Source organism: Maylandia zebra, linkage group LG7, assembly GCF_041146795.1.
Source record: "Maylandia zebra isolate NMK-2024a linkage group LG7, Mzebra_GT3a, whole genome shotgun sequence".
Classification (NCBI taxonomy): Eukaryota; Metazoa; Chordata; class Actinopteri; order Cichliformes; family Cichlidae; genus Maylandia; species Maylandia zebra.
In genome coordinates, this window is record NC_135173.1 from 14,550,412 (window position 1) to 14,691,364 (window position 140,953).

The window sequence follows — 140,953 nt, forward strand, 5'->3', positions numbered from 1 at the left end:
AGATAGAGCTGACAGGCAACTGCACCAGAAAGGTGTACGCCTTAGGACTGCATTAGAAAGTGAAAAAAGCCCTGAAGTTCTTCAGCTCAAGATTTATCAACGTTGTAAGATGCAGACCAAAGATATGCACACATATGAATCAAACCAATGACACCGCTCACATTTAACCAGTTGCAACGAGTTTGTGTCGTGTGTAGTTTTTGGTAGCATTTGCATGTCATCTTGTCAGCTTTGCATGAATTTTGATAAAACGTGGTAGGGTTGTAGAGTGGGGTCATGTTAACAATCCATTAAAATTTGGCTTACATCCACCAAGGTCTTCAAGGTCGAATGAATGATTTATCAGTCGGAAAATGATAAAAAAAAAAAAAAGCTTTAGAACGTAGAAAAAAAATTATCCTTATAAGTGAGATGTGTCAACATATAGAAACTACTGTAAAAATATTTTAATATGTCATATATGACCTCTGACCTCACAGTTGTTAGATTAAACTGCAGGTCAAAGTGATAATAATTCTATACAGTGTTATTTAAACCCATGCTTCGTACTGCTTTTGCTTGCATTGACAACATGGAATTACATATGGGGATATACAAATATCTCGTTACTCTAGTCAAATAACCTCAAAGTTTCATCAAATACCTCATCATTAAATCTGTACCGCCTTTGTTTATACTGGTAACATTTAGGAAATGATTCTGGTATACGTGGATTTTAAATATGGCATTACAGTTTGCATCCAAATATCATGTCACATTTGACCTCTGACCTCACTTTCACATTTCACATCTGCCTTTCTTACATCTTAAAAGAAAGTATTATCAAGAAAAAGAACGAGCTGGTTATTCCTAAATCAATACCTTGTTTGATTTATTGATCATTACCTACGCCTACATTATCTGTCTAGCTGCCCTTCTCTGATTTTTACTGCACAACAAATTTCTTAAAGTAGTTTGAAAAGAACAAAGAAAAGAAAAATGAATATATACAGAATACAACACTATTCCCCTAAAAGTAAATACTACCCAGAGAATGAGCTGCCATGCCAGAGGTTTGTGCTCTTGGAGTGCTTCTTGTTAACAAAGTGAAAATGTCCAAAAAGTTCTCTGCAAGTTTTAACTGCCCACTGAAAGACTAGCAGTAATAAAGGAGAAGAAATATGTTCAACTGTGAAGATTATTTCAATACTTTGTATAAAATGTAGTTTAAAGGGAAACAAATGACTTCCCGTGAGACAGCTGACACTGTTAAATTAGGATTAATGGAGAACAGATGTGGACAGAAGCGAATGTGCCACTAATATAGTTGCATATTTGATGGCACGCTTTACACTGAGATGTAATATTCATATAGGTGGCAGAACAAGACTCTGGAAATTAGAAACATTTTCTTTTTGTCTGTCACAGTGACTCAGCTGAAAGAGAGCACACGCTCCCCAGCAGCAATAATGATACCTGCATCTGAACGCACAGAACTTTTAAGCATTCAGTATCTGTCCAGCTTTTAGTCAAATGAAGGTTTGTTGCCGTCTGTAACTCTCTACATGGTCTGACCTCTGAGAAATCACATAAAGTATTTCAGTTCGGAAAGGCTATTCAGCAAGCCAAAAAGAAGAAGAAAAAAAATCGACATCTCTCAAGTGCTTACCGTGCTACCGTGTGACCTCTTCCTTTTATGCTTCTTTTCTTCCACTCTAGCTCTCTTTAAAGTCCCCGGCTGTATTTGGTCCATTAGTTCCTTGACTTAGTGACTGCATTTCCTTTCCGTGGGGCATCACTCAGGGTTTGTCGGCTGTCAATTGAGTGGAGCTCAAAAAACCCGCTCCTTAATTCTTTGTAATAGTGACCCGACACCCTGCAATTTCTCCACGTTCCGGTAATTATGACAGTTATGACTCTTTTTTTTTAGTAAAGCAAGCACTATGGCCTTTTACACTTGAGAGACACAGAGTTATTTCTATAACTTCATATAGACAGATACGGTTAGTCATATTAAATGTATTTGGTGATCCAACAGCGTAAATTATTTAAAAACCCCGTGCACTGAGACAAACTTAACAGCTCCAAAAATGTGTATCTTTACTTAACTCCAACAGGTCATCATCTCAGCCTATCGTGTTCATGAAGTAGACTTCTGAGCATCAATTACAACCATCAGCGATCCTGGGCGCAGTCAGAGATGAAAAACAGGCTCCACACTTTCACATAGAGTAGCAGTAAAAAAAACCCTGCTTTTCTGTTTTTCACTCGTCTGCACAGTCGATCAGGAAATTACTCAAAAGAAAATGTTTAATTCCTGTGATTTCATTTATATAGCTGTCAAGTAACTCTAATGAAAGTACAATAAATGCGGTAGAATAAAGGATAAAACATTTTCCTCTGTGGTGTAGCGGATAAATTTACATGCTGTGCAGAGCTGAAGTGTACGTATGGTGTAAATCAGCTTGCTTTGCCTGGAGGTCGCTCCTTTAGAATGACAGGAGGCCAGGGGCCAGTTTAAATGATAAAAAAGTAGAATTTATGAGATTAAATGAATAAAACTGACAAGCTGATAGCGCAATCAGTAGGGGCATCTGAAGTTTTGTTAAGTTTAAAAGCCTTCATGCAACACCCCGCAACGGTGGAGACCACTCAATCAATTTTATACAGTGAATTTTAAAATAGTCGACGGGTCAGCCGGCGCCCTGCGGTGGCGAGTAAGCCTATCGCTGGTCTAAATCATGTAGTTGTCCCCTTTCTGCTTCAGTCTGCGCACAGCATATAACATCGGAGGATTTAACAGAGTTTCTATTCATGAATTTCACCCAAAGACTCATCATTAAGCCACCTGATAAGATTTGTTGTTCACCAGACCAGAACCCTTCATTAAGGGTATTAACCTGACTGAAACGGGTTTCTGATGGCAGAATAGGCATTTAATTTGAAACTTGTACCAAAACAACAACCTGCTTTGATATGACAGCAGCTAGAAAAACCTTCCTCGGAGGTCAAATAGTCACATGGTTTATGATCCACTGGTCACCACACTGGTCAAAGATGGGATAATGTTCAGCACTAATGAAACGCTGTCTGTGCATCGATTGTCAACATGTTATTGCTTCTACATAGGGTGAAATGGAATTCACATAGTGAATGAGCAAATTCATCTCGATAAATAAATAAATAAATAAATAAATAAATATGCTCTTTTAGCCTGATACAAACATAAATTTTAGATTTAGAAATGGATTTGTTTCCCTTTCTTTTTTCTTTTTTTAAACATATAATTCCCTTTTGTAAATACTGCACAGGATATTTGTGGGTCTTAAACTGCTCATGTGAAAGCCTTTTTTTTCTCCCTTTTTTCAATTTACAATTTGACAGAGAGAGTGAGAACATTTTAAGTGACTTCAAAAACAGTTCACAAAATGACACCGATAATTTCACAAGAAGATAAATTGTGTTATCTACATCAGCGGGTATCCATGCTCATTTTTTTTCTTATGCTAGAATAACACAGACTTTTTTTTTTTTTTTAAAAAGGAACACCATCACTAATATAAAACAATCCAAAAAAAACCAATTAGATTTATAAATACAAAAAAAGTCTAAGCAAACTCTTCTTATGACCCACTATTTTAAAAAAAAAGATGTAAACCAAAACATTTGCAAGAAAAAAAGAAAAGAAGAAGAAGCTTTCACGTACAAAACAACACAAGATCAGATCACTTCATTAGTGTGGGGAGAAAAATCCAAACTTTAGACTTACTGTTACTTTCAGCAATGCAATAAATGCATGAACACTGATGACCTGAATACATTTCAAGATACACTGGGCCTCATTAACACTAAAACTAAGAGAAGCTCTTTAGTAAGACACAGAGATCACATGAGTATTAACTGTGATTGTTACTGGATAACAGTGAATAAAAAAAACCCAAATACAATATTTTACTATTTATCCATGCTTCCTCAGACTTGGCTCACTCACAGCAAAGTTTCCTTAAATTAACATTTAGTGGAGGTTGCGCTACCTTTGCCCGCGCTTTTCTTCACTTCGGAGTAGATGATCGTAAGCACTTTGTGGCAGCTGTGCTGTGATATGCAGCTGCTTCACAGAGAAAATTCATAAACACTATACATAGCAGATCTTTGCCTGCTTAGATATGGTGAAGGCTGTTAAACCTTCCTTCCTGTGGAGAAAATCACTTGTGTTTTGCGGGGACTTTATAAACGCTTGGCTGTCCTTGAATGTAAACTTATATGATGGGTTAAAAATCAGAGTGAAGAGAGCTCTCTCCAGGTAAATAAACTGTCCACCCACTCCATGTATACTGTCTTACAGGGTGCTTGGAAAGATATTGTTCCACTTCAGCAGGTCCATAAAGAGGCCAGCCAGCAGTTTGTGTGATCAATTATATAAGAAAATACAATGAGTGAATGATCGCTGGTGTGTGGGACACTCTATCTCCCCCCTTTCCTCTCTCTGGGCAATAGAATGGGCACCAGTGAGGGAGCTAAAGAGAGCAGGGTCCAGAAGAGCTGTGGCTGTCCTTCCATCTCAGCATGTCAGTATCTAATCGAACACACACAGAGACAAAGGGAGGGCCGTTGGTTGAAAGGTGGCTGGATGTTTCCCAGATGCCGGCACGCAGTCAGAGGCCCGGAGGACAGCGTTCCTTCTAGAGCAGAGAGCTGGGGCTTTCTGGAGGCGGTGGGGGTGTGTGCGTGGGGCTGTGACGCATGGGTAGTATGTCATAGTGGCTGGGGATGTGGCTGCTGCGGGGAAGGTCGTAGGGGCTCTGGGAGAATCCGGTGGCCATTCCATTGGGCCCCTGCAGGACGCTCACTGTCGGCTCTGTCACAGTTTGGGGAAGGAGGAAGGGAAAAAAAGTGGGAGAGATACATAAGAAGGTAAAGTGTCAGGCACAGGCTGAGGGAAAAAAAGAGACCAGAGAGGTACATGCAACAGAGACCACATATATTTTCTTTTATCAAGGCGTACAAATTCTGTACAGGATCACAGTATGGGACATGACCAGAGAGGCCATAAGCTGCAGGACCCTGCTGAGCTCCACACACAACACTCCAACAACGCACTCACCAACATCATAGACATTCCTGCTTGCACTGCCCAGGAGGGTGGCAGTGCCTCCAAAGGGCACTTCACGGTGGGAGGGGGATTTCATCTCCACATAGCTGCTCTCTGTGTGCTTGCAAGCCAGCCCTGGTGGGTCTCTAATGGTAGCATAAGGATTCTCACTATTGAGGGAGCAGGAGCTGTTGCTGCACATGGAGCTCTTGATGTAATCTGCAGCTGCCGCAAGACAAGGACATATTTAGTATCAACAGAGATGAAGTGCCTGCCACTGACTTTTAACAATGGCGTACATACTGAACTCTGATATTAAAGGACTAAAATTTAAGCTGGTATCAGAGCGTGACCAGAAGAATGGAAGCGAAACTCGTTGCCATTCTCAAGAAGCTGAACTTCTTTTGTCTCGGACAGGTGACTAATGGTGGTACGTAGTAATCAGAGTACAAAGGGGAGAGAGTGGAGGACTCGTCTCATCCATAACAGTCTCATCATACTGATAAGAGGGCTCATTAGAGACCGCAGCAAAGCTGCTTCAGACCACTCTCCACACCCTTGGGTTTCTCACATTCACCACCGATTGAACAGTGTGGAAGACAAAATGACGTATCAGGCACGGAGCCATAGAGAGCAATTACTGTTGGAATAAAACCTCAGCCCACCATGATCTTGTCCAAAGTGCAGTGAGTTTTCACATAAATTACAGAGACTATATGGATGTGGGATTTTGGGTCAGAGAAATAGCTGTCTCAGAGGGGAACACGACCCAAATGGGAAAATGGATATATGGGCTGTTAAGCATAAAAGGATTTTGTAATTTAGCTGCTAGTGAAGCTGAACAGGATTCCATATGCAGAATAGGTCTTCACAGACACGCATGCAGCACACAGCAAACTGTCCCTGCTATTCATTTCTTACCTTTCCTGGAGCCTCTTTGTGTCTGTGCCTCACCCTGTTGAACATCTGTAAACATGTCAAAACAACAAAGTCAGACATCACATTAAATTCCCAGAACGTGTGAAGGTTGACAGGCGACGTCTCATTATAGTGAAATATTATTATTTTTTTATTTTTTGAAAGGATAGGAAGAAAATGATGGTGATAAGTTACTGCCAACAACAAAATACCACAAAAAAGAAAAAGCCAAGTACTGTGACTACAACAGTTCATAGCTCAGTAAATAAAAACCACTTTTTGACTTCCCAATATAATTGATGTGCTTTGTACGTATAAACTAAATGGGGGCTCCGACTTTTAAAGTCAAGCATGACAAAGAATTAATTATAGATATTAGGTTTTTGAATGGACATCCAGCCTATTGTGATTCCCCGAGCGCTGAACACTGTCCTTTTTGTCAAAGCTGCTGGCATCTCACAGATATGCACAAGGTGTCCTCTGGTGTCTGTGCATGACCCACTTGGTTATAACGAGACTAAGACTGCTTTCTCGCTCCAAACTTGTCACATACAGTATTGAATCTAGTAAAGGACTGTGCACACTTTTCTAAAGTTAAGCAAGCCTAAGCCTAACCAGGGAGTGGATGCAAAATTGAATTCAGTGATAGAAAATAAAGCAAAACAAAGTCCAAAAGACAAACGCTCCCAAAGGGGACATGGACTGCAATCACTTCCTACTGAGGATTTTATCAGTCTTTAAAAAGGGGCCCAGTTATCTCTTGGCATCTTATATTGCAGCACTTCACGGCAACAAAGCAAAAAGGACACCTTGTGCGTATCTCTAGGACACCAGTGGCATCTGACAGAACAGCAGCAGTTGACGCCTCAGGGTCAGAATGCATTGCAACAGTGTTCAGCGCGCCTAAAGTAGGACATAAGCAGTAAAGAAAATAATAATATTAATAATACAGTATTTTTACAACAGCTCACACTGTCATTCATTATCTGTGCACCACACCTTATTCTCCACTTACAAATGGTTACCTGACAATTACCATTAATACAAAAAAAAATGACTTTGATGTGCTTACATCAAACTACCCTTTAGTTTGTTATAAACCATTTATGAAATGCTAATATGCTCCTTTTAAATGCCACACTTAATTTTCTATCGTTCACAGCCTATGTGAGTGTAGTGTTTGACCCAATGTAAGCCTTCATAGAAAAATGTGCCACCAGGGGAAGTGAAAGAGGACTAATGAGCTCATAGTGACCCCTATTCATCTTCGCACCACTGCTTTCGCTGCATATCTTATCAAAATCAGAGCAAAGGTTATGTCTAACAAGAGACCCCTGGTTCATCTTCATTCACAGCAGGTTAGCGCCAATAAAGGGTGTGTGAGAACGACACGTGTGTCTTTTGCCCTTGAATTGCTGGCTCTGTAAAGTCCAAATTCCAGATCTACGAACTGCGATGTAATAAGGGAGAGAAGAAAACTGACCCAGGTCATTGAGGTTGCAGTAGGCCCTCCATTCAGACCCATTTCTGCTCTTCAGCGTGTTTGACTGTGAAAAGAAAAAGACAATGTAGTGTTGATTTTGTACTGCAGCATGTAATTTAGAAATTTTGTGTGAAGACATGGAGGGAGTTCATACTTTGAGGGTCAGAGTGCCGTCCAAGTTGCTGGAAATGGTTGAGACCACATTACACTGAGCCACGGTGTGGTAGCTAGGGTTGGAGAAGCACTGGCCACTGCTACTGCTGCTGTTCTGGCTCTGACTGATCTCAGGAGCACTGGTTCTCATCGCGACAGTACTGCCACACTCTGAGGATTTACACACAGAAAGGTTCAAAAGCAAAATGATACCTTTTTACATTTTTTCCCATTTTAGTGATATTGCATGGGGTGTAATATCCCATCACTTACATATATTGTAAGTGATGGAAAAATGCACATGCAAGACTCTTACCAGACAGAGAGTAGTCAGTGTTGGTAATGTGCATGGCCTGTGAGTACGATACACTTGGCTGGATCTCATGGCCCTTGTCCCTCTGCCTCTGTCTGTACCACACAAACAGACTAAGCATGGCCATGATGATGAGGAGGAGAAAGATGATGCCCATGACAGCCCCTGCCGACTGGCGCTCGGAGCCTCGTGCTGGACTGATCTTTGTGTATGGGTTCAGCTCTTCCATCATCAGAGCTGCTACAGAGAAAGCAGAAAAAGTGGGTCGTTTAAACAATGCATACACATCTGTGTTTGAGCGATAATACCCCGTAAAGCCTCGGCCATCTCAATCACCTCTCACCTTGATCGCAGCGGATGCCTTTATAGCCAGGGCTACAGTAGCATGTTCCAGTCACATAGTCACAGGTAGCATTGTTCAGGCACTCGCATAGCTGCTGGCAACCATATCCAAATGTACCAGCGGGACACTCTGCATGACAGAGAGGCACATTATTACACCCATCAAAATTAAAGCACTTACAGAGTGGGAGCCAAACTGTTTATAGAACACACACTCATCTACTGGGTAATTTTGCTCAGAGCTAAAATGTGTTGTGCCTACTCAACTCTGCTCACAGCTCGTCCCAATGAAGCCGGTTCGGCAAGCACACTGGCCAGATATGTGGTCGCAGTCTGCACCGTTTTGGCAGCGGCAGACTTCGGAGCAGTCCCTGCCGTAGAACCCTGAAGGACAGCCTGGGACAGAGATGTATAAAATGTTGGGGTGGGAGGAGTGGTGAAAACAAAGAGAAGGGAAGACAACATAGAGAGTCAAGGTCAAATCGCAAAGGAACGAGGAAATCAATATCACTCAATGTCTCTGCTGCATACTCAATAAGAGACAATGTGAATGAATTGAAATGAAACATTTCCTGCTTCTGCAGAAAATGCTGTTATGCTGTCAACATAACCTAGAGGTGGAAATAAAGAAGAAGACAACTGCAAATAGTAAGAATCTATATGAGAGAAGAGAGGGGAAAACAAATGTAATTTTCATGCACAATAGCAGGAGCTCCACACTGCAAACAATACTGAATAAACCCCTCGAGGTGATGGATAATGGAAATTCAAATTAGTGGACTGATATTGATGATCTGCTCTATCCCTGGGTAAATGACTGGGATGTATTACAACCATTAATGAAATGACCATTAGTTCTGTTCTGCTATTGCTCTCTCTCGCTTTAAAAAAATAAAAATAAAAAAATAGATAAAAACATCCAGTTTCCTTGTAATCAGAAAAAAAGCATTGTTTCTCACTTGTCATCTGCTGCAGTTCTATTAGACTGCCAGTAGATGACACTGTGTGTCTACTAACTGGATGGGAGAAACTCACGCTGTGTGCAGTAGAGACCGGTCCAGCCGGGGCTGCACCTGCACTCTCCATCATAGGCACTGCACTGGGCTCCATTGTGACAGTTACACGAGTTGAGACAATCAGGGCCCCAGTGCCCAGAGGGACAGGCTGCAGACGCCAGAGACACAGTCAAACTCATGGTCACGCACTCTCCCTTACATACACTACGTCCTAGACATGCATACATGAATCACATAACACATATGTTTGAGGAAAAGTCCAGACATTCTCCACGCTTTCATACAATATGTTAAAATGATACATTTGGAAGAAAATCCAGTTTTGTCATTACCCTCCACAAGCCCACAAGTTGTAGTGTTGGAAATTGCTGTCAGGTGAATATGTATGGATTATCACCCGTGTGATCGTTAGTTGTTGTTTTTTTTTAGTTTAATAGTTAATGCAATTAAAAAAAACACACACACACATCAATTTCCCATGCCATGGCAGCTCAAAGTTCTGCTAATGATCTTTGGCCTACAGTTCTGTAAATCAAAGAGCATAATGTATTACAACAATCATTTAAGCAAGCTGTGTGTTTTACATCAGCTGGTGCTGAGGTTAGTTCTCTCTCTCTCATGAAGATGATTAATGTGTATGAAGGTAAGGGTGAGAGAGAAATTAGGAGTGGAGACAGACAATGAGAGTGGGAAAAGTGGACAAATGAGCAAATTACAGAGTGGATGAAGGAAGGAAGGAAGCCATACCCTGAGAGCAGTCCTCTCCTATCCAGCCAGGAAAACACTGGCAGGAGCCATCAATGGGGTTGCAGGTGCCGTTGTTGGTGCAGAGGCAGATCTCGGCACAAGCTCTCCCGTACCTGCCACTTGGACAGACTGCAGAACAGAAAGAAACAACACACCACTTTACGAATAAACAAAAAAACTGCTCTGCCTCTTTTAAGATTAGAAAAACCCATTAACATTATGACACTAAACTTAGGCACATTACTGTGAACACATTTATGAAAACACACTGATTTTTTGAAAAGGTTGTGTAAACATGTTCCTCTAATGGATGATATCCTTTTATTTGAGTGGACACGAAATGATCTGCTTAAACAAAAGGAGGAGTCAGTCACTGCCTCCTGTGGCACAACTGCCCCATTTCCACTGCTTAGAGTGGAATGAGTGATGTGCCAAAGAATTAAAATAGACCATGTACACAGACCACTGTATACATTTTTAATGAAATTAATATTTCAATGCATCCAGGCACTCTTCAATAAGAAATATTATTTCCAGTGAAACCTCGTTTGTGTTTCCTTGTTGGACCATGGGACAAATTAAACCAAGGTGTATCTCAGTATCAGGATCAGGGAGCTGCAGTGCCAGCAGATGCAATAAACGTCTCACATAAAAGAATAGCCACCGTTAGGAATATCTGATAAGGTGGCAGGCTGTGAAAGAGATGGGTCTGACTCATTATCATGGGGGGTGATTTTAATGATTATATTTCAACTGGTTTTTCCCTCTTCTTGAGAGCTCTTTCAACCTCTTTCAAGCAGGTTGTCATTAAGCCATGAGGTTGGCTCCCCCATACTGTTGCTTCTGGGGATTCAAGCCTCAGCTCACTGGGAGAGCTTCATTAGGCTGGGACTTTGTGTGCTGGACAGAGGACAAGTGAGGACACAATGGGGCTCAACAAGAGGATAATGTGCATGATGATGGCCACCTCTGTCCCTCGTCGCCTAACGCCCGCTCACCAGTAATTATGGTTCAGACAAATTAGGACTCGTTCTCGCTTTTACTTTTCCCTCTTCCTTCAGCTAAGCTATTAAACTTTTATTTGTAAGACATTGCTTAAAGCCATGAAAGAGAATTCAAAAATTCCTCATCGCCTATCTGTAATTTATTAAAAAAAAGAGGTAAATTATTAGAGGAAAAAAATCTACAGCGCATTTGTGTGAAGGTATCTCTTCTCAGAACGGCGGAGAACATTTTTAATGTGGAACCACTGACACGACAAATACAATACCTTGTCACACAAATGAACTGAAATCAGCACGGTGTTCAATGGATGGACAGTGTGGAGACAAAAACTACTGTGACACACACATAGTATACATTCATTCTCTTTCTCAGTTTCCTACTAAATGTTCTCTTTGACCAGACATATAGCTAAACGTCTTGCAAAAAACAAAACCCTCTTTGTAAAACATTTATCAAGATGTCATGACGCTACAAGAAGTAGTTGCTGAGAAATGTCGCTTATAAGGAATAAAAAGTGCCAAACCAAGTTGCTTTCATATAACATCCTCAGTAACGCCACAAAAGAAAAGTTGCCTTGAAAACAAGTTTAACAATAGAAACAGGTGTGTTTGTGCATTTCTTTGTCTGTATATTAATGAAAGCAATTTACATACAGCTCCTTTTGCAGAATTAGGCAAGGGGACAGCAAAATTTACTTAAAATATTCTTTGTCTAAAAATGTGGCTCTTAGCAATTTTCCATCCTCTGTTGAAGGTTGTTTTTTTTGTTTACTTTTGTTTTTAGCTTAGGTTGCATCGATAATAGTCATATTTTAAAGTTTCAAGGCTAAGATGCTAGTGCGAGAGGCAGCAGGTCATCTTATTAGGACCAGTGTGCAAAGAGAGGACTTAAACAAAATGTACAGGAACAACATGATCAGTATTATTCCCTTACAGATTTCTGTATTTTATACAAAGGCATTTTCAAAAATAACCAACGAAAAAAGAAAAAAAAACCACTCAAACTTCACAGTGAATGAATTTCACTGTACGTGAAAGAGCAGGATAAAGGTCAAAAGGACATAGAAGACTACTTGCCTTGGTTGCACAGCGAGCCGGTAAAGCCAGACAGGCACTCACAGTGGCCCGTGACATGATGGCATGGCCCGGTGCTGTGCACACACTGTGGACACGACTGGCTGCAGCGGTGCCCGTAGAACCCCGGAGAGCAGACTGGAGGCAGCAGAGTGTGGCAAGAGACGACAGAGAATCAGTCACCAGCGTTGGATGAAACAAGAGGTATATAGTAATGAAACAAAGCATGACAAGAGTGATCAAGGGAGTGCAGAAAAATCAAGGCTGCGAGAAGTAAAGCAGAAAAGACAAGGAGCGACAGCAAAGGCAGGGGAAAAGTATAAAAGTCAGTCTCCATTGTAATCACTGCCATTTTATCTGCAGCCAGAGACAGAATAGTAAACGAGTTAAGAGCATAGTGAGTCTGTTTTACGTCAAGTCATGAGAGCAGCCTGATGATCTATATATGTGAGGAGACACACAGCTGTGTTAATAATGCAAATTTCATTGAAAGAATGTGAACTGAGAGATATATAAACGGTGGTGCAGAAGTTATTATATAACACTTTATGCAAAGATTGTGCAACCATTATAAAAAGCTGCAATTTATATTAAAAACACATTTTCATTCCAGCGCTACACATTCTAAGAGCGCCTTAGGAATACTTACACTATTTTCACAGCCAGTGATTCGGAGAAAACTGTCAGGGGACAGCTGGGTATTTCTAAAATAGAAACCTTTTAGAAACTGACAAAACAACCTCAGTTGTAGCTTGACAAACTTGCAATGTTAAGTTTACCCAGTGGATTTTATTTTAAGCACCAGGTGTGGTGCATTTTTATCATCCTCTGGAGAAGCATGCAATTAGTTAACAATATTTCAGTAAGGGAAAAAGTGCAAAACTGCAGTTACGAGGTTTCTAGCTGACGAGAAAATTATCTGTGTAAATATTGAGTTTGGAGGAGTAACCATTTCCCCTCTCTGTCTCTCACACACACGGCGTGTTTAAGTCTCTCCACTCAAATTGATGTTTACAGGTTTGAGACAGTGAATTCACTCCCAATCAGTGAGTTCATCACTTGAGAGCACCTTCAGACAGACCCCATTCGGAAACCAGCGCTGGCACTCCCAGTGAGCATACCCTCTGATGAGCCTCAGGCGAGGACTGTGAGTCTCCCACTGTGAGGTGGTTGTTGAGGACTGTGCCAGAAGGGGGTGAGAAGTGTGTCAGTGTGTGTGTATGTTTATGTGTCTGGGGGAATGCCATTGGGGCAAAGACACTGTGATTACATGATAGCTGTGATGAAGGGTTTACACTCAAGCAGTTATGTCCAACAACAATTCTTCAAAGATCAAACAAGGTCAGTGCTGTGATGGAGTTTGCAAGTATGATGGTCTCAGTGAAACAGATTTATTTCCTAAGGGTTTAGATAAAAAGAAGTTGCTTCGAGAAAGAGGCTCACTTCTTTTGCAGGACGTCCCTCTGTATCCAGGTGCACACACACATGTGCCGTCCTCGGGAGAGCACGATCCTCCGTTCTGACAGGAGCAGCTGACTGAACAGTTGGGTCCCCAGAAGCCTTGTGGGCACACATTATCACAGTGGATTCCTGCAGGCATGTTACCAAATCTTCAGTGAATGCATATTAAGAAGGCAAAAGACTGGTAAGCTGATAAATTCTAAACAGAGTGCCATCTGTAAAAACACATCATTAAGGGGCAGCATTCACAATGCTTGATCATTGCACATCTTTTCAGGGTTATTAAACTAACATGAATCATTGACTTATTTTAGTTTTGAATAAAGAAGCTGCAGTTTGGAGGGTGTTTTTTTTTCAGCCCATCTTTCACACTCTGCTTCTCCTCTCCAAATGTATTTTATTTTTGATCTGACTGGAGCTCCTTGCCAGTGCACTGTGTTGATTAACAGGGTTGGGTCTCAAGAGAGGCCAAGCTTGTCTCCCATTCTCTTTCAGCAGAGCAAGGGTAGTGCATGGAGCTGAAGGGAAGTACTCAGACCACAGTCTGCAAGTGTCACAGTGTCTTTTTTTTTCTGTGGCTTCAACCAAATGCAAAACACTGCATCCATACAGGGCTCTCACTGTGAATGCATTAGCATGCCCATCAGAGCGCCATGTTTTCCTTCAGAAAAAAAAATTCACGCGTGCCGTTCTACATGTATACAGCCGGGTATAGAAAGTGTGGCATAGCCCTGCAATTGCACATGCACACGGTCGGTGTCACACAGTCGCACAAATGCATGCAAACTCTGCAACCTTTCAAGCTTCAGCCCTCAGTTCGAAGCCTCATTTGAAATTTCCTTTGAGCGAGAATATCTGAGAATGGTGTGGCAATTAAAGCGGCATTAGTGCAGTACCTTTGAATTAAACCTGGACTAAACTCTGGGGACTAATGTTATACGGTAACCATGGCACCTTAAGGCTATATAGGATAGGAAATGTTAAGTCTGATGAGTGGGGGGCTAGATGGGTGTGGGGGGTACAGTCGCAGTGATTAAGTCAGAAGCTGTGCCATGGACATCAAAAGGAGGGCAAGGCTTGTGCAAGTGTGTTTGAGGTTCTGCTAGGGCAGGCAGGAAAAAAAAGAAAAACAGTGGCTGGCTTTACTGTCAGAAAATGAATGCGGACAGAGCGTCACATTTTTCAGTCTAATGGTGACAAACAGAGGGGCTTTGGGTGCCTAGTGAGGGAGAAGAAGAAAGAGTGAAAGAAGCCAGAACTGAAGTCTCTTCAAAGGAGGCTTTTCGCTGAGAAGTGCCAGAGGTCCTACTATCCAATTTGTACAGTGAGCACAGCGAAGCAAACCTCTCTCTCCCTTTTTAACTCTCTCTCTCCTAGTGCATGTAAACACACATCACATTACCTGCTTCGTGTCATGGACCAGAATCTCTACAGAAATAAAAGGCAAAGGTCTATTTAACATGGTCTAGCACGATGCCCTCTGCATCAAGTGTCTAGTCAGAGAACTTTTTTAAATCTTTGTTGGCTGATGTCAGGCTCACGACAGTTCAGTAACAATTCTGTGGGTCATAGTCGGCCTAGCCACTTAAGCGCGCACACTCCTAAAGTCAAGCTTCTTGACAATTTAGGCAAGCCTCACAATAGAGCCAACACCAAGTTGACAGCAAAGTAGAATGCAATACCAACCCTGGCACACTCAGTGATATGACAGTGTTTACAAAAATAGCTGTAAACAGACATTTCACTCCATCCCTGACTCAGTCCTGTGACGAATCCCACATAGCCCTCTCTCTAGGTGCTCCTTCCTTCAGAGAGACCGCTGTCAAGCCGCTGCAATTTAAGTATGTATGTGTGTGTTTGTCCGACCCACTGGGCTGCACGCTGCCCCCAGCTCTGCACCCTGGTGACTCAATTAAGGCTGACAGATGGTCCCGACCTGTGCGGGATTCAGAGCATGAGAGGCCCGTTTTGCCGGCTCCATTCTTGCAGATAATAAAACCCACATTGTTTCCCAGAATAAATGCCCGAAGCTCGGGAGGCTGAATGGAGTGGGATGCTGAGAGCTCACAGGCTTGACCTTTCCTGCTGAATCTTTTTCCCTCTCCGACTGCACCTCTCTGCCCAAGCTCAGAGACCAGGTCCTTTGCTAGCCCCCTGTATTTGACATTCAGATGCGACGCTTCATTTTTGAGCATAATGACTCTCACCCTTGCTGTGACATTCATACTTTCCAACCTCCAAGCTTTTTCCCTGTAAGCAAATGGTTTAAATGACAAGAAACAGAGAGCGAACATATGGACGTGCAAACCCCCCAAAAAACGAAAAACTATTGCATCTAGAGGGGATCAGATTCCAGTGGAGAGCTTGTGATAGCAAAGAACGATTGATACTCTGGTGAATAAACGCGGCAGCTGGTTTAATCAAATTTCCCAATAAAATGCAAACTCTAATAAACAGAACCAAAAATAACAATATCACAAGACATATCTAAAAATCTTGAGAGCAATGTGGGCCAATTATTTGATTCAGTTTGCAAATATTTAGCTGATGATTCAGTTCAGTCCTTGTGTGTAGCCGGCATCATATAATATAAGCATGATTGCATAGCAGCTTCCAGCGTGCCAGCCAAGAGAATTAATTTAGAGCTCAATTCTCAACATCTTTCATTCGGCTATGCCACCGGCGCAGTGGCAAAACAAATTGAACATTTAATTAACAAAACACTGTGTAGACATTCTGTAAACATACTGTACTGCACAAGCCATGAATGCTGCAGCATATTTTCCTGTTATGGTAAATCAGTGTGTCTGACTGGCATCTAATGTCTTTGATTTTCAGCTAATGAAGATAACTACTAAAGACGGGCCGCTTCTGCTCCTAAAGACAGACTACTGTGATTTTGTTGTGAAAAAAGGAGTACAAACCTGTCCAGCCAGGGTAGCAGCGACAATAACCGCTCACTGGGTCACAGCCATCGGCGTGGCTGCAGTCGCAGCGCTCACGGCACTCCAACCCATACGTACCCTCCTGACAACGACGATAATAATAAGAAAACTTGATCTAACTCTTCTAAAATACAGCACAATGATGCAAAAGATTTAGCTGGGTCTTCACATCAATCTCTCAGTTAAAAAGAAAGAAAGACAGACTTACAGGGCAGGGCTCGTCACAGTGCTCTCCTCTCCAACCAGGAGAACATGTGCAAGTGCCATCTATAGGATCGCATGCAGCTCTGTTGCTACATAAGCATGTCTGATTACAGCCCAGACCCCAGGCACCACTGGAACAGAGGATGGAGCAGTCCACACCCTGCCAACCTCGAGTAACAGAGAGAGAAAAATCAAACTATAAACATTTATACAAGAAAAGCGACATGAAGGCTTTATATTAAAATTACCAGACAACTGAACAGTCTAAATCAGGGATGTCAGCTCATTTTATATCATTGGCCTCATACAGTCCACTTTGATCTTGAGTGGGCTGGACGAGTGAAACACTCCTTTCTATGAGTGCAAAGAAGTTTAACTACCCACTTGATCCATGAGATATCTTAATAATAGAAAAAGAAGTGCAATGTCAACTGTGCATCTCAGTTTTTCTGCACACCAAAGGAATTCTGCTCTGTCATCACGACTCTTTCAGCATAAATTGCAAGAAATGTGTAAAACTTCAGAAAAAGTTCTGCAAGGTCATTCACAGAAAATGTTGTATTTTATAATTACTGTGGACCCATTGTAATAAACTGTCATTTCTATAATAGTGAAAGGAACAAAAAAACTGGAAGCTTACTCAAAATTAATTGTTTATCTATAACTTTGTTGTAACATCAGTGATCATGAGGAAGGTCTTCATCTGAAGAAAAGATGGAAAACTTAAGAAACAGCTGTTTAAATCCTGAAAATTAGGTCCTCCATCACATTTTTAAAATCATTCCAGTAGGCTGGGCCAATTTTTGCCCTCAGGCCTTATGTTTGACACCTTTGGTGTAAATAATGGTGAGCTACAATGGTTTTTGCCCTTGTGCTTGAACCCTAAAGATTAATTTAAATAAATGTGATATGATTCAGCTGCAAAGAGAAAACACACCTCTAAGAATGGCAATGTATGAATGAGCACAATAACTATGGATGGACTTGTATAAATTTATTCAGTCCTACTGACTTTGGAGAGTTCTTAAGTTTCTCTTCAGTGCGTCCAGTACAATGGGTAAAAGATTTAAAAAAAAAGTGGTATATTGATAGCATCTGGACTTTGGTAACCTCTTCAGTTGTTTTATTGTGTTCAAATATAATAAAGTTTTTACTTCCAGAGAAATATATCTATATGTCCTGGATATATTGCCCCCAAAACATTGAATAGACTCAACTGTTGGCAGTCAAAATTTACGATTCCTCTATTAACCCACGAGTTAACATCTGTGTGCATGAGTGAAATCTCTCAGGAATAATTGATCTGGGTGGTACTATTGACTGTGTATACTGTGTATTTGGTGCACACTTATTATTTTTATCTTTTATCTGGTGGAAAACAATACAATCTGAGAAAGGAAAATGTTTTTATAGGCAATGAGAGGTTAGAAGGTAAGAAGGATTTGATATCAGTGAGACATTTATGCAGTGCTGTGTAAAAAATCTTGAGCCACCCCTCATTTCTTTATAGTTTGCTTCCAAGGAGCCAGACTTTCTTGTAATTTTTAAAGTGGCCTGCAGCAATAGTTCTCCAGGCTTTCTGAAGGTCCTTGAAAGTTCTTCTTTTAACTTTGGCTACTTTTTCAGTCATTTTTCAGTGTAGTCTTTGCTGTCTTTCACAGAAATATATCGCTTGGCACCTTGTTATTAGCAGTCTGTCACAAAACCAATAATTTGTGCCTATTTCTTTAGTTGAATCAATGAAAAATGCCAAAGATAACACCGTTTGATGGCCATAACATAATATTTTTGCACCAGCAAGGTGATTCCCAAAGTGCTATTGGCCAAAAACGTGGCATATCTTGGCATTGTGTGCAGTGTGTCCTTAAACACTCTGAGGAAACTGGACAAGTGGAGGACAAAAGAAAAAGTGGCAGATCTGAGTTTAAAAAAGAAAAAGTTGGACTTAAAATCAGTTGCAACAGCTTTTTATTAAGGAATGAATCCAGATTTGAAGGTTTTAGTTTAGATTGTTGAGGAGGAGTTTAGGACAGAGGTACGATAGTGACCATCTACAGCCACGTGTAAAGCATAGTGGAGGCTCCGCCATGATTTGGAGTTTGAGGTCAGTGGTATTGTGACTCTTGTCAAAATGTATCGCATTGTCAACAGAAAATAGCGTCATACATTGATCCATCATGTAAAACCATCTGGAAATTGTCTGATTGACAGTGGCTTCATTTAACAGCATGACAATGATTCTACACACACAATTGCATACTATCAGTCATAGATTGGCCTCCCCACACCATGCTCGTTATTATTAAGTGCTCTTCAAGAAGCCTGGAGAACTATTCCTGAAACCTACATGAAGAAATGACAAAAAAAGCTTGCCTAAGAGAGTTCATGCTCTGCTGAAGAATAAAGGCGGTCATACCAAATTTCATTAGAATTGTACGAACAGTTTTTACCTTGCATGTTGCATTCTCATTCATGTTTGCACATTTCAATGAATCAATGCACCTATTTCACATTTTCCTTGAGAAACACATGGAAATGAGGGGTGGGTCAATGAGGGGTGCATTGTACCATAAAATTTTGTCTTAAGAAATTAAGAATAGCTTATGACATGTATTATTCATTAGACTGGAAAATTGAACAGATTAAAGTTTGTACAGGAAAACAACCCAATGCACAGAATGCAACTGAATTTAGTCCATAAGAATTTATGTGTACAAATGTTCATCCATCTGTTCATCTGCACAGCCAGTACACCTTATCTCATGATATAGAAGACTTGTGCTCAGCCTCATGATTCTTTACCTTCCTTGCAGAAGCAGGAGCCATCAACAGGAGAGCAGGATGCATGATTATGGCAAGAGCAGGTGGACAGGCAACTACGTCCAAACAGACCAGGTGGACACACTGTAGAGCAGTCCTCACTCTGTGGGAGAAATAACGCAAAGTTATGCAGCACACAGCCAACATAGCAATAAATGCTGACACTGGCAGACTGAAAAAGGAATAAAATAGTCTGAAAGGATGTGGACTAAAACACTGGGAAGGTTGACTCTATTTCTCTGTATAGCTTACTAAGCTGTTTACTTAAACAAGTCACATTGTGTCTGTATGGAGACTGAAATTGAATGGATTTAAGAAAGTAACTGAAGTTCAAAGGAAGGACCACACTTGATCAGCTCAAGCTATCTCTTCTTAACTTCCAATTATGCACTCTATATATTCTGACAGCACCTGTTCTGAGCCATGGTTTGCAACCCCATTTCACCCCATCTCTCAACTTCTCTCTTCATCTCCATCTCCCGTTAGATTTCCTTTTCAGCTGAGACGCAGGCAGGACTCCAAAGTTGGAGAATCCAGACTTTTCACCGCTTTCTCCAATCAAGCAATGACTAACTTTGCACTCTTATCTAATCATCTTCACTCTATTAATGCAATCTTTTGAGTTCTTAATAAACTAAAGTCACATTAAGTTACTGCCCTTGCCTTGTGAAATGACTTGCGGAAGATGTATTTTGCAAGCCTTACTCTATAAGGGTGTTCAAAATCTGACACTGTGGAGCCCACTCAAGCAGTCAAGACAATGTTGGCATGCAAATGGAACTGGCACACTGAAATGAAATAAAAATATGGCTCATAAGCATAACAAGTTGCTGTTTGCAAGCTTCCCATGGACTGGATTACACTACACTGCATTACATTACATTGAAAGGTAAAGAAGAACATCCTGGAGTTTGTCTGAGATCTGATTTATGGATGCTTATTGCGATGGACATTGGAGATGATGAAACCATCATGAATTGTGAGCCAAACTAAATCACAAAAATATGTAAAACATCTGTGTGTTCAAACAGACAAAGAAACTGGATTTTTGAGTTCAAACCACTTCTGTGGCTTCAACTTTACCGGTTTGCTGAGTGAGCCAACTTAGCATGCCAAACGGAATCAACAAAAAATGGCAACTTTTAAGATACTCATAATGTGTCCTTTGGCACCGGTGTCCTTGACACACTGTCAGCAGCAGTCTTGGACACAGAGAGATAATGGTCCTCTTTTAATGAGCAAATAAGTCAGCATCAGGAGATTGAGGCTTGGGTTAAAACATGCACCTTCCCCACATTAACCCTGCCCATAAATGTGATGCCAAGGGGTCCTTTACAAGTTTGCCTGTGATCATTTGGGAGCAAAACCCATCTCATTGTTGCCATTACCCTGTGCGTCACAGCACTGATGGCAAAAAACACATTGTGCTCGTCTGTGAGACATTAGCAGCTTTCCATGGATTTGACAGCATGGGAATGCAATAGGGCTGAATCTTGTGGTGAGCACATTGTATCTACATTTTAGCACGTGGGCCCTCATCAGGCTAGATATTCAGCCAAAGCCACACTAGGCAAAAACAGCGATAAAATCCAAGTAAATGAGTTCCACAGTGAAATGGATGGACAGGATCCCACAGGTATCACTTATAGACCAACTCTCTAACCTCTCACTCTAATATACCATAGAAAAGATTGGCAGCCACATTGGCACAGCCTTTTAGTGTTGTTGCATTAAAATTAAGTATCTGGTAAAGGACATGAAGCACTCCGTCTCTGTCCTCTGCATCCTGCTGTCATTAGAATTTCTCTGCTTTAAAGGCTGAGCACAACCCACCTCCACCGCTCTTGTCCCTCCCTCAGCTAGAGATCACAGCCAGTCTATGGATGCCCACACCCTTTGTTTCAAACCCTGACTTGAGTGACAGGTGACACAATGATTTAGAGTTCCAATTAGAGGCCCAGAGGAGTCCTGAGTGGCTCTTGCTTCGCTCACCAGAGATCTGGGGGACTGCTGGCTGCTCACTGCTCTCATTATCATTTTGAACTCAGTTTAAACATGAGGCAGGAGGAGATGTGCCAGTGGACGCCAGGGGCAGAACACACATCTTAAAACATCTCTCCTCCCCGTACACCACATAAAAGCGCCTGTCTGCGAATGAAATTTTTATCAATCGGTTGCAATAACCTTTGTTCTGCCGCAAACGACAGCTTCAAGACTGCTAACAATAGCAGTTCAGTTACAGTTGTTAAGTGCGGCAAGAAGTTCGACCGGCTGGGGGGTGGGGGGTGGGGGAGGGCTGGACAGAGGGGGACTGGCAGGGAGGTGCAGTCTTTCTTCAGAGCTCAGGCAATTTACTGGTGACTGGACTCATGGATAAAACGTCATACAGCCACAAATGACCATGGATTTTGCTGCCTCCATGACTGCGTCGAATTCCACTTGGTTTCCCCCCTCACAGTGCGGACTCCAGTGGTTGGTCTGTTCTCAAGTGGGGAAAGGCAGCTCTCTCATTAGTCGACTGATTCATATTCCTTCTGAGCTGGGAAGGATAGAAGTCTGGATGTGGAGAATCATTATTAATACACGGGCTGTCAGTCCATTGCATAGGAGCAGCAGGACCTTACATAACTACACAGCCGATAGAAGTAGTAACCAGACCAGACCAGGTCGTCCTTGGCCAAAGCACTAAATTCATACCTATTAGTATCTTAATGTAATTGGAGTGCATTTTTTCCAGAAAGCCACTAGCTGACACAACATTGATCAGGCTGGTACCCTTCGAGACTAGATGCAAATGGCACCACTAATTACCAATCATTCTCACTCCTTAACAGTTCATCTAACTGCTGGGTGAGTGAGTGCAGTTTAAAATTCATGCAGCATGGTTGAAAATGAACCTCTGAAACTTCTGATGAGGAGAGAAATCCCTGAGAGATAGGAAAATTGTTTTCACCACCTACAAAGGCAGACTGGAATCCATTCCTAATGCATTCATATTTCACATAAAGCAGTACCAACAGAATCTGTAGAAAAAAAAAAAAAAAAGAAAGACACCTCACAGAGTCCACATGCTGCAGATTGCAAGGGACAATGCCTGAATAGGTAACATGTAATCACTTTGTCCCAGTCAAAAAGAGCATGTCCAATTACTAGAGCTAAATCAAGCGTGGAGGTGCTCAGTCTGCTCAGACACTTTGCTTGGTTTGCCCCCCGATGGGACTCCAGAACAAAGATGCAGTGGGGAGGCTTAGTCTTATCAGCTGTCCCCCGGGGAAGTGACTTCGCTTGCAATCATAGCCGCAACACCATCATCAACCACATTTTAAAAGCTCCATGTGATAATAACCATGTGTGATGCATGTCACACAATTACAGGTAGCAGCTACACAGCTCTACCTCTGTAACAAAGTGTTTGCACAGCAGCAGCTTTGTTCAGAGTACAAAAAAAAAAACAAAAAAAACTCTCCACACACACTCAAACACACCAATCCTCCATATGAGGTGTGTCTGGTCCCATCTGACTGCCTTCTTTTCTTTCCAGCTCCTGCCCTCTAGGTCTATTTAATGGATCTGGCAGTCCTTCCCAGCAACCGCCAAAGAGAACAGGTGGAGCAAATTAAGACACAGTCTGCGGCCCTGCTCGGTAGCTCAATTCACCACAGTGGCCTGGTGTAAGACACAGGCAATTTCCACCTAAATGTAATGTTGGCAGGAATGTACCCTTGCAGTCGCTGTTGCTCTCTAACTTCAGATTGCAAGACAAGAAATACAATAGGGAAACTGATTGAAGTTACCCAACTAATTTGACAGTTGTAAGAGGGAACAATGTGGCTGCAACAAAAACCGACTAAAACGAAAACATATATAGGTCAAGGATTCAATTTTCTCCCAATTGGTCCAGGAGTACAGATCACTGATGCTACAAGTCAAGACATATCGACTGTATTTGTAAAATACACACGACCCATTATTAATGTCTGCACTGGGAGGTACCAGAGGATTTATTGTGATGCGGTAGAGCACATTTATAATAAGGCGATAATAAAATGTCTCCCCTTGCTCTTGACTGTCTGTGTACAAAAAGCTTCTAAAGTGAAACTGGGACAACTTCCAAAAAAATTATGACCACACTGACACAAACCTTTTACAACAGCCACAAAAAAACATGAAACATAAGTCAAAGCTGCAACCTTCACAACTTAGGCTCATGGCGGAGAGTTTCGCAGCATATGGTATGAGACATGCGAGTACAATTATTGGTTAGTGGAGATAGAGATATTCTTCAGTATATTAAAGATCACGAGGAGCGAGGTTACAAATACAATTAACCCTTGAGCATTTCATGAGAAATTAATGTAACCAATAGCATAATTACAAGTTGACATGGTAATTATAGCTGCGAATAAATTAAAATGGACATGCGAGTGTCAACGTGGTTTAGAACACAAAGTCATGGATGTTCAAGGACTGCTCTTTCTAAGTGTTTTAAATGCTGTTTAAGCTTATGCTTGTTTTTAATGCATTTTGAGTGCTCTTTTCTCTGTTTTTCCACCAACTTCTTTTTTCCTCCTTTTCCTTGAGTACACATTGGCTGTGTTTCGGTTTGCATAGCGTAACTGTGGCCCCACCTTGGCATTTTGGCTCTGGGAAAAGAGATCTAGATCTCATGAGATCAGGTAAAGGTCAAATTTGAAAGAAAATCTTTAATAAAACATTATCCTGAAAGTGGCCACAGATATGAGTACAATAAAATAGCAGTGAATGTACATGATACTCACCATGAACCCAGGGGCACATGTACAGGTACCCGTGACAGGATGACAGTCAGCTCCGTTGGCACAGCTACAAGTCAGCATGCAACCCTCTCCATAGAATCCAGGCGGACAGGACTCATTACAGTAAAGCCCTGTCCATCCCGCAGAGCAGGTGCATTCACCAGAAAGCGGGTGGCAGCTACAATATAATGAGAAAGAAATATGGGACAATGACAGGAAGAAAAAGGGTGAGGTGAAGTTTGAGCTCTAAAAGTATCAACACTTCATTCTTGAGCAGGATCAAAGTGTGAAGTCCGCGCCAAAAGCCATTCATCCATCTACGCGTCTACGTGCTCGTTTCTGATAGATGAGGTGTCCCTTTTCTCCTTCGTTCTGTAATGACTTCTATGGCCGATGCCCAACTCTTGCCGGAATCAGAGCATTAACATTGCATTAACTATGAATGCTGCTGAGAAATTATGAATGAAGCAAAGGTCGCGATTAAAAGCTAACTGGATGACATGGCTAAGAGGTGTCCAGACTTCAGAATGAGTGCTGGCATAGAGCTAAGATGAGACAAAATTGAGTTGCAGAAATCTTTATTCATATGGAGAGTCTTTGCTTCAGGGCTTGGTCAGAGCAAAGCTGTGTGTGGCCTTGCACTGATGTCTCACTTACCTGACGGTGTTGGTGGTGTTACAGGGGCAGTACTTGTCACAAATGAGGCCGTATAGACCTGGGGGACAGAATCTCTCCTGGCAATTAGGCCCTTTAAACCCTGTTTCACATAGACAGGCTCCATTGATATGGTGACACTTGGCTCCATTCTGACACTCGCACTTCTGGTTACATTGCGGTCCATAGGTGCCCACAGGGCAGTCATCCTGACATCTGGAGGAAAATTACAGAGCAATGACGGAGTCTTTTAAATTGCTGCTCTAAAAAATGTCAGGTACATGGGGGAAAAAATGAGTCAAGACTTGTAACATGAAAATCTGATGTTGGAAATGTTAAAGATTCTTTTTGTGCATGTATGATATATATATACAGATATATACAATGTTAATTTCAACAATTGAATAAAATGAATTGAATAAAGAATAATCTGCAAAATCTCAAACTCTGCTTGGTTCCATCTTTTAAAATGTGCTCATTTTTCTGTCCTTTCTCTAGTTCATGTTTTAGGGTTTCAAACACAGACAAATCCCACCTTTCAGCTCTGTGAGTGCAGTTCAGTTAATAAATGATGGTATTTTTCAACAATGTCAATGCTTAATCACTACAGCATTAAAAAGCCTTTACAAATTGCACATGGTCACAAGTACATGAAGGAAATTGAGTCAATTTTATATTTATTATGAGCCATTTTAGTAAAACTGAAACATTTCATTTTGGATACATATTTCATAGACCCTGAACCTTCTAAACTCAAAGGAAAATAAATGCGGGCAAATATTTTACTCTAACCACTCTGTTCACATTTTAAAAGCATAAGATAAATATATAATAGGTTGCTTGTAAAGTTTTATTTGTATTATTATTTTATTGTTTTACGTTGGTACCAGTCACCATCTGATTTTATAGCAGACTACATTTTTGTGTGTCTTCAGAAGGTTAGCTGTTAAATAACCCCCACTCACATCTTGCATCAGGCATTCTTAATAGTTCACATGACAGTGTGAGGCAAGGTCTCACGATGGTTTCACCTGAAACCTCTGCTGATAATGACACTCACCTTTTTCACGCCTTGGCTCGTGTGATGAGGCACATGATCAAGAGCGGGTCAACGACCCTCTTAAGGGAGAACTCCCACTAGGGTTTAAATACCTGGTACTGACCTGGTTGTGTAATGGTGTGGGGGATATTTTCTTGGCACACTTTGGACCGATTAGTACCAACTGAGCATTGTTTAAACAGCCTACCTGAGTTTTGTTGCTGACCATGTCCGTACCTTTATTACAGCAGTCTACCCATCATCTAATGACTGTTTCCAGCAAGACAGCACGCAATGTCACAAAGCTCAAATCATCTCAAACTGGTTTGAAGATGACAGTGAGCTCACTGTACTCCAACGGCCTCAACAGTCACACGTTCTCAATCCACAACAGAGTACCCCTGGGATGCGGTGGAACGGGAGATTCACATCAATACACGCAGCTGAAAAATCTGCAGCAACTGTGTGATGCTATCATGTCAATATGAACCAAAATCTCAGAGGAATGTTTCCAGCACCTTGTTGAATCTCTGCCACGAGGAAATGCGGCAGATCTGAATGCAACAGGGTGTTTTTGGAAAGTGCATGTAAATATAATACTAAAAAACAATAATGCTTTATCATATTTTACGCAATGCAAAGATTGTTTAAGAATTGGAACATGAAATAAAACTCCAGCCCCAGCTAAAAATACATTAAATAATATGGATATATTATTAACAGTGTTGCCACAGTTACTTTGAAAAAGTAATATATTACGGACTACTGATTACTCCTTCCAAAAGTAATTTAGTTACTTTACTTTAGAGCAGGGCGATATGGCCAAAAATATTTATCACGATATATATTTGAAAATTTGCGATAACGATATAACTGACGATATAATTGATGCGAGACAAAATACAACTCCACAACATTACTAGTGCAAAAAGACAACCTTCCATTTATTTTCACTTAAACAAGAAGCTGGTTTTTATGTACATTAAAGCTTTATAAAAATGTAACAGTGCAAATGCAAATTCCTTGCTTAAAGTTTAACCAAAAGGCATTTCCAGTAGAAATGGGCTGACATATCCTGAGCATAACCATGTATAATATCCACTGAAGTTAAAAAGAGGTGCTTTGCAACATGAAACTGCAGTGTGCAGTACGTATTTTTCAGACCATAAGGTGCACGGGATTATAAGGCACATTAAGCGAAACAAAGAAGTCAGATAAATCAAACTTTATTAAACTCATTCTTCTTGCTTCCTCCACTTCTGTACCATTGAGTCATTAATGTTGAATTCTCCGGCAGATACTCTATTCCCATGTTGTTGCAGTATATTAATGACTAACCTTGTATTGTGGATGGATCATCTCAGTTGTTCTCCTGACTGAAGTTTGGTCCGTTTACAGCATCCTGCCATGCGATTGCATTTGTCTCTAACTATCAGGAACCTTAATGTTAACTTTTATAAGTGGAAAAGTGTTAGTGTTCGTCCTCCAGCTTCACTGTTTATGTTATGCTAGCATAGCTGTGTCACTAGCGATCAGGTAGCACATCATTATATACCAGCTAGCCCAACTTCAGTAACCCTACAAACGTCACTGCTGTTTAGTTTCCTGTCTTCATTTATGTTGGACATGATAGCAGAGCTGTACATTTGAATTTTTTCAGAAATCTCAGCGGTAACTAGCGAGCTAACTTCCGCTAGCGTCCTGCTAACTTCTAACTCCGTTAAATGTAATACATTTTGTTTTCATGGATGCCTGGAAGTTAAACTTCATAGTTACACCTGGTAAAGCAGCAATGCTGATCGTTTTATTAAAGATGAAAGAATTGAGACAGTTTTTAACTCTCAGTGATGCTGCAGTGTTCGTTTGACCTAGGGTTGCCAACCGTCCCTTAAAATACGGAATCGTCCCGTATTTAGAAACAAAAGTACACGTCCCTTATTGAGCTGATAAGGGACGCACTTTGTCCCGTAATACAGTGAGAATCAAAAGTAGTCTATAAATGTTTATGGAATTAACACTTTGTTTGAAAGCATAATTCCCAGCCCCTCTCCTGCTTTGTGACCAATGAGCTGACAGCACACTTATGACAATTCGAGTATGACAAGTCAGATTACCGTTCATCTCATTGGTCGAGGAAAGGTTGCTTACAGAGAAAATACCGGAAGACAACAGATGACCACAACAAGAAGCATGGCCAACAGGGAAACAAACGCCGACACTGCGGTGCAATTCTCGGACGACAGTACACCTAAAGCTGGACAGACACTGTGCGATTTTCAAACTGCACGATTGACTCACAGGGGTTATAAGTTTATAGGTCACGAGGCAGGGTCTCACACTATACCGCCCGATGCTCTGATGCGACCTGAGTGCTCACACTGTGACTCCATAAAATGAAGGTTATAATAGAAAATCTGTCGCTCGCTCTCCCTCTCTGTCTTTCACTCAGACAGATACGCACGCCACCACCATCAACTTTGCTAAATTGCTAATGAAAGACATTGATCAGGCAGCTGTGATTGAGCAGCAATGTAAATCCAACTATTTTCACGGTTGTTGTGGTCGTGATAATTTTGTGATGCCACATCGAAAAGGCTCGGATGAGCTTTCCAAAGTTCTACAAGTTGTGCCTCCATCGCTTGTGTCCAGATCACACACCGTGCTGCAACGTCTTTTTCACCGACGTTTACGTGTGAGCAGCTGCGGTGACACCCTCACTTTTTCCATAGGCATGCTTCTAATGGTGGGCGCATGAAGAACATGAGGGGCGTGAAAGCTCGGGGAACCCTTAACCAACTTCTTGTCCACCAGGCCACGGCAGAAGCAGATATGGTATGTAAACATTGGTTTGTTTTTTTTAAACCCTCTGGTTAAGGTTAATATGGGCATGTGCAGTGAATATCAGCGCTATGTGGCCAGAAGTGTGATAATAAAATTTATTTTGTGTAATAAACAACTGCAAGGATAGATGATTACAACAAATAGATGACTAATACATAAAAGTAATACATAGATTAATAATGATGATGAGTTATGATGTGTAATCATGGGAACAAGCGGGTTTACAAACAGGAGCAGCTGATTAGCATTAGAAAAGCTGAAATAATACCTCAACTGAAGCCAATTGTACTAAATGCACTATATGTGCACTGTTACAAGAATATTTTTGTTCTATTGCTTTCTATTAATTTATATAATTTTAAGTTAAGCAGGACAGAGTTCTTTTAAAGAAAGATTTACTTATATTCTCAAAAGTTAAGCATGACAGGCTTCTGTTTAAAAAAGAGACCTGTTTTACTGTGTTAATGTTGTCATTTTGAGCTAAAAATAAATGGCTAAATGATCATTTGTTTCCCATATGGTCATATCACAAAGAATATGCATCTGCTTAAATCAAATTCAAGTCAAATGGTTAAAAAATAATTTCACACACAAAAAAACAAAGGCACTGCGCACGCGCGTTTTACTCATATTCTATCGCGATATTTCATTTTCCTATCGTTGCCTAACATTATACCGGTATTACCGTGAACGGTATAATATGGCCCAGCCCTACTTTACTTTATTTTTAAAGTAACTAGGTTAGATTACTAGTTACTTTATTAGTTACTTTCAGAAGCTGCCAATAACACTCCCCACTGCCTCAACATAAAAACATCAACCGGTTTTGCCAATACTCACTTTATTGGAAGTGTATTTTAACAGTAATGTCAACAATATATCTCCTGACATTTGAAGCTGAACTTTTTCCTGACAGAAATACTTGTTTGTATGAAAATAAAGAAAGTCTTGTTACTTCACTTAACATAAATACTTTTTATAAAAAAAAAACAAAGAAAGTTTTTGACTTTAACAAAAACTTTATAAAAAACAATAAGTCGACTTCATTTAACAAATACTTTTTTATAAAAAACAAACAAACAAACAAAGAGTCTTTCTTGACTTCCCTTAAGATACTTTTTTTTTTATCATCCACATGTAAGCACTATTGTCCGCTTTTGTAACTTTGGACTAATCTTATGAAAAAAAAGAGACTGCAGGTCCAACTTAAATTGCCTTACTTTCTTGCAAGTAATTGATTTAAGTTAATCAACTTGAAAACTTTAATAAGTTTATTAAGTGACTTTGATAAACTTAATTCAGTTACTTGTAAATAGTTATTTAAATTGGATTCCCCATTCTCTTTTTTTCAGTATATGTTGTCATTGCATGTTATGGGGGAAACAGTAGACTGGAGCGAGTAAACCAGTGGTTGTACCTCATTAACAGAAGCTTCTCAAACCCTTTGTCAGAAAGTCGATTTCTTTTAGGCGTGAGCACCAAACCTCCCAGACTAAAAAGTCGCTCCACAGGAGTACTTGATGGGGTTGGAGTGTTATACTTTTAAAAAAAATGTCTTTATGCTTGAAAACGTATGCAGAATCTGAAGGTCGTAGCCTGACATCAGGTAGTCCATGACTTCTTTTTCTGCAGAATAGGTCTCCTCCTCTGGCTCTGCCATCTCACCTTGGCTGCTAGATGTAGTAGCACTGGGCACACTGGCAGGTTTTTTTGCCAGAGGAGCAGTGGTGCAACACTCTGCTGTCAGAAGTTGTTGTACTCGCTCCCTCCTTCCTGTATCTCTCAGCCATCGGAGTTTGAATTTTGGACAACTGGCAGCTGCGAGAAGGGCATCTTTGTCGTCTAGCACACCGGTGAAACGAGTCTGAATAGCCTAAAAAACATAATCGATATTTTTATACCTACAATTTAATATGTTATTGAATTATTTGCAAACCATGCCTAATATGAGATCAGTATTATGGATTTATTTTGTTTTAGGTTACTTGTAAACATTTTAATTGTTGTAATCTTATTTTTCAATGATAATTAATATTCTGTTCCATGTTTGTGAATTGTATGAAGCAAAAAATTTGACAAATTTAAAGACAGAGCGTACCTGTACAATGGCATCTGGAAGGCCTGCAGTCATCCTGGAGAGGTCATCTTTCACAGCCTGGGTCTTCTGCATCAGAACTTCAAGTGTTAGTAGTAAAGTTCCATATGGACAGTCGCCTTGTAAAATGTCCAGTGCTGCAGTCAGAGGTTTCATGGCCATGCAGTACTCATGCAGGACCTGGTATTCTTGATCTTTGAAGCACTTCAGTCCTAGCTTTGTGCACAGAGTATTCAGCTCACCCATGGGGATGTCTGCAATTCTCTTTACAGCATCAAAAAAGGAATTCTACCTTGTGGGTGTTGGTATTAGGAGCTTTCTTTTACTGATTTCTTCCACTGTTTCTGATGCAAGTGTAGATCTACTCAATTTGGTCCGAAGAGCTGTGCATTTTGCTGTGCTGCTCCTATACACAGCCCTGCTCTCTGTGTGCAAATTATGTTGATGGTGTGCAAAGCACACCTGCGGTGCGGGGGAAGAGACAGCTGACCATCACTTTCATTCTGACAGATCAGAAAAAGTGACATCATCGTCTTTGGGGGTGGACTCTTCCTTCTCCGTCTCATCATCGGACTCCATGACAGGATGATAAATTTGAAACGCCTTAACAAAGTTGGATCCATTATCAGTAACTGTTGCAACTACTTTGTTGAGTAATCGTTTTCGATTTCTGTACCAATGACATCATACATGTCTACCACGAATCCGCCTACATGCTAATGCAACCTTGTAGCGCTCTAATGTGGTTCTACTGATCCAGTGGAGCGTTACTCCCATATAGCCTCTGTTGTTAGCAGTCCAAATATCCGCGGTAGTTGAAACAAAGTCAATTTCATTCAGTGCGGCCTTCAAACTCTCCAAGTAAGAAGTAAAAGTCGTTCGGTGAGGCAGCTCGGCATTAGAAGTAGGGATCTTTTTTATTATGGCACGAAACGAGGGCGAGTCAACAGTGTTTATAGTTAGCATTTCTTCTACAATATACTGCGCGACCAACTTCTTCAATTCTTCATCACTTACTGGTTTTGCACCAAAGTCCAACTTTTGTTGTTTGAGGGTGTAGGACCTCCTGCGGAAGTCACGGCTCTCTGCTTCGGACCACTTGGTGGGACTCTCTCTGTGAGTGTGACTGTGCCGTGCTGCGACTCCAAATGTTTCCTTAAGTTTGACGTAGTGTTTTTGAAGGTAGATAACACTTTTACGCCGACACAGAGTGTACAACGAACCTTAATATTGAAATCTTTAGTTGACAGAAACTCAAAATAGTGACCATATTTCCAGCTAAAGAACGAACATCTCTCTCCCTCCATTGTTGTTTACACTTTTTTTTACGTCGCTGGCTGCTTGTGAGCGGGAAACGTGAGCTGTTGCTTATGTGACGTTTTACGACACGTATGCGTTTGTCATCCGCTGAGACGAAAAGAAGAAACCAAATCTTTTTGCTTTAAAAATAGTAACGCACAGTGGTTTGGACAAGTAACTTTAATCTGACTACTGTTATGGAAATAGTAACGCGTTAGATTATTTGTAAATGAAAAAGTGGTCATATTCAGAGTCACTGATTATTAACACTCTTCTTACATTTCAAAGTTTTAATAATGAATGTTTACTTTAAAAATACTTTCATAAATCCATGGTCAAATTTTAACAAGGACAGCGGGCCTCTGCTGTCAGTACTTCAGCGTCTCTGCAGGGGTTGGACAAGACTCAGTAATCGTCATCAGCTAAACAGAAACTGCTTCAGTTTTCTGCACATAAACTAGTGTAGATCCAAAAATGGATTTCTTCATTCACTTCAATATACTGACTTAAGTATACAGTCCTGGTGGAGTTTCAGTCTCAAGAGTGTAACAAAGCTTTTAGAAATAGCTCAATTACAACATAAAATGGCCAAGTTATGTTTCATGTTTAAATTACCCTAGCTTTAGTTTTATCAGAGGACAATGGTATTATTATACTAGACACACGTGGGTGGGGGGTAACACAATCTTAGATTATTCCTGGCAGTTTAATTCACCTGCCACTGACAAAATGAATGAGGGCAATTTTGCAAAATAATAAAGTAAAGGAAAAGGTCTTGTAAAGGAAGTGTTTCCATCCAAGAGACAATTGCTTTAGCTGAACTAATAAACCCAGGCTGCTCTGGGCTGCTCTGGCAGGCACGAGGAACTAAAAAGATCTGTGGATTTCAATGAGACCTTAATATAAGCCCATTACTTATAATTAATGAGCAGACTCCAAACAGCATGTAGCTCATGGTGAGATCAATGGATAGGCTGGGAGTGGATGAGGATGAAGGCTGAAGACATGAAACCTTGCTGGCCAGCATGAAGTACAAGATTAATTAAACATACAACGCCCCTATTAAAAGCTTCCAATCTACCTTCAAATGGACTAATGGGCATTTATAAATGCTTATTTCTCTCGAGTATAAGAATATGCTAGGATTTCCTTTATCTTTTTAAAGAACAGCCAGGTTTGTGCCTCATTTAGAAGTCAACAAAGAGAATGGGTCAATGAGTGACTGTTAAATGCGGAACTGCATGAAACCATTCTTTTGCATTAAATACTAATATCAATAAATCATCCCTTTGTATGACCTATTTTAAGTAGGAGCACAAAAGTTTGCTGATAGAACTTCAGAAAAAGCCGTTTTGAATAATAACTGAGCGGTCTGTTTGTCAGCCGGACGTGTCACCTGCATACCTGCGTCCACTGAAGCCGGCTGCACATTGGCACTGCCCCGTGATGTGGTCGCACATTCCACCGTTACGACAGGAACAGTCTTTGCTGCAGTTGATGCCGTACTTGCCAAGAGGGCAGGGCTGGGCACACACTGAACCCTGTGAAAACAAGCCAACAGACTTGATTGAAGTTTGGACAGTTCAGACCTATCGTTAATGTCCTTCTATGTGTCTGCAGATGTGTTTACTTTTTCTTCTTTCTTTTTTTTTAGAAGGCAACTGAAAGCATTACATTCAAGAAGTAAGTTCAAAACTGTACACTTTACTGTGGAAGATATTTTCACATATTATCTTCAGAAAGGTCAATGCAGAGTTAATTTTCACATGGAAAGTTCACAGTAGTCAGACTCCACACTACAAATTCTATTTTTTTTTCTCCTTCCAGGGAGCAGAGACACAGCATTCTCATTTATTGTACTTTTTCCCCCCTAAACTTACAACAGCGTTCAAGTATTTTCTCCCCTCGGGCCTTTGCTTTTGCTTTTGTGACCTACCGTCCACCCAGCAGGGCAGGAACAATCTCCTGTGATGTGGTGGCACGTTCCTCCGTTCTGACAGGGGCAGCGCTGTTCACACTGAGGCCCATGACTACCGGAGGGGCAGCGCTCCCCACAGCTGTCAGCACACAAGTCAAAAGTATCAGATAAGTAACCTGTCTTTGCCTGCAGTTCTTTGCATCAGCAAGAAATTGGATATACACACTCACATTGCTACATAAAATGTGCCAAAAGAGTAAATATGATAGTGGTACTCACAAAGCCCCTGTGTAGCCTGGTGCACAGATGCACTCTCCTGTCTCGTGGTTGCAGGTGGCACCATTGAGACATTGGCATGGTAACTGGCACGCCTTGCCGTAATAACCATGCTCACAGGGCTCCTCACAACGCCATCCCTGGTACCCATCAGTGCAGACACAGGCACCTGTGATGGGGTTACACTTAGCCCCATTTTGGCACTGGCACCGATTGCTGCAGTGAGGTCCCCAGAAGTCACTCTCGCAGCCTGCAGGCACAGAAACAAGTGGCATCAAGCACACCAGAAAAAAAGAGGAGACTATGCATCAGAATACACTCGCGAACACTGAAAATCATAACGGTCACATAAAAACACAATAAATAATAAAGTGACTCATTAATGATTGTTTGGAATAACCATAAAAGTTCATCATTAATAATAAATGATCAGGGGAAATCTTCCTCCCAATGAATTACTCTTTATTATAATGGTATGATTTGGAAGCGCTGTCTCAGACTGCTTGCAAATCTATCTCTATGCCTCCAATATTAATTTTCATCAGTTCAACAAATTCAAAATCTAAAGCTTTAATCTGTGTATTTTTTTTATCTTTTGAACATGTAACAGCAAACAAATTGCTGGATGTAATCTATTCACTCAATTAATTGAACATATTATTAAAATACTATCTGTGTACCAAAAGGCTGATATTCTTCCTGTGGGCCACAGACCTCGATTAAAAACACATCAATAAAGCACACTGGTACCCGTGGTCAATGTTGCCTCTAATTTTTCATGTGTCTGAGCGAACACACAAACTCCCTGAGCGGTCCCTTCGACCACTGTGAGCAACAGCAGACGTGTGCACTGTGGTCACGGCAGCATCGAATCCATCCAAGTTACACGGTTTATTAAAATAATCAAATTACAGCATTTATGTTAGACTACTTTTAATTAACTGCTTTAGCCCACTTACAATGAAAATTTAAAAAAAAATCTTGTTCATGACCTGTGCAGTACGTTAACACTATTGGAAGTAAAAATAACTTGAACTCCAATTTTGAAAACACAACTTTCTTTTTTAAATTTTTTTTTTTTTTAAATAAAGCTCTGACTTGTATTATAAGTATGAGTCTGTGGTCTGGGAGAGAGTCCTGTCTGCAAAATACAGCATATAATGACCAATGTTGGGCAATTAATTATATAGTTACTTCTTCAAAAAAGTAACCGAGTTTTGCAAACAACAAAGTTTCTTGCAGCTGTTTACCCAAAATGCAGCCAGGGCGGTTTTTTAAATAAACATTTCAAACTATTTACAGAACAATCAGCTGTTCTGCATCAAATCTGATGCCACACAAATTATTTGTGCCGCTCCAACAAATCATTTCTGTCCACTATGAGATAAAGGAGAACAACAGCCTGATACCTGCAGGCCTGACAACAGGAGATGTATCACTGCCGTAACACCTGTAACATTCAGTTGTCGCCTCATTGTTCTGACACACACACAACAACACTATTGACTACACTACACACTAACTACACAAGATTTGCGCTAAACAACGCAAATCTCTCACGTCTCAAAACACCGCCATCACTCCTAAAACTCCCCCCTTCCCAAACAACTAAATGCCATGTTGCCATATCATTTTTTGATTGGTCGACATGGTACATTTTTCCACCAATAGGAAAGGTGGCGGGGGTCGGGAGGGGGGCTGTTTTTGCTCACAGGCAGAGAGCGCTTTCGAGCGTTTCCGCAGTAAATATAAACAACAATAGGAAAAAAAACAAACCTTGCACATATATATATATATATATATATATATATATATATATATATATATATATTTTAATCATAACACTGGTTTTACGTGGCCTATCAACACAATTTAAAAACTGGTATAAAGTCCACACTTTTTCCGTCAATTGTTCCGTCTGTCCTGCTCACATCTCCAATGGTTCTACACGTTGTCATTAACGTGACTTCACTCCACATCAGCCATGCCGCTTTGCTAGCTAAAACACCGGTGTCGGCGCATAAGGATGCTGTCATAGCCTGTGGACGACGTTGATTAGCTGCGTATATATACGAATGTGAATCTCATCATTGGCTGGACTATGGGATAAGGTGACATCGTTCTAATCCCATACTGGAGCAGCCAGTCACTTACTGACTAACACTGCAAAACAGAATTGTTAACGTATTTATTTTAATTTCAATTCAGGTTGTCGGGGTGGTCTGCCTCTCCCCACCGCAGGGAAAAGGGTAACACCACCTGGGTCTGGGTGCAATTCCCCCCTCCAGGGGCAAGGGTACCTAGACCCGGTTTGTAGAGTACGCTTGGGGAGTGTGATTGTGTGTACAGCGTCTCTTTATGTCTGTCTCCACGTTGGTTGAGTGTGGAGTGAGTGCATATGAGAGCATGAGGGTGGGAATGGATGTTTGTGTCTGTGTGTGCCTGTATGTCTGTGTCTATATGTCAGGTTGGGTATCAGACGCCACCTCTCTGGGGACACCTCAGGCCCTCCAAGGTTTGGAGGCCTATCTCCACCCACCACCACTTCCCCTGCCGGTGGCGGACTCCCTCAGGTGTCGGTGTGTTGGTGGTTCTTTGTGTCTGGGGGTGGGCGTCCGGGTGCACACCGGCTCACTCCTTGGCGGCCGCTTGTCGGGGCCTGGGGCCTGGGGCTCGCTCGGGCCCCTTTGGAGGTGGGGTGCCCCCGGCCTCTCGGCCTAGGGCTCGGTCACTCAGGCGCAGCTGGGGGCCGGCGGAGCTCACGGGCGCGTCACTGCAACTCCCCCTGACTTCTGCTCCGCGGCTGCTGGGCGAGCCCTCATCTGGGACTCTCCTCAGCTCTTACTGGAACAGTGGCGCGGCTGCCCCTCTGTTGGTCTTCCATGGTCTCTTGTGTTCTGGGGGCCTCTGGATGTCTGGAGTTTTGATCTCCTCCATACCCGCTTCACACCCTGGAGGACGGGGCTGTGGCCCCCCCACACTCCCTAGCAGATCATTACATGGAGAAACCTTTGGAATGCAAGCATGCTGATCCACACAGGTATGCACACATGGGTATTCACAGACGCGGACTAAAGCTTTCTTGGCTGCTGCCTCAAAGCACACTGTGCGCTGTCTATCTTGCGTGCTGCACAATATCGTTTATTACTTAGTAAATACTGATATCTATGACTAGCTAGTTTATTGTGATGGTGCTTTGTTTTCTCTATTATTATGTTGCTCTTTGTTGTTTGCTGTCTCCTCTGTTTGTTTTTGTTTGTTTGTTTGTTTGTTTTTTTTCTCCATACAGGTGACCCAGGAGGTTTTTTTTTTTCTCTCTCTTCCCCCCCCTTCTCACCATCTCTTCTCCCCTTTGGTTTTCTTTCTTTCTCTCCCCCTCTCTCTCTCATTCATTCCCCCTGTCCTATTTATTAAAAAAAAAAAAAAAAAAAAAAAAAAAAAAAAAATGACAAAGGATGAACTGAAGCTCTGCCATCACGTAATGTCGCATACTGCTGTTTCTGATGTCATTTAGAAAAAAAAAAGAAAAAAAAAAAATTTCAATTCAGGTTAGATTTTCTTTTTTTTTTTGTGCACAACACAGATTTTCTGTGCGCAGAGAGCGTGCAGCAGTGCGCAATTGCGCACACGCGCAGCTTAGAGGGAACATTGCCCGTGGTGTTCCTTCGTTACCAAAACCAGTACACTGGCACTGCGGTTTATGGACTGATCCAATATGTTTACCATCTTCCTGTTGTAGCCAGCAACAACAACATAGAATTTTCCTGCTTGGTAAGATGTTTGCTTTAAAAAAAAACCTAAATTATAAAATCACGGCACAGTTTAGATCTTCAGTGGGAATAAATTACCTTGTGGCTCAATACCACAGAGTTGAGAGGTATAACAAGAAATTGCTGGTTTTGGTCTTTCCAATTATTATTTTTTTTTTCACTCTTGCTCAGGATTACATGAGAGCAGGTACTTTTATGAGGATGCCTTGAGCAAAAAACAGACAAAAGGCCCTCCACAGAGCTAACGCTGTCAAGCAATTGCTAAGAAAAACGGACACAGAGAGACAGGAAGAACGTGTGGACTCCCCAATGAAAAGATCTGATTAGAAATCAAAATGAGACAGTTCACTTATCTCCTGTTTCATACTCTCAAAAACTACCCATATATGCTTGTGCTTGTCCTATTATAAGGTAGCAACAATGTACAACAACATTTATATCTCGTGTCTGTATGAGTCAATACAAAAGAAAACAAGTGAAAGAAAGCTTCATTATTGTTAATTACTTCCCCAAAAGACATCCTGACCAACCATCTCTCTAAAAGTAAGTAAGTATATTAAGGTCTTTACCCAGGATACCTCACATTTTAATATGATTTTTTTCTATTTGATATTTCCTATGTTGCTACACTAGCATTCAGAAAACCTTTCAACCTTTATCAATTGTGAACATTTCATAACTTTATGTTTAATACTGAACACGGCTGAAACTTCAGCTTTTTAACATTTTCTATCATTCTAGAAAATACCAAAATCCAACTTTACAGCTCTGCGGATGAAAATTTTAAATGTTTTCTAACATCATCTTCATCTTACAGTAATGGTGCCAAGGATGTGGGCATAATTTATATGTTGCAGTTGCTACTTTTAAAGCTGCATGCAAGGGGAAGAGCGACATCATAAAACAAACAGTCAGCACAATATCTTCTTCTTTGTGTGTGTCAGGGCACCTTAACCTACCGGTTCGAAAAACGGACCCTTCACACAAGTGCATTAAACCTGTATTCTTTAAAATGGCCAGCAGGGGGTGATCCCGGTGGTTGAGAAAATTGCCTATGACCTCACTACTGGCTCCACTTATTATCCCTCAAAGCATTTTCAGAGGTGGTTAGCAGTGTTGCCTCACAACAAGGAGGTCCTGGGTTTGAATCCAACAAATGTAGCTGGGGCCTTTGAGTGGGTTCTCTCTGATTACTCTGGTTTTCTCCCACAGTCTGAAAGCATGCATGTCAGTTTAATTGGTAGGTGTGAGTATGAATGTGTGAATGTGTTAGCCCTGCAAGGGACTGATGAACTGTGCAAGGTGTATCCTGCATCTCCCGCTATAACAGCTGGGACCGGCTTCAACACCAACATTTTCCTATTGAGTTTATGGTCTCAGCAGTTTAATCTGTCCTGTAATACAATACTTAAGATCTCGTTTAGCATGGGAACCTGGCAACCTCATGTAGTCAGGACCTGTCTCATCTGATCTCATGACAACCTGTGACTGAAGATGAAGTTGCTGCAAATTTCTGCATGCAGCTACAAAGGCATGAATTTGGTGGTGCTGATCCTTCCAGCAACACCACATGTAAAAGCAGATCATTTCACCACATCTAAAAGCAGTCATTAGACTCAGTGTTGATATAAAAATGTAAATTTCCAGGTTTTAAATGTTTTGGTTCAAATTCCTTGTAGTGGACAGATGACAGCTCTGCGTTACCAACAAGCAAATAAAACGATTAAAAAGGTGCGAATACAGTTCTGTTACGATGAAATGGCGGTAAAATGTATAGCGTGAGACTGAATATATGTGATGTTGACATATCACAACCATCACAGAGAAAAATCTTAATAACACCCTGAAATTAATCTGCAAAAAAAAAGAAAAAAAAAAAGAGAAGCACGTGTGCAAGCTGTTCACACCTTTCAGTGACTATACGAACGAGCGAAGGAGGACTCAGAGACTAACACGAGGAACAAATCATTTTTCATATATAACAGTTTGATACTTTAATGGTTTTAACGCCTCTTTTCAGGTGGAACTTCAGCAGCCAGCTGTCAGAATGAAAAAAAAAATAAAGTACTTGAGACAGTCGAATTATCAAACTGTTGTAAACGTTTGCGAGCACTCATTTTTCACATTTTGCTAAATGCACAAGCTGACTAATTGTGCTGAACTTGGAGTAATATAACAGAAAAGTTTAATTTGGATCCACACCTGTATGAGACAATGGCGGCTCAGTGTTAAATTCAGTGGCATTACTAAGAAGTACCTGAGGGTATGATGTAAAACAAGTAATTCACACATTCCTGGGAATTGTTCTGTTTAAAAAAAACCCCCACAAAACTCAATTGGACCTGTAATCAAGGAAACAACTAGTGATCAACAATCACAATGTGAATGAAGAACGATCAGCACTGAGGTGGGATAGTAAGCTGCCTTCAGTCCCAGCCAGGTAATTGTTCATTTGAGGTCCTAGTAATGATTTAAGTGACTGATATGGCACTATATCTCTCCATCAGCAGCTGTATTGCCTCACAGAAAAGCCCAGCTTGAGATCCAGGACAGCACAGCAGCCAGGATGATGAATATTCCCCTATTGATTCGCACACCAACACAGCCTGAGCTGAAAATGTAAAGATGCCGAGCCCCCCCCCCCCCCCCACCCCCCCTTCTATGCTCACTTTGCCAGAGCTGTGATCAACCGAAATTGGAGCTTAATGAACTCTGTTTCATGGTCGGCACTGAAGCCTGCTTTTCCAGGTACACAGCAGGAAGATGATCAGCCCTTCACTGATACGGACAGGTCTGCCCTGAAGGGGGTCCCGAAACACTGGGCTAGTGCAGTATTGCTTTTGCGTTTGGACAGACTAGAGACTACATTACAGGGCTCTCACTGATTTGATCTAATCTGCTCCTGGCCTCCAGTCTGCCATGAATGAGCTCCCTGAAGGTTGAGCTGCTGCCACGCAAACGACCCTGGCACATTAAACTTGAGGGGTGTGCGGGCGGTGGTGGTAATGGATGAGCAGTTTAACTGCAACTTGGTTTAGCAGTCTATAAGCACTCATCAGAGCTTCCTCTGCTCAACAGTGCTCCCTCGACACAGCAGAAAAATGGGCAGTGTCTCTACAACTTAGAGGCATCATAACCTCTGGTTTCAGTTCAAACCTTGGCCACATTAGTAGAGATGGCATTTTACATTCTTACATGCACAACTAAAAATATAATATCAATTTAAAAAAAAAATCAATGCATAAATACCAGAGAGGCAGAGAGAAACAGAATAAACCAAAATCTATCCCGTGCTTAATTTGCAGACTTTTCTGGTGCTTAGGAGCTCAACAAATGTTACTATTTGAAGTTTTAAACCTCCTTTAGCTTCCAGTTAGAGGCACATTGAGAGCAAAGCCCATTATCTTGCTGTCTCTCTCCTACATGGAGGTTCGGAAACTTTACCCAGTAGTCTTTCACTCCCCAGCTCTGCCAGCATTTAACTGTGATTAAGGAGTCAGAGTTCATGATGAGCTGCGGGCAAAAACAGAGAGAAATAGCAGAAGAAAGTAGCATGTAGCATGAAGGCTTCAGCTTCCAGAGAGAACAGCTAAATTGTGTGTGGTGGTGAGGACTCCTGTGGGTTTTGGTCTGTAGGCAACAAATCCCACAGACTGAAACCAGAGAAGATGCAGTCCAAACCATTAGCTGGTCTGGCCTGGGTCACTGTGTCTAACCAGAGGACACATACACCATCCAGCCTGAGCTCTCAGAGCTCATAATGTATAACAGTTAGAATGTGGATAACCTCACACACAGGGAAAGGTCCAATCCCAGGATGCTGAGTAAAATCCCCTCTGCTGGAACAAAACAGATCATGAAGGGCTACCGGCAGGTAGTAAACTTCTGAAGGTGATGTCCAAAGAATAGGCTGAGAGAGCCATCATGGTGGTGCTGAGCTTTGAAGTATGCTCAAGAGCCTGCATAATCAGAGGCTGGCTGAAACAGGATTAAAACCAAACAGCTTTCAGCAGCCGACTTCATTCAGGAGCTCTCCTGAACTTGGCAACTTACAGCAAAATGTTTGTCACTGTTCTCGACGAGGAGAAGTCTGCGCCGCTGAAAGCTGCCATAAGCTTCTCCAAGCTAAATTCGAAATGAAGGCCTCAGTCAAACTCTTTAAACACAGAATATCTTTCACCATTCAAATGGCGCCCAAGTTTTAGACATCATTTATTCAGCTCGACGGAGGGGAAAAGCAAACTTCAATTACAATTATAGTATAAATGCTGGCTAGTGGTGGTGGATGGTGCAGACGGTTGCTTTCTCCTTTGCCCACTCAAACTGTAAAAGCCACATTATTGCTACTGGAATATTTGGCAGGCAGCCTGACTTCACTCCCCACTGCCTGAGTCACTCACTGTCACATAACTATTATTAACACACACTGTTGACACTTGAGGAATAACTTAACTAAAGACATTAGAAGGGAAAACGCTCTGGCGCCTGAGAGCCTTTTACTCCACGCTTACTTTTGAGCAGAGCTTGTAGCAAAGCAAAGCAGTGTGACTCATTGTCTTGATGAGTCGCCTGCATTGCCTCATGAGCAGAATGCACCTCTGAGTTTCATATTGTCTGGATCGCACTTTGTTCCACTAGCTTTGTTCTTTTTTTCCCCTTCTTTCCTTGACAGATCTGAATTTTCAAATTATACTCATGGTCAGAATTAATGCAGACAAGCCACCACTTACAAATGGCATAAAGAGACAGACTTTCTTTAGACATTTTAAATGTTAAAATTATATATTTAAAAAAAAAAAAAAGAACAATGAAACAATTGTTCCTACAATTTAGCTGACACGAGAATATGTAATACTCTGCTCTTCAATCAATATGAGCTATTTGCAAAAGGAGTTATTCAAAAAAAAAAAGCCACGCTCAACTATTCATCACAGCTCCCTGACTCATTGATGCAGACTAACTGAGTGAGAAGCAGACAGGGCTGGGACAGGGTCTACAGGGAAAGTGATGATTGTTGTGTAAAGTGGTAAATTTGCACTGAGTGATAAATGTCTCTGAGCTTTGTTAAACCTGGGGCTGTAAAAACAGCCAATACGCTACAAGACAGGTCCTACTGGCACCTCCGTGCTCTGCTGACACCCATTATGCTGTTATTTATTAGTCCCCAGAAAACCCAGGCACGACAAGTAAAAAGTTTAGATACATCCATGAGAGCTTGACAAATGAACTTCTAAATATACAGAGGGAACTGCCAATAGTTATGGGCGCCGTTTTGCTGAACTGGAATAACAGCATGCTGCGGCTTCTGCTGTTGGGCGTGTCTTTTGTCCTGCCCTAATTCATCTTAGCTGAGACCCTGTGTGCTCGCATCTCCCTTGGGGGAAAAGCAGCACACAATCAAGCTAACAACACAAGGTCTATGAGCAGAGTTTGCTGCTCAAACATTTCACTATAATGCACCATACACTTCCTCCTGATACCACCTTGCAGCTGGAGAAGAACTAACAAGACCTGACTGTTGCCTACTTGGAGCCACAAAACTAATGAGTGAATAGCTTAATTCTTTTAGGACTATGCATTACTGATTAAAAAGTCTGGCCTTGTTCTTTATCTTGAGGAGGATCTGATCATTTGTCTGAGTTCTACTCTATAGGATGCTAACATGGATCAATAGAAGTACTGCAGCCAGCTCCCCTGCAGCACAGCTGTAACTAGGTTAACAGGGCCAGTGGCTGACTGAAACCGACAAGGCCAGGTCATCTCACGTGTTATTCCAAACGAGCACTTAAAAGTAACGTTACTAAAAAGAGTGCCCCTCAGTTTCTAATAAAGCTGCCCATGTTGAGCAGTAATGCAAGCGCCCTGTGAGAGATGCTCTGCCTCATTGCAGTAAACCAGTCACTTGTTCAACACAACCTGACATGGCTCATGAAAGCCTCTGGATCAGCAAATTGTTACACAGCCCACTGCTCCTTCCAATTAATAATTTACCCTTCACCCTGTCCTGCAGAAAACAAACCCTTTGCTCTCTTGCCACAGGACAACAACAAAAAAAAAAGCAATCAGAGCAAAGGCAGGCATTTATCTACAGTGCACAACAATACACAGTGACCCAGGTATAAATAAAGCCACGACTGTAGCACTTCAAAGACATAACACACAGCAGTAAATCAGTCACCTGGAATGGCATGGTCCCTCCAAAAAACAATGTCAACCTGACAATACCAACTGTTACCAGACTTAATTTGCACATATTGATTTCCTATTTTCAATTATTAATTCTAATTAGGATGAAGTAGAATCTGCCATAGGGCAACGGCAGTCGATGTGAAGGGGTGCGCAATCAAGAGAGTGGAGACTGATGTATATTCATATAATGCCAATACAGCCACCCCTACCATTGTACCTATATATTTCCCACGTGAAGTTACTACTTTCTAAACCAGATTTACAGTTATTTTCCAGATTAAGCCTGTACACATAAAACTACAGGAAGATGAAAGCATTTACTTAATGCGCCTATAATTAGGATCCAGTAGTTTCATACAGTGGCAGGATTCTGCATTTACCCTAAAATTTGTGTAATTTAAGTTCAATAAAAATATAGCTCAGTCTTTGCTTGTAATAGAATATCGGAGTTACTAACTCACCCCCACTGCAAATTGGTAACTTTGTTTGCACAAAAGAAACATTAGTAATCCACTAAAGAGAACACCTTAAAAGGATCTTCCAAACCGCTAACCTTCAAAAGTCAAAAAACCTGCTTGGTGGAAAAACTTGGTTTACCACGTTGTTGCTGTGTGGCTCTGTCAACCAGTCATGCTGCAGTTTACATCCACGTCTGTCGAGACTCATGTGTAGAGGAGACCTTGAAGACATTTAACACGTGGGCACCAAATAGTAGTGTTAACAATTCAATATCTGACCAAATGTGAAATATCACAACCTTCCATTCAGTTCTCTGCTATAGCAGGCTCAAGCAACAAAACATATTACCTCCGGCTACTTCAGCAGTCAGCATGAAATCATTTTAAAGAAAAAATCTCAAGATAAGACAACGTTTGACTACATGGCACTCCTTCTTGTTGTTGCCTCTGGTGTAATTGGCTATATTGGTAAAATCATATTATGTTTTGTTATCTTTTCAACCATATGGTGCACTTTCACTGCAGCTCTGCACTCATTTTAAAACACATGGCTTCAGTGTAAGGGGTTGTTGTGTGCCTGGTATCACAATTAGAGATTTGTGACTGGCTTTATTTGCATAAGTAGTCTTAATAAATTGAGTCCTAAAGAGGAAAAGCTGCAGCTGTTGAATTTATGTGCATGGCACTAATTAGTTGAAGTCCTGTGTTTACGGTATGAGTTCTGTGGGTTTTATGTGGATTAACAGATTATCACCTTCTGTAGATATCAGTGTATAGAGTCTGCTTTGTTATTACTGTGCATATAGAAGCTCAGAGGAGGCACGGCCAATCACAGGTGGATTTAGCAATCGGAGGTGCACGCTTGAAAGAGATTCTTTTTTTTTTTTGCAAGGTTGTTTTAAAATCTACATGACATGAATTATCTATGTCTACACCAGACTGCTCTACTGAAAATAGCAGGTTATAAAAGCAGGTTCTGTTTTTTGCATTGTCAAACAAAAAATTAGCACAAGCACAGCATATCATAATATATAAACAACACAGCATCCTGCAGGCTGCTGCTCTAATGGCAATCCCCTTGGAGCCCCACTACACTGTATATTCAATATCACACACCAGAAAAGCTTTAATTGCACAGTGTATCTGCATTTTTATGTATCATTATATGCCAGTGGGACTGGTATATAACAATATTTTTTAAGTAAATACGTACTTTTATTTCATTATCATTTTAGATTTTAAAGATTTTCTTTAAAGTTACCCTTAAGTAGATACAATGAAATTGCCGGTATTACTTTTGTAAACTAGCACACAGACATTAACAAAAAAAGCAATTTAAGAAAAAATAAAGCTTAAGAAAAAAAACACATTTTGGTTTTACCTTTCAAGGTTATAATAATGATTGTTTTAATTATTGATTAATCTGCTCATTTCTCTGCATTACTAATCTGCCACTGCTCAGGCCAGAAAAAACATGAACCACACATATCCATCACAGCTTCTCAAGAACGTAACCATCAAACTGCTTGTTTTGCATGACCTCTTCCTTATAACTCACTACAATCATGACAGGGTTACTTTAGGCAACAATTATGTAGTTATTCTAATATCAAGATTGTTGACAGTTATTTATCAGCAGCAATCAATGACTATGTCCAGTATCAATCTGAGATGGTATCAAGTGGTTCATTCATAAACTAATGTACTACTTAAGCATACTTGGTGGATAAAAAATACATAAAAGATGAAAGAAAAAATATCTTACTTTTGCTATTTTTTGAAAAATGACAGCAGCGGTTGTGTTTTTATCTCTTAAAAACACCAAAGAATAAGAGAGTAACATTAGTAACATTGGTTACTTAAAGCCACTGAAAAATTCGCTTTAAGACTTAACAAAACCTGCAATCTTAAACATAAATAACCAAAAACTGCAATAGAAATTGAGTTTAATCTTCCTCATCTGGACAGTGAGCACAACTTTAGATCTGATTTGATTGACGGCAAGTTGACAGCATAAGGGAAACCTCAGACTTCCGTCTCACTACACACGGGTTAAAAAATGCTCAGTAGATCCCGACTCATAGAGGGTGCTTACAGGATAGACCTTATGGAGCTGAATCTCCCAATACTGGGTATTTAGTTCATCTTGCATGTTTTTAATAAAAGGGGTTAAGATAATATTTATGGGTAATATGAGTCACTTTTTATAGATCAACTGAGCTGCAGCTGAGCGCTTCCTAGCAGCAGACACCTCAGGGCAACCAATAATAAAGCACCTGCAGATGGCATAGGCAGCTTTTAATATGCACATTTAAGTTTGCTTTTTTTAAAGCGTATACACAGGAGCGTACTTGATTTGCTGAAGTGTTTTGAAAACAGGTCTCATTATTGGAGAGTATCCTGACAAAGTGATTGGGGAAATCTCAGCTGACCAATCAGCACTAGCAGAATATTATATTCCGTGTATGCAAAATAAAAAATATTAGTAAAGTTTAATTTTAATCCTGATATAAAATTAAAACTACATTAGTAAAAGCTGAAATCAAAATGTAACAGTTTGGTCTAGACATGGGAGTATATTTATTTTATAGTCCAGCCCCATTCATTCAAATTCACTACGGACCGTCTTAAGAGTGCCCTCTAGCCAAATAGTATCCGGTGTCACTTAAGTAAAGAAAGGAACAGACTCTGTTTTTTTCAACTAACTCCACTGAACCTTAAATTAAAATGTAGAGGGGGGGAAAAGCATTGTGTTAAATTGGAAAGATTTGAAGACAGCCAGCCTACTGACAAAATAATTTTTCTGCAGTTTTATTGTCTCGTTCACATTGTTGTGAAGTAAAAACAAGAAACATTAAATACTTGGAAGTCCTGCTAATACTTTTTATTTAGACACGTATATGACTTTGTGGTGCTGTGTGGAAAGGAACCCAGAAATGAATATTGTGCAGAAAACTTGAGAAACTGGAACCATGCAGTTTGAGCAGATTAAAGCTAAACTGGAAATAAAATAAAAATGCAACGAGTTTCATCCTGAGCTGAGAAAACAGGTGTTAAGCTTTGACAGCATTAGCATCTAGGTTTACATGTATCCAAGCTAATACTGTCAAGAAAACACCAGGCATAAAAAATGTTTAAAAAAAAAAGTCAAAGTGTGAATGTCCATCTGTCAATCTGATTATTGAATTCCCTAAAGCTTGAGACACGTGGCAATAACAGCACCGGAACTCATCGACTAACACAGAGAGGTGCGTAAATGCAAATTTTCTGTTGTCTCTGCATTTTTAACCACTCCTCGCCACAGTGTGAGCAAACAAAACTTGCTAGTTGTTCTCTCAAAGCCGTGATTTTATGTGTTTCGGGTGTCACGCCATATGAATATCCCCCCACCGCCCCACTCCACTGTAAACACTTAATATGATTCATCTTAAAGGCGGTCAATCAGTGCGCCTATCCACCTACCAAATGAATCCCAACAATACAGAAACACGTTCGCACATTGAAACACAAGGATAATTGCTTTTTAATGATCTCACATTATGCAAATACTCATCATGTAGCCATCAATCTTGGAGGGAGTTTCTACCTGCCTGACCACCAGTTAATCCGACACACTGACGTATATTATATGAGGAAAGTTATGAGGCAAAGACTTTTATGTACAACTTTGTCAATTTTTTTTAATTGAATGAAATAAATAGCCAAGAGAGAAACCCAGAAAAGTGTTTGTTTTTTTTTCATTGCTATTCATCTAAAATGGGCAAAATGTGGCACAGTCATGCATTTAAAACTATATTAGCACTGCATCTTGGGAAATATTTGAATATGCGGAAAACAGGAGGTTGAAAAACCAGAGCAGTGCATTATGCTCAATGAGGTAAAAAGAGTAGCGGCACAGGATAGATGGATACCTGAAATATGAAAGGACAGAAACAGGAAAACATCTTGAGCCTTTGATTAACACAGAAAAACTGTAGATTAAGAGTTTTTCCTTTCTATTTCCCTCCCCTATTTCTCTCCAGGATAATATGGGCCCTTTGGAGATTTGTCAGGGAAAAAAAAGGAAAATCCAGAATTTCAACTCAAATGAACTGCTGGCTCTGAAAGCAGCGTTGTTATCCCAGTCTCTGAAACTTGCTGGCCCATGAATTATTCTCCCCGATTCTCAAAGTCAAAGTGAAGAGAAAAGTATACAACAGCAACTTAGGGAGTACTGTGTGCGAGTGGCAGAGAGAGAGAGCAGGAGAGAAATACTGTAGTACATTAAAGAAGCAGCAAAGAAATGAATTAAGCCATCTGGGAAGAGCAGGGTCAGCATGGGGCATAAAACCACCCGCATGACATTTATTATAAGAGAAGAAACATAGTTTAAAAATATCTAAAACTAGACAGATTTGCTCATCGGTCAGGTTTTGATTAAAAGTTTTAAGGAATAAACAAATGACACAAGAGAAGGGAAAAAATCTGCCCAAAAGCTTTAAGAGTCAGCAGAAGGAACAGTGATATTGATCCATGGACCTTAACCCTCTTTTTGTTCTGTGGCAGAGGGCGAATTTGTCATTCATACTACAGTATGCCTGTGCCTGAAATGGAAGTGAGTCCCAGAATTATAATACAAGGGAATGTTTAAAGTGTGAAATCACATGGTGTCAAGTTTCTTTGCTAATCTAATTTCTCAGGAGGGACTCATCACTTTGAGGATGCGGGTGCCTGAACCAGTAAGTCAGCATTTTCTGTCTTTTATCCATCTAAACTCAATTGAAAGGTCTTAATGAAGTGCGCAGTACAGGACATGATGGACTCCTATAGGTAGGTGTGCTTTTTTTTTCTAAACATTGTACTGGTTGGTGATGTGTGCTCACCCAATCAGGGCAAAAAGACAATTTTAGTGGCACTGACGACTAATTTTAGATGAGCGTCTGCAGAACACAGATTGGATCATCATGAATACATCCTTGTGTGGGGTAACGATTACATTTCCTCTAAAATTTCCTTTGATCCTTATCATCCAGATGCCCTTTTGTCAGTGGTTAAATCCCAAGCTACATCTCTTTGTTCCAGTTAGTATGCCCTAGCTATGTGATAGCATATCTTTGCGTTTTGTCTGTTTCCTTTTTTCTTTGTGGCAACAGCCATCAATTTAATTGAATTTCTTGGCTTTTAATGTCTGCATTACTCTAATCAGAGAAGAGTAGAGTTGTTTATCTCGACCTTGGTAGAATTAGCAGAGGGTATTTGTGGAGATGTAGAATTAGCAGAGGGTATTTGTGGAGATGTTAATGCACAAACAATTCTGCAAGATCGTAACCTCAGCTTTTATTGATCAACTAGTCCAAGGTGCTTATAGACTTTCCTGACACTGCCATGCACTCAGGAACTGTCTCACACACACACACGCACAAAAAAAAAAATTCTTGCGACAAGCTGCAGTAAACTCACACCAAATATAAACAATAGTTTTATTCTTTTGTCAGCCTTGTTTGCGGGTGGATAATTTTAAGATGCTACCACTGGCTAATTCATCAATCACAGACAGTAGAAAGATAGGGCTTGTACCAAAGTAGGGTCCAGGGAAATTTGCTATCTCACACAAACAACATGCAATATAACCTTCTGAGAGGGTAGCACGGCTGCAGGCGAGGCAGAACACAGCGGAATGCAAAATACAACCCCAAATACCCTAGGGCCCGGAGGCAAATTTGATTAAAAGTTTGTTTTTCTTCACTCTCAACAAACGGAGGAGCTCGTCGATGCGGCACTGACAGTTAATTGGACTTGGCAGGGCCACGAGTTCATTCGTCAGCATTGTGTGGGGCTGGCCTAGGAGGAGCAGGACAATCGATGTCCCTCAGGACGGCCTGTAATCACTGCAACACTCCAATGAAGTCCAGGGTTAAACATCAGGAGATTGCAGGTGCACCAAAGCATCTGAGAAAGACTACTAATATGTTCCCTCTCCCAAAGCAAGGCAAGGACACAGCAACGCAGCACCCAAAGGACTGTGGCGATCCTCAAGCTATTATTCTTATCATAATGATCATGAGTCCAAGGTCCTGAGAGGTGATTGGGGCATCTATTACTAATACTTTGCTAATAAAATGTGATATCTGTATATGCGGTACAAGGCAGAAGATATATGTGAATGTGTGTGGATATGATAATTTACCCTTTATTTGTGCTTTCAACTTAATAACACTGAAGTATATATGTTTATAAACCCCATTAAATCTTGTGAAATTTAGCATATGTACTAAGAATAACTATCTGGGTACTGGGACTGACACAAGAGCTCAGTCTGAGGCGTCACAAAATGAAGCATGGGATATTAAAGCAGAAAGCACATTTCTACTACACAGATGGGAAAGATGAACACAAATAAATCATGGCAAAAAAAAAAAAATTCATTCCATGATTCTAGCTGCTTTATTGGGTAAATACGGAGAATTCTCAGCTTACTAACACAAAAACATAAGCAATCATACTAACAATAATCATACTTGAGCTACATTCACAACAGCTGACAGGCATATTCAAACAATAATACGACATCATGACTTTTAGAAGTCAAATCATCATGGCTGATGATACTACTACATACTTACTGGGGGGCAAATGACTACAAACATTTTTTTAAGACCATGAGGAGTCTGGCCTTCTCAGGTTTTTGAAGCCACTGGTCAGAATAGAAAAATAATGACACCGATGGATGGGAGGAGTTTTGTCAATTCTGTAGAGACCTAACAACACAGATCCACAGTGCATTTTGACACCATGTGCAACTGTATCCAATACTCAAATGACTGAAACAAACAACGCATTAGGCCAGAAAAATAAGGGTGACTTATAGGCTGTAACATGATCCTAAAGCTGCTTTGTTCTGCATTAGTATTCAGGAGATATCTTATCTCTCTAAACTGTTATCATAGCATTTCAGCTATTTTAGACACACTGACCTTCTCTTAAGGACAGGAGATAAGATTTTTAATGTCCTTATTAAATCAAGCCATCTATACAGGCTCTCAGAGCTGGGTGGTGTGTTCCAGGAGTCCTTAACTCTCTCTCTCTCTTTCTCTCTTACTGACTAATGACAAGCATGAGGGTGATAATGACCCTCGGAACTTCATGTTATACCATCCTAACCATCACCATGCACCATGAGTATGACATCCACCTGCTTTTTATATGTGAAATACTAAGAATTCATACATGCGTCTCTCTCTCTCCTCTCATATATATATATATATATATATATATATATATATATATATATATATATATATATATATATATATATATATATATATATATATATATATATATATATATATATATATATATATATATATATATATATATATATATATATATATATATATATATATATATATATATATAAAAGCAGCTGGATAGCGTAGTGGTTAAACTACACGCCTTTGGAACAGAGGATCGCAAGTTCGATTCCTGCCTGGGGCGTCTGTATCCAGTAAGGGTCCTAAGGCTAGACCCCCTATGCTAAGCAAGCCTACCGCAGACATGAGCGAGACAGATAAATATGAAGGCATGCCGGCTCGGACGTCGCCCGGATCAACAAGGTCCGCGTCAGGTGTTGAGGAACCAGGGCACCCTGACGAAAAGTGGGCTACTGGAACAAGAAGGCATCGGTGGGCAAGGGACGAAAACAGGGCGTTGTTGGAATGCTACTACGCAAGTAACCCCGGCGGAAGGGGCTACATGAATAGGATGAGGGACCTATGGATTCTTCGATACCCAACATCCATAATGACGGCGAAACAACTAGTAGCTCAGTGTTCCAACATTCGAAAGAAGGGACTGCTCTCACAGCTAGAGATTGACGAGGTACAACACAAATGCTACGGCAAGGAGGAGTCAGGACGCCAGGTCAGGGGGGAGATATCATCACCCCCACCCGAGATTGGGTACATAACCCCAAGTGCGATAGGAGAAGGATCGTTGAGTGCGAGAGGAACTGACCTGAAAAATAGGATTATGGCCAAGCTTGAAACCTGGATCCCCCGTAGCCGGTTACCAAGATTACGTGAAGTACCCTCAGAAGGTCTGCTAGTTGATGTTAATGCAGCACTACGGGCAATACCTACAACCACGATTACCGACACTAACAAGCTGATCTACAATACGGCAGCAGTGATCAGTGAGATGCTTGGCTACAAGTTGAACAGCCACAAGGGGCAGTACCCTCCATGGAGAAGGAGGCTAGAGGGCAAGATCAAAGTAGCACGGAGGGAGGTTAGCCAACTAACAGAGTTGCAGAAAGGTGCGACAAATAAGGTGCCTAAGAAATACAGCAAGCTGTCCATACCTGAGGCCTTGGAAACTGCCAAGCAAAGACTCACAGCCTTGGCCAGCCGCTTGAGGAGGTACACCAGAGAGATAGAAGGCAGGAGAATAAACCAGCTGTTCTCCACAGAACTAGCAAAGGTGTACTCTCAGTGGCAAGGGAACAATAAGAGAACAGCACCACCAAGGCTGGAGACGGAGCAATACTGGAAGAGCATATGGGAGAAGGATGCAACCCATAACGGCAATGCTCAGTGGCTAGTGGATCTGAGGGCAGACCACAGCGACCTCCCTGAACAGGGTCCAGTAACCATCACAGTGGCAGATATCCAAGAAAGGGTCTCCAGTATGAAGAGTTGGACAGCACCAGGGCCCGACATGGTTCACGCCTACTGGCTGAAGAAGCTGACTGCACTCCACGAGCGTCTGGCAGCACAAATGAACCAGCTGCTAGTTAACGAGAGACACCCGGAATGGCTAACTGAAGGCCGGACGGTCCTGATCCCCAAGGACCCCAAGAAGGGACCGGTCCCCTCCAACTACCGACCAATAACCTGCCTCAGTACTACATGGAAGCTCCTGTCAGGCATCATATCGGCTAAGATGAACAGGCACATGGGTCAATACATGAGCGGGACACAGAAAGGAATTGGCAAGAATACCAGAGGTGCAAAACACCAGCTACTGGTAGACAGAACAATCAGCCGAGACTGCAAGACCAGACTGACCAACCTGTGCACTGCCTGGATTGATTACAAGAAGGCCTATGACTCAATGCCCCACAGCTGGATACTGGAATGCCTAGAATTGTACAAGATCAATGGGACCCTAAGAGCCTTCATCAGGAACTCAATGGGGATGTGGCGTACAACACTAGAGGCCAACTCCAAGCCCATAGCACAAGTTACCATCAAGTGCGGGATCTACCAAGGAGATGCTCTGTCCCCACTGCTGTTCTGCATAGGCCTGAACCCTCTCAGTGAGATCATTAACAAGACTGGCTACGGATACCGACTACGGAACGGAGCAGTTGTCAGCCACCTCCTGTACATGGATGACATCAAGCTGTATGCCAAGAGTGAACGAGACATCGATTCACTGATCCACACTACCAGGCTATACAGCAATGACATTGGAATGTCGTTCGGACTGGAGAAGTGTAGTCGGATGGTAACAAAGAGAGGGAAGGTAGTCAGAACTGAGGGGATTGAACTACCAGAAGGCAACATTGCAGACATAGAGGACAGTTACAAGTACCTGGGGATCCCGCAGGCAAATGGGAACCATGAAGAGGCCGCTAGAAAGGCTGCAACCACCAAGTACCTGCAGAGGGTCAGGCAAGTCCTGAGGAGTCAGCTGAATGGTAAGAACAAGATCCGGGCCATCAACACATACGCCCTGCCCGTGATCAGGTACCCTGCTGGGGTAATAGGCTGGCCAAAGGAGGAGATAGAAGCCACTGACATAAAGACAAGAAAGCTCCTGACCATGCATGGAGGGTTTCACCCCAAGTCCAGCACCCTGAGGCTGTACGCTAAGCGGAAGGAAGGGGGCCGGGGACTGGTGAGTGTCAGCACCACAGTCCAGGATGAGACAAGGAACATCCAAGAATACATTGGGAAGATGGCCCCAACTGACCGAGTGCTCAGTGAATACCTCAGGCAGCAGAAACCCAAGAAAGAGGAGGGAGACGAGGAACCATCATGGAAGGACAGGCCCCTGCACGGTATGTACCACCGGCAGATAGAGGAGGTGGCTGATATCCAGAAATCCTACCAGTGGCTGGACAAAGCTGGACTGAAAGACAGCACAGAGGCACTAATCATGGCAGCACAAGAACAAGCTCTGAGTACAAGATCCATAGAGGCTGGGGTCTATCACACCAGGCAAGACCCCAGGTGCAGGCTGTGTAAAGATGCCCCAGAGACAATCCAGCACATAACAGCAGGGTGCAAGATGCTAGCAGGCAAGGCATACATGGAACGCCATAACCAAGTGGCCGGCATAGTGTACAGGAACATCTGTGCCGAGTATAACCTAGAAGTCCCGAGGTCAAAATGGGAGATGCCCCCAAGGGTGGTGGAGAATGACCGAGCTAAGATCCTGTGGGACTTCCAGATACAGACGGACAAAATGGTGGTGGCTAACCAACCAACATAGTGGTGGTAGACAAACAGAAGAAGACGGCCGTAGTGATCGATGTAGCGGTTCCGAATGACAGCAATATCAGGAAGAAGGAACACGAGAAGCTGGAGAAATACCAAGGGCTCAGAGAAGAGCTCGAGAGGATGTGGAGGGTGAAGGTAACGGTGGTCCCCGTGGTAATCGGAGCACTAGGTGCGGTGACTCCCAAGCTAGGCGAGTGGCTCCAGCAGATCCCGGGAATAACATCGGAGATCTCTGTCCAGAAGAGCGCAGTCCTGGGAACAGCTAAGATACTGCGCAGGACCCTCAAGCTCCCAGGCCTCTGGTAGAGGACCCGAGCTTGAAGGATAAACCGCCCGCAGGGGCGTGCTGGGTGTTTTTTTTTTATAAAATCACAGTATGCAGCAGACATATGGATGTACAACACATCAAACCTTGAAGCAGATGGGTTACAGCAACTGGGTGCCACTCCTGTCAGCTAGAAAAAAACAATTAAGTTGCCTAATCTGGTAAATGTCCTTTATCAATGTCTCATTCAGATGTTAGGGAGAGAATTTGGTGTAAACAACATGACATTATGGATCCATCCTGCCTTGTTTTAAAACTTCAGGCTGGTTATAATGGTGTGGGGAATATGTTCCTGGCACGCTTTGGGTCTCTTAGTACCAACTGAGTATTATTTAAACATCACAGCCAGCCTGAGTATTGTTGCTGTATTTTTTCCGACCATATCCATTCCGTTATGACCACAGTGTACCCATCTTTAGATGGCTGCTTCCAGCCTGCTGATGCGCAATGTCACAAATTTCAGATTATCTGAACAATGTTGAGTTCACTGTTCTCAATTGGCCTCCACACTCATCAGATCTAGACAGATAAGATAAATAGATTCTATCTATCACACGCATACATACAAAGATACATACCTAACCCCCACCACACACACACACACACACACCTACACACACACACATACACACACACGTCAGGCATTCTCCCAAACGTAATGGAGCAGTGAGCTCTTGGGGAATAATAAATCCTGCTTAATGGGATGGTACAAAAAAATCTTCAGAGGCTGGCAAAGTCAATCTGCATGCTTGGCCAATGAGGCTTGTATGTACAGAAAGTATAAGAGACATGTAAGTGTGTGTGTGTGTGTGTGTGTGTGTGTGTGTGTGTGTGTGTGTGTGTGTGTGTGTGTGTGTGTAAAAGATTATGATTATTGTACTCAGTGAGAACATTTTTCAGTAATGAATATTTAATTCATTTTGGATGTGTGCACGTGTGTGTGTGTGTGTGTGTGCTTGTCAGGTTGTAGCCAAGAATGCTGTCAGCTGTGGTGTGTGCGCCACATTTCATTTGATGGACTCAATATCAGTCAGTTGAAGTCTCTGCACAGTGATTTACACTACACATAAGTCACACGAGTCAGTGTGAGGCATGCAGGGAAAGATCTGAGAGGCGTGCTGTCTGAAGCACGTCCTGAAACATCTCTTTCAGAGCCCGAGCAGCGGCATCCACATGGTTTAATCTTTTCTGTTTAACAGTCACCACTGGGTTTTAAAATTGCACACAACCAACTCGAATTACTAAAGTTAGCATGCAAAGTCCTTCTTAAGTTCTAAATAGCAAGTAATGGACTATTAGTGAAATAAAAAGTTTAACAATTTGTGCTCACTATTTCAACTGTCCAAGACTATAGTTATATATTAAGTTGTTAGAGTTTTGCTTTTGAATGCAAGGCACTACAAATTTTTCCTAACTGCACCCAAATAGTAAACAGAATGACAAGATATATATATCAAAGTTAAGATCATGTGGACCTTTATTGTTAACTGCACAAATTAAATAGGAAGTCGCCCACATTACCTGTTCCACAAAAAATTTCACAATGCCCCCAAGTGGCAGTGTGAAGCTACAACATGTATATGCAGGCCTACAAAGCTGTGTGTGGAACATATATACATAGAGACTACCAGCACGCTACCATGTCGGGACCTTAAGCACAGCTTTTGCATACTTGGCAGTACACAAAATGGCTCCACCATCCACAGGGAACCCGGAGTCATTCACAAAAACAAACCTCTGCGAGCACAGTAGGCCTCAACTGCACTGATGCAAGCACACACTTGCACAGCGGCACGAGGCTCTATAGATCGGTCCGTCTTCTGTCCCCTTGAGAAAAACTGTTGCCTGGGCGCTTTGATCTATCAAAATGAATGAGGCAGTTGGCATCGACTGAAATAAGCAGCAAGGAACCCACTTCAGAATGATAGAGTTAGAATATTTATAGTTCTCCAAAAATGCCTCTTTACATGCTTGTATAATGAGGAATTCAATCGATGTGGACGTCTTTTTAAAAACACGATTCACTTTTTTTGCTTGCTGTTGTTGACGTGCAGCCGTCATCTCAAAGAAAAGTGACTTGTTGAAACACACATGCTCACAAACAAACGTTCAACACTCTGTCTCTAAGATTAATGAAGGGAGAAGTTTCGGGAGCAAAGTAAGGTGACATTTGGAGTGATGTGTCAAGTGAGAGTGAATCTCTGTGTGCTATGCCGATGTTCAATGTAATTCAGTCCCTTGGTCTTTGACAGCAATGCATATCAATGTCCTGCTGCTGTGGGATTGGAGAGAAACCATCTGGCTTAGATGCTCTTCTGAGAATAATGTGTAAATACTGTCGACGTGTGCCAGAGGGAGTCCTCGTGAGAGTGTTTTTCAAGTCAAAATGAAGTTTAACAGCTTCTGGTCTGTTGGTCTTGGTCGGGCTACTCTTTCGTTTTACATCTACAGTTGTTGGGGCAAAACAAGCTGACAAAGCTAAAAGCACAAATCATTTAATTCTGTTTGAGCCACATTACTGTGATTGCAATCCCAAATTCCTAAATCCAATAAAAACAAATCATTGATTTAAATCCATAAAAATGGACAGTTTTAGTGGTCAATTAGCATTTGTAACATCTGATCTGGTGCAGCATAGCATAAAAAAGCCATTCATCAGCCACATTTATCAATTAACCATGTGTATAGCACACACAGCAATAGCTGCTTTGCCATCTGAATACATGAGGGAGGAATATGTTACCTCATGGGCCACGGCTGACCAAACACATTAGATTTGGCTGTTAAGTGTGATAGATTTCTTTTTAGAATGCAAGGGAAGCTTTGCGGTTAACAAACCTGAACTACTTCTTGGACTTTCCAGATACTTATATCGGTGGCATTGATTCTTAGAATCTCTGCACAAGTGGGCGTACATTTTCCACCACGATAGGGGAAAGAAATCTCCAAGAAGGCTGAGGAAAGAAACATTAAAAGCTTCATATGCACATTTCTTCTCCCCGAGCACCAGGAACATATCATTATCTGACTGAATCACATGACATCAATGATAGTGCTTCATTGCACCTAATATTTTACAAGCGATGGCAGTCACGGGTAAATATACCTTACGACATCTATCTTGATCATTCTTTTTATTTGAAAGCTGTTATTACTGTAGCAAACAGTGACCCGGTGTGACAGACTCATCAAGAGGGATTAAATCACAAGAGCTGAAAAATACACGGAAATAAAGGAGGGGAGAAAAAAAAAGGACCAGGTCATTTCTCTGCAACTTCACGAAGAGTCTACTGCTAAACCCAAGAAACTCATAAGAGTCTCTAAAAAACTTTATATAGATTTTATTCAATAAACTGATAATACTCTACAAAGATTTGATTTCCCGTTTTATCTCATACTGTGTGCTTCTTTTTTTACGCTAACATCTAGTATATTTGCTGCAAACTACAACCAATAACAGCAGTAGCATACATCAGAAATCTAAAATGACTAAAGACATACTGTTCGGTCCCATGAGCAGAGCTCCATCTATCTGAATTGCCATTGCAAAAATAAATAAATAAATAAATCTGCTGCTGTCCCTGCTTTATTGAACCTAATATTTTTTGTCCATTTTTTTTATTTACATGGTGGAATTCCTATTGTGAACATTGTTATTTCTCCAAGACAAACCCTACTGACAAAACAAAGTATACACAGTGGTACAGAGAGGACAAATAGATGCATTTCAATATGAAAAGAAGAGAAAGCAAAAGAACAGACAAAACAAGCACAACATTGGGGGGAAAAACAGACAAAAGCAAACATTAACAGGTACAGGGCACTCTTTCAATGCCCTAAACTGTTAAATTAAAAAATAAACAACTGATTCATGACAAGTGATTAGGAGAACATTTTCAAGACCACGTTCCACAAGCACAATGTGCAGGCATTAGAGCAATCACACTAACCAACAGCGGCAATTAATCATTCATCACTCTGGGAAAACAAAGCCTCCCCTCAAAATACTCAAAATCCACACATGACAGAAAGCAAGCATCACTCATTTGCTTTTTCTGTTTTATGTGTGGTCCACATCTACCAGTGTGTCCTTGAGATGAGTCTGAGACACCCCGGGACTCGAGGCAGGTCACAGGGCAGGTCTGGTCTCAGTGGGAATATAGCTTCAGGCCGAGAAAAAGGATGAAATGTTTTCTGGCTACAGCAGGTGGACAACAGCAGGCGAAAACAAAAAAACAAACCAAAAAAACCCAAAAGAAACCAGGCTAGATCTCTCTTCAGCCTTCACCACCACTCCCAGCACAATTTACTGACTTTCTCCCACCTTATCGCCTTCCCTTTTCTGGCAACAAACAGTGCAACTCTTTATTTCCACCACCTGACCCATATACAAAACTGTTTCCTGGTGGGTGCTGCTCCAGAAACAAAGTCCAAGCCTTTGATCCAGCTCCAGATCATTGGCTGAAAGGCTGTCACTTCAGCTTTAGACCACACAGCATCCCACGGCAGCTCTTCATCTCCAAGCCTGGACGGCACACTTTTTCTTTTTTTTATTTTAATCACATTCACAAATCCTTTGTCATATGATGAGCTCATTTTGCCTTCTCACCAGCTATGGAATTGGCTTTTATGTGAACACAAACACCTCAAGTCAAACATAATAGTGGTAAAATAAACAGCAAATAAAGCATGACATTGATTGTGTTGGAGCTGATTTGGTGTTAATGTGTGTATTTCAGCCCACTTGTGCCATAATATGAAGCCTGCATCCATTTGCATAAAGACTTTTACCTAACCGCCTCATCTGTCTGTGCTGAGCGAATGCAGAATTTACAGTGAAAGACAAAAAAAAAACCATGCTGCACCATTTACACGAAGGAAAAAGAGGGCAGATTTAATTTAAAAATTGGCACACATTCCTTATTTCGACAGATGAAAGCTCGTAAATGAAAAAACCTGGAATCATGCCTGGTATGGAAATCTAAAGTTATGAATAATGCCTCTGTCTCAATCATCAAGTCTGTTTTAACAAGGTGGATTAGCCAAGCGCCTGCAGGCTCAAACGCACACACGGCTGCACTCCTAACCAACTAAGAGTGGGACAAGAGTCCCCGAGGGCCCTGAACCTCACACATCCTCCCTGTTGGACCCTCACCAGTCTGTAGGAGTGAGCAGCAGCAGCAGCAAACAGCTCAGGCTTGTCATTTATGCCCATGAATCCACCTCCGATAGGCCACTGCTGCTGCGCAGGCAGCTGATTTACACACAGTTGCTAATCAGCGAATGGCTCTCCTGCTAATGAAAACTCATAGATCTATACAATAGCACTACTGATTTGATTTTATCTGCCATAACTCATTCCTAAATATGCAACGGTTAAATGCAACTGGGAGTGGAGAGTTGAAGTTAAGAATTAGAGGTCAGAAATGTTGATGCAGGAAATGGTGATATGTTGCCATGGCTATTGCTATATTTGCCCTAAGTATAAAAGGCCTTCTGTATCTACATTTCTCTGCTGGCATACATTTCACAAAGGAGAAAATAGACTCTTCCCTCCTGCCTGGCCTCAGTGACACTCCAGCATTTAGTTGATTGCAGGATGAATATGTCTAACTCCACCCTCCCATCCAGCTCTGGGTGCTGAGGAAACCCCAGTAAATAGAAGACCAATACAATGGCTTGTTTCAGCTTGGCACTGATTCATCATCGCACTGAACAAGCCACGGGCATCAGTCTAATCATGATTAAGACCATAACAGAGAGTTTGGTAGACACGGGGGGAGGGGGGGGGGAATGCAACCATCCATCCATCCGCTATATTCATCAGGCAAATCACTTCCACTTCCAGCAAATGAAAATGAATTCATTGTAACTTACCTGTTCCATTGGCTGTGCTTGCTAAGAAGAGAGGATACAAAGCTGAGCAGCTTTGAGGTAGATGGGCATTGTGGCAAAACACACTGAGAGCAAAGTCTTATGGACTAACTGGCTGTGAAGCCATTTAGAAATAAATGGGTCTAAATGGTTAACTGGAAAATTAAAAGAAAAGTGCCCTCACCACTGGAGCAGTCCAGTCCTCCCCATCCGGGCTCGCACTGGCATGTATCGGGAGACACGCAGCGACCGTGGACACACTCCTCTGTGCACAGAGCTAAAATAGACAAAGACATTTCCTCATCAGCACAGTTTATAATTGCATTGGAACACACACACACACACACACACACACGCACACACACACACACACACACACACACACACACACACACACACACACACACACACACACACAGAGTGTAAACCGTCATTAAAGCACTAATAAACAGCATAATGAAAAGCACCAAGATAACAGCTGAAAGAAAATGGCCCATAAAACTGAACACTCAATATCTCCTGAATACCATCAAAGGACTGAATCTTAGCTCTGGCGCTCATATTTAACATCCATCTCAGCTACTTGACAATAGGCTAAACAATTCGTTAGCAGCCAAAGTCCTTGGTCAACACTTGGTTTATCATGTAGCTTTACTTTCCACAATGACTCGCTATCGGCAGGTCGAGGCATGACGGAACAAGCTGTAAATCCTCCCTAATTTGATCAGCCAGTGCTTTGTCATATAGTGATGCTTTAATGTAGCAGGTCCAGGCACTGCAGTGTTTACTAAGTATGCAGTTTTCTTGATCATTCATATTGAACAACACAGCGCCCAATTGATTGGGCTGGCATTAGTATTCTTGCAAGTGTGTTCACAAGAGTTGGATTTTTTTTTTCTTTGAGCTGGAAAATAAAGTGACCCATGTGGATTTATTTTTTCCACAGTGTTTCAAAGTAAGAAGGAAAAGGATGACAAAAATACTTAGCATTAATAACTATATGGCAGCCAAGGTCATCTGGCCAACAGGGTTAAGACAGACAGGCTCTTATCTGAGGAAGGAAACACGACGAGAGAGAAACTCCGCCTGATGGGAATCAGCAGTCCTCTAACATGGCCTGTGGAGGGATAATACGCAATCCAAGGGCGGCAGAGCACACAGTCCATGCCCTTAACTGATCAGAGCTCATCCAACACTCCAAGTTCTGCTTCCTTTGTTCCTTATTTTTTTGTGATGTGGTCAAAAGTGAAAAAGGGACAGGGGATAGCATCTAGCAGTTTTTTTTCTTAACAATATAAGTCCTGTGTTCAACACTATGGCACCCATGCTGCAGGCACAGAGGTCAGGAGGAGCTGGCTGCAGGCCTGAACAGTGCCGCTATAGATTATCACTCAGTCAGGCTTCGATTAAGCTCCACCACCAACTCAAAAGATGCAGCAGGAAAGGAGAAATAGGAGTGAACGCCAGACAGCAACAAGCTGGCGCTAATCGCAGAAATGCTCCCACGGCAAAAATGGTAAACCAGAGATTGAAAGATAATTCAGGGCAGATTTTCTGAACATCACTCTGGCAGAGAACTGTCTAATTACAGTAAGCCAGCAAAAAGAAAAGGGGGAAGAGCTTCAACATTTGTGCTGACGAAGGTAGTGAGATCGACTACCTGTAATCAATGGGCCCACAGTATGCAGAGTATTCAAAGAGAAGAGGAGACGAATTCAATGTCACCACGATGAGTTGATTTCGTTTAGTTTCAATCAGCAAATTCTGATCAGCGAGAACAGGGAAATGCAAATGTGTCACATCCTTTAGAAAAAAAAAGAAATATGGAAATGAAGTTTTGAATATGGGAGAAAGGATAAAGCGCACCCTTCTCCTGAGATCTGAACCGGTGTACTGAAGGGATGGCATAATAAAGTAGGAGGTAGGTCTTTCATTTTAATTGAAATTCATGAATCACTCTGCCTAACTCATGTCTAAGGAATCTGTTGGAAAATTGAGTCTTTCATCTAGATAAAAGGCTAATCTAACTCATTATGCAGAGGTGTTATCAGGACGGGGAACAATGGAGCTAATTGGTGATTGTCATGCAGTGTTAATAAATTTAATATTTTTACCCAGGAAAACCGCAATCTTTTAAAATGTTGGATATTATAAATCTTTACTGTCCCTTCCTGTTGTGGAAAGCTTTCCTGCAGTAACCAAAAGGAAAAAAAGGGTCTACCAGTGCCATTTTTTTGCCAGTGTTTATGATTCTTGTAGTCGTAGTGCTTTGTAGTGGAAAACGCTTGAAACGAGGTGATGCAGCTGATGGTTGAATCATTCTAAGACAGATGCCAGCAGAACCTATCAAACAACTTCCTGCATAACTTCTTTTCCGGGCCTCTGTCTAGCACAGAGACGATTTATTTTAAAACTGTCTTTGAAACATTAAAAAAATGCAACAAAGCCAAAAATGAAAAAGAAATCACAGGCACACGATCCCTTTCTGGAGCCAAATCTCATCATCTTACTGATGGTGAAAGCTCAAATGTGAAACTTATCAAAACCCGACTAATTCTGCAGCGAAGGTCTTTTTTAAAATGGACAGGCAAGAGTCACGCAGGAGTCATCTGGCCTAAATGTTTTGCGAAAAGAGAGACTCAGAGCCCCGCAGAGCCTGTCAGCCTCAGAAGATATTACGAGCTGTTGTCATTAGTGAGCTCATCTTGCTTCCTTTGCACAACTGTAATAATCATGCTTATTAGGTGGGAAATGAGTTCCTCACATCCTCTACATAGACTAGTTACATATTAAGCTAATGACTTACGACAGATCAAAGGTCACAGAAATAATAAACACCTCTCATTGGAAACTTCAAGCACTAATTAGAAAAAAGCAGATCAAAGTTCAGCGTATCACAGAGCGCCTTGACAAAATGTTAAAAAAATAAAAATCACTTCTTACAGACAAAACGAAACACAACAACAAACAAAGAAAAGGCATCTTTCAAGAGTGTCGGAAGCATTAGCATTTTGTGTGTTTCTGTAATGCTTGCTCCACATCCCCAAATTCATTAACTGCCTCTCACTGGAGCTAATGTGAGTGCTGATGTGGTGCCATATGACAAAAAAAAAGAAAGGAGGCAGGATTAAAAGGCAAACCCTCTTGAAGCTTTTCTGACTCTTAATGAAACAGACTTCATGGGGAAAAGCTACACTAAACTAACAATACACAAGGGAGGGATATTTTACATTCAGTAAACAATAAAATGTCTTGAAATAGATGACTTGAGTTAATTTTGGTTCGATTTCCTCTATAATGCTCCCTTTTGTCACTGCATGCAAAACAGCTTGGGGAGTACAAATCTCTTAATCCTAGTAGTGAGAGTGCTAGGATTAAAAGAGAGCAGTCTGCAAAGCCAGCAAAAAGCAAAAACTGCCCTCTTGGCCCCTATCAACTCAATCTCCTCTATTCACCTGACACAGGCCGCAATGGCCTGATACTGTATTATACAAAAAAATAAAGCACGCTTATTGATAAAGACGAGCCAAATTCAAGAGGCGGCATCGCAGTTAGCAGATTCACCTTGTTAACACCCTGAAAAGACTATTAATGAACAAATGTCTCTGTTGTCAGTTAAATGGTTAATGAATACATTATTGATCAGTCTGCTCCTCACTTCTCCAGACTCCCATATAATCACACGGGGTCTCACTCTTTGTTGGCTGACTTCCTGGGGAGCTGTTACCCCGAGGCTAGGAAAGCTTAGACAAGGACAAGCTCAGCTGTGGTCAAAGAGCACACGGTGGGGTTACTATATCAGAAGCTAGCTTATGTTGCAAAAGATGATGAAAACTATTATTGAAGACCAATTTTAATTAAATTCTTTTTTAAGGCAAATGAAATATTCAGTGAGGTCAGCGTAACAAATACTGTGAACAGCTTGCAAAAGTGTTCAGTTGAATGCGTGCGAGTGAAATTATACATTGAAGCTATTGAATTGACAGTGAATGACTGTTTTAAGCGCACTGTTACAACCTAATTTTCAAGGCCCTTGCTCTTTTAAGTTATTGAAGTCTGTTGTGGTTTTATGGTGGGTGCTATACATCCTTGGTCTGTAACCAGTATGCTCTCGGCTCGTTAATTTTTCTCATTGTTATACAACTTCAATTAAGCTACTCTAACAGAAAGAGCAAAGCAGGGAGCAGACCATGTTGTAAAACAGTGAGTGACCTTATTAAATCATGCTCAGTCATTTTAAATTGACTTAATCCGCATATTATACATGGTGGCACGCTAGCAAAGAAGGCAAGAGTGGACTGCTATTGAGGGATCAGACAGGAGACTTGGGCAGCAGCGGCCTGTATAGAAGTTGCGTCTTTACTTGCAAGCCACTCAGACTAAAAATCAATCCTAATATTTTATTTTCTTAAAATCTCCTGCAGATACAACCTGAAATGTCGTGAGCAAAGACTTAGGAATTAAAAAAAGGTGCACTCACGAACACACAAGTCTCCGCTTTCAAAGTAACCAGGGCAACACTGCGAGCGGCGCCTATACATGGTCCTCACTCCCCGCCGGTAAGCTGTCTTATAGCTGATCCTGAAAAAGCAGACACACAGGGACAGCTACGTGAGGTAAAGAGTGATCCTTTCTGAAGGACAGGAAACAAACAAACTCGAAACAGTAACTTAATGTTTTGTTGTTATTTGTCATTTTATCAAAGTACGCACAGAAAAATCATTCTTAAGTGGAATTTTACCCCCAAATAAAAATCCGCTTGTAGGAGGTCTCTGTTTACTCATTTAGTTGATGGAGCTATCAACCTTGATGAAGCAATTAAAACATAACGTCTTCAAAACAACACAATTACAGTCACTGGCATCCTCTGGGGGTACAGTAAAGGTCGTGCTACTTATAACAAAAACAAAAAAACAAGTAAAATATAATAAGGAAACAAATTCTGAGACCTACAAACTCACCTGTGCTTTGTGCATTTAAACCAGTTGAGGATGTCTGTGCATCTAGTGTAATAGATCTGGTCGAATGGGTGAGCATAGGATTCCTGGACAGTCACCGCATAGCTGAAAGACAAATGTTTAAGGACACCAGTTGCAGAAAAAAGGACTGTACCATACTTTCTTGTACTCTGGCTTATTATTTCTACCCCTTTAAATTGTGGTAGAGATTTAAAATGTATTCTCCTCTAAATTTTAGATTCGGATGCTGTGCTCTTTACTTTTTACATTTATTTGACTCCTAGAATTTTCAGCATGGTTTCTGTTTAAGATCTTAAATGTAAACAAGCGCCTGTTAAAATCTTGAAATGCCGGTCCTATAGTCTCCAATAATTTTGGCTTTCAGTCCCTGCCACAGGCACAAAGAAAAGCAGCCATTAGTCTCGGCTTCTTGTCATCTATTAAATGTCTGAGTGTTGTAATAAGCTCTACCTAGGAGAAATTTACCCTTTGAATTTTTTACATGGTTTGACTTAAATAACAATTTTAGAAAAAAATGGTGAAAGGTGGCATTATTTAAAAAATATTAGAGGGAAGTCAAACATTTTAAATATTTGAGCAGCCAAACTTTGTTTATTTTTCTTTTTTGTGAATCATCACAAAAAAATCATTTTTTAAATCACTTAGACCTAACCCTACCCTAACCCTATTAAACTGGGTCAGGTTTTACCAGCTATAGCAATAAAATGCTAGTTATTAAGAATCAGAAAGTCACTGATCCCATTTTCAACACAGTGTCGTTTTCCTGCATAGTGAAGCTTTGACTTTAAAATAAAGGGTATGAAAACGCTAAAAAATAGTTGATATTTATGATATATGGTCTGCGGATATTGGAGGACCTAAAAGCCATAACCATACTGCCCACTTAGGGAATCCATTTCGATGCCAACAAGGTGGAACCACAAAGTACCCTCACCTTGGTCAGGCAATAATCCAGATAATATATCTTCACAGCTTTCTTTCCTCCCCTTTGCGCCACAGACAGAAATTATTCCTGCTTATTTCTCATAAGTGACACTGCCCAGCAAAGCTAATAATTATTCAGGCTCTGTGGCATTCGCGATTGATTGGGATGAGAGTACACTGATCAATCTGCCTGTGTATTTCATTTGAAGCAGCAGCACCTCCCATGTCTCCGAGCTTGGCAACTTGAGCCGCTGTGAGATCAATACTGCTGTATGGACTTTGACAATAGATCAGAACTTTGGTTAAGAGAAGATATACTGAAAAAGTTTCAGAAGTGACAACGTCACTCATACGAATCAGCGTTTTCAGACGATTAAATACAAGGGAATGTGCTTACCTCTCCCAGTGGCTGCAGACATTGGGGTCATCTGGGTTGAGACTCAACGCACTGGTGGTGAGCGCAAGGAGCGAGGCCAGCAGAGGAACTGATGACCCCATCCTTCACTCTAAGAAGGAAACAGGGAGGAAATGTAGACAGTTGGGTGGTAGATGATAATTTCATTACATTTAAAGGAATAGTTTGACCTTTTAAAAACTGGCTTATTTTATTCCTGAGAGGTTTATCACATTAAGCTTCATTTGCTTGTTTGTATGTTAATGTGTTTTGTGTATAACAAGCTGCTTGAAGCTAATTGCCCCTAGTGGGATTAATAAACTTGTTTGTATTATATTGTGCCAGTTTGTTCGGTAAGGCTGATGTAATTGCAATTTCCAGGTTCAAATGCTTTTGATGACAAACACAAGCGTAAACTCTCCAATTGATTCATCAATACTCTGAATACTCCAGTATTGTGATTGTCTAGCAGTTATCTCAGGTGGAATAATCAAGGGTACAATATAAGCATCAAAAAATAACAGTATTTAGAGGTTGGGAATCAAAAGGTTAGCAATAGGCTGTGCAGTTGGTCTGTAGGTTTTTGGACAATGACACCAGGTTTAATGTTGAGCTCGATCACAGCTGTTCAGACCTTTCTATTTGTAAGTGTCCTCACTTTTTGGGACTCTTGTTTTATAATGGTAGACATTAGAGATGCATGAGTGGCGACACAAAGTTCCCCAAAGTAAACCATGGGGGATAACTGTGAAAAAGTTTTTATATCAAACAACCTAATCAGACACTTAAATCACCCTCACCCAGATTAACATGGACATAGCTAACAAAGGGAAAGAGCACCGAGGCAGCTGCAAGTCAGCAGCCTCGGTATTAGCAAAATGATCAAAGAAGTTATGAGGAAAATGATGGATGAAAAAAAAGAAAAAAGGGTTGGTGTCTGGTGAATTTAAACAAATTGGAAAAATATGTAAGTGCAATTTGTTTTGTTATACAAACTTGTTGCACCTGCTTTTGTTTGAGGTAAAAATATATCAGGTGAATATTCGTGTACAACAACTCACGTTGACTTAATTATTTATACCTTTTTTCAGTAGCAGAGAATTGTTTTGGAAATTGTTTAAAGGAGAGAAGATTCTGTTTCTTTCTGTAGTTTTGGGGAAAATGTAAAGTTTAATAATTTATTTTATTATGTGAATAATATTTTACACTGAAGAAAAGTCGTTTTTTTTTGTTTGTATATGCTCTCATTTGTCATTCTTAGAAAAAAAATTGCAATTGGCAAAAAGTCAGTGTAAGCATGTAAAAAAATAAATAAATCAGAAATTTCAATCAAAAACGTACAACTGGTGAATCTCTACTGCATATGGATGGTTACCATGGATATGGCTATTGACTAAATATACAATATATCTGGGATACTATTGTTTTGTGGGACTTGAAGTTTGACTTAACTGGACTATTTAACTCTCAAATACACCATAGCACTTTGTCCTCTGAGGTACTTAAAAGGACACGAAACCTAAATTTTTAAATATCATTATTTTTTCAAACCCTTTAGTGGTAACTCTGCCATAGAGTAAGACTCAACTGTGCTAAGCTAAGCTGACCAGCCGTTAGCTATAGTCCCCATATAGTGGTGCATTTTCTTAGTTTATTTCCCATAAAAAACACACCAAACTATTTTATTTAAGTAGTTTTCACCTTGAAAACACTGTGTGTTCAATGGACACCTACTGTAGCAGCAACCTTTGGACCTTCTGTATAGACGTAAAGTGTCTCACTTGTGTTTTCTAGGAGGCAGCTTGCATGCCATTCAGAAACAAAAACAGAAAAAAAAACTTTTTATTCCACACATAAGAAAATGGAATTCTGGTTATATATATTTTTTATTTATTTATTTTTTAGAAAGAGGGGCAATACATATTAATGAACATTTTAACAAATGTAAATATGCCAGATTATAGCCTTGGGCTAATTTCCATGTGCAGACCCTCTGCTTTGCATAGCTTTGTTGGTAAACTGTGACAGTCAGAAAACTATTGCTCCATGTCCTTGATGACCTTCTAAGATGCATGTGCTGGCCCACCAATCTACTACATCTGCCTAAACAGAACAGATTCACAACAGCCAGACGAATTAATGGAGTATAATATCCTAAATCACAAAATAAATTTACATAATCAAGATCAACCATTACAATTGGTGCAAATAGAAGATCATAATAAAATATTTAAATGTGGCTCAAGCAGAATATTGGGCTAAGTTATCTATGGCTCTAATATCTACAGAAATGAAACCACCCAGTGACAGAGACAGACAGGCTGTTTACCCAATCAGGATTTTTCATTAGGCAGAAGAAGAGCACATATCATCAACAAAAGTGACAATGACAGATTAGGTATAGAAGTCCAGGTATAACACGTGCATGACTAACACAGCAAATTTCAGTTTTGCACAGTAGTAATAAAATACACAAGTACGAAGTACATGGAAAATGTTACAGCGTGGCATTTTGAGCAAAAATAATGAATTGTAATAAATTCAACATGATGCGTCTTTGTACAACTCAACATGTAGTAATACATCCATGTGTGGGCTGCGTGTGCTCTGCATGTGGTTTGCCGTGTTATGGGGATGTGTTCAATACTTCAGAGTGACTGTATCCAATAACGCACAAATTCACATGTTCAGCTAATCTTCTGCATTGATAGATGCATGTAGTTCACTCACATGTGAAAGAAAATCAATCAGAGCTCCACTTCCTCTGAGCAGCAGTTCATCTGAACAGGCAGAGGTTAAAGCCATGTTCATTTCCTTAACAGGATGATTAATCAAGATACACATGTGTTATGGGCTACAGCTGCTCTCATATTCAAGCGCTGCTCTGAAACAGTCGGGTTATACGCTACTACAGGGACACTGCTTGATGAACCAGAAAGCTTTTACTGTTTCTTTGATTAGACCATCTTCCTCTGCCATTTAATCTGAATGACTGTGGACAAGCTCAATATTTTTTTTATTTATTTTTTATTGTTCTCAATCACTAGTCTGAAAGGGGGTTAAGAGGTAATAAAATTGGGATTATCCTAAATATGTGGCAAGATTAAACAAATCAATGACTATTAGTAAGCTTTAGAGTGTGGTCTGCAAGCAAATTAAGTGCCACAGTGCCCTCAAATGAGGAGACAGTGACAGATCTAATAGCCAGAGGCGTGTGGCCTAAAGCTCACCTAATGTTGCAGCCTGTGGTCTCTGGGTGTTTTCGGTGGCTGCTGAGGGGGCTCTGGAAGCAGAAAAAACACAGAAGTGCCAGTGCGCACACATACACTTGCTGGGTGAGGTGATGACAGGTCGCAGATCTGTGGGAGAGAAGAAAAATAATGAGCTTATGATGACACACAGAAGACACATGCTTCCTTGCTCGCTCTCACATGGACGCACGCACACAAACTCATAAATTTCTTATGGGATCAAGAGTCTCAACAGGCATATAGTTCAACAAAAGCTGCTCTTGAAAGGCCAGTTTACCCTGCGCAGCCTCCACATTCGAGCACACGGTTCTCATTTCCACCTACCTGGTATCCACATCCACACTAACTTACCCACAGGAATAAAAGCCTGCATTAACTCAAGAGGGGCTAATACAATGAACTCTCTTCACGTTTCAAACTCTGTGAGTGGTTTGTCCACAATGTGACAAGATCACATTAACTGTGATCATTAACAAAGCCTACACAAGGTTTATTGCAATAATTTGGAGAACATTCATGTGTTTATCATTTTTCTCATTACATGGCTTTCGCTGGGAGGTCAGAGTGTAGGTTTGAGATTTTTTTCGTCCTTCATTTGCTATGAATTCTAAATTAAGATGCAAACACAGCCACAACAAAATAAAGGCTTAATAAATACTTTCACATCATTTCTTATTCATGTAAATAGTTTCCAAGGCCCGGCGATGAGAGGGAAGACTAAAGAATTACTGTAGGTCCCCTTATTACGTCTGCTGAACATTAAGTCAGACTATGCTAGTCTGAAGCAATTTTAAATCTGCAGCACAATTATACAGCCGGTCAACAAATACAAAACAATGCACTCCCACTGTTATTACAACAAGCATCAAGAGAATGCTTGATTTGATTGGGTTAAAATTATCACCGTAATTATTAGGTTTGTGGGGAAAAATAATCAATACAGCATAGTATTGCAATATTTTGTCTATGGATATTATGTTGATACAGAGACACCAAATATTGATATTTTATTAAATAAATTAAAATACTGTGGGAATGTTAAGAACAAGCCGGCTTGAGTAAGCTTTCATTAAATTAGCTGGGTGCACTTAGCTTGACAAAGCTATGCCTATATTCAGAGCAAGCTAATGGGTCAGTCACACAAGTAAAAAATAGGATGGAAATCTTGCATCTACAATAAAAGGAACAAAAAAGAAAACCCCGTGGCTACTTTGTGATTGTTTTGAATTTTTTCACCAAACTGTTGATGGTGTTGCACACTATTGATCACAAGGTCGGCTAAGAGGAGGCAAACTTTCTCCAAACAGTCACAGTCTCACTTGGGATGACTGCAGTCACACTCAGAGACGTTGTTGAAGGTTTGCAAATAATCACTAATCTCTAATTTAAAAAAGGTGACAGATAGCCAACATGTTGCCATCAGTTTGAATGAGTCTTTGTCAATGAGCCAACTTGAGGGGACTCGGCTGTAGGGACTGGTTGTAGTCCGGTTATATTTCTATAGGACAGGAAGGCTGCTGTGCACAAATGTAACAGTTAAATGTACATTTCTGTTATTTGTGAGTTTCCATCTATGTAAACAACAGATGTGTGATTTTCGATGATTTATCACAATTACATGCTGTATTATCAAAAACAGATTGGATGTAATAGCCAACTTGATCCCATTTGGTTGCTGTCAGACTGATATCAGGCTGACTGTCTCTTATGGCAACATTTAAAATAACAGTCTCATTTTGCAGCAAAAAAAAAAAAAAATGACTGAAGTGAGATCGTTTTTTGTTTTTTTTTAAACCATCAAAGGCAGAACAAAATGCAGTGGCCAATTTTGATTGGAAATCAAACCCTACGTGGAGATTTAATTCCAAATCCTAGCAAATCCTGTTAGATTTGGACAAAATCTACCTCCAGTGAGATATATGTGTGCAGCGCAGCATGCGTCAGGAACAGCTTAGTGACATTAAAAATGTGAATGTCAAGGACAAAGACCTAGTTAACATTTTGCAATGCCTAATCACATGTTTGCTATTTCCCTTAACATGGATTTTAACATTAGAATGCATTGTTGGGGGCAAGCAACACGCCCTTTAATTAATGTTGAATAACTTCTCTTCATTGCTGATTCTCCGTACAGAGAGCACTGAATAAAAGACAAGCTGGATGAATATGACGGTTATCACTCGGGGCTCTCCTGTATGACTTCGCACTGTATCTGCTCAAATCCCTGAAAATAGATTCCCTCTTTTTTGACGAGAAAAGTGTTTACACCAACAAAATGCTCTCCAGAGACCTCACTCAACCTAAATGTATTTCACTTCTGCTCGTCACCACTTTGATTACTGTGACAATGAAACCTTCCCACCGCTGTGCTGCTCCCAGTGAAAAAACAGCTGAAATAGCAACATCATTTAGGTACCGAGGTTAGACGAGTGCAAAGAACAAGCGGCAGAGTATAGTGAAGGTGTGTGTACGTGATTATATGGACTTCTGAATCTTGACAGGAACACCCGCAGTTTACATCGGACACCTGCCTGCAGAAACATTAAGTCCGATGAGACGGAGCCACCTTTGTCCCTTGCACTGCCTATCAGCGGGGACGTCTGCGTGATTAAAGCCATGTGTCTTCAGTGTGTGACTTATTAAAGTGCAGTGCAATTAACCACCCTGTCCCCTGGCTGACCAACTCCTGCACTCTTCCATGAATGATGCTCAGCAGGCATGACTGACTAGCACAAGTTAGCTCACCTCCACTCTGTGGACCCCCTGCCGCTTTCAGGACCTTCTTAGTGCTAAATTTATCACAATGCTCTGTTTCCGCTAGCTTGTGTGAATTTACATAATCAAAAGCAGTCAACAAAAACAATGGCATCGCAGCCTTATCTGAGGCAGCGTTAGAGAACGCCGATCAGTCACGAGCTTCAGCCTGTAACATGTCTTTGCACAATCAGCCTATTATCACAACTTCAAGCGGAGGGCTCGTATACAACTTTTATGAGAATTCTTCCAGCCGCTCAATCTGTTTTGTAATAACTACTGAAGGATTCCCGCAGCAGCCTAATCTGAAGTGATCTAAAGGTTACAGCAGTAACCACGCAGCACAGAGTGCCAATGAGATAAGCCCCACTGCTGGCCACCTCTATCTCTTGCTGGGGGCTGTGAGTCATTAGGAGTCAGGCCTCATTACAGAGGCCACAGTGTGGCACACTGTACGCTCTGGTTCCCCTGGTTTCAGCCAAATACCTGAGTGTTAAGAGGCCAGAAAGAGATGGTTTCTCTGCAGGTACAACAAAACTACAAAAACTAGGTTCTAAAATCTGCTTATGAGTTGTATATTTGTATGTATATTTCAAAGCTTTATGAGTGTTCTAATGAGAACCAATAGTAACTATAATCTGAGGGTACTGGTGCTTTATTTTTGAGTATTTGCTACTTTATAATCAATTATATTCAAAGTTAAATTATTATAAATACTTTTGGTAGCACGTTATAATAATGTCACACTATTAAGCATTATTAAGGTATTAGTAAGTGCTTAATTCATCATTTATATAGCATTACTCCTCCTTAGTGTGCTATTTATAAATACAGATATATTATTAAGACTATGATTGGCATCAGAGTGTGACATTATTAATATATAAAGTGCTACAGGTAGTAGTTACTTTGCTGACTAAATTTGTGACATCTTTATGTTTTCTACATATTTTTTGTCTGTGACCTAAATTGCTATAGATTTAACAGTTTTTTATTTCAAACTTGCCTCCGCCTCAAATCATGAGACTAAAATACTGTTTCCCGTATCATATACCTATTAATAATATCAAATAATATTAGTATAATAACAGTTTTGCTTCCAACAGGACCAACATAATGAGTGCTTATGTTTAAGAATAGTTTCCTAATAACAGGAGTGACTTGATTGCACGTTTGAATGCTGGTGATTTTTACATTTTTGTATTTTTACTTACGTATTTTTTTTTGTTTGTTTTTTTTGTTGCTTCACATTACTTGTTCTGTTCCTCTCTATACACAAATCACTTTAAAGAGACTAAGTGCATGCACTAGCATGGCAAGAGTACTGAAGTCATAAAGCCCGAGAGAGTGTTTGTCGCTGCATTTATGGGAATCTCAGTAATGCTGACAGGATGAAGTGGAGCCAAGGCAGCAATGCCTTATACCTGATCTCTCTCTCTAGGGTACTTCTCTATTTATTACACTTCAGTGATTAGGAATGCCAGCTTGACATGATCCAGCCAAGGATTAATTTCACAATCTCTCAATCTCAGGCTGGATACTCGCCATAATACTGCTTAGTTATGGTTATGGACATTAGCAGTTCAACTCATTTCTGAGGACAGAGGGCATACTGTGTTCAGATTATTTTATACAGGCCAGAAAAGAATAGTTCCCCCTGCTTTAGCTATAGGCATTTGAATAAGATTTTTCAATCAGTGAGTGAAGATGGACAGGAAGACAGACGCGCAATATTCCTATTATTAATATGCATTAATATGTATGTAGTTTCCCACGAAAAACTGCTGCTTCTTGCTGCCGCAGCACCTCACTGTACATTGTGCCTCTGGCGAAGTAGTGTATTTAAAAAACAAAAGATAGACAAAAGCAGCCATTTTATTTTCAGCGGACTTTATCTTAAAAATTGGCACAATCAGTCTTATTGAGATTAGCCTGATTCGCATCCTCAAATGAGTTTTTTGTTTCTCACTTTATTTCAGACTTTTTTTATTATTTCAAATCCACACGTAGATAAGGAAAATAAAAAATTATCTGTCCAAACATTATTTCAGCGTAAGTTTAAAGAGGTACTGTAGTATATTTGTGCTTCCACAAAGCACAACAGGTTGGGAGAAAGAGCCATAAGTGAGGATAACTATACATATACTCCTTAGTATGGATCAAAAGCCCTTCCCTTTACTGCTGGCATTTACTACTACCCCTCCCACATCTTGCAGACTTGACATCCTGGGTTTGCAGTGCAGTTCTTCTCTTAAATATGTGACTTTCAACCCCAACGTGATGTTGCTTGTGTTATTGTTTTAGTTTAAAAAAAATGATTAAAAATTGTTATGTGCAAAGTAGCTTCTCCAGTTTAACGATTTTCAGTAATTACATTAATTGCTATTAATTATTTAATTGGACTGTTAAACTTTCATTTTCAACTTGTTAGTGTTTGTTATGGTTGAAACTTGTTTTTGTTCCAGATTTTTGATCAGAAAAGTCCAATCAAGTGATTTGAATTCCGAATTTTAATGCAGTTATTCAAGCTGAGAAATTCAATTGTATGGCAGCAAATATTTTAGCCTATAGAAAACACACAATCTGAAGAGCTCATCTTGGGGTAAGTATCTGACACGCTAAATGACTGTAATGAAAGAACCATTAGCCGCAGGAGGACAGTTTAAATATATCAATATATGCATTTATTCTGGTATTGAATAGATAATGAGAGCTTAGTTACGTTGCCTTACGTCAAGCCTTCATGCCAAGGGGCTCTACAAACTATTAATAAGCTCAAAACAATTACCTGGAAGTGTTGCCGAAGCCATGGGAATTACTGGGAAAGAGAGAGGAAAAATTAAAACATCCTCTGCTTTTAAAGTCTCATGTAGCAACAACAACATCCACGAATGTGATTTCACTTTGGCTGGTGAAGCACCTGGGAAAATGCTGTGCGTCGTTTAACAGAAGCTTAATTCTGCCCACATGGTTTATTCATGTGGCGACTGCTGATATCATGGTTCTCATAAATCACGCAGTGCGGAATGCTGGACGTCCATGCGCTCAGGCAGGGCTCACTAATCTCAACACCATCTTTCATCTGAATAACCTTGCCTTACCGCAGGGCATGCCAACACCAGACTCAGCCCGTTGGAGGGAGCCTGTCCTCATACTTTTATTTCTTTCACTCTGGGCACAAAGATTTTTCGCAGCCTGTCGGAGCAGACAAACACTGCCCTGTGTACTCCCATCCCACTTTCAACCACGGGCAATAATGAGAAATTGCTTTATAGACATCAGAGAAACTAATCTAGTCTAACGTTGGCTTTATGAATCTAAAATCAGACTCACAAGGGAGGAGAGCAGCACAGTCACTCCAGCCATCTGTTCAGAAGTGGTTCAAAGAAAGAGCAGAAAATGTGAAACTAATGTGAGTAAACATAATCATCACATCTCACTAATAAATCAAGAAACCCCTGTCTGTCTGTCCTTCACATATTTCACCAAATGATCTACATCATATTTAGCGGGTGTACTGCTGGGAGCAGGAGTAGGAGCACTGCAAGAGCTTGAGGTCATGTAGATGAGCTGTGGTCTGACCTTAGGGTTTAGCCACCTCTGACCTGACGCATGATGTCACAGGTGACACAAGTTTAAACCATTCACAAACATGCTCCTGAAAGTGGACCCCACTTCCATAGAGGATGAATGCAGGAAGGGTCTCGCTGGCTCCAGCAGGTTTAAATTTGCCCATAATTTTATGTGACAAATGATGCGTTCAGTGGGAATAGGCCATTATGGTTGATATGTGACCGCACAGATTATGCCACACTCCTCTGTGGCCTCATAACAATGTCACAGTTCAGATAACATGGTTAGTTGGAATAAACTTCCAATGAGTGTGATATCTAACTTTGCTGATGCAAAGATACCTGAAGGCTGTAGAAGGCTGACACTGCACAACCCAGTGCGCAGGTTTTTGCCCAAAACCTTCTTAGCTATGAGACAGTGCTAACCACTGCACCACTGAGCAAAGCACTGGTGACTATCAGATCGAGGACTCTCTATTCATCGATTTGCTGGCTGTATTGCTAGAAACCAAAGCAAGTACATTGCTGAGTTTAGGGACCGTTTTTTGATAAGTGCTTTGATTTTGGCTATGTGCTCCTGTTCTCCGGATTTTTAGGCAGACGTAGCACTTAAAGGCCCGTGAATAAGAAATCTATGGGAGACAGCGGCTTTCCACTGCTCCCTACAAAGAGCCAATCACCTGCTTTATAATGAAAACACACACAGATGAGGTTGAGGATCGTTTTAGCTGTGTGGTGGCAGGTGTGTCTATTTATTATAGTAAAGATATGGGTAAATGAACTATTTTTTTATTGGCTTAATGCTTTGCTCTGCTTGGATGATCATGTTGGCACTCTATGTTGGGCTGTAAATGAGGCAGTAATGCCGTGAAACTCTGCATGCATAGTAATAATAGAACCTGCTGAAAAAAATTTGACTGGTGATTGTATATGAGGTTTTTTTTATATCTCATTGACCCATCTATTGCAGTTATGGCTCTAGCCTCACTAAATTGGGAGACTTGGGTGGCTTAATCTTGTAAAAGATTGCTTGAAGGCATTACAGGGATAGCTGCTGAGTGGCAGGGACAGCTTCTAGAAGGTTAGAGTCATCACGTCGCCTCTGATACTAAGCATAATTGTCACATGCAAATGTATGGCATGATGCGACAATGTGATTGCATCGTAGGGTCTTTTGCTTGATTTGTGACCGCACAGATGATGTGACATTCTTCATAATGATGTCCTCAATTCGGATAACACAGTTTCTAAATAAATCTCCACTGATTATGACATCTGCCTCTGCTGACGCTAAAATGTCTCTGACAGCAGGCACTGCACTAATATAGATAATGGAGTACAGCGTATAGCAATTACAACGTCGTTTTTCTTGTGCTTATTCTAATGTCAAACTTTTTTTTTTTTTGGTAATTAATCATGTTTGGGTTCCTCACATAACAGGCATGGCACATACAGTCATAAACATGTCACCAATTACAAGCTTTAGGCAAGAAAACTAATTAGTGAAACAACATCACTTAATGAAGCAAAATAACAATGTGCCTGATGTCACATAGCTTTGCCTGCTGCTCAGAATAGTTTCTGTGTTTCGCCCTATGCTTTTAATAACAAACCCTAGGCATCATACTGACAGCCAAATGTTTTGCAGTGCCCTCTGCACCACGTCTGTTCTCTCTTCACAGCCTGGGCATGGCCTCCTGCCGCCACCAGGAGGAAGCACCAGTCATTCCTATATGCACCAGTAAAGCTTTCCTACACCACACAGACAATTAGCCAGCCTGTGACTGATTGCACGTAATGAGATCTATTGGAGAACAGTTGGACATCTTTGGGCAAATTAATGTGTGAATATTAGCCTGTTGAACCGTCTGCTCTCTCACCAGGATCATTCTCCAGTGGAGAACAAAACTGAACCACTGTAATATTCAGCTGCTCTCTGCCTGGCGGCCCAGCCAAGCCATGTGTTCATTTCTGTATTTTAGTTGTACAGCTACAGTGCTGTGGACAAATTAAGCAAAGGTATAGTGTGGACAGAAACACAAATAAAAGGAGGTGGATCGAAGGAGGCAGAAAAGTCAAGTAAAGTCTAGCTGAGCAGCTCACCATGAAATGCTGAAACAACAGTGCGGCTGCCAGGGCAATTTTACACCCCAATAGTTTCACACCTCAGCCACCAACCCCTTCCAACTCTGAACCTTGTGTCTTCTTTGTGTCTTCATTTATTTTGTGTCAGTGTCCAAGATGTGAGAAGCCAAGCAGTGAGAAACTCGTCCCAAATGTCGCAGGGTAAGTGGTGTGTGAAGCAGACGCGGGGAGCAAGGAAGAGAAAAGCCACTGCGCGTGGATGCACTTTGCTTTCTGTGCAGACAATCCTCTGAGATATCAGAGGACTTTACATTACACTTGGGAAAACATATCATTTTATACTGATGCATGCAATGCAGTAGAGAGACTACTCAAACCCTTTACTTACAAGCAAGCAAAAGTTCAGAATACAAATGGCTACTTCAATGAAGTAATGTACTGTCAAACAATTGACTCAGAGTTCAAGTGAATTAAAAAGAAGCAGCTCTGAAGTGACTTTATCTTATGGTACGAACAAATTATTAATGCTGAATTATCAAACATCACTTTACCACTGTAACACCTCATAGTCCAGGTAATTACTTCTCAACTTAGTGGCTGTAACAGCTACAAAGGATAAAAAAAAAACTGAGATGAGTGGCAGGATATGTTCAAAATTGTTATCGAACAATCATTCATCAAAGCACTCTTGATGACTTTAGAAGGATGGCATTTGGACAAAAATGACCTTCCTCTTTTTTGCAACAATATTTTTTTTAAAAATTGTGTAGTTGTGCTCTTTTCTCTGTACGTTTTATTGGACTATTTTTTGTTTGAGTGGGTAAATCGGTTGCTTTTTTCTGTTTCGTAACTGAAATAATCCTGTAATTTACTTACGCTTTACCAATACCTGACATTTTGAGTAAAAGCATCTTAAAAAATAAGTAATAATGCATAAATGTGTTTTATTTCTTTTTTTGCAATTCTATTATCTTTGATTTGCTGTGAAATGACAAACAGCTATGAACAGCCACTGAAATGAAGTGATGAATTTCGAGGGGGAATCTCCCCTAAGTGGATGTGCTAATAATTTAGGTATTTGAAATTTTGATAATCGAGCACTAGTTTCTAAATGGTAGCTCATCAAAAAAAATGGCAGAATTATTAAAGTTGCTGTCAGAATAATGTACCTGAAAACTGACTTACATGTGTGTACTTGAGTGACTTGAGTGAATCACCAGCTTACTTAGAAGCATTAGTTAGCCTACTCTAACTAATGCTTCTTTTCCAAAAAATAAAAAATCAGAATAAAACATCAACTCTTTCTGTTAAAAGCTACACCTCCTACTTCCCTCTCAGTGGTGTGCTCTCTCCGATAGTGCAGCACGTTGACCTTCTGGATCACTAGTCAATGACTGAATGAAGAATGACTTACCATCATGATTATTAAATCTGAAAATGCGCTACCGGTGCACAAAGGATCCAAACCAGGTGATCTCCATTTGGTGAAATGAGAGCTCCATCAACTCGATTTGCACGATGTACGCCCAATTTTTGCCGTCATGACCTTTTAAATGTCCTTGAAACTACTTGAGCAAAATGTGCCTACTTAGACTGAATACATTAAAAAAAAAATGAACAAAAGAGAGGCGTTTGTGTGGCTGTGTTCAGCCTGCATAATGAACACATGAGGACGCCTGTTTTAATCATATGTTAAATAAAGCCAAAATGCAACAAATCCATAAAATCCAATGCATACACAAAGCCAATGAAAGTCATTAGAAATTTGTTTGAATAATAACTGGGAAACAGAATATAACCACTAGGCTGAGAAAACAATGCACTAAAATGTATTCAGTATAAATCATCTGATTCATGAGATGCTCGCACTGTTAAAGCTCATCCTGCGGTGTAGAACTCGACAATATAATTGTGTCGTATATTACAGCTGTGGTCAACCAACATGAGCTTTTCTGCCTGCAATGCAGATGTGTCCGCATTCATAGGCCAACCAATTAATCGGTCTGTCACTAAAGTCTGTAAATATCATAGTGCAGTGAAATATAGAAATAGTGCACAGGTTGCAAAACAATATAGCAACATATACTTACTGTTTTATGAACTGCAAACCTGTTCATTTTTAATTTATGACATCTGTCAAGGAAAATAGCATGTCTCCATGACCTGAGTGAAATAAAAACAACATAAGGTTGTTAAATTGCAGTTTTCCGTGCCATCTCAACCCAGACCGCTTTGTGTTGTATATAAAAATGCTCCTAAAATCTATAAAAACCTAATAAAAAATGATTATTGTTGTAAATGGAAGCTACATCTCCCTTACGTGCTTCTTTCAGCCTCTATTCCATTATGCTTTCCATTATAACATGGTTGCGGTGGGCAGGGATGCCTGATGCTGGTGCTAGGGGTGCCAAGTGTTTGTGCACTGACCTTCTGCTCCCTGGACAGGTCTGAGTGCAAAAGCATCACCAGTAAGGGGCCAAAGGAGATGGGACACTCAGCTGGCTGGTGCATTATTCATGAGTCACCCCTGTTGAGTGGGCTGTTATTCAGCATCCAAATCCCAGATGTGGTTCAATCTGTGCTCCATTCAGTGTCCTGACTGCTGGCCATTGATCACAGGCAAGGTACGCGGTGCTGAATAAGCGCTGGGGCTTTATGTTACAGGGCTCAAAGCGTCTCACTGATAACACAAAGATCCATCACTAGACATTGGAAAGGCTCCAAAGTAGTCTCACTGGAACTGATCAGACAAGCCGAGAGGAGATGCAGCTAAAACATTTGCTACGACGGTGCACAGCATGTGGCAGTGATGTGACAGCAATATGTTGTATGTAAGGTGTCATACATTTACATATTTTTTGGTTTTTAAATAAAAAAAATAAGCTTATATTTACTTATTCAGAAACATACACTCTGACGCACATCCCTGTCAACAGACAGAGAAAAAAAAATAGTGTGACGAGGTCCCTGTGTGAAAGGTGCCAGAGGCAAAATATCACCCTCTAATAGGCATCATACTACTAATGGACAGTTGAGCACAGTGAATCATTTGTCTGCTTTAATCATCAATCACATAAGGGCAGCTAAATGTGGCATGACCACAACTCTGTCTGCATTTGTCAGGATGATGATCATAAGCCATTGATCATGTTGCTGAATTACTGCACAATATAAAACGTGAATAATAATTTCCATTTCACTTTGCCTACTGAGACACAACACTACAATTCTTTGATGTGAGTGATAAATTGTGGTTGTTTGTCAAATTTGTGACTCAGACCCGATTTGTTTGGTTGAGGAAACAATGCAAAAATAACAACATTAAATATGCTGGGGAACATTTAAGTTTTTAAAGCCCTTTTTAAGATGAATGGCTGTTGTTAGGATTTTCTGTTTAGCAGGCGCTACAAACTGCCTTAGTCTTTGACCACAGTTATGAATCATCTTCTCCTTAAGATTTCTGGGGACTTCTGTGAAATCTATCACATCTATTCTAACTCATTTTAAAACATTCTTAGTGCCTATCGGTACCTTTTTGATGCTGTCAAATTAAATATTAAATTTCATCATGTTTCTGACAAGCCAATAATTCACTTTTCTACTTCTGCTCAACAGCCTGAGCTCTCAAAAGGAAAGATTAGCTTAGTGAATATCTGTGGCTTCTTTACAGTCCACATAAGTGATTAAATCATTTTTAACTCCAAAGTAATTAGTAAGCAGTAAGTAAACTATGTGTGAAAAGCATATGCCTGAGATGGAGAGTGGATTTCTGCTGTCTAAGGCATAATAATGAATAATAGCCTTATCAGCAAAGCACAACACATCCCAACATGCTGAGATATTATCACTGTTCATTTCCTCAGCTCATGTATCCTGTATCTCTTGGTAGAAAATATGTCATGTGGTCTCTTGCACTGTAACTGACAGCCTAGTCATGTCAAAAAACTTGGGCGTTCTACCAGGGCTCTCTACACAATACGGGGAAGGGAAAAGCGGCAGATCCAAGCAGATGCATCAGCAGTATTTGTAAAAAGTCACCAAATTCCCGCAAGGGACATACTTGTCATTAAAACCAACAAGAAAAGAACTGATGAGTGCATTAATCAGAGCTTGGCCAACTATCTGTGGTGAGCTGTAGTCCACGGCGTTCCTCCCCAAGACTGCACCTGAGGGAGGGAGGATTAACGCAGCTCCGCACGAGCTCGTGTATCTGAAATCTGCCTGAGCTCATCGTTTCCTTGTTCCTCGCTAAGAGGCTGTGGCTGGATATCAAGCAGAGCCAATCTATTCCCCTGCAGAATGCTGGCTGACCGGCATCAATGCCATGCATTGTCGAATTATTAATTAAATGTATGCAAGGATAATCAGATGCAGACATGACCAGACCCTTGGGAAACCTAATGTGGAATTGTAGCTCAATCTAAATTGCAGATGTCTTTTTGTTTTTTAATGCCAGCTAGCGACGACGTTTTATTGGCCTTTAAAATTTTGCATCACTTTGCACTTATGTAACTTTTTTCTGATGCACAACATGCACAACTGTGACTTTTCCTTATAATCCCCACTTACAAGAAAAGCCAAATGCTCTTGAACAAAAAATAAATAAATAAATAAAATCACCTGTAACAAACGTGTCTATTTTTACTGGTAACGCTACAATATTGGCTACTGCAAATTTATGTCTACAGACGAGGTAGGTTGTGGGTGTACGCTGAGGGATAAACCGTTTTCACTCCCTCTACTCAACGCAAAATGTAAATGCCACAGCTTTCAAAAGTAAAGCAAAGTCTAGGTCCTGCCTCCATATTTCATTAACTTTTGTTAATGCAGTTGCTATGGCTCCAGGGTATTTGCTCAATGCTCAATGCACTTTTGCTGAAATAATAAGATCTATCAGTCATTGCAAAGCAAAAACGGCTTAATTTGCAGAATAAAGGTCATACTAGCTGTTACTTCTGAGGGACTGACAGAAAACAGTGTTCATTACAGCAAATTCGAAAAGAAACTAAGCCCTGAAACACAGCACTATGCTGAGGTGTCCACATGCAGTTTTCAAAATCAGTGTCAGATTTATAAGACTGAGACGACTTTTTAGGATTTGCCCTTTTGAACCAGACCCAACCCCCAAACAGTACACAGCAGTTGTAGTTCTGCAAATCCCAATACACTAATGGAGAGATTTCACACTGCCAACAGTCTATGTCTACGCCTGCGGGGAAAACTAGTGTTTTCAAATCCCTTAATTCACATGTGTTTAAGAGATTATATTGAGCCTGTGTGAGTTTCAACCCCCAGCTGGTCAAATCTTAAATGTAGTTACTGAAAAAAATTGTTAGGTCATCTATAGAAACGGAAATGTAAACTATACATGTATACTTAATCCCTACAATTTCGGTTTAATGAATACTGTGAGTTGCTACATAAAAATCACATTACCACCATGGAATGAATTTTTTCTTTTTTCTTGAGATGAGAGAAATTGGTCAGCCTTCCACAGCTATCTGCTTCCATTAATCAGCCCTAATTAAACATATTGATTGAGCCAAACATCGGGATTTCCAGTTGAAAGGGTTTACTAGACTGTAAAATGCCTGCAAAAAAATGACCTCCACCGAATGCATGAGGCACTTAGGTGCCCCGGACACAGTGATCCTTTAAGTGAGCCCCCAAAATAAGACAAATATGCATCTGTTCAGTAAACAACATCAGAATTTACGGTGTCTGAGCGGCAAATGTCGTCCTTGGCTCCACTGAGAGCTGAAACCACTGAAGCTGAACAGAGTATTACTTTGGTTTCTGGCTCCATGACCCCTCATTAGAGGAAAGTGTTGCTTAAAATCACAGCTTTAACCAGCCCTAACTCTGGATATCAATGTTTATATATATATATATATATATATATATATATATATATATATATATATATATATATATATATACCCCTTTTCTCCCATTTTCCAAGCACTTGCTATGCCCTGACAGATTGAGTGAACTACTAAAAGACAATGACTGTTTTTCTTTTACTAATTATCTACAAAAGACTAAAAAAAATTATTACAGTTAGGTATTGTTATTCACAGTAATATTAGCAAGAAAAATGTAAATGTGATTGTTAGATGAAATGATTCCCTAACCTGTCAGACAAAGTGAAGGATTCTTTAACTAAATAAACACTTAAAAAGCTATTATCCATTCAGTGTTTACATGATTTATTGACACAAAGCCGAACACAAGGTCATTTTTTATATTTGTGAAAGGCCTGACATTTGAAGATACTCCATTTTCACGGGACAATAGGCAGGTATGAAAAAGGAATATGGTGATTTTGTCAACTTGTTTGACAGCCTAAAGCTGAACTGTGGGCATAAAGAAAGGAAAATGGGAGCAATATTTGCCCACGCTTTCTAATATTTTGACAGGTCATGGTGGTCCAGAATAACAGCTGATTTGACAAAGGAACAGATGATCTAAATATAAAGGCAGTATTTGTTAAACATTATTATTATTATTATTATTATTATGAGTTAGGACACTGTGAATTATTGATGTGCTCCAGTTAACTGGAGAACAAAAAAACTAAATGAACACAGAACATTAAAATTGCGGTGTGATTTAACTAATTGTGTAGCCCTTGAATACTCAGAAATGAAGCTGTGAATATCAAGTGGAGTCTTGAAAGGGGTTACAATGAACAAGCCAGAGTTTCTGGAAACACAACAGCACACACCAAGTGTCCAAGTCTCACTCAAAAACTAAACCTTCACTGCTGTAGTGTCACGGTGCATCCCTGATAAATGACTTTATGACAAATTGCTATAATGCAGAGAACCCATGCTGAGTATGTGGAACAATGTATGCAGCGCCAGCAGGGCAAAGCAACAGTAGCTACAGTGTGCGTATTTCTTTGTGTGTGTGTCTGTGCGTTGTGTAACTGATAGTGATATCATCAAAACTGTATGTTTTAGAGACGGGTTTCTTGGTTTTGTTTATTCTCCCACAAAGGAAATCAGCAGCAGTAATGATTTCATGATTAAACCATGGTGCAGATCTGCTCATTGACTAACAGGCTAATGCAAGTTTAATCAGATGCTTTACGTTGCACTTTGTTGTCATCTAGTGGTTAAAAAATGACATAACATGCCGCATGTCATTTCTATTCTGTGCATCCAAAATGTTCATCAGTCTTAATCCTTGAGTTTGAAGGACAGACCATTATCTCAAATCCTGGTTCTATGAATGTCTCTTAAGCTTAAAAAACGACGTCGTGACATCGCAGTTACACAGGGGCCACTTACACTAGTGTTCATATCAAATGCGTAACATTTAAAAGGAACCAGGGAATGAACGATCACATTCAGCACACAACCAACCAAACTAACTCCAGGCAAGGCAAAAAAGCATCACAACAATGCATAAACTGCAGCAGTTCAAATAAAAGGAAAGAAAATCTAAATCATTAGTATTCAAAGCTTTACAGCTTTAAAAAATGACAATCTTCAAAAGTAATAGACTAGTTTGAAAAGGCAGAGCACATTGGCATACAAAAATATATATGGGATAAAAGAAAAACACTCGGCTTCGCGACTGCAGCAGATTAGAAAACTCTCCGGGATGATACAGCCCTTTTCTTTGGCACAGCGCGCACATTTCCGTGGGATATACTCGCCAATAGCCTAATTAAATGGAAAGCACAATTTGTCACAGCAACCAACAGCAGCGCGCTCAGACTGCAAGTTACTGCGGAGCCACTCCAGCAGTTAAAACAAAAATACACAATAATGTATTTTTCTCTCTCTCTCTCTCTCTTAAAATAAAAAAAATCTGCTTTAACAAACATCTGGAAACATATTTATCGCCACACATGCTGCGCGTGCCGATGACACGGCTGCTGCAGCATCATTTACAAATCGAGCCCGATTTGTCGGGGGGAGGAAGCATTTGACTCACCGTTCGCGGAAAGCTGAATTGGAAAGTTATCGACCTCAAGGCGAAAGAATTGACAGGGTCCACCGTGCAACGAGCTCTTCCATATTTAGTTAAAGCAGAAAGTGAACATTCGGGCAGGATCGGTGAGAGCAGGTACTTTGTGGAGTTGTGTCAGCGCAGGGCTTTTTCACACTCGGCGACGCGCACGAGACAGGTGCAAGGAACCGCCGCCGCTTCCTCCCTCTCCTCTCTCCCCTCCACGGGGTGAAGCGCGGCCCACTTTAAACTCTGGTGACGTCATGGGCGCTGATGCTGATGCTGCCCTCCTCCCTACCCACCTAGTCCCCATCACCCTGCCGTACACCTCTCCGCACATAAACACACACTTGCTTGTTCTTACAGAGAGGATGATTCCACAATATTATTAGAGCAACCTGGGAAACATCTCCCCTCTAACCTCAGCAGTTACAGCCTACAACCTGTAGGATCTCTTTCAGATTTCTTAAAAGTCTTTTTTTCTCATTCTGCAAAGCATCTTTCATCTAAGCTACTTCTATACATGGATGCAACATTTAAAATTGTATGTGGTGAAAGAAGCAAATTGCCTGGAACAGCATAATTATTATAATTAGATCCTATTTCTGAAAGGATGCACACTTTAGTTCTCCTGTGAACCAGAGAGGGAAAAAAGAGGGGGGAAAAAACAAGTTACTTAAGACTGAATTTTTTTCCCCTTCTCTTTAAATATTCAAATGATTGTTCATAATCCACCTTTACTAACAAATCCTCATCTGCGTGTGACAGATTTAAGGAATATTGCTAAGTTTTTACAGCGACTTCTCGCTTTGCAGTCCTGATGTTTCCAAGGATTTTTTTCACATGGAAGATTTGCAAACCAAACCCTGGATCTGGTTCTTAGTTTGATGTTTAAAGAGATGTGCCGCTTAGTGGGAAATTAGAAGGTGTTAAGAGGAGGGAGACTGTTTAAAGAAGCTGTGCATTTTTTTAAACTGAAAAATAATGGCTGTCATTTTAAATATGAGTCTCTTGATACTTTTATTAGCAACAAAGTTTAAAAAAGACTTCTAAAAACACATAAATGTGCCAAAGTTTGTCATAATGTGACTTATAGCACTTTATTGAGTCCATCTAACTTAAACACTCACATGCCTGACATGAATACTCATGAGATGAACAAATGTACATTAGTCACAGTGCAATCATTGTGTTGTTTTTGTTGGTTTTCTTAAAGAAAAATGCTCAAATATATTTTTTCAGCAGGAACAAGTGGGTTGGCAGAGACATTACATTGTGAGGATGTGGGAAAGAATTGATAGATGAAGAAACATTTTGTCAGTTTTGGTCTTTTCTTGGGACTTATTGATGAAAAATGTATGACAGACATATTGTGGAGCAACAGCTTTATCCTTCAGGTGAAACTCAATGCAGAATGTGTTGAAGAAATGTGACAAGACTGAAAAGCAAAACATGACATGTCCTGTCACTCACTTTTGTTGCCGATTCTTGTTTTGTTTCCATTGCCTATAGCACACGTGTGTTTGCCTGCATGCCAACCAGCCAGTAAGAGTACACTCTGGATTGTAAGATAGAACGTTGGAGGCGTTTTTTACCTTGGCTTTGTCTGTCCATCAGAGCCCTACTGCATGCTCCCCAGCACAACTGCAACAGATGTGTAAAAAAAAGTGTCCAAATGTACCAATGCCACAGCATAAATTACTTTAAGTATGCATTATGCAGCTGTTGTATAATCTGATTTCTTTTTTGTAATGCATTCATGAGAAAACATCATCATCTCACTGTCCTATTTAATTGAGGCAAGGCTAACTGCTGCTGTTGTCTTAACTGCTGATTATATGAATGTGATTATTTTCAAATTGCTCAAAATTAAAGTTGAAATAATTGCTGTTGCCAAGTAGAGGTACAACCTCACAAATCCTTATACTTTTTATTATATTATAGTTATAATTTAGGACAAAATCCACAAATTATCACATTTGAGAAGCTGTGTAAATAATGAACTCTACAACTTGTCTGTACTTCTATGGTTTCTTATTGTTTTTAGCAATATTGGTATTTTAAATCTTTTTCTGGTTTTGGTTGTTAGTTGATACAAAAAGATTTCTTTTGTGTCTTCATATTTGTAGTGAAGTAGAAATGGTGCATATAGCCCAGCATGTATTCCATGCAGCTGCACTAAACTCAAGCCCCAGCAGAGCACCGTGTGGTCTGTGTGTGTGTGTGTGTGTGTGTGTGTGTGTGTGTGTGTGTGTGTGTGTGTGTGTGTGTGTGTGTGTGTGTGTGTGTAGCCTTTTACTTATTCTTGCTGAGTTAAGCTGAGTGCTGGACTTTTGTTTTCATATTTTTATGTTCTCAGTCACATATGCAGTCCTCTGTGTTTTGCTGTTGGCTTTGCTCCAGATGAACCACATCTGCCCAATGTTAGAACTGCTTTTGCCTCTGTATTATTGCTTGCTGACTTATCATAATCAAACAGAAGGGCACTGCTCCACCTTCCCACTGCCACTGGCTAAGGGGTAAAACTTTCTTTATATAACATGATAATCTATCACTCTACTTAAGGCTCTTAAAGTTAATTATTCTTTGGAAGAAGTTGATTGTGAATTGAATCGCTTTATTCTTCTTTTATTTCTTGTTTGCTTCTTCTTGCCACATTCATAGAAAACTTCTTATAAAACATTTTGAGATTAAGAAAATTGGCCTCCTCGCATTGATACTCGAGTCAAGAAATCATACACTACGTTTATAAAATTTAAATTAAGGAACACTGCTTCCTGTCCAGAGGGAGACACTCAAGGTGAAGGAAACAAAGAAAAAAGACAAAAAACTAGAAGGCTCGGCACTTGAAAGTCTGTGCAATGTAGGCAATTACATTAAGTGTACTGAAGTGGGAATTTCAAACCTTTTGCATGCAATTCAACCATCAAATAAATTATCCTTATTTATGTTAATCCAGAAATAGAAAACAGTGCATGAGTACCCACTTGTCCTGCCACAGCTGTCCCATCCTGTCATTGTTTTTCTGTATTAGTCAATGGACAGATTTGCATGTTTGGGACTCAAACTTTTGGCCTTTTTTCTCAGCAGGAGCAACTGGCGGCTGTTATCGGCTGCTTCAGAAGCTGCCTTTGTGGCCTGCTGCAATCCCAGACCACAAATCCCCAACTCCCTGACCAAAGTAGTGGTGGATGAGGCAACAAATCCACAGCATCAAACAAGACATAGTGTATTCTGGTTTTCCAACACTACTGCTCATCCTCAATCAGCCCATCTGAGCTTGTTTCTTTTATGTCTCATCTGTTGTCTCCTGATGGCACAGCAGTGTCTGGAAAGTGGAGAAAAGAGCGGACTTGTTTTGACCATATCAGGGCGGTAGGCCGGCTTTGTGATAGACTATATATACAGATCCATCTATCTATCTATTTTCTTAACTGCTTATCCAATTCAGGGTCGCGGGGGGCTGGAGCCAGTCCCAGCTGTCATAGTGGCTAGAAGACTGTATATATATCTTTTTATCTTTTTTTTATTACCCACACTGTTTGCTCAGAAGTGATTCCTGACTTCCTTTAGGTACAACATGCCCAATGACATTTTTTGTTTTTCAGCCTCTCAGTAAAACAAACCTGCTCATTAAAAATACTAAAACTAACAACAACAGACGAATAAATTTCAGGTAAATTTGACCACCATCTTTCTTGTTTCATGGTGTTTCTCAATGTATCAAGCAACACAGTTCATTTAATATTTACGAGGTTGGATAACCCCCCAGTTCCTCCAGAATTAACGTCCCCGTTATTCAGGATTATCCACAGATCACATTTTCAACACTTTTCATTTTAAGTACTTCCTGCCCTCTGGACATTTGAAGATATATATACATATTCTCTGCTTTGAATGATAATTTGTCTCCTATGTGTTTTTTGACAAAAAGTTCAATTATTTAGTTGATTTTCTCTATCTTCAGTATGTGTCTTCGAAAATATAGAATCTATGAATATTCAGATGTTCAAATTCTGCTTTTCCTGTCACACATAAGATGCGTCCCGCCTTAGAAAATCCTATTTTAATGCAGGTGCACTGGAGATTTCATGTTTGCACATCACACGTACATGTCTTAACCTCTGAATGGAGGTGAGAAACTTTCCTCTTTCAGTAGATGAAGATGAAAAGAACTTCTGTGTCAAACTGCACACATACTCCATTCAGAACAGTGAAAGTCAAACATCCATGACATGTAAAAAAAAAAGAACAAAACCAAAAAACAGGTGAAACGACTTTTTGAGAGGAGGCGTTAAATGCAATCAAAGACAAATAAAAAAATAAGTTACCAGCACTGCAAAAGATTGGAGTGTTAGATAACTCGGCACCTACTACAGTCATGTATTCGAATGTCTTTGGGCACCTGCAGATAAAGGTAATACAGACAAACAAAAAACACTTTCAAATGAAAAAGAAAAGACAAGGAAAACAAAAAATTGAAATGTTATCTTTTGGGATTGCTTGATGTTTGCTATCTTGAGTCAGAAGTGGACCTTTCAATTGATTATTGATTCGGAGCACATTCGAAATTCCACGAAGGAATGCCTTATAAACAAATAAAGAGCGAGTTATTGAATGGTCTTGTCAAAGCTCACATTTGAATCCTATTGAAATGTTGTGGGGAACATTTGAAACAGTCCATACAAGCAAGAAAACACTCACCCTGGCATCTGAAGGATTTTTACATGGAGAATAGTCAAAAACCTTGGCAGCCCAATATCTGAGACTTTGGAGAAATTATGCAAAGTGCCCACAAGAAATTAAATATACGAAAAGTGTTTGATGCAAGTCTACTTACTTTTTCCATTACATGTACTGATATTTTTATTGAATAGCAATGTTTCACTTTAAGTGTTCTTCCATCTTTATTTGTAAGCAGCGTATTGAAGAAGCTTAGGGTTAGTGTCTCCTTTCAAAGAGAGGCAACAATTTAGTAGTGATGTAGTTACTTTTTCCACATGATTTTATGTACGATTAGTATTAGAAATAATTATATTTTTTTTCTTTCATTTTATGAAATATGATCCCCTTCAATCTCACTGGCACAGTGTGCAAAAACAACGGTCGTTCTTTAGATCGGAGGTTCCCCAAACAGCCCCAAAATAAGCATAATGTTGTTCTTGTCATCCTAATTATGGTTCTGTGACTATATGTGAGGCGTTCCAACCCCTCAGAATGGAAAAACACTGCTGTAGATGTTTTATGGTCCACATTAGATACCAACACTCTAGAAAGGTCTGTTATGCTCAAGTGCCCACAGCGCAGTTTGTCAAATGAAACTTACAATTCTCAGATTTCCTGTCTATGGGCCAATCTTTCCTCTCTGTCAGTCCTGGTTTATGAAGAAAAAGCTGATTATGGCAGCAAGATGCTTTTGGTAAAACAGGCACGGCTCACTGGCCTTGTGTCCGTCAGGACGATGTGTAGAGACTTCAGGGTAAATTGTAAAAATGGGAGTCGATTTAAAGTTCTGCTTGATGTCTAATCTACACGCTACATTTAGGCTGACAGCTAATACATCATTAGGGTAGAGAATGTCAGGTGAATCTACTCTTTGGTAGACCTAGTATATTTTTTTACACAGAGATCAAACAGTTTGAGCTGAGCAGTTTTCCCCAACAAAACAAAAAAATTTAGTTGAATGACTCCTTTTTAGGGATGAAAATTATTCAAAGCGTCCCATCTCCAGCTGGGAAGAGTAGTTTAGTCAGCGATTTTAATTCAGGAAGCAAGCCTTTTTTGACTTAATGGCGGTCATCATTGTCTTCTCCATCCTCCTCCTTCCATCGCTGCTGTGGACTCTCTGGTGGTTAGGAGCACTACCCTCAAAGTATTTAAGAAAGAATTTTAAATATGTAATGGGTGTATGTTTCATGTCCTTCTCAACAACTTTTGTGATGATGTTTTTCCCCTTTTTCTTACTGTTTCTATCTCCATTGCTTTATGTTAAAAAAAAAAAATAGTGAACAAAACTTGGGAGTGCGTAAAAAGTAGACAGAGGATTAAATCTCTGCTTTTTTATAGTCTGCTCTTGTTTAACAGTTGTTTGACAAAATGCTTGTAGGCTACTGGGTCCTTTACTAGAGGACACAGTTTGCTGCAAATATGATAACAAAAAAAAAAACATCCCACACATACACACACACAAAACCCCATCATTAATGCAACATGAGTCTGTCCTCTGAAATGTTAATGTGTTTATACAATCATTGTGAAGATCAGCCTTCTTTATGACGAGAAAATGCAAATGCCATTTTTTGCAGCTTATATCACTTTAAGGTAAATACTTAAAGGATAGAGGGAGGTAAGTACAGATTACATTTTGGGAAAGAGCAGTTCTCTGCCCTGCAGAGGGGGAGAGAGGAGAAAGCGGCGCAGAAAGAATAACCAAAACTGGGTGTTCAGTACTGTTATTAGTCAGAAGCATGCTCCAAATGAGTTTAACGTTATAACCGTCTCCACAACCCTCAGGCCCCCTTCCAGGTTAAAAACCACATTTATACAAATAGACTAAATTTCAAAATGTTGATAATTGATGAATAAATAAGTATGTTTTTTGAAATTATAATTTTACCATTCTTTTATCCCCTCTCAAATACTACAACATGTTATGGTTAATAAATGAGCTTCGTCTTATTTAAAATCCACCGGACACAGATTTATTTTACAACATAGGGGCAAAAGAACATTCAGATGGTGGCAGCGTTAGTGGAGAAAGAAAAGACATAAGTCTGAGCCTCTGTAAAAATCCACCCTCTTGTACAGTATGAAAAGAATCAGCAGCTTCTAAACAGCCACAGCGGGTGTCAACAATAATAAAAGATAGCAAATGTACAAAGGGAAGTATTAAAGAGGGGAGGGTATTGCTGTGGATGAAATCAGAAACAGAATCCTTGGCGATTTTGGTCTGAAATAAATAAAACAGGAGCAGAGCACGAACAGAAAATTTCACTGCCTTTCTGAGAGGCTATGACCTAAAATAGTAAAATGATTTTAAAACACCATCTTCAAATGAGATGACTGGGTTATTTACAAGTCAACTCATCTGAAGATGTCGCAGTTTTAAAGTAATGTGGGAGGAAGAGAAAAAAGAGGAAAAACACTATAAATAAGCCTTGTCATTGCTTTGTTTGCCAGGTTTAACTTAACTGGTATATGTTTAATTACCACTGTAATACTACATTATATCAAAACTATAGTTTGACAGCGAATTAATCACAAATGGCTTTTGAGATTGTTCCTATGAGTTTCCTATATTAAAATATTAATAACAAGCAACTGCCAGAATGGTAATTTTAATATATATATATATATATATATATATAGATCCTGTGGGACTTCCAGATACAGACGGACAAAATGGTGGTGGCTAACCAACCGGACATAGTGGTGGTAGACAAACAGAAGAAGACGGCCGTAGTGATCGATGTAGCGGTTCCGAATGACAGCAATATCAGGAAGAAGGAACACGAGAAGCTGGAGAAATACCAAGGGCTCAGAGAAGAGCTCGAGAGGATGTGGAGGGTGAAGGTAACGGTGGTCCCCGTGGTAATCGGAGCACTAGGTGCGGTGACTCCCAAGCTAGGCGAGTGGCTCCAGCAGATCCCGGGAACAACATCGGAGATCTCTGTCCAGAAGAGCGCAGTCCTGGGAACAGCTAAGATACTGCGCAGGACCCTCAAGCTCCCAGGCCTCTGGTAGAGGACCCGAGCTTGAAGGATAAACCGCCCGCAGGGGCGTGCTGGGTGTTTTTTTTTTGTTTTTATATATATATATATATATATATATATATATATATATATATACACACATATATATATACATACATACATATATATACATACACATATATATACATATATACATATATACTGAGCTGGCATTTAATGTAAATACCTAACAGAATAAAAGAATAGAAACCATTTAAGCATGATGAAGGTCATGTGTATCATTGGTATTTTGAAATATTTTTAAATTAATAGTATTTTAAAATAACTCAAAATAATGATAACAACATAAGGGATAAAATATCTTGAAGTAAAGAGGGCTGGGTACTTTTCATTTCTTTTGCACCGCTTTATTTCGTCGTTTGCACTACAACATGCAGTTTCTGGCTTTTTCCTTATTGATCCTAAAAAAAATCCTTTGCTATTATTTTATAATGAGGAAACGTATTTAACACAACTTTTTGTAGATCAATCACGATTCATGTTAATTAGATATAGACTTGGTGGCGACTGTTTCTTTCATCACTGACTCTGTGACAGAGATGTTAATTGCATCGAATGATTTCGAGTTATGGCGCCGTTAAAATGGGCTGCATTATACTCAGAGGAGCTTCTAATATACACTGTTCAAAAAAATTAAGGGAACTGCTGGAGGTCATTTTGTAGGGGTCTGATCGTGATCCTTCAGTTTCTCCTTGCACAAAGGAGTGGATACTTGCCCTGCTATTGGCCGTGTTCGATGGCCGTGTCCAGCTGGCCTTGCCTTTCCTCCACATTCTTCAAACTGTAAAAGTGAAACTTCATAACTGGACAGACTGATGTCTGTTAACCAACTTTGCCTTATACTGATGATTGAGTGTCATTATTGTTGGTATTATTTTTAGTAGTGTCTATATTAATGCCTACATTTCTGTTTAAATAAAAAATATCTCTTTATAAATATGTTAATGGCACAAATGATATCTTGCAAAGTAAGATCACAGCGATGTATTTATCACAGAAATTTCTGATGATGCCATCAAAACCTGTAAGCAGAGCTGCTGTGTTATATTGTAATAGATGTACCTGTCATTAAATCCAGGTGCACCCAGCTGAGTGCAAATTAAATACGTCTTCCCTAATTATATTGTCTGTTAAAAATGCAAACTCTGAACAAATAAGTCACCATGTTATTAGATTTCCCCATTAAATGGAAACTCGCTATTACTTAGAAAAGCAACTGCTTGCTCTAACACAATTCATGAGGTGTCCCTTACACATGGGCCCACAAAATTCTGACAAACATCAAGTCTCCTCAAACAATTATACAAGATGTTTCAAAGATGTCCTTGAATTGCCGGAATAACCTTGTGGTGGAAAATTACTGAATCCTTTTATTTTCTTATAGCTACTTTTGTGGCCTCAACCTAATCCTGTTTGAGTTTAAAAAACAGCTGATATAAAACCTGTAATTTGCAGTGGTAGAAAGTGGCTACATACATTTATCCACTTGAGTCTTTCCAATTTCAGATGATCCTTTTAACTCATCTATGTTTATTTAACAACATACTTTTTACTTATAATAATAATAAACCAGTTTGTTTGTTTGTTTTTTACCATTTTTGCTTGGGATCTATGTTGGGGAAATTACTTCCTGATTTCACATGTCAGATTTTTCTCGGTTAACCTCTCAAATGATTAGTTCAAGAATGTTAGACTCACTGATATTTAATATGAAAATTAAAAACTGGTCAAGCAGCGAAATGAAAAACACACATTTGTCTGGCAGAACTTTATTTTTTCCAAATTCCTGCTCATTCATTCAGTTTGTGACTTCTTTACCTTATGAACTTGCCTGCGATCAAGGACTAAACTGCATAAAGTAACATATACTTTTCCACCCAAAATGGAGTAAGGTCCTAACTCAGTTAGAGCCTCACTTGTTTCACATTTTGTCATGTCATCACTTGATTAATTCATTTTTCACTCAAAATAGCCTTTTCTCAGTATTTTCTTGAATTGTCTTCGGCAGCAATTAGAGCCTCGAGTATTTTTGTGTAGGATGCTACAAGCTTGGCACACCTATATTTGGGTGGTTTCTCTCAATCTTCTTTGCAAAGCTTCACAAGCTGCAGCAGGTTGGATGGGGAGCAATGGTGCACTGCCATTTTCAGATCTCTCCAGAGATTATCATTCTTAAAGTCCTGCTCTGTTCACGCATGAGGCCAAGCTTATTCCTTGAACCGAACTACCAATGCCATCTTAATGGATAAAGTCCTCATTATGTGAGCACTGCCTAGGGGCCAACCTCCAATAGAACCAGTCTCAGGGTGGGGCATTTATCTGTTGTGAGGGGAGGATGATGAGGAGACAACTAACTAACTAATTTACTAAGTCATGTTGGTCTTGATTTGTTTATCAGGTTTTTTGACAGATCTAAGATAGAAAGATATAAAAGTCTATTTATTCTGTTTGAGTTCATTCAGAGCAGCCAGACACTAGATGTTCTGTTGTCTCTTCTTATTGGCCACATATTTAGTGTTTGTTAATTTCCACTTTTTAAAAGTTGTCACATTTGTCAAGGCCATTGAATTGATGTCATGTTTCAAGAGCTTGTTTCAGTTTAATTCAGCTCAGCCTCATCTTTTCAGTAGCAGTTGGTCTTAGTGCATTGATCTTGAGCAGCAATAATGAGCCCTTCAGTTTCTGACTGTAGGCCTGCTGTTTTAAGCCAGCAGCTTGTTTGGTCCACATCTCTGCCATTTATTCATTTCAAATACTGTCCGGAGCATTTTCTTCCCATTTTCTCTTTCATTGTTATAGGGTTTGATGTTTGCCTGCCATTTCCGCTTAGCTGGTGGTTGGCTCATTTTCCATTAGCTGTATCTTTGGCATATTGAGCTCTCTTTTGAATATAACGGCTTCATTAGTGCAGTGAGAATGATTTTTCTTGGGGTTTTTTTTAGTTCTTTCACTATCTTTAGCTTTGGTAAGGAGATTGTCTTCTTTATGTTTGAGGTATGTGTCCAATGTTCTTGTTTTGTTATTTTGTATGTGCTCACAATCTGAGTAAGGCCTCTTCCATCTAATGTCTTTCGAGAGTACAGAACATCTTTTCTATCCTTCGATCCATCTCATCATATTCAGGGTCACAGGGAGACTGGAGCCGAATACAGCTGTCAGTGGGAGTAAGTTGTGGTACACCCTAAACAGGTTGCCAGTCTATTGCAATGGTAACACATAGACACAGATTCACTGTGACTCGAACAGCCAATTAAGGAAGAATCACCAACTAAACTTCCCATTGTATTTTATTTTTCCCTGAAATGTTCTTTTTTTTTTAACAGAGTTGAATACTTCCTTTTGGTCAACCAAAAGGAGTAAGATTATTTCTTTTCCCAGTCTTAATCGCCTTCATTATGGCTTTATTCATAAGTAGTTGATCTACATAACTCCTACATAACTACAGTATTTTTGTTTTAGTGCTAGCAAGTTGTTGTCCTCCAGATTCTTGTAGGATCTGGCTATTGGTATTAAATTTAAAGTCTTACACAGTGTAGGATTAAGTAGTACCACTTGTTAGTCGACTGCATTAGTTGGGCACTAACAATAAGGAGGCCATTCTTCATGGTTTTCTATGATCGTGTCAGGTTTTCATGTAGTGCTGTTGTATTAGCCAGAAGCTTGTTACGCCATCATTCCCCAGGGTCTCCCAGTTTCTGGATTTTTTGGATAGTTGTTGTTGTTGCCTAAGATGTCACTGACTGCAGAGGCAGTGGCATAAAATAATTTGTTCACTTCAGCAAGGGATAGCTTATCATTAAGCCTATTCTTAATAGCCATGATTGCTCTATTAGTTATTTTTAACCCTCTCAAGCAGGCATTGCAGATTTGCAACAGTTAAAAACTAACAACCTGATTACCCCACATACATATTTTATGAGTTTTTTTTACTCAGAAGTACCACTGCAGGTATTCTTTTGTGCATTAGCAACAAAAACTTAATTTGAGCCTGAGAGGATTAATGCTGATTTTACATGCTTGTCACATTTAATTTTTAGCATTAGTGGTCTTTCATCAATGTTTCTTTTACAGCCTTCCATTTTCTCAGGATGTTGTTTACCATTTCCTCTACTTTTTCATCAGCACTGTGTTGCATTTGGGTGGTCTGATTCATTTGGTTGGTTTACTTCATCGCTGTGCTCATTTTCCTCAGCACTTAATGCTGCAACATTGTTTTCGTGGTGATTCACATCTCTTCCCCGCTCTTGAGATGTTTTTATCTTTTATCCTTTGAATTTCAGTCTCTGTCAGCCTCGTTTTTAATAACGTCCCTTCTGTTGTTCGCAAGGTCATTAGTGGTCATATGAGGTCTTGAAATACACTTCAATCACATATTTTTACTTTTTCTGTCACCATTCTAGTTCTAGCTGGTTTTCGATGGTTTTCAGAGAGTCCATTTTATGGGCCCTCATAAGCATCATACTTATTGCTTCGTGGGGTGATTGTCATTTGCTTGCTTGTTAGAGTTTGTTCTAGTAGCAGACTGTGTGGTTCCCTGTGGAGGAAAGCAGTCCTTGTTTATGTTATGGTAATCTATTAGGTTTTTATGCCATTTTGGACAATGATAGTCAGAGCCTCTATATCCAGAGGCTACATTTCCCAGTAAAAATCACTGGGTATTACCATTATTATTATTATTATTATTATTATTATTATTATTAAAAGGATGTGAGCTAATGGTCCTAAAAGTGGACCTATTATCTTTTTACTTATTTTCTTTCATTATTATGTCATATTTTTCCATATTTAACATTGGCCATGTTAAATGTGGTTGAAGTTTCGAATAAAGAGGTCAGTTTCTGTATGAGTAATCCCTGTGAGCCAAAAGCTCAGATTTCAGACTTCTTTAAGTGCTCAGTTTCAGATAATTTATGTCAGTGAGAGTGGAAAGCCCTTAAAGCACTCAGCTCTGGGCCCACCCAATTGTTGTTCAAACTTTCAGTTTAGGAGGGGCAGCCAATCCGAAGAAAGAGGCTAAAGTGATTTGTTTTAGGATGAAGTCAGTGACGGCATTTCTTATAAATGAAGATCTTTTTTTTTTTTTTTTTTTTTTTTAATGCAAAGCTACTCTAGTTTTGGCTAATAGGCTTCTTTTAGTGACCGCCTTCCCGTTCGTTTAAAGTTTAAACGAAACTTTAGGTAACAGCATGGTAATACCGCCGATCACCAGCAGAGGGAGAGCTGCAACAAGCCCAGCCGCGCTTTCCGGAAGACCAATGAAAATATTTTGTGACGTTTCATTCACCTCCACCCATTAAGAAGAAATCAGCTGCTCAGCCTTGCAGTGCATTACAACCCTTGCCTAATTCCCTGTCAGTCAGTGCCGATAAACAGTGTCTTCTTAATATCAGATACCCCTTCTGTATCGGGCTTCCGTCTACACTGCTGCAGCTCGTGTGTTGATTTGTTGTTGTTGTTATTTTTTTTTGTACACCAGCTTGTTTCTTGCACGTAACATGCAGAAGAGAAGGAAACCTGAGCCGATCCAACTCAACCCCATCCCTGATGGAAACACTATCAACGGCAGCGGAGCCACAGAGTGAGTGTCAATATTAATCTGCTTCTAATATTCTGATAGGGGAATGTAGTACACAGATACCTGCTTTCTGATATATAACCTAATATATGTTGGATTCAGTATGACAGCAGCCAATACCGTGTGTGTGCTCGAGTACTCTGCACCAAGTATTTGTGTGGGTTCCTGAAACCTTGTCCTCTACTGCAACCATTGATCATTTGCATTGTTATGAGTTGCTGTACTGAGAAAATGAAATATTTTTTTTAAATCTGAAAAGTTACTGACACGTTAACCATTGACCATTCCTCAAAATAGCTTATGTGGTTTGGGTTGCATGTAGCATTTTTATAGGCTACAGCATTGATTGAATAATTCTTTAGATTTACTCTTGAGCACAATCCAAGACAGAGATACTCCGTTCACACTGAAATAAAACAGGGAATAAACAGAGGTTGCTCACATTGATAATGTTTGGCTCTAAAAAAAAATGCTTGAACAGTTATTAAAACAGCCACTAAATCATAATTCAGTAGACTACATGATAACTGGACTATTTGTTGCACACTAATCAGCTATCAAACAGTTAAAGAAGTTTAATTTTTAATGATGTAAATGGAAAAAACTGGAAACTCATTTCACTTTATCATTTCAAGCGCTAAATAGCTGTCAAAGTCCTCGTGATTTCATTCATTTTCCCGTTTTACTCATGCCACAGGTCATTTTCACAAATTATCATTGTTACCGTGTTTCTCATTATAATATTTATGTAACTTTTGGCTGTCAAGTCCTCTTTGTGGTGTCATAGATGGACAGGTCTCAGTGTTACTCTCACAGCCCACTTGGTGTGATTAGTCAGAGATAGAGCTTTCCAGTGAGGCAGCACACAGAATTATACTTCTGTCTGCTGAAGGAGTTCTGCAAAGGCCTGCTCCCACCACTGTTTGACAAAACACAGTAATGGAGACATAAAATTGTTTTGACATCCTCCTCTAGCCCTCAGTTTGCAGAGAAAAGCCCAGTGAGTCCTGCAACAAGCTGGATCGGTTGAGATGAGAATTACGTAACGTGTCATCAGTTATGATGGCTGCTTTTCTGATGCGTTGTAGAGTCCGAATATATTATTGTTTCGTTGTTAGAGCGCCCATCTGAAGGCCATCTGTGTCTTTGGCAATGAATTAAAGACAAAAAAAATGACACTGAGTCATATTTGAATAAAATTTTGCGTTAAGTAATGGTAATTTTAAAGAAACAAGAAAGATTTTTTTTTTATGTGTCCACTAGTACCAAAAATTAAAAACAAAAACAGGAAGAAATATACTTTAGGAAGCTTTTAGTAAGATACAAATTAGAGTAGTAGAAATGTAAAAGTGAGGCCAAAAGTCAGTGACATGATATTTGGATACAAACTGTAATGTGGTATTTAAGATCCCCATAAACCAGTATCATTTCTTAACTGTTCCCACTACAAATGAATTTGTAGCATAGCTTGAAAGGTGAAATATATTTTATAAAAGTTTGACCAGTAAGAAACATAGTTTTAAAAATAGCTCTACAGATCACTAGTATCACTTTGACCTTCGGATTAATCTATTGACCTTGGAGAGGTCAAAGGTTATACCGGTAAGTGACCTATTCAAAATCTTTACACAGTATATACAATACACTCTATATGTTGACAATACGTGTCACACATGCCACAAGTGTAAAACTTGTAAGACTTTTTGTCAGTTTTTGCCCAACAAATGATTTGGTCAACCTTGAAGACCTTGGTGGATGTAAGCCAAACTTGAATGGATTGTTAACATGACGCCATTCTACACCCCTACAAAGTTTGATCAGAATTCATTCAAAACCTTTTGAGTTCTCGTGTTTATTGATACAAGAAATGATACATGTAAATGCTACCAAAAATAGAACCGCCTCTTCAGTTTAGCTTTAGCCAAGGGCAGATGTTTGACTTTAGCTTGCATTAGATGGAAAGTCTACTTCTCAGCTTCTCACCATTAAAATATATATCAGCTGATAATCATGTACATGTAATTCCTGTGAACCTAAAGCTAAGGCTGCTGCAGACATTTGTTTTACATTCCTTTTGCCTGGTTGATGTCAGTAAGGCAGGAATGTCCTTATATGGGCACAGAAAGGGTCCAAGAATCATCAGATTCTGAACCATTGGACTTGGAAATTTTTCTTCAGTGCTCTACTTAAGAGTTATCTGCAAGTTCTAGAGCTTGATCAAATACTTTCTCAGTTGCGAAGGAGTGCTAAAAGAGAAAGAAAGAAGGAAAACTGTTTATTCATTTATACTCTCTTGTGACATCAAAATGAGCCCTATGCTTATTGAGTAACTCTGTTGAAATCTGTTTTGCTGTGGATGTTGTCGCTGTCTGCTCTGTTCTGGATCAGATTTTGAGCTCCAACGTGTATGCAAGAATGTGAAAAGTGGACATTTTGTAGGTTTTGAATGTTGGTTTCAGAATCTCTACATGACTGATCAAGCAGGAGAAGAACAGCCAATCAAAACAAAGTGGGCTTTTAGAAAGAGGGGCTTTAAAGGGACCGGAGCTAAAATGGCTTTTTCTAGACTGTGAATGAAGTGAGGAGATGCATGAAGGGCTGGTATATGATGAAAGGGGATTATATTGAATAGTGAATTGTGCAAAGCTGTAGTAGAGTTAAAGTATGACGTTGGGTACAGGGGTTAGCACTGTAGCCTCGCAGCACATGAATCTTGCAATTGGCTTGCGCCTTCCTTTTTAGAGTTTGAATGTTTTCCCTGTGCTTGCTTTGATTTCTTTTGGGTCCTCTTCCCAAAGATCAATTGGTGATTCTAAACTGGCCATGGATGTGCATGAAGTGCTGTATGAATATGTGGCTAATGTGTGACTTGGATGGTCTGTAAGACAGGAAAAGCACAAAAAATACTGAATGCATAAAAACATGGAGCTTGAAGTGAGCACAACAGATCAACTTTCAGAACTTAAAGTAATCCGTGTTGGATTGGGCTGCTGACAATGTTAAACAGATGAGCTGTGCCTCTACTTTGTTCATTAGGAGCTATTGATGATGACATAATGTTTGGCGAGAGCCGAGCACATTCCTGCTGCTGCTGGCCGGGATCTAATGGACTAAAGAGCAACATGTTGGGATGAGGCAACAATCAGGAATTCTGAATCACTGTGGTTTTTTTGTTTGTTTGTTTTTGAATGAGGGTTTCTGTGTCCTCTGTCACGTAAGAAGGTGTTATACTGTGGCACTGCTGACATATAGTGACTGCTGTTACTCAAGTCCTCTTTTCCATAAAAACACAGTTCTGTTTGAGTTCAGCTGGCTGAGGGTTTAAGGAAAAGCTAAACCAGTTTCAATCCAGTGATGGTAGATGGTGGGTTTGTGGTAACAAATGTTGTTCATGTTACCGATATCACAAGTTTGTCACACTTAAATGTTTCAGATCATCAAATAAATATAAATACTAGACAAATGTAACACAAGTAAAGTTTCTAAAACGAGGGTGTTTATCTATTCAGATATGCTAGGAAATAATTGCAGTGTGCATTAGATACACCATTTCAGCTGCTTGTTAACACAAACATCTAATAAGCCAATCCTCATTGCATTTAGGCATGCAGACATGAGCAAGAGTACAAGCTGAAGTTCAAACTGAGCATCAGAAAGTGGACAGTGATTTAAGTGACTTTGAACGTTGCATGGTTGTTGATGCCAGATGGGTTGGCAACAACCATATCCATAGAGTTTACAGAGAATGGTTTTGAAAAGAGAAAAATATTCAGTGAGCAGCAGTTATCTACACTCCCTTGTTAATATTAGATATCAGAAGAAAATAACTCAACCAGTCTTTACAACCCAGGTATGCAGAAGAGCATCTCTGAGCACACAACACATCAAACCCTGCGACAGCAGAAGCCCACACTGGGTGGTAACACCTCTCAGCTAAGAACAGGAAATTAAAGCTACACTCGGCATGGACAAAAGAAGATTGGAGAAATGTTTCCTGATCCTGATGAGTCACGATTTGTGCTGCAACATTCGGATGGCAGAATTTTGTGTAAACAACATGAAAGGATGGATCCGCTCTGCGTTGTAGCAACAGTTCAGACTTCTGTTGCTATAATGTTGTGAGAGATATTTGCTTGGCACACCTTTGGCCGCTCTGTACCAAAATGAGCATAACAATATCATGGCCCTGAAATCAAACAGCCAAATGAATTTCAACTGTCATTGATTTCAATATTTACATTTATGATTTAGTTACTGTGTATCATGTGGTCTAAAAATGTCAGAAAGAGACATTTCCAGAAATCTATTCTCGTAATGTATCAGCGTTATAGCCGTAAGTAAGAAAACCCACCAGCTGTTTTGAACAGAAGGGGAAGAAAAGGCTCATGTTTCAAAGCGCTCATTTAAATTAGCACATTATTCTGGGTAATTTGCAACACGACACAAGATGATTGGATGCTGACACTGGAGAGCAAATATGTTGCATAATGGTTGTGGATGAGCTTAATCCAATCGATGAGCCTCTTACTGAAACCAGACCGTTGCACTCTTGTGAAAAAGGACAGCCATTCCAGCACGCCAAATGCTTTTTCAGCATGAAATGGCTGCAAGCCATTGGAGAACTGCAATCAGTGGCCCATAAGGATGGAATATTATCAGGGGAGAGCTGAGAACAAATACAAACAGCTTGTTTTGGATAGACCCTTATACTTCATCTTGGATAAGCTACTGCCATCACATAGGTGAAAACCTCTCTAAGGTTCTGGGAAACTAAATTATTGATAAATATTGACAGCAGCCATAGTTTGTGGCTCTTTTTTATTATTTATTTATTTAACATATTGCTTACTATATGCTTTTTATTAGAGAGCAACAGGTACTCAGTTTTTAATTACAGTAAAAAAAAAAAAAAGGTTTTCTGAGGAACTCATCCTGGTTTTAATTCCTCCAACAGTAAGTGATTGACACTCACTAAAAATACTGTAATTCTCCCATTTGTTACATTTAATGCGCACCAGGTTCAGCTATCCGTGCTACAGGTTTCTTGAATTGTAATCTTTACAGGGCACCTATGTTTACACATCCGGTAATTTTGCAGTCTCTTAACGTACCTGCACACGATGCAATGCTTAGAAAAGAGAAACACTCAGGGGAGATACAGAATAGAAACAGCTGTAGCTTCAACAGCAACCATTTTTCAAATAATAGTTTAAAAGAGACTGTTCAATCGCATATCAATTTTTAATAAAATTTTGGTTCTCCAGAGCTGTGTTGAACTATTCTTTGAAAAAAAAAAAAAAATATCTAAGCAACACATGTTGAAATAATAAGTAGCTGAATACCTCTTTGGCTGAAGCCATGAACCAAAACCTGATAGATAAATGTGTGTCTCAGACTCTCATTTATTAAAAATGCATTTTCTTTAACTTGCTTGATGTCAAGGTGTAGAGTTATTGTGCTTCTCACATTCGAGTTCTGCTGGATGTCCTTGTTCTTTAGTGCGGATGGAGCTCAAAAGCCCAGCGTCGTGCTCACTTCTTCCTGCACCTGGAAGGGAGGGGGCCTGCAGTGTGGCGCTACTGTAGTCCCTCCCTCGTACATTGTGTAGAGTGTTTCAGGCTTCTCCTCCTCTCATCCTCCTCCACCTCCAGCTCTTGTCGACAAAACGCCCACGCCACCCACAGCCAGCTCAAACTCGGCACCTCGTCTCCATGGATATGCAGGCCTACTGTCAAAAATAAAACCACTTAACCCTCTCTTTGCTGTGCGGAGCTGTACAGGGAGAAGAGCTGCTCTCCAGTGAGTCGTTATTTAGTTTAAAAAAAAAAGATGAGGAATAAAAAGCGTAATTACCACTAAGACTGATGAAGATCTTCTCATCACCACATAGTTGTATTGTCACGAAAATCTGGTAGGCTGGCAATTAAATAATTCATTTAAATGATTTTCTCTTAGCTGAATGAAGACAGCAGCACATATGAATCATACATGCTTTTGTTTGATACTTTAATCATTTACAGCGTAAACAATTAAATTGCAAATTTTTAACATTCACAGGCCAAATGTTTGACACTAATAACAGGACATCTCTGTGGTCTTCACAGCAGCTTCCAGCTAATACTTTTTAAAGTCTTAGACTGGCTGTGCGTGGCGGTGTGGACAGTGTTTTGAGGCAGTTGAGTGGGAGGTCAAAGGGCAGCAGAGTTCACTAGACAATTAGTTTCTCAAGGAAAGCTTTCTCACACTGGGATCTGAAAAGGGATAATAAAACACAACCAGCTCTCTCTGCTGGCTCCCTCTTTGTTTAACATTATTCCTGAGGAATGTGCAGGAGTACTACACATAGCTCAGTCTTATCTCGGAGGATGACATAATAGATGCAGTAGGTCTGGATGTGGAGTATGTGGATTATCTGTGGTGAGCAGATCCCAGCAAGCTGAATGTGGGGGAGTGAGTGTGACAAGGAGAAAAACCTTACTAATCTTGAACGGTAGTTTGAAATCTAGATATATCTAACTTGAAGAAACACAATCTATGGAGCAACCATACTGTATTTATAATATTTATGGATATTAAAGTTTATTTTTATGGCCTTGTGTTTTTGTACACTGCTCTGCTGCCTCTTTTCTGTTGCACTAACTATTAAAAGTTTGGACTGGTAATCAAATTTGACTTGCCATAAGTCGTTATCCATGGATCGGAAACACCTTTTTTTTAGTCACACATTTCTTGGGAGACTCACAAATTCAGACTTTTGGAACTCAAACCAATCATGTGAGATGAAAGCATGAGGAATGAAAATAGTGGGACCACCGGGTCATTGATATCTAATGAGAGGAGATCTGACAGTTTAGTCTCTGAACTGAATACAATAATAATTCACGTTTCTCATCGTCTTCTGTCTTTCTTTACTCTTAACAAGAACAAACTTGGAGGCACTGCAGAAAAAACTAGAGGAGCTCGAGTTGGATGAGCAGCAGCGGAAACGCTTGGAGGCCTTTCTGACACAGAAGCAGAAAGTGGGAGAGCTGAAGGACGATGACTTTGAGAAGATCTGTGAGCTCGGTGCCGGCAACGGAGGAGTTGTCTTTAAGGTTTCCCACCGACCCTCGGGTCTGATTATGGCAAGGAAGGTAAGCTGCAGCACAGCTGTCTGAAAGCTATTTTTTTTACTCCAGTATGTCCAAGAGGCATCATTACTCCAGTGTTTGTGCACAGCCTTAAATGTGGGTTAATGGGACAGCAGACCGTCCGAAAACCCAAGTGCTGCTGTTAAAAATCGCCCCAGCTGAAACAAGATGTGCTTCAATATTAAATCTTTTTCCTTAATGATCATTTTTGGTCATAAAGCATGTTCTTGTCTGTGCTTGTATTGTCTAGCATTTGTCTTCTCTGTGTTACGGAAGCATAATTAAAAACATGAGCCCTGCTGTGTTCCAGCTGATCCACCTTGAGATTAAACCAGCCATCAGGAACCAGATCATTAGGGAGCTGCAGGTGCTACATGAGTGCAACTCCCCATATATTGTGGGCTTCTACGGGGCTTTCTACAGCGATGGGGAAATCAGCATCTGCATGGAGCATATGGTATAGTTTATTAATGTTATGCTTGCCAGTGTTTTCCCAGTAGTGTTTTTGCTTTCTTTTACAGACTATACTGAAAGTTGTTAGGTATTTCTTGCCCTCCATTTACAGCCTGGTCGGCATGGGAACAAGCTATTTTTGATGAAATGTGTTGTTTTTCACAAATTTTTTATTTTGAATCCTCTCCATTTGTCCCCGTCTGTTGTTCATAGGATGGTGGCTCCCTGGACCAATCACTGAAGAAAGCAGGCAAGATCCCAGAGCAGATCCTTGGCAAAGTCAGCATTGCTGTGGGTAGCTTTAACACCTCTCCCACTTATTTCATGCTCTGGCCGTCACACTAGAGCTAAGTTTCTTATACTTCTTTGGCAGTACCAAATTATCTGTGCCTTTGCTGTGCTGTTATGCAATGTTTTTCTTTGCAGGTAATTAAAGGTCTTTCCTACCTGAGGGAGAAGCACAAGATCATGCACAGAGGTCGCTATTTCAATTAAATATAATTTAATTTTCTTGACCTGGCCTTTAAACGCATAAATACCTTTCCTTAGTTTTGCTATACATAAAGCCTAGATCAAATCATTTGTCTGGCACTAGCAGAGAGGTGAAGATATGATTACATGGAAGTCTGATTTGGTTTTTGTTATGTCTGAGGGGGAAGTTTAAAGCTCTTGTTTTTTCTGATAGTTACATTTGAACAGATTTTTTTTTTTTCACTTTAACATTTCTTTCTGTCATATTGTGGTCATACTGGGTGTAAAAAGCTTGTTTTCTAACATAGAAGTGGAGGCATGACCTGACAGCAACACAGTGATCACCTACCTCTTGTTTTAATACAAACTTAGAATACAGTCAATCCCAATTTAAAGACTCAGTTAAATCTTTGTTGTAGGGATGAAACTGTAAAACGAGTCAGCACAAGCAGCACAAACTGCCTGCAGCAGTTTGTTCTGTGCTGATGCTGCCTGTTGAAACACTTGCCCACTGTGTTCTCCTAAACACTGCGTGTCCCTCTTTCAGATGTCAAGCCTTCTAACATCCTAGTGAATTCCCGTGGTGAGATCAAGCTGTGTGACTTTGGAGTGAGCGGACAGCTTATAGACTCCATGGCCAACTCCTTTGTGGGCACTCGGTCGTACATGTCGGTCAGTTAAATTGGAAAAACTCGTCAGTAATCTGGCTGCAAGTTTACGTGTGCCACTTAACATAGCTGTCATTTACCTGCCGGTTTATTATTGTAATAAAATAAGTAAAAGCTATACTACTGATAACTGACACTACCTCTGTTATGTGTTGTTTAGCCCGAGCGCTTACAAGGCACCCACTATTCTGTTCAGTCGGACATCTGGAGCATGGGTCTGTCACTGGTTGAAATGGCCATTGGACGCTTTCCTATTCCACCACCTGATGCTAAGGAGCTCGAACAGATTTTCGGCTTCCCAGTGGAAGGGGAGGCAGCCTCCAGTGATTCCTCCCCAAAGCCGCAGCCCCCTGGGCGACCCGGCAGCTGTAAGTCTGAGAAGGCTCTGGTTCTTGCTGTAACTCTGAAGTGTAGCTTCTGAAGTTACAGCAGCTTTATATCATTTCGAAAAGCTCTGATGAAACAGCTTAAATAAGTTACAGCATAGTCATTGAAGTAATTACACAATGTCTAACCTACAAGGGGCTGATTATTTTGGTTGCACCCCCTTAACAGCATACGGCCCAGACAGCAGACCTCCGATGGCCATTTTTGAGCTTCTTGATTACATCGTTAACGAGGTGAGTTTACTGGATTTATCTACACATGCTGGTATGATGCAGATAGATGCTAGGCTACAGTGTATTAATGCCTTTAGGAGCAATTTAACGCAATATTTGACTTACAAAAACCTCTAAATTTCAGCCTCCACCAAAACTGCCTGCTGTATTTAGTTCTGAATTCCAGGACTTTGTTAATAAATGGTAGGTAAAGACAGTTTTCTCTCACCTACACTGCACATAATCTTCTGCCACCTAGTGGTGTTTCACGGAACTACACTAAGATGTTGTTTCCACTCCAGCTTGATTAAAAACCCAGCAGAGAGAGCAGACTTGAAACAGTTGATGGTAAGATTTGCACTCTTAATATTCACTTATTACACTCCCTATCTCTATGCATCTAAAAGCTCTCCTTTTCTTCAGGTGCATCCTTTCATTAAAACCTCCGAAGCAGAGGAAGTTGACTTTGCTGGCTGGCTGTGCACCACCATTGGACTCAGTCAGCCTTTGACACCAACACATGGTACCATAATGTGAGGCCTGTTCTGCCAACAACACCCACATCAAAGTCTTCTAATGACTAATTTCTGTTATTGGTATATAAAACTGTTTATACTGATCAAAGTGTACACACCTAAATGCCAAGTGGAACTATGTATTGAACAAGTCTTTGGGCTACCTTGCAGGCCTTCCTGAAAAGCCATCTTTTTTTCTAAAGATTTAATTTAATCTTGACAAATGCTGCTCTACCTGTGCTTGATATTCCTTTGTAACCCCAAGTCTTCACAGTGCAAAACCTTTGCTAGCTTATGTGGAATAAATAAGTCCTGTGAATAAAAAGTTTGAATGACAGGTCTGACTCGTGCATTTGAAACAACTGATTTATTCATCACTGAACTCCAGTCTGTATGTATTGGTTTATGCCTTGGGCTTGGCAGGTGCACCCTTCTTTCCAGGCCTCTTCTTGGGTTTCAGCATCTTGGCCTTGATCTATGGTGAGAACAAAGAGGGGCTCTAAGTTATCAACAAATAGACATACAGTTTTTACTTCCATCTTTAACTGATCAGGCTCTTACCGCAGGGTCATGCTTGAGGATGGCATGACGTCTTGCTGTCTTGGCGTAAGGATTCAGTTTGAGCATTATGTTCAAATTCTTCAGAGGATTCTTCTTCAGAATTCTGCGGTTGAGCTTCTTGCTGTAATGACAATACAATCCACCCTTGAATATGTGAGCTTCTGCTTAACTACAACTTCAATGAAACTTTCTGCATCACTCAGGACTTCCATATAATCAGGGTTCAGAAACACGGACCTGAAGTGGAAAATCATCATAGCTGGCAAATAAGACCTCGGGGAAAAACTACACTGAAAAATGCTTACTTGGGTGCACGAAGTGCTTTCTGGATCTCCTCACTCTTCAGAATCCTGGTCAGATCTGTATTGGTCATCTTGTGCATTGGCAGGCTGAAGGAAGAAGAGTCAAGAATTAAAGTCCCTCGTACATGAAGGCAAAAAAGCCGTATGATAAGTTTTGTTGCTATAACTCAGAACTTCGTTAAATATCACATAGTTCAAAAACACGGACCATGAAGTGGAAGCTCATCACTGTTGTACACCAGCATGATACACTGCACTTGTACTTTTAGAGTGCATGCTCTCAAAATACTCAAATACTCACTTGTAGTCAACCTTCAGGGAGGCAGCCTTGCGCCATGTGCCGTACAGGTCATCCAGCTTGCGGAAAGCACTCTCGGTCCAGATGCAGAACCGTCCAACGTGACCACCGGGAGCGAGCCTCAAAAGGTTCAGTTTGTTCACGTTCAGCAGAGTGATGCCTGCAAAATGCAGCACAATAATCAAACATCTGCATGTTGATGAACCAATTATCTTGAAGCTATAGTGAGTTTTTAAAGGGCAAATGACTTATTTAAGACTCAACTATACTATAAACACTACAATTACAACTCATCAGTATTCAGTCAAACTTGAAGTTACGCATGCATAAATGAAGAAAACAATTAGAGTTTAATTGAAAGCAAAGTAAGCTAGTTTTAGTATCTTGATCATTTATTCCATTTCATCCAATAGAAACATCCATTTTAACTATACCATAATTAAATGTAAGAATCATAATATCCATTTTCTAACACCGTAATAAATTCTAAATTTTAACCGGGACATTTACCGGGGATATTTCTGAAGGCTTTGGTTAAGCCAGCATCTTGGTTGTAGATAATGCACGGCCCTCTGCGCTGGATACGTCTGCGATTCCTCATCTTACCCTTACCGGCACGCATACGCTGAGAGGCATAGACCTGAGAAGAGCAAATAAAACTCCATTATTAATAATTAAATGCTCCCAGTGCCAACTCAAGAAAAAGAAGAATGATTTGACTTCGGGAAAACTACTGATGAAACTCAGTGTTCCTCAGTGTTTTGAGGTTACTGTACCTTCTTAATGTCATTCCAGGCTTTGAGCTTCTTCAGCAGCAGCACTGCCTCCTTGGTCTTCTTGTAGCCCTCAACTTTGTCTTCAACCACCAGTGGGACTTCAGGGATTTCCTCTATGCGGTGTCCTAAAAGGAAAGATTGTTAAGAATCAGTTAAAGACTATGACAGAGAAAACTGCTAGGACTATCAAAGTTACAGCATTAACTACACTTGCTCAGATTTAAAGGACATCAATACTCTGTGACAGCTTAGAGACGGCAGGCAACCGTCACTGTTCACAGGCTCAGACGCAAATTACACCATCACAGCAAGTCAAATGTTAGGCTGAATCAAAAAGGGTTCATTTTTGGTCAAAATATATTTCCATGCTGGTTTCTACCAATTCATGTCCCATTCGAACATCTTTTGACTCTTACCTTTGGACATCACAAGTGCAGGAATGGCAGAGGCGGCCAGGGCAGAGCAGATAGCATAGCGCTTCTGGGGTACGTTGATCCTGCGGTGCCAGCGGCGCCAGGTTTTAGTGGGGGCAAACATACGACCACCACGACACATCTAGACCAAAGTCAAGGACCACTGACTTAAAAAACTTAAGTAAATAACTATTTTATACCTGCTCAGACTCAATGTTCATCAGCCATCTGTGCCAGCATATGACAGCAGGCATTCTGTCACTGGTCACAGAGTCAGACGCAAATTACACCATCACAGCAAGCCCACAGAATTAAGTTTGCCTCAGTATACATATTACAAAGTGGGAAAAACTCTTGTAATCATCAAGAGGATACGTTTCCAAAAGCACCCTGGCCAGAACGGTGAGTACCACCACCTCTCACACGAGGGATACGGGCCACAGCTCTTCCTGTACCCCAGGACTCAGCACTGGTCTGGTGGCCTAAAACACACATAACACATAATCTATATTGTGTACATAACACCTTAATAAAACGTTTACTATGTGCAAAGTACATTTATGCACTCACCTGCCAGTTCACTGACTGCATAAGGCTGGCGGTTGTTCTTGCGCATGTTGGTGTGCACAAAATTCACCACATCAGGGCGAATAGGGGCCTTGAACACTGCAGGCATGACAACATTTTTGCCTGAGGATTCTCCTTTCTCGGAATACACCGAGATGAGGGGTCGGGCACAAGCCTGAGAAAGAAATAAACAATCGTCAGATGTATTCTGTAAGAGAAAGTTATGTAGGCAATTCAAGAGTCTAAACCTGTGTAGCATGTGTCTTTAAGACATCCAGGCACGTGACAGGAGAAAAACTACTAACTTATAATTCAGATTTAAAAGGCAGATTAATCTTGACGTAATTGCAGTTTCAATAAAATATCCCTGCTTTAACCGACACAAAGTAAGGTTTCATTTAGCCAACATGAAATCTGCCTCGGTTAGCCTCAGTTTAGCTCGTTTCTGCTAAGACGACTTAGCCAGGTTGTTCAAACGTAACTTTAATTGTAAATGATAACGGGCGAATATAGCGCATAGATAAATTCAATTGGCAGAAACAACCATCTAACTTTAGATGCCATCAAAATACACAAGATCAGCCTTCAGTGATCTACCCCTGAAAGGAAAGCCACACGTGTAACTTGTAGCCGCTCACTCAAAATGGCTCCTCGTGTTAGCTTTGCTAGCTGGGAGCGTTTCAATTTGCTGCTATATTACATCGGAACCTATGATTTCCAAATTCACAAAACACGCGCTTGCTTGTTCAACACGAACCACAATATGAAGACTCGTGTATTATATCACGTTAGCCTTGAAAAACATGGAAATTCTCACCATATTCGGTAGTTATTTTCGGCTCGCCGGGAACCACGCTCCTCACGGTATGGCGGCCACAGTAAAAAAGGAAGTTGACGATTCACCCTACATGGTTTATGCCTCCGCTTTAAATCACCACTTCCGGTATTAACATAATCGTGACAAGTCCTTTGTATAACTTCATAAAACGAGCACAGGAAAATGAAAAAGAATACACAGCATAAATTATATAGCATGTTTAATTTGTCAGTGCTTAGCATGTTTAGCCAAGCAATTTTAAAACCGTTCTTAAACATGGGACTATTTCTTTACTCCATGTTGGCGCAGGAAAGATTGAACCATTTCTTTCCTCGTTATTTTTAATCAAATATTTTTTTTATTTTATTAAAAAATTTCTTGTATATTCGTATTTCTGATACATTTTCAATCTATTTTATATCTCATTATTTTATTTATTTTATGAGGGAAGTGTGTGTTCACCTATGACCCCATGTCGTCACCCTCTGCTTTTCGAGCGCGCGACTGTCAAAATATCAACAACGGATTTGTTCATTTTAAACTCGTTTAGCCACTTTCGTATGTTTTATGTACATCCTTCCTTCTGTAACAGGATACACAGACCATAATTTGGCGATGTGCTCGAAGATTATATCTAGGGCTAAAGAGTTTTTCACGATTCTTCGGTGAGTTTTGGATGCATAGCGATTCTAACAAAAAGTTAACCCTCAGAATGATGGGTGAAACAAAGTTCATTTCTGTCGTGTTGATTGCAGCTCTCTTCAGGATGCGGAAAGCAGTGATCCGTATATATATGAGGTAAATTCGTGCATTCTTAAGTAAGCTGTCGTGAGTCAATGCATCCGTCGCTGTTACAGTAATGTTGATATCTTTTGGGCTTCAGGAGGAGGTCCAAATAGTGAAGATGAACGGAGACGGAATCCCTGCGGTGAATATGTATTGTGGGAACCAGACCGTCTTCGTCTGTGAAAAAGCTGTGAGTAATGTCAGTCCTTGGACTCATTTACCATATCGTAAATATGTAGACCCAATAATAAAATTTTACTTTGTAAGATTCTACTTTTTTACTTTACTCTTTTAGGAATATTTTTACCTAGTTGTGTTTATAGCGACACAACATACAGGAATAACTGTTGACTGGCTCTGACTTTTGTTGTAAAACATTTTACTTTGTTTATCTCTAGCATCCAAACTACTAATACATCTCAAGGCCTTTTAGGCCTTTTGTAAAAGCTGTGGACCTGCTTTTAATTTGAAATCTCCAAAGGCCTGTACTGCAAAGAATGATTTGTGCTTATTCATATAACTTCAGGGCATGAGAAAGATGGTTCACGTCTTTACAAGGTGCATTACCATGGCAACTTATTCTGCAGACCTCATGGTGATTTCTATCAGAAAACAAGCGTGAGACTAATTGGACTCTTTTATAGGAATTTCTTTATTACTCTCCAGGGCAAATGTAAGCACCCCACACCTTCACCTCACATATCTCAAGATGCCCCTCGCTCCACACCTTGCCGCCTGTTGAACAATACTGTCTTCACTTGCAGTCTAAACTTATTACTTTCCATTTTCTTACATTAACCCATTTCTCTCCTTTCTAAAGAACAAAGCGTAGACTGGTTTTGTCTCGCCAGACTTTACAGGATTGTTCTGCCAAAAGATCTGTCCCTATCTACATCCTGTAACTTTCCCTGGAGCAGATTACGTTTGAGATTAAAGATCACCACATAGTGACCAGTGGTAAATGGACCGATCCTTATATCCACTTTTCTGCTCCAACTGAGTGTTCATCGCACTTTGTACTACAAGTTTCATTCACCCAATCACGCACACATTCATAAAAGTGCCTTGACTAACATTCTTAGATTAGATTAGATTTGATTAGATGAAACTTTATTAATCCCTCATGTGGGTTCTTTCAGGAAATTCAGTTTCCAGTAGTACAGCACCAACAGAAGTTACATGTTACAGAGTTACAGAGATGAATGGGGCAGCTCGAGGTTCAATAGTTGGAGAAACCGGGAACTACCGACCTTCTAAATAGTTGACAACCTTTTGTACCTCCTGAGCCACAGCTGCCCCGTCCTAATCAGTTCTCTGGGAAAAGGTGTCAGGATTCCTGCAAGTTCCCTTGGACCTTTGTGTGTGGATAGTAGAAGTTATTTACATTTTTTTAATAGTGTCTAAAGTATTTGTCTTTTCCTGATGAGCATCAGACAGAAATATGTATTCATAGGTAAAAACCTTACTTCTTGATTTTATTTATTTTGTTCCCTTGTTTGCTGCAACCAGTTTAAAAAGAAAATTATTGTTCAGTAAGGATTAATATACAATTCCAAAACTGGCCACCTCTTTGTATTTGTTACATTTGAATTCTATTTTTTATGTATTCCTACTCTCAGACTGTTAAACACCACGTGGGCTGCAGCTAAAAATTCATTTCATGAAATAACATTTGCAATCCACCACATTTAGAGAACAAAAGAATGAGGTTTCTTATACAAATGGCAGAAATGAATTTCCTTTGAAGGGTGGCTGGCCTCTTCCTTAAAAATGGAGTGAAGAGCTCAGTCAATTGAGAGGGGCTCAAAGTAGAGCGGCTGCTCCTCCATATCGAAATGAGCCAGTTGAGGTGGTTCAGGCATCTGACTACGATACCTTCTCGATGGCTCCTAGCTGAAGTATTTTAGGCATGTCCTATTGAGAAGATCCCCCAGGACAGACCTAGAGATTATATCTCTCAGATGGCTTGGGAACAACTCGGTGTCACCCCTGGATGACTTGGAAGAGGTGGCCAGTGTAAGGGAACTCTTGGCTTCCCTGGTGAGACTTCTGCCCCGGTGACCAAATCCCGGATAAGCAGTAGAAAATGAATGGATGTGTCCACCAGATTCTCCCTTGTCTTAATGATAGAGCACTGATACTGAGAAGTCTCTTAACATACATAGTTCCTTTCTTCTTCTTTTTTACCGGCTTTCCTGGTTTTGTTTTCCTTTGTAAAATTTACTCACTCCGTTGACAGTAGACTTATCAATGTTTCTAATTGGTCAGATGCTGTCAGTGCTGCCCTTAGATAATGGAAAGATAACTGGGCATGTAGAGCTTCACTGTTACAGGGTTCAGGACTGCGTTTTAGTCTAGATGGGCAGAGACTTTTGGAAAAAAGGATGCAGACACACATTCACTCCATGATCTCAAAAAGTCTTCCCGTCCAGAATAAAACCCGAGTTCCAGAGTTTTCAAGCTGAAACTGGGCCAGTAGTGTTTCCAAAATTCCCAATTGTAGGAATATTAAAACACTGAATGTATGCTTAGATGACTAACCAGTCTCCTCCTCGTCGCTCACCATTGAATTGTGCTCTGATTTCACTAAGGTTTCAAAAATAAGCGATCCAGGTGACGAACAAATGACCGAGGCTTCAAACCTTTCTGACGGCGATGCTGATGATGCTAACGACAGTGCCCACGTACTTCAAACTGAAATGGGACCGCAGCCACTTTCAGTCATGAAAGCAAGGTGATTAGTGCTAAGACGTTTAAAATTTAATTGCAAAAGAAATACGCGCTGGTAAGATGTGCATATTTAATCCACCACATCTGACAAAGTTTTTTTCTTCTTCTTTGTACAGACAGTTTCTCTCTTGGTATACATTATCTCAAAATGCCAGCATGTCAGCTGAGGACACGAACCTTCCTTTATACCCTCTGTGGGTGCGATGCGACATGTCTGATCCTGCTGGAACGACCTGGTTTGGGGCTGAAACAGTCTGTGTGGGCACTAAAGTTACTGGTGTCAAACTGTATTCCATCACCTCCAAAGGTATTGCTTAGAAACATCACTCCTCTTTGAATAACCCATTTTTAAACATTATCAGTGCATTTTCTGATGATTTGTATGTATTTGTGTCACTTGTTTTTATTTTCCTGATGTTAATGTTTTTAGGTTCAACTGCAGACAAACAATCCCTCACAACCTTAGAAGAACTGAAGCAAGAGCATAAGAAACGGCATCATCCATCCTCGGTATTTCAGTTTTCATCCTCTTTTGCAAGTCTGTCTGTGTGAACGAATGCCCGTGTTCTTACACTGATAAATACTTCTAGGTGGGGATTAAAGGCAGTGCCAGGTTCAGCCTGTTTGGTTCCACTGTTGTTGAAAACACCACCATTGAGTCTCAGAGCAGCGTGACTGTGGATTTCAAATGGAGCCATGTGGAGAGTATTCTTGAGACCCCACCCCTGTCCTCTACAGCAACATTAGTGAGCAGCAATAATGACCTCTTATAATAATCCCTTCTTTCCCTTAAAAAGCTTACTTTTTATATTTCTATTTAATTAATATGCTATTATGAATAGAAAAGGGAAACATGTATCTGGAAGTAGTACCAGCAGATGAAGCTGAACAGACACAGACTGATTTTTTAATGTGTTTATCTTTTTTTATGCAGAATATCAAAATTGCCAGTGGAGACATGAGAAGTCCCATGTTTGAGATGTATAGGGAGCTGGAGTTTCTACTGGTTTGTCTTCCACTGTAATCTAAAATGACAGCAACTACCAGCATCCACATAAATAACTAAATATATCTGAATCCTGTTATTTCAGACTCTCGCTGATGGTTTGAGAACTGGTGAGACTGAATGGATGGAACCGCTGGAAAGCACATCGCCTGTAAATCTGACCAAGGCTTACCTAGAAGGCACGAAGCACTGCTGAATCAATACATTGTAAATCTGATGTAATGCTACCTGGTACTTATGATTATTTTTTCATTTTTAATTCTTCTTTCAGAGCTACAGAACACTGCAAAAACACTGCAGGATCAGGCTGCAAGAACGCCCGAGGTAGGATGGAGCCATTATCACTAAAACATTAATTTTACAATATATCTGCTAGAGTCTTGGGTTTTTTTCCTTTCCATCTTTTTCAGAAGACCTCGAAGCTGAAGTCTGAGACAGAAACTCCCATTTTCAACTCGTTCCTGGAAAGAGGAGATTTGGATTTTGTGGAGCAGCTTTGGGTTCGGATGAGAAAAAGTGAGTTAGGCCTTCCATTCAGGAAACTGGGATGGATTTTAGCATTTTACAAACAGACAGAAAAAAACTTTGTATTGCAGGTGTGACTTCATATCAGGACATTGGAGACTGCCTGAAGTTGGTCATTGACGCTCTAAGATATGGTGACATCAAACCCTGGGTAACAACATAAAACATTTCCGCTTTTGAAAACTTGGAGTTAGATGAGTTTGGATGTTGCAGTTGTTATTTTATTAATTCATTGATTAATTTTTTTTTTGTTTTTTGTTTCACATCATCCAGATTCACAGAGACAGCAGCAGTTCCCTCAGCAAGCTCATTCTGCAGTCGTACCACCAGCAGATCGAACATGTGTCTCTTACAGGCTTCACGCCTGTCAACATGCTGCTGGAGATGGGTCTGGATAAGATGAGAAAAGACTATATTAACTACCTGATTGGTAACCTTTAATTATTCATTTGGAGCTCTTTCTTTGACTCTGTGTTTGTGTTATGCTCTCTGGATGATAGGCCATTTGCAATTTGTGTTTGTTTCTTAGGTGAAGAACTGACGACTTTAAACCACTTGGTAAGCTTTACACTGTTTCTCAGTTCTTTTCAAGTGTCTGTCAGCATAGTACTGACTCTGAGTAATTTCCTCCACAGTGTTTTTACCTCAGCACGGAGGTTGATCTGCAGGAACAAGTGATCCGACTCAGGAAACTGCACCATCTGCTGGAAATAATTGTGACCTGCAGCACATTCCTTGGTTTGCCCTACGATCGTCTCTTTCTTCTCACGCAGTAAATCTTTTGACTTTTTTTCTGCCCCAGTGATATGTGACTGTGCAGAAGTATTTCTTCTTTTAAACTGGTATTTAAATAAACAATTCCCTCTCCTGTTTCCCCCCTTTCCTGTCACATAGATTGTGTTTGCAGCACTACAGAACGTCACCTTATGATGAAGAGCACGAGTTCAAACTCCAAATCAAACCTGCCCTGATCAGTCATTTCTACCAAAAGTAAGGAATGCAAGCCTTTTTTACTGCCTGCTTTATTGTGAAACTGGGATATTTGACCTTATTGTTTGTGAATATGACATTTTTATAGTGGACATAATCATATTGATAATGAAAATATGCAACAATTATTTATTGTAGATTTCAGTTCTTTAATCCGTCTTTGTTGTTGGGGTTTTTAATCATCTAATAGTATATAATGCTAGCAGACTGCAAAGTGCAATCAATCTTTTGGCAACTCAGTGATGACACTAAACATGCTTCGGTTATATTATCGATCTAAATCTCTCACCTCAAGCTAAGGTGCAAACATGACAGATTTAAAGGAGCTGTCACAAATGCCAAGAGAGCCAATTATTCCTTTGTGCCAAAAGACAACGGTTCAACTGAAGATTTCCAAGACACTTCAAATTGAACGAGACACTGTTGGGATGTTAGTTCAAAAGTCAATGTATTATTGCAAACCTTTACATGCAGGAAGGACCTGACGAAGGCGGGGGAAAAACACTTAACAAGCAAAAATGTCAGGCCTGTAAACCTCACCACAGTCCAATCTCGACTGAACGGCACATAAAAGTCGACCTGAATGTGACGCCCGCAGAATTCTGGCAGTCTATTATGTGGAGTGTTGAAAACAGAGATCTCAACGGCTTGCGAGAAACCACATAAAACATTTATTGAAAGTCAAAGGATATATTGGTGGATGTTAGGCTTTTTTTCTTTCTTTTTTTTTTTTTTACACAGAATTTAGTTTTTCTGTGTTCATCTTTGTGCTCTACAGGGAGCACCCAATACTGTGGGGGGTTGAGGTGTCCAGTGGTCATGGTCCTCGTGAGGTCAGGACCTCCTTACATCTTAGTGACAGACCACTGGTTGATCATGTCATCTTTGAAACAGGTGATTTTTATTTACTGAATATATAAGTGACTACCCCAGTAAAGTATCGATAACAATATTCTTCTTTAACTATTCTTTTGTTTTTAGACTATCCAAATGAAACCGTGAATGGGGACAGTGAGGATCCTGCTTTCTTCTCCACTATGGCGTACTGCAGCCTTGTCAACTTTGCATGAATTTATAAAACATGCTACTAACCCCTCAACAGCAAATTTCAGTCCTTTGTGTGTGTGTGTGTGTGTGTGTGTGTGTGTGTGTGTGTGTGTGTGTGTGTATATGTTTTTTCCAGTCACATCTTTATTTTCACATTTTGCTGCTCAAGGAAAGACAGGAAATATTCTGCCAAACAACTTAGCTGTATCCAAATGAAAGTAGATCAGTAGATCACCTGGCGTCTTTGCAATACCAGTATCCTATAGTAGCAGTTTAATCAGAAACTCTGACTCCTTTTTCCTTCTACGCAAAACCAGTCATTTTAGAGCAAAACGCTTTACACACATCAAATCGATAAAAATCACCAGTTCTTTCAGTTCAGCTCAAATGATGTATTTATATTCACACGTTATCCAATAAAGAAGTGATGCACTTACATTTTAAATGTGTGCATATGTGTGTGTGCCGATGCTTGTGATGTATAAACACGAAAGCCTTCCTAGTTACGCCTCCGCAGCAGGAACATGAGGAAGATGGCACTGAGCAAAATGGAGAGTGTGCACACAGTGGGAACAACGATCTCGGTCACCATCTCCATGTGGCTGGTCAAAGGGTCTGCAAAGCACATACACACACACACACACACACACACACACACACACACACACACACACACTCATTAAAAACTTATGGGCATCGTTATATCGTCCAAACACTGCCAGTGAAGCGAAAGCTCAAGCACAGCACTCAAAGGGTTAATACTTGTCCCGGAATCACAATTTTGGTCTAATTCATAGAGAGCATAGGGATTCCTTACCATGTATAAGTCTTAGAATATTGGCAGCAGTACTCCGCTGTTCCTCTAATAAAAGAAGAGAAAGTACTCAGAGTTGATTAATGGCACTTTAACCCTTTGAGAACTGCATGCAGCTACAGGGGAATATTTCAGAAAGCAGTGTTTTTACCAGATGACTATTAAAAGCAGTATTCTGAAAATGACTTAATATTACAAGCCATCAGCAAGCAGGTGAGGCTTATGTTTGAAATTTTGATTTCAGCTCAGATATATCACTGACTTTATTGGTGCTATTACATTACCCAGTTACAGTTTTAATCTCTGCTTTGTGGGCTGAAGTGCACCGCTTTGCTTTATGCCTGTTTGCGAGTTTTTGTTAAAAAAGCTCTTTTAAAAGGAGCAAAAGCTTGTGTTTAATTGCAGGTGTTAAACGCAGGAGCTTGTTAGTCAGAATTGTAAACACACAATTGCAAAGCGACAAAAGAGAAAAAAAGAAATCAGATTGTTAGAAATAGGAAGCATGTACCCTCAAGTTCTAAACTTCATCATGCACAGGCCAAACCTTTGGCATTTCTGCATGTTCCTGGGATTTTCTTCTAGCTGGAGGGGCAAACAAAGAAGATATCTCAGATCGCCTGTAACAGATTCTACTAATCAATTTTTAAATTTCAACTATTCTTCTTAACACTATTTGTCCGTGCATGTTCTGAGATGGCTGAAGAAAAGAAACAGATTTATTATTTTCATTGTTATAGTGTTCAAAATTTTAGGACATTTTTTTGTTTGTTTGTTTGCTGTTTTTTCCATATTTTGGCAAGAATCTTTATTTGTTTACCCCTGCTAGTTGTTCAACCCTATATAGTGAGGAACATGGTCAATGATGTTACAGACGAACTGACCTGCAGCTAGAAGCTGATTGCTGGAAGAGCACGTCTCAACTGCCTTTCGCCTCCAGTTTTCAACCTGTGGAGGTTCACAAGACAGTCAAATATAATCAGAATAAACCATGTAATGAAAAACCCCTCAGACTGGCAGGGCTTTGTAGTCCTTTCTGCTCACCTCTCTTTGATTGGGAAATCCATTGAAGCTGATAATGCGTTTGTAAAACTGAACAGAAGCTTTGGGATAGCGAGGCTTGTTTTTGTTCCTGAAGTCCACATAGTACAAGCCAAATCTCTCAGAGAAACCTTCATCCCACTCAAATTTGTCCAGCAGCGACCATGCAGTGTAGCCCTTCACATTGACTCCGTCTTTGATAGCTGGGTGACAAAGAGATCAAAGAGCTTGATAACTACAAAAAAGTAATTTCAATTTAAGACAGTGGGCACATTTTTGCATTTTTTGTTCAATACATGTGAGCTCATTCACCTTTAAGCATCTCATTGATGTAGTCTTTGTAGTACACTATCCTCCATTCATCACAAAGCTCTGTGCATAACATCTTCTCAGAGACTCCATTTGCAGTCACATAAATCATTGGGTTCCCATACTGAGTCTAGATGAGGATGAAATCAATATGAGTTTGTTTTTTTTAAGTAAAGAGTATGTAGCACAAATATCAATGAGTAACCTTGACAAAATTGAGCAGACGCCTAAAACCCCAGGGCACGGCATAGAGCCACTCTGAACCAGGGTCAGGCCATCTTGGGTCAACCAGCTCAGCCAGGTCACGGTCACTAAAGTAGTTGCTGCTGCTACGGCCCGATGGGTTGTTTTTTTGGGTGATGTAGCGGGTGGTGAAATGACCAATGCCAAGGAAGTCACAGGTCCCCTTTATGTAGCTCTTCTCTTGAGGGGAAAATGTGGGCAGTCGAGACGTCCCGAGGCCCTGCTGGACACTCTTTCTCCCTGCACATTGCCACAAATAGCAATTATTTAATTCCTGTTATATAAATAACACTAATTTAGGAGCATTTACAGTTTAACATACCTATGAAGTCTTTCATCACTTGAGGGTAGTCGCCATGAAAGATCGGTGTGGCAAACCATCCCAGGTGGAACTGGACATATCTCTCAGCTGCTTCAATGTCTTTCTGGTTGCTGATATCCACCGGTTCTCCCCATTCCCCCGACAGAGAGATGCCAACCAGACCTACGGATTTAAACAGGAGCTCTCAGCAATTAGAAAATGTAATCTTTTTAGTGGTAAACGCTGACTTTCATTTTCTTTACCTTTTTGCTTCCCCCTCCACTGTGTGTCATACGTGTGCCAAACTTTAGCATGTGCCTATGAAAAAAGTATTTTTTCACATTTCACTTTAAAGTCTTTATTAATTACTGTGTAGTTTTTATACTGTAATTGAATAAAAGTGACGTCTTATACCTTAATGATATGATGTGCAGCTCTGTATGCTCCCGTTCCCCTCAGCCTCAGTCCAGGAGCATGTTCCCCCGTCTCATAACCTTCAACAGCTACAGACTGGTACATGTGCATAAATGTGCATAAATACAATACTTTTAATGCTGACGGGAGTTAAACTTGTGCATGTATTTGTTGTATAAATATTTCTTGTAAATGTACCCATGGATTGTTGAAAGTGATCCAGTACTTGACTCGGTCGCCAAATCTCTCAAAGCACAGGTTAGCAAATTCATTGAAATAATTGACCATGCTTATATTTTGCCATCCACCATATTTCTCTTGCAAGACCTATAAAAACAAACAAAAAAAAGAAACATATTGTTTAAAAAGTTATTAAGAACAAAGTTGAGGGTTCTCTGTATTTTGCTTACAAACCTGTGGAAGATCCCAGTGATACAAAGTAACAATCGGAGTGATTTTGTTCTCCAGTAGGTGGTTGATCAGGTGATCGTAGTACTGTATTCCCTTTTCATTTACATGGTCAGCTGGAAAGAGTGTTTTAGCATGGATTACTTTTAAATAAAACCACATTCTGCCAGTTTATTTCATCAAAAGGCTTAACATCAGTTACCCACATTTTATGCCAGTGGGAAGGAGTCGAGGCCATGAGATAGAGAAACGATAGTGGTTAAGCCTCAGCTCCTTCATCAGAGAAATATCATCCTGCACAAAAGGCATACACTGGATTACTTGGTGTCCTAACTACAAACCTTCCTCTCCTTACACCTCAGACACACCACACCTGATTGCCCTACCTTGACTTTGTAGTAGCCCTCACAGGAGAAATCCCCAGTGTCATTTTGTTGGATCTTGCCTTTCCTATGACTGAACACGTCCCAGATGCTCAGTCCTTTTCCATCTTTGTCCCAGGCTCCTTCTGTTTGATAGGCTGAACCTCCGGCACCCCACGAAAATCCTGAAAAACAAAACGTTAGCAGATCTGGGTTACACGATCACAGTTTAGGAGGACTAATGGCACTAAATACAAAAAGAATAAAATGTAACCCCACTGAACAAAACGAACTGTGTGTACCAGCTGGAAAAGTGCCATAATAGAAGGAGCCGTGGTGGTTCTTTGTCCAGTCGAAGTCCTCAGCCGCAGACACACACAGCACCAACATAAGCACATGGCACACACCGACTGCACAGCGGGGCAGCATGGTACTTTTGAGCCTGCAGCACAGTTCGTGTCTCACTCTGCTTCAGTCGCTCACTACCACCTAAATACAGATGAGAAGCATTCAGCACCAACGCTTAATGACAAAAAGAAGCGTGGTCTGGAGTAAACATGTCATATTCAAGCCAAAATGCACACATGCTTGCAAACCTTTCAAATAAAACCTGTGTAAAATTGGTATAATAACAATAAACTATCACCAAGTCGTCTGGAAGCATCCAATGTGCTGGACTGTGGGGGGTCCCACGTCCATAATGCAAAGCCAAATGGAGCTTTTCAGACTCAATGGTCTGTGAGCTCATCTTGCTGAGGCAGACAGATCCCATTCAAACTACGGTTTCACCTCTGTAAGCAAAGCTAATGTTGGAGAGGTTGATATATTTACAGTGCACAATCACACAACAATGGATGAACTTTTCCTCACAAACAGGCAAATGTAAGAGGACCTTACAATTGCTGCTATTTCTTTTGTTTGCAAATTTAACTTAAAAGTAAACCCAGTTATCTTTGCAAATAATTTCCAGGTGTTCAGGAGCATCATTGCAAAACAGAAGATACTGCACTGTAAGCATGAAAAATTGAAAACAGAAATATGGCAAAGCATAAATACAGCCTGAAAATGTAATGTGCCTGCATACTAATTCTACACACTTCTGCCTATGTTCACATCTCTGCTGCCCCCCCCCCCCACTTTTGTTGAAAAAAATATTATCCTTGCAGTATTTTTCCCCATTTGTTACCTGTTAACCTTACGAACAAGGCATTTGCAGGTCTGCGCAGTGACTTTGGGGTGAATGGCAGCTCTCTCCTGGACTAGCAGACCCTGTAGACAGCTGTTATTTGTGCAATCTCTATTATACATTCCCTGTTGTAGCACCACCCTTCTCCAGAGCTGTCCCTGCTTTCAGGATGAAAGCTGGCCTTATTGTGAGGCTCGCTGTATTGTTTTAACTGTTTAGAAAATGCTGAATGGTTTTCTCGTGGAAAGTGTTTGCACTGCACTACCCATTTGCCCGGGTCAGGTTAGGACACGAAGTGAACACAGATATTATCTTGAAGTGTACACTGTAAAAAAACAGGCTGGTGAAAATGTATGCAAAACATTTATTTTGTGCTTACATAATACAGACATACTATCTCCTTATATGGCCCAGCCATACATTTTCATCAACAGACACATCTCAACATCAGACCTTCTAATTCTCAAAGTGGGTTGATGCTTTCATTCTCCGAAAATACACAATATGTTTAGAAAGCCATGAGTTTCTCATAACACTGCCTCAAAGCATTTCAGCAGCAGATTTCCCACAAAGTTTGACATATGACTAACATGGTGTGAAATCCTGGTGACGTGCCTTAAATCCAGCAAAGGAGGAAATATTGCTAGCACCGGACATTGTTACACTGCTACTTACTCCACCCAAATAAATAAAACGTCTTCAGTGATAATACAAAACAGGTGAACAAATAACAGGCATCTGTTCATGTTCTTCTTCAGTGGTGTAAATACTAACACTGATGGATCTCAGTAATCTTCTTCCTCCTCATCCTCTTCAGGCAAAAATCCGAGTTCGTTGTCATCCTCATCCCCCTCCTCATCTTCCTCCTCATCCTCCTCCTCCTCTTCTTCTTCTTCCATATCATAATCTGCCGCAGCATTCAAGAGGAGTTTGGTTCGATTAATCTCACTTTCATCATCCAGATTAACCTCAACCTGAAACATTCAACAACAAAAAAGAAAAGAATTGATGTTGAAAGGTGAAAACTTTACAACCAGTTGTCATAACCAGACACAGACATCATACAACACTTTTGTGCAAAAGTGTGGGGGTGGGGGAAAAATAAGCAAAGAAGAGATTGGGTCAGTGTGAGTCTGTCTGGCTGATGGTGCAATCTCTTGAGACAATATCATCAATTGCTCACTTTAACCATGAAATCAATCATAATCACGTGCAGAAGCAACAAGTTTATGTTTCAGGGAATCCCACTCTGCAGCCTCTGAATTACTGAATTAAAACAAAAAGGACAAATTTCCCAAGACACATATAGTACCTCTCTAAATATAAACTACTGATAAAAAAGTTAGATGCACTCTGACTAAATGACTGTGCTCCCCTTAAGCAAATTACTGCTAGAGAAACACAGTTATTTGGTCTTGTATATGAATGCAAATGACCGATTGTAATAGTCTCCAGTGTTGTGTCCTTTCCTGGTGCAGAGATCTACCTCAGGTTCGGGCGATAAGCGTTGAGAGGTTCCTTCTTCTGTTTGAGCATTAATAATAGACTTCAGGGCCCCCTCTTCAAACTGAAATGCAGAAGAAGCACACAGGACATAAACTACAGGTATGTACACAAATTCCAGCATGCTTGTATTTTGCAGCTTGCACTGACCTTTAACCTGTTCAGTTGGTCCTGTAGCATGACTTTGATTTTTAGAAGAGTCTCCTCTTCCTTCTTTAACTCCTGCAGACGGCTAAGCATATTTGCTGCTGCAGTCAGACCATTCCTCAATACTGAGAGAGAAACCAGACAGCACAAGGATGCTTTACAAAGCTTTTTTTATTTGATTATTCGCTCTCCGGTACCTTGAGTTTACTGTACTAATTCTATTGCCAACACGTTTGGCCTTTTCTGTCTCATCTTTTAACATTTAATACCACTATATTCAATACACTTAACAACTCAGCAGGTAGTATTAGCTGGTCAAAATATCAATTTTATAGTAGACTACAACAATGCATTAATCGCAGCCAGTTATTAACAGATCGGTATTTAATGTCCGCAACAACACACTGTTTCTGGAAATTTTGTAACATGATTTTGTTATTCCTAGCTAGCCGCTACAAAGAGCACTTTGGAGGCAAAGCGTGTATCCCACATAATAAACAGTTTATGTCCCCAGGTGAGTAACAAAAACAATTTTAAGACAATTACCTCCGTTTATAAATTCAGCCTACAACTCCATACCAACGCCAAAATTGTTGAAACACAGGATAAAGTGCCTCCTGAAGCTTCTTATTTAGGATAGGAAAAGCAGCAGAGATGTTGTGCTACAGCTACGGCTACCGCTACTAGCCAAACTTTGGTTCCTGTGCTGTCATGTCCGGGTTTAATGTGCCTTCACGTCCTGTCGGACAAAACAGTTGTTAAATAAGACTGTCACGGCTTTACTAGATGCAGCAATACCCATCTGTAATTTCACGCTTTTCTTGTTTTTGATAATTAACTAGATTCAGTTTGATGTTGTTATTTTTGATACTCTATTTGTATTTCTTCCTCTTAAAAGCCAGTAATACAATTTCACATAGGCATTGAAAGGCAGCATTAGCGAAGTGTTGCACATGGTGACATCTTGCGGTAAAGTGGCAGCAACTGCAGCCTTGTCCTTTTTGCTTCCAGAAACCCCAGTGACCAATCTGCTTAGAAGCAAATGAAGGTTTAAGACGGTAAGAAAACCTAGCTGTTTTTGTAACAGCGACTGTATAAACTCCTGTTAACAAACCGCAGCAGTGGTTACAGCACCTGGTTATCAGCTGACTTAGTTAATTAAACAGTATCAATGAAATTCTTTGGTACACCAGTTGAAGTGGTCGGTGTCAACTTTACAGCGCCAGGAAGCCTAATATGTAACAAATGTAGCCCACGGTGTTAGTTCCCCTTATAAAACACAAAGGTCATGCTAGTGGGAGACAAACAAGCCTTTAACGGGACGAAGTGAGGCCTATTGCTGCTTGCTGTAAATTTGTCTGTAATGTCACCTTAAGTAAGGTGAGTGACGTTTTAATAACAAAGAGTTTGCTAACATGCTGTAAGAAATTTTGCATGAAGCCAGAAGCTGGGCACTTAAAATCTCTGCTATGCCACAGAGTACATAGGATCACCATGTATGCTGAGGTTGACAGAGACGGAGCACTGCCACAAAGAAAATATTCAGCGATGCAGCACATTATCTGCAAACAAACAAACAAACAAACAAACAAACAAACAAACAAACAAAACAAACTCCAGTACACTGAAAGGGAACAAGAAAAGTAGATGACGAATTCAGTGAAAACACAATAAATTGCAGATGGAGCTCACTGATGTGAGCAAGATCTGAAACGGCTCTTAATCAGTCTTCAGAAATGTTTGAAGAGCCCATTAGGGTCTTTATAGGATTTCTTTCTAAGTCCATCCAGATGTGTGTGTTGATAATCACAGCACAGGCACCAATATGGAGCTCAGCCAAAAGCAGAAGACATACAGTACCTCTCTGTTCACACACGTCAAAACAGGAAAATTAAGAATTTCCTAATTATCCTTCATATATTAAAACTTGGCTAGTTTTTGCCATTAGTTCAACAGTTTTTTCTTCTTAGCAACATAGAGATCAGGAATCAGGGTTATAGCTGGATAACATCACCATGGTAAGAAAGGATGGGTGAACTCACTGTGTAGTCACACACAATATATATAATATACACAGAGTGACACATTAAAGGAAAAACCTGAACCATCGACTCCTACGGTGAGAGGGTCATTTGGCTCTGGAAGCTTCTCTCTAGCAATATATACCCAATTGCCACTTTATTAGGTACACCTTGCAAGTACCAGAATGGACTTCCTTTTGCCTGAAGAACCAGCTTAAATCTTTGTGGCTTAGATATAACAAGGTGCTGGAAACATTTCAGTACATTGTTACACCTTGTTGTTTTCATGTTAATATGCACCAAAATGCTGCAGCGTTATCGTATGCACATCCATGATGTGCTCTATTGGACTGAGATAGTGAGTTTGGAGACCATTTGAATACAGTGAACTTCCTGTCTTGTTGGTCATAAAGCGATAGATGTAGTCAGCAACAACAAATAATCCCCACACTTGCTTGCCACACGTGCTTTTATGTTCTTTGCGTCAAATTGTGATTATGGTTCAACATGTTCATATGGAGATGCTCTTTTCCATAACTTAGATGAGTTAGTCTTGCCTTCCTATTAGCTACAAGCAGTCTTCCCCATTCTGATGCTTGATTTGTAGTTAAGCAGGTTGTTTTGACCATGTCTACAAGCCTAAAGTTGCAGCCATTGGCTGAATAGATATTTATATTAACAAGCAGTTGAACAGGTGTGTCTAACAAAGTGACTGACGAGTACAGATCTGTACTGTGCTTTTCTAAAAACATAAACAAGATCTGTGGAATTATTTTACCATTGCAACTAAAATGCAATGATTGCATCCTGCAGCTTCATTGCATTCAAAATTTCCAAAAGTAAAATAAAACACACTAATATCTCATCTCTTTTTCTTTTTTTCTTTTTTTTTAAAGAAATGGATGAAAAACACTATATAACCAGAATCTTCAAAGACATGAAAGCTCTCAGGTCTTTGCACTGAAATAAGTTAAAAGGTTCTGTTTCATTAATCTTGTGTTGGCCAGCTAACGGATTAATTGACAGTACTGTACATGTGCTGTGTTTGTATGAGGCCATGTACAAGAACATTATTGTTTTATGAGCCAAGCACATGGGAAGCTTTGGGAGGCAGAAATTGGAGCTCCATGTCAGCACAGTTGTGACCTTGGGGATTTGGGGGTCATATGAATAGGTGCTCTGAGGTGTGTGCCCCAATATTGCAGCTGCCAGCCTCCCAGCACACGCACAAGACGCCTGCTGTGGCATGAGAATTTTACTTGGAGCAGGTTTCATCAACTCTGAGGTGGCTAATGCTGGACAGTTATCACTCTGCTCCTTGTGAGAGACAGTTGTTTTCTCCTTGTCATCACACAGACCGTATTGCAGCTACATTGCAATTTCTCCCCAGTCAAAGCGCTTCTTGGCAGGGCTTGGGTCCTAGTGCTGAGGCGTTGGTGGCAGCTGAGGCTGGGGCTCAGACTCCATGCATGCTGCTGCCAGTGGTGGTCTGCTATGCCTATGCAGCATTTGAAGGTGCTCCCACTGTCTGTGGAATGCAGCGCTGGGCATTTTGGAAGAGGGGCCCTCGAAAAGGGAGAGGAGGAAAAGGGGCGGGAAACTTAGAAAGAAAGACGAGGGGAGGTGACCTTTGAACAGTGCCACCAGGAAATTATGACTCAATTTTCAACTGGGGGAGTGAAATAGAGAAGGTATATGCCAGTTCCCTGAAATGAGCACTTCTTACTGGTCCTCTATCATGTGGGCCATTTCAGGGTTTTGTTTTTTGCAATCAGGAGTGAAGATCAAGAAATGTTGAGCTGGGAGATCAAGGTTTATAAGGCTTTTAGCTTTTAGCAAGCAGGGACACTCCATTATTTGAAATCTGTTGGTGGTTCTTTTTCTTCTTTTATTGTCAGATTCAAGGCCTTATTAATAGTCTGGGAAACAGTGCGGATTGATTAATCTGGGCTGGGAATGAATAGAACTTGATGTAGTTAGTTCAAAAAACACCACCCTTTTCTCAGGTTTTTAATGGCAGAAGCTAACATGCAATGCAGGAACAGATCTGGTGGTGGTGGTGGTGGTGTGTGTGTGTGTGTGTGTGTGGGGGGGGGGGGGGGGGGGGTGTCTTACTTACTTATTTACTGATTGTAAGAGAGCAGTGAAAGGTATGGGAAGCTGATGGGGTTGGTGAGTCACTGTAGAATCACAGCTAAGCAGCACCAGCCCCACGTTCCAAATCATAAAATTTTATTTTTTACTTTTTATCTGCACCTCCTCTCACAATATATGCACTGCTGTGCTACTTTGTCTAAACATTGTGCCATGGTGTTTTTGACCTAATATGTATTGGGACACATTTTTCTTGCATACTAGCATGGCAGTGTGAATACGCCCAAGAGTGTGGATTGCATTGTCTGTCATTTGGTACTGGTCCAGGAACAAGTCTACCAAAGCTTTACTCTTAATTGCTTTTATGTAATAAAGTTGCTTGACTGTAATGCATTGCAGGTCGGGCCATCTATAGAAGATGGAGGGAAAGGTGGGGGTTGTAGCTCTGAGACGTTTCCTCTTCAGCCCAACGGCGACGCAGACATGAGCCCAGCGTGCCTATAAAAAGAAAGGGCTTGCGTATCTGCTGGAGCCTTTGTTTCCAAGGAACTAGCTAAACCTTAACATTTCCTGTTCTGAACTCCCACACACATATTCATGCAAAGTGGCATGCACAAACAGTGGGACAAATCTATTAAAGTGCTTTCGCTGTAATCTGCACAATCTTGTGCACATAAGCAGAGTCTGAAAGACATGGATGCATGCTTTGATGGTGAATAACTGTACTGATAGAGATCCATGTTTCACAAATACACATTACTAAGCTTGAAAAAACAAAACAAAATGCCTACAGAGGTGTAGTCTGCGCATTCAGAAGAAAATATTTCTTCATATTTTATGTAATATCATCACTGTAATAAGCAGCAGCATGTTAGTGAGCGTGTAGAATAAAATGGAGATTTGCCTAAGTTCTTTATGAAACCTTTCAGACTGTGTCAACCACCTCCCAGTGGGCATGCCTGTCACTGAATCAGAGAGAATGATTGATAATACTGTTAATCTCTAGATTAACCGCAACAGTGCGGTATGAGCCACTGTGTGTTTTTTGTCTATCAACACTCGCATGTGTACGTGTAAGTGTATATTTGGGTGCCCTCTGCAGCTTTAATGCTGTCTCCATTTGTCATGCAAGTGTAGTAAAGGCCAAGCTCTATTCCCTTGTCCTGCTGGGAAACTTGATCGTTGTTGCAGTCAGCGTTTTATTATCCGAAGCACTGAAGTTCCAGGAGATAGTCAGTCCTCTATTCTCGACAGTCTTTCTACTCTTGACAGAAAGCATATTTGCTCCATAATCAGGATTGATGTCAGCCCGATTGTGAGGTGTTTGTCGTGCTTTTATGGTTAATCTCATCTTTCCAGAAAAGTGGAACGGCAGCCAATCAAATTGGAAAAGATGTGCAACACACTGTGACACCAGGGAAGTGAAAAAGCAGTTCTGGAGGTCTGGTTCTCAGAGTTTTGCTGGACGTGTGGAACTGAAAAGAGGTTGAAAGTGCTGCCAGATCCTGGACATAAGGCAGTCCAAAATAACCACAGTAAAAGGCTGTTGATTTAGGTTGGGACTAAATGGATTGCGCCTCTTTATGCTGCAGCCCAGGGAATTCCTCAGATCAGGACATGAGGTTTAGGCCCTGATGATGTGGTTTTGTTCGGGGATGGTGGGAGGGAGCTTGGGACCAGGGCTTAGGAGAATGCTTCTGTCACAGCTGAAAATTTTAAACTAATTGACCACCCGTACACAGCATTCCTGTTCCACTAGCCTTTCTCTTGAGACCGACAAAAAACCCCAGAACTCAAGAACACCTCCACCAGACCCACAGACTGTAGTATGATTAATTACATTTTCCCTTCCCAGCCCACCCCTTTCTTTCTTGCTCACTCTCTTGTCTCCTGAGCTTTGTGTATTGGTCTGAGTAGTTAACCTCCCTTGATACTTTAAGTTAAACATCCTTGTAATGTCAGACCAGCCAGAAGGAAATCCATTGTGTTTCTTTTTTCTTTTCTGCTGTCGCTTTTTCTTTTTGTAGTGATTCATTATTTGTAAGTCTAAAGGCTCATTTTTCTCTTTTTGGTGAGCCTTTTCAATCTAAAATATCCCATTGCCTGGCTACAGATGTGGTGAATGATGTTTTGGAGTAGGGTAAAAATAAACAAATCCTTTTGACCTCACTTGCCACAAACCCGGAGAGAAAAATGAAAAGCTTATAAAATAAGACTTACTACTGCACTGGGCAATGGGATGGCTGACACGCTGACGCCAAGGACAAAGGTCAAATGACAACACAAGTTTAGATTACTGCCCTAAGACTGACTGTGCAATCATTACATAGCACCCGCTAGGTAACAGTTTAATAATATTTGCTTGTGTTGGGCTTGTGTCATATTCAAGTTAAATGTTTGGCTGGTTTCTTTTGGGGTCAGAGTGTGTTCCCCAGGGTTCATTCTTTTTGTACTAATGAGAAACCAAGCTGTTTTTATCATTGCATATAAAGCAAATATTAACTAGAGGTTTAGGCATTCTTCACATTCTTCATGGAAATATCACGTGACAAGTAAAAGACTTCTGATTTCTGGAATCCTGATTTCCTCCTCACGCTCTCCACTTTAGTCTTGTTTTACTAGATTTTTTAGGCATCACTCTGGGTCTACACACCTGAATCAAATGATTAGGTCATTACCAGGCCTCTGGAGAACTTCAAGACACATAGAGGAGGTCATTTAGCCATTTAAATCAGCTGTGTTGGATCAAGGACACGTCTAAAACCTGCAGGACACCGACCCTTGAGGCCTGGAGTTCCCCCACCTCTGGTCTAAAGACTTGTGATTGATAAGCCATTAGCCAATGGGCATGTAGGCTTATACTCAGACCCTCCCCTTTTCATCAAAAGCAAGCGTGAAAAAAATGGCACTTCATCAATGAGTGGGTGATGCCATCTTTTACACCATCTATTTTTAAAATGCCTAACTTTATAACCTGGTTAAAAAAAATTGGATAATTTCCTCGTTCATAACACCTGTACAGGGGTAAAATTGTTTATTCCCTTGTAACTTTTGTATAACTTTTCTATATTTCTATATTCTAAATACTGCAATTAGGAACATGGCTACATTAGATTGACAGGTGTCTCAAAACAGGCAGCTGTAGCCGATCAGTCTTCCAGGCCTAACCTCTTCTAATTGGAGTCACTGAACTGGAGCTCTCAACTGTGTTTGTACAGTTGGTGCCTTTTGGAGCTTTTTAATAAACCAAAAAGACACTGAGTGGGTGAAACTGGTGAGTGAAATTGCTACACCACTTATCAGGTGTCAGTGAGTAACCCATACAGTTCAATGCATTTTACTAACCAAGATTTCAAGTGCTCATTAATTACTTAGCGCTGCGATGTCTCATCTGCATATGGTCACATCTGGCTTGCAAAAACTAAAATGGGGCGGCAGCCAAAATGCTAATGTTGAGGCCTCAAAATAGGTGACCTCATGGTGGCTGTCTTTTACTAAGTATATGGTAAATCCCCGTACACTTCCATGTTAAAATGATGAACGTTTCTACAGAAATATACTGAAAAAACCCTGATTTAGTCATGATAATTTTTCATTTTGTGTGCCAAGTCCAAAAAAGGCAATAATGAAAAGCTGCCTGTAACCCAACACCCAAAACAAACTCAGATCCAATCACTGGGAGTAATTACTCTGGGAGAGAGGAGAGCGGGGTAAGTCCAGGTAAGTCCTTTAACAAAGATTCCAAAAAGACGCTCCCAAGTTTTCTTGATAATGCAGATGAGATTGCTTACTTGTTGACACCGCAGTGAATACCCTGAAAGGGACAACTGGTTTGTTCTGAAGAAGAAGCTGAGATCATAGGCAGGTGGGCAGGCAGGTGAGGCGAGTCCAACAATAAATTTAAGAAGCCTGTGTTCCCTGCTAATCTGGCATGTGACTATATCCCTCCTTTATATACAGTCTATGACCTGGCATGAAGAACAGGTGCATGGCTAGTGCACCACCTGTACAAAAGCTGAATGATAATGATCTTCATCTTGACCTATATCTCGTCTAATATACGCTTATAGATAAGCAAATATCTATAAGTGTCTGTGAATGTCAACCAATAATAAATAACAAGAAATTTAAGTACAAAAGTTTAAAAGACAGAACTTGAGTCCCTTTCCATAACACCTAAATGATGGTTGGCGAGTATGCTTTAATTTCCTTCTGTGAAGTCTCAGTGCTTCTAATCAGCAGACAAGCCAAAGGCAAGCAACCCATACAAATGGAGGTATAAGGCTGAGCAGGCCCAACACTTACAGGAATGTGTGAATAGTGACAAAACCATGTATTTGCAGGTACTTCCGCAAAGAGGTCTAGCACCCTCAGCCCAAGAGCAACCCCAAGAAGGCCACAGCTGTATGTGAACGTTGTGGGGACAGCTCCGTTCACTTTGATCGTTCGACATTTGAGCGTCCCTGATCTCCACAAGCACTGCACGTGTTGTTTGATATTTTGAGTGCACAAACTGAGACATTCCAGACATGTGAACTGCCCATGACAAATGATCACCCTTTGGGTTTTTCAGCTTTCGCATGCTGCGGGTTTTTTGGCATGGTAAAGTTCACCTTGGCCTGAGAGTTTTCCCTTTTCTCCGGCTTCAATGACTGGAGCAGCACCCCATAATGTGGGTAAGTATTGGTGTGGATTGTTATTTTAGAGAAGATATAATTTTATATTAACTTTTTTTTACACCGGACAGCCTGCATTTAGAACATTGACAGGTCTGTGTGTCATTTAGTGGGCTGTTGACTGGATTAAATCAGCTTCAATAACACAGATCCTATGCACAGCACAAAAAACCTTGGAAGTTGGTTTCATTTTAGTTTGAAGCCATAACCCTCTGAGAAGCGAGAAGTGAAAATAACATTTATTACTGCCAGATTAGTCACTGCATATTAGGGGGTGATGTTAGTTTTGATTGGCTTCCAACTCTGCTCCAGTTTCTTCAGTGGTTGCATGAAATATGTCCCGTTTTTCAGTTCACAACTGGAGCCTCGAGGTGTGCTACATCTTTTAAAAGGCGTTATAGAAGCCCATTGATTTCTCCATTTCATTAAACAGGCCTTGCACTGTGCCACAGCTGATGTCATTCTAGTGTTTCCTGTCATTTTCCAAGCAGGCGGTGTTTCACATGCCCTTCTCCAAAGTCTGTCCAGTCAAATCCTCACATGATTGATTCTTATACGCTTCATTTATAGCATTCATCAAATTTCCATTGAATCATGAAACTTTGCCTGACTACTGTCCAAAGTATTCTAGCCGCAGAGAGAGAAATGTTAGGTTCTCTTGGGGCATATTGTAGGTCCCCCATAAACTGATGGCAGTTTGCAAAAGAAAGAGAACAAAAATGTTGGACTAAAGAACGTTTTCCCCCACCAAATGAAAAATTTGTAAATCTTTACATTCTAACGACTTTAACATTCAAATGACTCTTAGGGTGAAGATTGTCTGTTTGCAGAGGGTGGATTTTTGTTATTCCTGCATTTGTCTCTCCAGTCTTGGGTAAGGCTGTTGGATTGTAATGTTTGCATAAAGTTTACTGCCCCCCCTTTACTCCTACTTTGGCTACGCTCTTTTGCAAATGAATATTACTGCCAGAAAACATGGCAGCAGCAGCGCAAGAATGCTTCCCAGATCTGTGTGGAGGTTTGCATATGTTAATGGCTACATTTGTGTGCTTGTGTGAGTCAAGTATTGTTAGGACAAAGATTGTAATTGCAAATATCCTGTATAACCATGTCTGACTGAAACTCAGAAACATACAGTACTATGGAAAAGTCTTGAGCTACCCCTCATTTCTTTATACTTTGCTTCCAAGGAGTCAAACTTTCTTGCAGTGTTTTAAAGTGGTCTTGAGCAATAGTTCTCTAATCTTCATGAAGATCTTTCAGTTTTTTTCCTTTATTGGCTGCTTTTTCACTTCTAAGAGCTTAACTCAAAAAAATTAACCCACTGTTATGCCTAGAAACAGGCAAATGAGCAAAGAACCAGTGCTAATTTGTGTTCTTAGTTACTTTGTTACTCGTAGTCTTTTGCAAAAACATGTGTTGCCATTTCTTTACCCGAATCTATGAAGAATTCTAAGGATAACACAGTTTTACAGGCAGAAACACTATTTTTTAAACCCAAAAATTGATTCCCAAAGAAATATCTTCCCAAAACTTGGTATATCTCAGCAGGGTGTGCAGTGCATCCTCTAAGAAAATTGAGGAAACTAGGACAGGTGCAGGACAGAAGAAGAAGTGGCAGGCCTAAAAAAATATATCTACAGCAGATGAACAGTATCTGAAAGTTTTGTTTTTATGAAACAGGAAAAAATCCAGAAAAGACCTGACAAAGTACCTGAGAGAGTCATCCTGCCCTTCAGCTGATCCCTCTACTGTCCACTCCAGAAATGCTCTCAGCTGAAGGGTGGCTGTCAATGAGCCATTCTTCAGGAAGGAACAGGGAGAAAAGGCTGAGTTATGCCAAATTACATAAGAGCTGGACTGAAAATCAGTGGCCATGGGTCTTATCCAAATCCAAATCACATTTTATTTTTTTGTCCAATCATCATCTATCACCATTTGTAAAACACAGTGGAGGGGCCAGTGGTGTTGGGGATCTTATCTAAATTAGTGGAATTATGAACTCAGAAAAGTACCATCACAATTTGATCCAAAATGCCCTGGAAAAGTGTCAGACTGGCAATGGCTTTATTTTGACAATGACAACCTAACACACTGTCAATGCCGTAAAAGTATACCTGGATTGAAAAACACACAATGGAATACTGTTAGTCATCAACTGGGCTCCTCAGGTCCCAGACAGACAGATCATGTTGACAGACAGAGCTTTGAATGTCCTTCAAGAATCCTCGAGAACGATTCCTGAAGACTAAAAGAAATGACGAGAAAGCTGCCTAAGAGAATTCAGACTGTGTTGAAAAATAAAGCTGGTCATACGTAATGACTTTCAAGCTCTTTAGAATTGTACAAACTCCAATTTTTGCCATCTATACTATATTTCACACATATGTGTGTAAGTGGAGTACCTTTGTGTGAAAGAAACTCTAAATTTGTTATTACAAATTCAAAGTTTTTTGCACTGCATCAACTATTGTAATAAGGGCAATAATAGTTCAAAATACATACAATGTGATAAACAGCACAGTTTTTGTGAGGCAGTGAGAGACCAGAATTCTTTCACAGCTTATATAGTCTAGCGCTGACACAGTACCATTGGACATGAGTTGTTGCTGCAGGAAAAGACAATTTACTGTAATGGCGAATTCATCTTTTCTATAGCTGGACAGTGAGGAAGTAGTTCTCCGCCACTGCGGGTTACACTGTGGGGCCAGGGAGGTGTTGTGGAGGGGCTGTGACGGTGTTGCTAAGCAACGAGCAGGGCAACTTGGCGTAATGAGCGTGGGGCTCAGGAGCTGTCTGCTCAGTGTTCCAGGTCCTGACAAGAACAGACAGGCTGGCCTGGGACGGCCTGCATGGAGCTGCCACCATGGCCACCTGCTCACAGCAATCATCACCAGCGATTCAGCCAGCCACCGATACAGCATACAGACCCAATTAAGAGCTCTGCATGTCCCCCTCCAGCCAGCCATCACTAACACTCCTGCAAGTCTGACAAGGCTGCCTTTTTTTCCCCTTAGCAAATCTCTAATTAACAACATTGGCAGTGTTGAGACCGGGCACTACAGAACTGCTGAAAGGGGCTGGGACTCTGCTCGGGTAATCAGCTTAAATACAGGTTTATTTCCTGCCCCCTGTGCCTTGCTACATCCAGCAGAGATTGCATTCTTTTATCTGTTTATCTCCAATTTCCTCTGACTTGTAACGTGTCTCTCAGACACACTGTCACCTCCACTTAAGGCCAGACTTGGTGCTCCTGCAATCAGATGGTTTCAAAGCTGTGATCAGAGTTAGTTTTGGCAGGGCATAGTTCTTCGAAAAATCTCTGTCTGTTAGATTGCTTGCCACCTCCTTTCTTAGCACTCCCACTTCAAGAGTAGTGAACAAGGATCAAAGAGTCCTAACTAAAAAAAACAACCCAAAACAACCTCTTTCTTCAATCAGTCAAACATAACTATTTACCTTATTCTTTTGTAAAGACAGATAGAGATCAATATTTTTTGTTATTCCTGTAGCAAAGCAATGCCAAATTTGAAAGTGGAAAATGAAGAGATAATATTGTGAAATGACCTCATTATCAAAGTGGGATTAAGAGAGCTGTGTGTTCAGCCGAGAAGAGAGGAGGCAGAGGAATTTCCTTTCAGTGTGGACATGTTATTGTTTGTGGCCTGTGCACAGCAGATAGATGAAATATCCTCCACTGTTTAAAGTTAACTCTTAATATAGGACGGTCACGTTTGAGCTCAGGCAATCATTTGTCTTTAGCAAAGTGATACAGATACATTTATATGTAGCATAGCGTAGAGATCATCTGTTCTTTCACTGAATTTACTTGCCATTGAAGATTATTTTTCTACTGCGAGGAGACAAAAAAGAGGCTGTCATAAAGCTCTCCAGTGGTTAGTTTTCCACTCTCTCTTTGGCTGGACTTGGACGCCGATGATTAATGAGAAATGAAACAGTATGGCTT

The 140,953-nt window shown here is 40.4% G+C and overlaps 6 protein-coding genes, 1 long non-coding RNA gene and 4 other non-coding genes across 24 annotated transcripts in view; 3 read left to right on the forward strand and 8 right to left on the reverse strand.

Moving 5' to 3' along the window:
* Nucleotides 1-2,846: 2,846 nt before the first annotated feature.
* Nucleotides 2,847-87,669, reverse strand: megf11 (multiple EGF-like-domains 11). Of its 9 annotated transcripts, XM_076885809.1 has the most exons (28): nucleotides 87,455-87,669; nucleotides 76,639-76,668; nucleotides 71,076-71,204; nucleotides 67,849-67,957; nucleotides 66,510-66,611; nucleotides 66,029-66,129; nucleotides 61,733-61,825; nucleotides 61,552-61,572; nucleotides 34,452-34,698; nucleotides 34,191-34,311; nucleotides 33,659-33,795; nucleotides 24,984-25,196; nucleotides 24,330-24,504; nucleotides 19,534-19,654; nucleotides 16,736-16,899; nucleotides 16,507-16,609; nucleotides 13,565-13,711; nucleotides 12,125-12,259; nucleotides 10,044-10,172; nucleotides 9,316-9,444; nucleotides 8,548-8,676; nucleotides 8,282-8,410; nucleotides 7,942-8,178; nucleotides 7,627-7,796; nucleotides 7,473-7,536; nucleotides 5,993-6,037; nucleotides 5,084-5,296; nucleotides 2,847-4,837 (listed from the first exon to the last, which is right to left on the reverse strand). In XM_076885809.1, the coding sequence occupies exons 4-28, from the start codon at nucleotides 67,947-67,949 to the stop codon at nucleotides 4,662-4,664; spliced, it is 3,402 nt and encodes a 1,133-aa protein (XP_076741924.1). In that variant the 5' UTR covers nucleotides 67,950-67,957; nucleotides 71,076-71,204; nucleotides 76,639-76,668; nucleotides 87,455-87,669; the 3' UTR covers nucleotides 2,847-4,661. The 9 variants fall into 9 exon arrangements, with proteins under 9 accessions (XP_076741924.1, XP_014263367.1, XP_023008246.1 ...); XM_014407881.3 differs by lacking the exon at nucleotides 76,639-76,668 and having other exon boundaries at nucleotides 7,942-8,175; XM_023152478.3 differs by lacking the exon at nucleotides 76,639-76,668 and having other exon boundaries at nucleotides 5,084-5,290.
* A 12,857-nt stretch (nucleotides 87,670-100,526) lies between these two features.
* Nucleotides 100,527-110,989, forward strand: map2k1 (mitogen-activated protein kinase kinase 1). The gene is made up of 11 exons (XM_004553078.3): nucleotides 100,527-100,819; nucleotides 107,739-107,949; nucleotides 108,257-108,403; nucleotides 108,613-108,690; nucleotides 108,826-108,877; nucleotides 109,418-109,542; nucleotides 109,699-109,906; nucleotides 110,094-110,158; nucleotides 110,283-110,341; nucleotides 110,440-110,485; nucleotides 110,561-110,989. Exons 1-11 carry the CDS (start codon nucleotides 100,737-100,739, stop codon nucleotides 110,672-110,674), a joined length of 1,188 nt encoding a protein of 395 aa, XP_004553135.1. The 5' UTR covers nucleotides 100,527-100,736; the 3' UTR covers nucleotides 110,675-110,989.
* A 15-nt stretch (nucleotides 110,990-111,004) lies between these two features.
* Nucleotides 111,005-114,505, reverse strand: rpl4 (ribosomal protein L4). The gene is made up of 10 exons (XM_004553076.3): nucleotides 114,387-114,505; nucleotides 113,573-113,744; nucleotides 113,378-113,484; nucleotides 113,006-113,144; nucleotides 112,590-112,714; nucleotides 112,324-112,453; nucleotides 111,817-111,973; nucleotides 111,519-111,602; nucleotides 111,214-111,334; nucleotides 111,005-111,127 (listed from the first exon to the last, which is right to left on the reverse strand). Exons 1-10 carry the CDS (start codon nucleotides 114,387-114,389, stop codon nucleotides 111,056-111,058), a joined length of 1,110 nt encoding a protein of 369 aa, XP_004553133.1. The 5' UTR covers nucleotides 114,390-114,505; the 3' UTR covers nucleotides 111,005-111,055.
* Nucleotides 111,409-111,475, reverse strand: LOC111500495 (small nucleolar RNA SNORD18). The gene has a single exon (XR_002721135.1). It is a non-coding gene; the product is annotated as a small nucleolar RNA SNORD18 (small nucleolar RNA).
* Nucleotides 111,679-111,749, reverse strand: LOC111500494 (small nucleolar RNA SNORD18). Its single transcript, XR_002721134.1, has one exon. It is a non-coding gene; the product is annotated as a small nucleolar RNA SNORD18 (small nucleolar RNA).
* On the reverse strand, nucleotides 112,801-112,899 carry LOC111500497 (small nucleolar RNA SNORD16). The gene has a single exon (XR_002721137.1). It is a non-coding gene; the product is annotated as a small nucleolar RNA SNORD16 (small nucleolar RNA).
* Nucleotides 113,204-113,302, reverse strand: LOC111500496 (small nucleolar RNA SNORD16). Its single transcript, XR_002721136.1, has one exon. It is a non-coding gene; the product is annotated as a small nucleolar RNA SNORD16 (small nucleolar RNA).
* A 363-nt stretch (nucleotides 114,506-114,868) lies between the features above and the next one.
* On the forward strand, nucleotides 114,869-121,915 carry zwilch (zwilch kinetochore protein). Of its 2 annotated transcripts, none has more exons than XM_004553070.3 (18): nucleotides 114,869-115,051; nucleotides 115,142-115,184; nucleotides 115,270-115,362; nucleotides 117,764-117,906; nucleotides 118,019-118,209; nucleotides 118,333-118,412; nucleotides 118,493-118,648; nucleotides 118,837-118,908; nucleotides 118,994-119,087; nucleotides 119,180-119,232; nucleotides 119,319-119,424; nucleotides 119,505-119,584; nucleotides 119,707-119,863; nucleotides 119,963-119,991; nucleotides 120,069-120,205; nucleotides 120,328-120,423; nucleotides 121,202-121,317; nucleotides 121,405-121,915. In XM_004553070.3, the coding sequence occupies exons 1-18, from the start codon at nucleotides 114,954-114,956 to the stop codon at nucleotides 121,491-121,493; spliced, it is 1,833 nt and encodes a 610-aa protein (XP_004553127.1). In that variant the 5' UTR covers nucleotides 114,869-114,953; the 3' UTR covers nucleotides 121,494-121,915. The 2 variants fall into 2 exon arrangements, with proteins under 2 accessions (XP_004553127.1, XP_023008230.1); XM_023152462.3 differs by having other exon boundaries at nucleotides 119,322-119,424.
* Nucleotides 121,848-126,683, reverse strand: lctlb (lactase-like b). Of its 5 annotated transcripts, XR_191234.2 has the most exons (16): nucleotides 126,546-126,683; nucleotides 125,662-125,848; nucleotides 125,384-125,544; nucleotides 125,204-125,291; nucleotides 125,004-125,113; nucleotides 124,788-124,916; nucleotides 124,590-124,685; nucleotides 124,439-124,493; nucleotides 124,197-124,358; nucleotides 123,837-124,114; nucleotides 123,635-123,761; nucleotides 123,326-123,525; nucleotides 123,166-123,229; nucleotides 122,793-122,866; nucleotides 122,288-122,332; nucleotides 121,997-122,085 (listed from the first exon to the last, which is right to left on the reverse strand). XR_191234.2 is itself a non-coding variant. In XM_004553072.2 (15 exons), exons 2-15 carry the CDS (start codon nucleotides 125,786-125,788, stop codon nucleotides 121,970-121,972), a joined length of 1,758 nt encoding a protein of 585 aa, XP_004553129.1. In that variant the 5' UTR covers nucleotides 125,789-125,848; nucleotides 126,546-126,683; the 3' UTR covers nucleotides 121,848-121,969. The 5 variants fall into 5 exon arrangements, 4 of the variants coding, with proteins under 4 accessions (XP_004553129.1, XP_004553130.1, XP_004553131.1 ...); XM_004553072.2 differs by lacking the exon at nucleotides 122,793-122,866 and having other exon boundaries at nucleotides 121,848-122,085; XM_004553073.2 differs by lacking the exons at nucleotides 122,793-122,866; nucleotides 126,546-126,683 and adding an exon at nucleotides 126,006-126,144 and having other exon boundaries at nucleotides 121,848-122,085.
* Nucleotides 126,684-126,895: 212 nt separating this feature from the next.
* snapc5 (small nuclear RNA activating complex, polypeptide 5) lies at nucleotides 126,896-128,901 on the reverse strand. Its single transcript, XM_004553068.6, has 4 exons — nucleotides 128,742-128,901; nucleotides 128,199-128,320; nucleotides 128,032-128,112; nucleotides 126,896-127,519 (listed from the first exon to the last, which is right to left on the reverse strand). Exons 2-4 carry the CDS (start codon nucleotides 128,286-128,288, stop codon nucleotides 127,331-127,333), a joined length of 360 nt encoding a protein of 119 aa, XP_004553125.1. The 5' UTR covers nucleotides 128,289-128,320; nucleotides 128,742-128,901; the 3' UTR covers nucleotides 126,896-127,330.
* Nucleotides 128,902-136,889: 7,988 nt separating this feature from the next.
* The window catches only part of LOC105940944 (uncharacterized), a 38,037-nt gene continuing 33,973 nt past the window's right edge, over nucleotides 136,890-140,953 (forward strand). Inside the window, exon 1 of the long non-coding RNA XR_001167602.2 lies at nucleotides 136,890-136,986. This is a non-coding gene — a long non-coding RNA (uncharacterized LOC105940944). The remainder of the gene's footprint in view (nucleotides 136,987-140,953) is intronic.

Coding starts and splice junctions, on each gene's coding strand:
- zwilch (XM_004553070.3), top strand. CDS start 114,954: ATGTACATCCTTCCTTCTGTAACAGGATACACAGACCATAATTTGGCG. Junction 117,907..118,018: donor CTTTCAGTCATGAAAGCAAG/GTGATTAGTGCT, acceptor TTCTTTGTACAG/ACAGTTTCTCTCTTGGTATA. Junction 120,206..120,327: donor CGTCTCTTTCTTCTCACGCA/GTAAATCTTTTG, acceptor CCTGTCACATAG/ATTGTGTTTGCAGCACTACA.
- megf11 (XM_023152477.3), bottom strand. CDS start 67,949: ATGGGGTCATCAGTTCCTCTGCTGGCCTCGCTCCTTGCGCTCACCACC. Junction 61,826..66,028: donor AAGCGGAGACTTGTGTGTTC/GTGAGTGCACCT, acceptor TGTCTATTTTAG/CTCTGTGCACAGAGGAGTGT. Junction 33,796..34,190: donor CCTGCCCTGCTGGGTGGACG/GTAGGTCACAAA, acceptor TTGTTTTCACAG/GGTTCAGTGTGTGCCCAGCC.
- rpl4 (XM_004553076.3), bottom strand. Junction 112,715..113,005: donor TGCACTTGTGATGTCCAAAG/GTAAGAGTCAAA, acceptor CTTTCCTTTTAG/GACACCGCATAGAGGAAATC. Junction 111,128..111,213: donor TCCTCAAGCATGACCCTGCG/GTAAGAGCCTGA, acceptor TTCTCACCATAG/ATCAAGGCCAAGATGCTGAA.
- snapc5 (XM_004553068.6), bottom strand. CDS start 128,288: ATGCTTAGCCGTCTGCAGGAGTTAAAGAAGGAAGAGGAGACTCTTCTA. Junction 128,113..128,198: donor ACCAACTGAACAGGTTAAAG/GTCAGTGCAAGC, acceptor TCTGCATTTCAG/TTTGAAGAGGGGGCCCTGAA. Junction 127,520..128,031: donor GCTTATCGCCCGAACCTGAG/GTAGATCTCTGC, acceptor TGAATGTTTCAG/GTTGAGGTTAATCTGGATGA.
- map2k1 (XM_004553078.3), top strand. CDS start 100,737: ATGCAGAAGAGAAGGAAACCTGAGCCGATCCAACTCAACCCCATCCCT. Junction 110,159..110,282: donor TTGATTACATCGTTAACGAG/GTGAGTTTACTG, acceptor TCTAAATTTCAG/CCTCCACCAAAACTGCCTGC. Junction 110,342..110,439: donor CAGGACTTTGTTAATAAATG/GTAGGTAAAGAC, acceptor TTTCCACTCCAG/CTTGATTAAAAACCCAGCAG.
- lctlb (XM_004553072.2), bottom strand. CDS start 125,788: ATGCTGCCCCGCTGTGCAGTCGGTGTGTGCCATGTGCTTATGTTGGTG. Junction 124,917..125,003: donor ATCACTGGGATCTTCCACAG/GTTTGTAAGCAA, acceptor TTGTTTTTATAG/GTCTTGCAAGAGAAATATGG. Junction 123,526..123,634: donor CATCAATGAGATGCTTAAAG/GTGAATGAGCTC, acceptor TTTGTCACCCAG/CTATCAAAGACGGAGTCAAT.